General features: G+C 43.7%; 1 protein-coding gene across 3 annotated transcripts; it reads right to left on the reverse strand.

Annotated features, from left to right (window-relative positions):
- Window positions 1-6,428: 6,428 nt before the first annotated feature.
- mapk8a (mitogen-activated protein kinase 8a) lies at window positions 6,429-115,118 on the reverse strand. 3 transcript variants are annotated; one of them, XM_080215643.1, is made up of 12 exons: window positions 115,000-115,118; window positions 44,094-44,271; window positions 37,974-38,103; window positions 32,904-32,962; window positions 31,692-31,830; window positions 25,396-25,561; window positions 22,263-22,334; window positions 19,967-20,149; window positions 17,307-17,431; window positions 15,514-15,577; window positions 14,042-14,119; window positions 6,429-10,568 (listed from the first exon to the last, which is right to left on the reverse strand). In XM_080215643.1, exons 2-12 carry the CDS (start codon window positions 44,213-44,215, stop codon window positions 10,423-10,425), a joined length of 1,284 nt encoding a protein of 427 aa, XP_080071769.1. In that variant the 5' UTR covers window positions 44,216-44,271; window positions 115,000-115,118; the 3' UTR covers window positions 6,429-10,422. The 3 variants fall into 3 exon arrangements, with proteins under 3 accessions (XP_080071769.1, XP_080071770.1, XP_080071771.1); XM_080215644.1 differs by lacking the exon at window positions 22,263-22,334 and adding an exon at window positions 23,063-23,134; XM_080215645.1 differs by having other exon boundaries at window positions 10,442-10,573.
- Between the last annotated feature and the right edge of the window lie 20,029 nt (window positions 115,119-135,147).

Genomic DNA, 135,147 nt, shown 5'->3' on the forward strand with positions numbered 1-135,147 from the left:
CTTTTCTTGTTAAGGTTCATTCCTGGAACAAGGGCTGGCACAGTGGTTAGCATTGCTGCCTTACAACGCCAGGGACGTGGATTCGATTCTGGCCCCGGGCTACTGTGTGTGTGGACTTTGCACATTCTCCGTGTGTGTGTGTGTGTGTGTGTGTGTGTGTGTGTGTGTGTGTGTGTGTGTGTGTGTGTGTGTGTGTGTGTGTGTGTGTGTTGCCTCCCACAGTCTGAAACATGTGCCGGTTAGGCTGATTGGCCATGCTAAATTGCCCCTAGTGTCGGGGAATTAACAGGGTAAATATGTGGGATAACGGGAATAGGGCCTGGGTGGGATTGTTGTCAGTGCAGACTTGATGGGCCAAATGGCCTCTTTCTGCACGGTAGGGATTTTATGATTCTATAAATCCCTGCTTAATTCCACCACCGCCCACCCCCGCAACCCAAGTCTATCACGGAAACCTTCTTCAAAAACACTCAAGTAAAACTCATCAAGTAATGCACTTAAAAATAAGTGGACTACTGGAACGCTGAAATAATAAAACGTGTTGGAAAAACGCAGAGTTAAGCTAGTCAACATCTGAAGGAGCTGGGTTAAGCACACTTTGTTAGCTGTTGATTGGGTCACGAGTGTTAGGGTACAGATCAGAAACTCTCAAGGTATGTCATGAAGTCAGACTAGATGCCAACAATTTGTTCGGTTGGCATTGTGAGGAAATAATGTTTCAGAAGCAGGCAGCAACTGCTTGTCTTTAAAAATGAAAAAGAAACCAAGCACCTCCCTTGCAAGCTTAGCTCCTCCCATTAAGCTCATGACTCTCTGTCAATCAGCCTAATCAAAACTCCACTCTGAAACACCAGGGCAGAAGCTAAACAAACAAAAATGCATTAACTGTTTATTTGATTTATTAGAGTCAGAGGTTTACAGGCCCTTCAGCCCAACTTGTCCATGCTGCCCTTTTCTTAACCCCTAAGCTAGTCCCAATTGACCGCATTTGGCCCATATCCCTCGAGACCCATGTCTAAATGCTTTTTAAAAGACAAAATTGTATTCATTTCTACTACTACCTCTGGCAGCTTGTTCCAGATACTCCACCCTCTGTGTGAAAAAATTGCCCCTCTGGACCTTTTGTATCTCTCCCCTCTCACCTTAAACAAATGAACTCTAGTTTTAGAGTCCCCCAACTTTGGGAAAAGATATTGACTATCTCGCTGATAATATCCCTCATTATTTTATAGACCTCTATAAGAGCATTCCTAAGCCTCCTACACCCTAGAGAACAAGTCCCAGTCAACCAGCCTATCCTTATTACTCAAACCATCAAGTGCTGGTAGCATCCTAGTAAATCTTTTCTGCACTCTTTCTAGTTTAATAATGTCCTTTCCATAATAGGGTGACCAGAACTGCACACAGCATCCCAAGTGTGGTTTTACCAATGTCTTGTACAACTTCAACAAGACTTCCCAACTCCTGTACTCGATGTTCTGACCAATGAAACCAAGCATGCCAAATGCCTTCTTCATCACTCCGTCCACTTGTGACTCCACTTCCAAGGAGCTATGAACCTGTATCCCTAGATATCTTTGTTCTGTATTCTCACATGTATTAATACACTGTGAAAAGCATTTTGTTTGATGCACACTATACATTCAAAGCATACTGTACATAGAGAATGCAGAATGTAGTATTACAGTCATAGGGTGTTGCGAAAGATCCACTTAATATAAGGTAGGTCCATTTAGACAAATACACCATCTGACAAAGGGTCATCTAGACTTGAACCATTGGCTCTATTCTCTCCTCACAGACATTGCCAGACCTGCTGAGATTTTCCGTTTTTGTTTCAAAGAACAAAGAACACAAACAGCCTGGGAAACAGGCCCTTTGGCCCAACGAGCCCACACTGCCATTTTAACATTACCAGTACCCCCCCTCCACCCATGACCCTTATCCGCAGTAATTTGCTTTAATTGACATTAGTTAGAATGAGTTATTATCCTGCATGGCTACAAAGTTTGTTCAGACAAATTGACGAATTCCAACAAATCACTAACAGAAATACAATAGAAATGTATTCCTCCAATGCAGTTTCACCTCTCCAGTTACCCGTGAAAGTGACGTCGTCGAGCTGGTGTGCCATCGGCCAGCTTTGTTCCAAGAATATTAGTAACTTTTAGAACCGTAGAACATTACAGCACAGAAACAGGCCTTTTGGCCCTTCTTGGCTCTGCCGAACCATTTTTTTGACCTGCACCAGTCTGGACAAAAACATGAATAGGATGGGAATAGAAGAACATGGTTCCCCTGAAGCAAGGGTGTTTTAGTTGAGACAGGCAGCATGGCCAGTGCAGGCTTGGAGAGCCGAGAGGCCTGTTCCTGTGCTGTGATTTTCTTTGTTAATATTGATTTTTAAACTTTGAAAGTTTTCCCAGTGAAATAACAGATGGTCTATTATTCCATCACCACCAAAAGCAAAATACTGTGGATGGGGGAAAATCATCTGTTCTCAGCACTTTCTTCAGATTGTTTTTAAGTTGCATCACCCATGGAACGGTTTGACATAAGCAACAAAATTAAAAACGACAATTAAAATCAGGCACAGATTTAAGATTATGCACTTACTGATTATTAATGGAACCATTTGGGCGGCACAGTGGTCAGCGCTGCTGCCTCACAGCACCAGGGATCCAGGTTCGATTCCCGGCTTGGATCACAATCTGCGTGGAGCTTGCACATTCTCCCTGCGTTTGCAAGTGTTTCCTCTGGGTGCTCCGGATTCCTCCCACAGTCCGAAAGACGTGCTGGTTAGGGTGCATTGGCCGTGCTAAATTCTTCCTCAGTGTACCCGAACAGGCGCCGGAGTGTCACAACTAGGGGATTTTCACAGTAACTTCATTGCAGTGTTAATGTAAACCTACTTATGACTAATAAATAAACTTTAAGTTTAACTTCAATTTCAAAACTTCATGACAGGAATTACTTTGAAAATACAAAGGATTGTTTCCTTTAAAATTTGAAAATCAGTGATTTTTTTTCTGGAATTTCATTTTTGGTTTTAATTGTTTGCTATGAATTTCCTGAGGATCGCATCTGCACTGGTGTTTCCTGCAATAGTCTAACAGCTGAATTTGCCATTCAACTCCCTCATGAGATTCTTACCAATTTTTAAGTGCACCATACAAAGCATTCTTTCTGATTGTATCACAGCTTGAGATGGCTCCTGTTCTGCCCAAAACTGCAAGAAACTACAAAGGGTTGTGAACTGAGATGTACGTAATTATGAGGGGTATAGACAGGAGGCAGCTGTTTCCCTTAGTTGAACGTCAATAATTATGGGACATGATTGTAAGGTGGGGACAGGAAGTTTAGGGGGCGGGGGGGGGCTGGTGGGATTCGAAGGAAGGTTTTCTTATTCAGAGTGGTAACAGTTTGGGATGTGCTGCCTGGGAGGGTGGTGGAGGCAGGATGCCTCACATCCTTTAAAAAGTGCCTGGATGAGTACTTGAAATGTCATAACACCCAAGGGTATGGACCAAGTACTGGAAAGTTGGATTAGAGTAGATTTGGTGTAGTTTTGTCAGTATGGACTCAATGGGTCGAAGGGCCTCCCTGTACTGCATGACAATGATGACAAGTAGCAATCTGGCAATTGCACTAGCAGAATTTCACGCATTACTTAGAACAGCCAAATGTTATTCCAACTAATCAAAAAACAGAATGCTTACTCAATATTGTGCTCCAGAAGCTGGAACCATGTCAGCGAGTTCTGATTCTGCAAGACTTGAACCAAAGATCGACAGTTTGCAGCACTTGTGATCCATCTCATCAGAAAGTCCCAAAGGTATTGATAATGCAGATTCATTTAGCAAACAGCAGCTCTTTATGGAACAATTCCAGCTTCTGCATTTAGACTAGTATTAGCTATGGGTGCTTCCTGCAAAATGTTACTCCAAGCAATATCGCAGAGCAAAGTATCATATGATAAACACTGGGAAAAAGCAAATTATTGCAGATGCTAGAATCTCTGAAACCAAAAGAGAAAACGCTGGAAAATCTCAGCAGGTCTGGCAGCATCTGTTAGGAGAGAAAAGAGTTGACATTTCGAGAATGTCAAAGGGAACAAAGCTTTGACAAAGGGTCAGCTAGACTCGAAACCTCAGCTCCTCTCTCCCTACAGATGCTTCCAGACCTGCTGAAATTTTCCAGCATTCTCTCTTTTGATAATCACAAACATACTTTACCTTCCAGCCAACACGGAACATTACATATGGCTAATGTTGCTAGATTTAATTATAAGCCACACCAGGTGCAACACTATTCAGCAGACAACTGAAGCACGATACCCACAGACTGTGTACTTGAAGCTTTAAATAATTTACATCAACATGGTTCAAATAAATCCCACAACACAAACTCTCAAATAACCAAACTGAAGTTGTCTAGAAGGTGTGGCATAAAAGGATGGCACAGTAGTTAGCGCTGCTGTCTCTCAGCTCCAGGGATCTGGGTTCAATGCTGGCCTTGGGTCTCTGTATGTGTGGAGTTTGCACATTCTCCCTGTGTCTGCATGGGTTTCCTCCGGGTGCTCCAGTTTTCTCCCACACTCCGAAGATGTGCTGGTTAAGTGGATTGGCTATGCTAAATTGACCCTTAATGTCAAGGGGACAAACAAGGTAATTATGTAGAGTTACGAGATTTGGGTGGGATTCTTGTCAGTGCAGGCAGTGGGCTGAATGGCCTCCTTCGGCACTGTAGGGATTCCATATATCCAAGGATGTGCAGGTTAGGTGGATTGGCTATGCTAAATTGTCCCGTAGTGTCCAAAAATGTGCAGGTTAAATGGATTGGCTATGCTAAATTGCCCCTTACTATCCCAAGATGTGCAGGTTAGGTGAATTTGCCATGTTAAATTGCCCCTTAGTGTCCAAAGATGTACAGTTAGCTGGATTAGTCAGGGTAAATGCATGGGGTTATGGGGAAAAGGCTGGAGTTGGGCCAGGGTAAGATGCTTTTTTGGAGAGTTAGTGCAGACTCGATGGGCCGCATGGGATTCTATGGTAGAGCGATTGGAGTGTTGAGTTGTAGCAGTTACGCTATGATCGAGAAGACAGAACCGGCAGCAAATCATGTCTTCAGAGGCCTGACACTGAGCAGAATCTACAGCACATCTATTAGACCATTGTTGGGCACCACACATTGTTTTAGGTTTTTAAATGCTATTCCACGCATAATTCAATTCTCTGAGCATCCATGCAATAACTGTGGGAAAAGAATAAATGGGGTTAAGCCACTGTGCTCCACAGTTGACACAAAGAGTTTGACAAGCAACATTTAATGGATTCTTCCCAATATCTGTGGGTAAATTTACATATTTCTATGGTGAATTCGATAGTGAAACCTAGAGTGTTGGGGTCAGTTTTGGTCTCCTTTTCTGAGCAAGTCCAGCAAAGGTTTATCTGGCTAATTCCAGGGATGGCAAGACTGATGTAGGAGGAAAGATTGACAAGGTTAGGATTGTTTTCACTGGCGTTCAGACAAATGATGGGGAAATCTCAGAGACTTATAAAATTCTAACAGGACTAGACAGGGTAGATGCAGGAAGGATGTTTCTGATGGTGGGGCTGTCCAGAACCAAGGGTCACAGTCTGAGGATTCAGGCTAGACCATTTCGAAAGGAGGTGAGGAGACACTTCTTCACCCAAGGAGTGGTGAGCCTGTGGAATTCATTCCCATGGGAAGAAGTTGATGCCAAAACATTGAATGTATTCAAGAGGCGGCTGGATATAGCACTTGGTGCGAATGGGGTCAAAATTTATGGGGAGAAAGCAGGGTTAAGCCAATGAGCTGGACAATCAGCCATGATGAAGGATGGGACAGCAAGCTTGAAGGGCCGAATGGCCTCTGCCTGCTCCTATCTTCTATGTTTCTACAAATGGACAATTCAGCACCAGCTCAGGGTCAAAGGTTGGAGGTCAATAAACTTCCTGAGATTTGCCCTTTGCTCATTCAATGTTATTGATCATTAATTGACGCTTCTCAAGTCCAATCAGATCAATGTCTCATTTAAGAAAAAAACAGACAAACAGGAAGCAACCCTGTGCCATGATTTATTCATTTTAAATGTGGCATTTTGTTGAAATAAACACTCCATTTATTTCCAAGCAAGATTTCACCCAGGGAGCAGTTAAATGCAAGAAAAAGGCGAGTTCAATGCATCCAGATGGTTTATCAGTCAATCTGATCGGGAGCAGTCAACTTTAGGATTATTGGAATGGCATAATCAACTCTTTCCGAGGATACGGAATCGCTTGCTCATTTTCCCCAAATTGTCTGCATCACCGTTCCCCACCCCCCACACCATCCACGCCACCCACCGCTCCCCCCCATCCCACCTCCCCAGAGATAAACATGTCAGATAACAACTCAAAAAAAAATGACACTTCCAACATTTATTTTTCCACATTGGAAGATTATGGAGCGTTGACAAAGCATGAAATACAAAGTCACAAAATGTAGCTTCACGTAAAACGTCAGAATTTTCTACAGGGGCCAGTGCAGATGTGAGAAAACTGGCTTATTGAAGGAATTGGCCCAGAGAGGGTCATCAGCGAGTGACTGGCAAATATCAGGCGAAGACATTAGTTACCACAAACCAAGTTCCCCCCCCACCCAACCCCTTTACAAATTTGGCACCAACAACATAATTACTTGTAAATGACACTGCAATCAGGAGAATTGTTGTGTAAACGCAAACATAATTCGTCAAGAGAGTGAATTATTCTGGGGAAGAAGGTGGCGAATGGAACATAGGTACTGTGAAACTCAGGATATGGGCGGCACAGTGGGTTAGCACTGCTACCTCTCAGTGCCAGGGACCCGGGTTCTATTCCCGGCATGGGTCACCGTCAGTGCGGAGTCTGCACATTCTCCACCGTTTCCTCCGGTTTCCTTCCATCGATTTGAGGGCGAGATGGATTGGCCATGTTAAATTGCCCCTTAGTGTCAGAGGGACTAGCTAGGGTAAATGCATGGGGTTATGGGGATAGGGGCCTGGGTGGAATTGTGGTCAGTGCAGACTCAATCAGCCAAATGGCCTCCTCCTGCAATGTAGAGTCATAGAGATTTACAGCATGGAAACAGGCCCTTCGGCCCAACGTGTCCATGCCATCCCCTTTTTCTTTTAAACCTCTTAAGCTAGTCCCTGTAGGGATTCTTATAGATAATTGAAAAAGTGAAACAGCATTCAAATGACATGGACAACAACACTGAGGCAATTTTGGTATCCTGGTGGTTTAAGACACAGAAAACAAGCTTTACGACTCAAATAAAAAGAGCAAACACTGCCAAATACAGAACAGGACAGACAACATTGACAAAGAAAAAAAGATAGGTTTACATTTCTCAAACTGATAAAGCTGGACTGGATGTTACCACTAATTTGCACCAGTTCCTCTCTCAGCCATTGTTCTGACCTGCTGTATATTTGGAGCACTTTGTGAACATTTCCAGCAGTTGTACCTTTTCCTTTTCCAATCTGTCACTGTCTGGTGGTTTCTTGTGGTTATTTTACTGACTGGCAAGCCACAGGCCTAGACTAATGAATACAAACAGGAGTTCAATTCCCATCACGGCAGTTGGGGGACAGTCACAGTGGGTTAGCACTGCCGCCTCACAGTGCCAGGGGACCCAGGTCCGATTCCCAGCTTGGGTCACTGTCTGTGCGGAGACTGCACATTCTCCCTGTGTCTGCGTGGGTTTCCTCCGGGTGCTCCGGTTTCCTCCCACAGTCCGAAAGATGTGCTGGTTAGATGGATTGGCCGTGACAAATTCTCCCTCAGTGTACCCGAACAGGCGCCGGAGTGTGGCGACTAGGGGATTTTCACAGTAACTTCATTGCAGTGTGAATGTAAGCCTACTTGTGACTGAAAAATGAACTTTAAACTTAATTAAAAAGCTTGGAATAAATTTTAAAAAATGCTTGTGTTAAAAAAAAGCGGTGCAAGTACAAAATGGTTGTAAAATTTAATATGATTCACCCGTGTCTTTTAAGGAAAGAAAAGCAACTGCCCCTAATCCAGTTTCCAGGGCTCAATTCCTAACAGCCCTCTGAAATGGACCGACTATTCAGTCTCTGGGATAAATATTAATGCTTAGCTTTGCCAGTGACACACAAAATAAAACAGGCGGTTTCTCTGTACGAGAAGAGAGGTGGGTGGGTGGGGAGGAGAAATGTGATATGTTAAGCTACACATTAACATAATGAAATCCTAATACCTAATTGACAATGAACTTACATCCAATTGTGAAGTTACTTTATTTAATTTCACACGCAGTTACTTCGGGAGGGGTAGGGGGATGGTGCACAGTACAAAACGTAACTTAACTCCTACTGTAGCCAGTCTAATCAGACGGGCATTTAAATCAAATTGTGGCTTAAACTCAACCAGTGTTAAGAGGGTGATCCACTTCTGGCACAGAAGGGCTAGACAGAAAGAAATCTCACAACACCAGCTTAAAGTCCAACAGGCTTATTTGAGGCAAACGCCCCAAGCTTTCAGCTTTTGCTACAAATAAACCTGTTGGATTGGTATCGTTAAGCTGTCACCTGTTAAGCTGGTGTTGTGATATTTCTTTCTGTTTTACCCCAGTCCAACGCCGGCATCTCCACATTAATCTAATGTCACGTGAAATCACAAAATCCTATAGTGCAAACTCACTGTTGCACACGTGTAAAAGCAAAACATTTTCATTCCTTTTCATTACTGACTAAAGATGGCTATCGTCGGTACAAAAATTGTCAATTGTTAAGATGATTCATGAACACAAACCATTATCTCGGTTGACGTTCGCAACATCCCATTCGCTGCAGACATCCCTGCAGTCCATACTGGATACAAACATAGAAGGCGTTAAAAACCCAATAAGCCTTCAGCACAATATACACTTAAAAAAATAAATTAACCCAAGGAGCAGATGCAGGCATCAAGTCCTCAACTACCTAACCGTGGCATTTATTACAATCTTACAATCCATCGTACACTAGTTTTTAACTGAAGTAAAAATAGTGGGGGGGCAAAAAATACTACGATCCCTTCACAACCCCAGTGTCCTCCAAAATAAGCATACCACAACACAGCTATCCCATCTTTACAATCAAATTTGTATCACAATTTGCAAGTATCATTGCACGTTAACTATGAGGAAAAACAAATATACAGATGCATTAAACATCTCTCTAACATACAAAGTACACGTATAACAATATTATTTCCTCCTACACAATAGTTTCAGCCGCGAATTTGGTTAACTCCTGGCGGTGGACCAGAGACACTTAACAGCGGAAATAAATTAAAATGGTTACATTCCATATCGCACTGAGTGGGCGGGGAGAGTTGGGGCAATCGCGATGGCCTCAAAATGGTACATTGATTGTGTGAGGTAGTTCAATCAATCATCTAAAAAACCTCTTTTGACGCGCTGGTTCTGTAAAGTGTGTGGTGTCCGCCTGGAATATAACCGTACTCCCATCGATTCTTGGCATTTTGACAAGTTGCATTAGAAAAGGCCAGCTCCAAATTAAGTTATTATTATTACAGGGCACTGTAATAATGGGTTCCGGGTGTAACAGGAAGGAATTAACCAAATTTACTTGTAATCGGAAAGGTTATTAGAGGGGGCAAGGTGATCCTGTTAGAATAGGTTTAAAACCTGGCACTGATTCTAGAAATGACACGTGTTTTGCGCCATCTTCACATGGGTTCCTGTGCCACTCTCACTTCTCATTTTTCCTACTCCCCGTTAGCTGGAGATAATCCTTTAGGGTTGGTTTGAACACTGCCAAATTTGTACCCATTAGCCTTGCCCTAAACGGGGTTGCATTAATATTAAAATGCACCCAAGCTTTGGATGTGTAATGTAAACAGGTAGGCCACCATAATCTATCATGGACACTGGCACTTCTGCCTTTCTGAAATACAATGACTGGTTGCCCTAGTCCACAACTTAGCGGTAAGCTGGAGCCAACTGGAGTAGAAAAGATCTTAGAATGTTTGAATGGTTTAAACCACTTCATGCAAGAGAAAGAGAGTTTGTGAAAAGTAGCCTAACTAAGCTGTCCCTCCACGTACCGAGCCTGGAGCTTATTTGTGTTTTGCGATCATCTTTCCACCCAAAACAGACCCCAAATGTAATGGTGTTAAATGTCAGTCCGTTACAAGTGTACAAGTCATGCTTTGGGGTTACTTGCTCCCCACACAAAAGGTTGCTGCATTTAAGTTACTGTATGTAAATCCAACATAATTCAAGAGTAGTATTCTATGGCAAACTTGATTCCAATAAAATTAAAACACAGTTGGAGCTTTTTAAAAGCTGGTCTACCCTCTCTACCACTTAGCGCAAACAATCAGAGCCCAGAGAGAGGGAGGCTAGTCATCTGCAGCAGCCCAGAGGTCCCGCTGATGTCTCTAGACTGCTGTCAGTGTCTGAGGCCAGTGTTGGATCCGTTGACATGGAGGACACATCATTGACAGACGAAGAAGATGATGGGTGATGAGAACCATTGATCATTGCTGCACCTGTGCTATGAGAAATAAGGAAATAAGTCAGTAAGATAGCGCACAAATCGCTTTCCAGCTGCGCTGTGACTGGGGTAAGCCAGCCCATGTCAATATTAAATAAACAGCACAAGCAACTCCAAGCAGAATGAGATATTCCAGTTATAGGGATAGATTGGAGAGATTGGGACTGTTCTCCTTGGAGAGAAGGAGATCTGATAGAGACGTTCAAAATCACGAGGGGGCTGGACAGAGTAAAACATCTCACAACACCAGGTTAAAGTCCAACAGGTTTATTTGGTATCACGAGCTTTCGGAGCACTGCCCTTTATCAGATGAGTGGAGGATTGGATTCACAAATACGGCACATATAGACACAGACCCAATTTATAAAATAATGGCTGGAATGTGAGTTTTAACAGGTAATCAAGTCTTTACAGACAGTGCGAGTGGAGAGAGGGTTAAGCACAGGTTAAAGAGATATGAATTGTCTTCTGCCAGGACAGTTAGTAAGATTTTGCAAACCCAGGCAAGTCGTGGGGGTTACAGATAGTGCGACATGAACCCAAGATCCCCGGGTGAGGTTGTCCTCATGTGTGCGGAACTTGGCTGTCAGTGTCTGCTCAGTGACTCTGCGCTGTCGTGTATCTTGACACACTTACTGCATTTAAGTTACTATAAGCAAATCCAGCATAATTCAAAAGTTGTATTCTATGGCAAACTCGATTCCTCTTTAACTTATACTTAACCCTCTCTCCACTTGCTCTGTCTGTAAAGACTTGATTACCTGTTGAAACTCACATTCCAGCCATTATTTTATAAATTGAGTCTGTGTCTATATATGCCGTATTTGTGAATCTAATCCTCCACTCACCTGGTGAAGGAGCAGTGCTCCGAAAGCTCGTGATACCAAGTAAACCTGTTATTTAGCCTGGTGTTGTGAGATGTTTTACTCTGTCCAGCCCCCTCGTGATTTTAGCCCTGTTTGTGAACCCAACCCTCCACTCACCTGAGGAAGGAGCAGTGCTCCGAAAGCTCGTGATACCAAATAAACCTGCTGGACTTTAGCCTGGTATTGTGAGACTTCTTACTATGCCCACCCCAGTCCAATCCTGGTATCTCCACATCAGAGTAAAACAGGGAGAAACTGTCCCCAATCCTAGAATCCCTAATGCAGGAGAGGCCATTCGGCCCATCAAGTCTGCACCGACAACAATCAAACCCAGGACCTAACCCCATAACCCTACATATTTACCCTCCTTGTCCCCCGACACTAAGGGGCCATTTAGCACGGCTAACGCATCTAACCCGTGCATCTTTGGAGTGTGGGAGGAAACCCACATGGACACGGGGAGAACGTGCAAACCCCACATAGATGGTGACCCAAGCCGGGTCCCTGGCGCTGTGAGACAGCAGTGCTAACCACTGTGCCAGCATGCTGTCCCATTATTTAAACATCAGTGGGCAAATTTTCCCATTCCGCCCACCACGGGAATCGGAGCAGGCAGGGGGACGGACCATGGAAAGGTCTGTTGACCTCGGGTGGGATTTTCTGGTTTTGGGGCGAGCGGGGCTGAATGATCCCGCCTCTGAACAGGTTTCAGAGATAACTAAACACCAGGGATTTAGAACAGATACAGAACCGAATAGATTAACCGTGCCATTCTCACCTACTCTCAGACACTCCAAGCCATATCTATCATTTGGGACTAGCTTCATGGTAAAAACTGGGCAGCATGGACAAGTTGGGCCAAAGGACATGTTTCCACACTGGAAATCTCCACGACTCTATCTGAGCCAGGCTCTCATTTTTTTTCCCTGAGGATTTGAAGCAGGGGTGTCACCAACAGCGCCAGATCTTGTTGGCCTGTGGACAATTCAATTCCAGGGCCATAACCCACCAGCTATCGACTTCAAATTATCCTCACCTTACTGCCAGATACAAACAAGAAATTCTTGCTCCCATCAGAGAAGGAACTTTGCTACGGCAGTGAAAGGGTGCTGCCAGCAGATGGTAGTGTTGCACCATTTATAGTTTATTGAATAGGTGCACCAGTGTCTTCTTCCCTGTTTCCCAGTGTAACTAACTGGTCTAAATCTCAGTCATCGGGATGCCAGTTTAAAAAAAATTCCACTTGCTCTGAAATTGGAGGAGTCCTTTCCAATTGTAGCAGCAACTTAACGGGCAGTTCTGTCTGCACCGCCGGGCTTTAATAATTGAAGGTACCCAAATGTGAAGTGTTCCATTCATTTAAAATGTAGTACCTTTGTTTAAGAGTTAGATCAAATCAACAAGTGAACAAGGATTAATCTCAATCTCCACCCCTATTTTAAACAAGTGCGCCTGCAGGTAAAGGATGAAAAAGTTCAATATCTTAGGTTAGGTTGATTGGCCATGCTAAATTGACCCAAGTATTTGTAAAGTTAAAGTTTATTTATCAGTCACAAGGCTTACATTAACGCTGCAATGAAGTTACTGTGAAATTCCCCTAGTTGTTGCACTCTGGCACCTGACCATCACGTCTTTCGTGATGTGGGAGGAAACCCACGCAGACACAGGGACAATGTGCAAACTCCACACAGGCAGTGACCCAAGCCGGGAATCGAACCCGGCGCTGTGAAGCAGCAGTGCTAATCACTGTGCCACCGTGCTGCCCTCGTAAGGGTATCAGCAGGGTAAATATGTGGGGTTACAGGAATAGGGCCTGGGTGAGATTGTGGTCAGTGCAGACTCGATAGGCCAAATGGCCTCCTTCTGCACAGTAGGGATTCTATGATTCTATGTTGGTGTTGGACTGTGGTGGACAAAGTGAGAGGTCACACGACACCAGGTTATATTCCACCGGGTCTATTTGTAATCACGAGCTTTCGGAGCGCTGTTCCTTTGTCAGGTGGAGCGAAGCGTGTAGGCAGAGTGATGGTAGCCCAACACTCACAGGTAATCAAGAGTGTCAAACGATAAGTACAGATAGTGTAGGCCAGCTGAATAACGAATCTTTACAAGTAATCACAAGGGCTAATAGACAAATACAAGCAGTGAGGTATAATCAGATTGTGGATGCTGATTATCACATACAATCACATTGCTAGATTGCCCCTTAGTGTCCCAGAGTGTGTAGGTTAGGGGGCATTAGTGGGGTAAAATGCACAAGGTTAAGGCAACGGGGTGGGGGTGGGCCTGGGTGAGATGTTCTGTCAGTGTCAGAACAGACTTGATGGGCCGAATGGCCTCCTTCTGCACTGTAGGGATTTTATGTTGATGGCATTGTGTATCTTTATGTCTGAAAAGTAGGGTAAACTATGAGGTTACGGGAATAAGAGCCTGGGTGGGATTGTGGTCGGCACAGACTCGATGGGCCAAATCACCTCCTTTCGTACAGTAAGGATTCTATGATTCTCCCCGTCTTAAATCTCTGTAGATGACTGACAGATATTTACTTGTATGAAACGGCGTCTCTGAAGTTGGGTAACAAAGTATTCTTGCAATAACTAACCTAAAGGCGGCGGCTGGCCTCGTATAACACCGTTCTTCATCCTCTCCTCCCACTCCAGCACTTCCTTGTATATCAACTCTGGAGACGACAAAATCAGAATCATTGACTTATTACAATACTGAGGCAATATAAATGACCAGAATGCAAAAACAAAACTGCATTGTTTAAGAGTGATTCTGGTGCTCATCCTGAAAGATTAGATGCTGGTACATTTTCCACACTGCACGAAGGCTTGCCCACTTCCTCTGTGAAAATTCAGATAGAAATAAAATACAGCCCCGGGTTCCTTATTGGATAGTTTCACGGAGAAATGAAATATTCAGACGTTTGTAAAACTGTAATGAGTACTTTGGGGACAGCACGCTCACTCAGGATTCCTCCAAAGAGGTTATTACCCTGCAGTCTCCTCTACATTCGGGAAGATGCTGTGGGGAACACTTTCCATTCAATGCCCAAGAGTGGTCCCTCACTGCCAGTCACCTGTCCTTTTAATTCTCCGCTCCACTCTCACTCAGCCTCTCAAACTGCTCCTATGAAACTCAATGCAAGTTCGAGGAACAGCACTGCGCTTACTCATTATTGGACGTCACGGGGGCACAGTGGGTTAGCACTGCGACCTCACAGTGCCAGGGACCCGGGTTCGATTCTCAGCTTGGGTCACTGTCCATGCGGAATCTGCATGTTCTCCCCGGGTCTGCGTGGGTTTCCTCTGGTTTGCTCCCACAGTCCAGAAGATATTCTGGTTAGGTGCACTGGCCATGCTAAATTCTCCCTCAGTATCTGAGCAGGCGCCGGAGTGTGGCGAGTAGAAACCCGACAGTGCAGCAGGAGACCATTCGGCCCATCAAGTCTGCACCGACCACAATCCCACCCAGGCCCTATCCCCGTAACCCCATGTATTTACCCTGCTAATCCCCTGACACTAAAGGACAATTTACTATAACCAATCCACTTAACATGCACATCTTTGGACACTAAGGGATAACTAGCATGGACAATGCATCTGACCAGCACCTCTTTGGACACTGCAGGCTGGATTTTACAGCCTCACTCGGGCGAAACCGGAAATTCCAGCCTGAGGTCAATGGAGGTTCCGTTGTCGGACCCTCGCCCATTCCGTTTCTGTGGCGGGCGAGGCTGTAGAGTTCTTGCCTAAGGGATGATTTAGCACGGCCAGTCAACCTAACCCGCACAACTTTGGACTGTGAGAGAAAACCGGAGGAAACCCACACAGACACGGGGAGAATGCGCAAATTCCAGACAGGCAGCCGAGGCTGGGATTGAACCAGAGTCCACCAACGCTCTGGGACAAGCAATCACATGCCAGTTTACGCATTAAAATTCAGCTACTCCTGTCTTAACACGAGTGTGCATACGCATTGCCTTTTAAATCCAAGTGGAGTTCAGGTCATGAATATTTCAGCTTTCAGCAGAGACAAAGCATTGTAGGTTCCAAAGAAACATCTCTTTACCTTTCCACTCATCTATAGTGTGATCCCTCTCATCCAGCTGTTTGTCATATATCTTGGGCGGTGGCTGGAAAAATAAAATTGAAATCTTGTTAGGCAAACCCTCAATCTGTGGAAAAGACCTTTAGGCGGCATACAAACTCACAAGGAGGGGGACAAATCTGCTTTCAACGGCTTTCTGCTCATTTACTGCTTCCTGAAATACGGCCTGACTGAATGCAGAGTATACATTAGCTGCAAGTCAGGGCCTGAGAAGAGTCTGCAACGTTCAAGCCTCTAAATACTCGCCAATAATTCAGCATAGTACATACTGTCCATGCCACTGTAGTAGTGAATGTCAACACAATTAACTCTCTCAGCCACGCAGTCAATATAGAGGAAAGCATTATTCTTGTAGAATGACATACCTTCGGCTAACAAAATGCTCAATTATTGCCCAAAAATACCAGCATTCTGAGGGTTTAGAGAAAAAGCGACATCACAGCGCATTTATTAGCTCAGGATTTAAGGGAGCGAAGGTGAGAGATTGAGGCATGAAGACAATAGATAGGAGTCGGGGGGCACGGGTTGCGACGAGGAGCGGTAAGATTCCATTGATTTTTAATCACACACGAAGAAAAAATGTTTGCAGACTTGTCAGTAAATCCCTTTGATGTTCTGCGCTGCTTTGGCAACGTGTGTCATGGCAAGTCCCACAATTCCCCAGACCAGCTCCCCTGGCTTCAACTTTCACAGCTGTACCATAGAAGGCATCCTTTCCGCCTGCATCACAGCTTGGTATGGCTCCTGCTCTGCCCAAGATCACAAGAACCTACAAAGGGTCGTGAACGCAGCCCTGACCAATTGGCAAACCAGCCTCGCATCCACTGACTCTGTCTACACTGCCTCGAGAAAAACAGCCAGCATTATCCATGCACCCCGGACATTCTCTCTTTCACCTTCTGCTATTGGGAAAAAGACACAAAAATCTGAGCTCACGTACCAACCGACTCAAGAACAGCTTCTTCTCTGCTTTTAAATGGGCCTAGCCTATATTAAATCTCTCTCTACGCCCAAGCTATAATTGTAACACTACATTCTGCTCCCTCTCCTTTCCTTCTCCCCTATGAAGGCTGTGTTTTGTGTACATAGTGCGCAAGAAACAGTACTTTTCAATGTATGCTAATACATGTGACAATAATAAATCAAAGCAAAAATCAGCAATTCAACAAAGACTGGGTGGCCCAGTTGAGGAGACAGAACCGTAACTGTTGTAGGTGCATCTATAACTGGTTACACTGCCTGGAATTCTCTCTTGGATTGAGCTGAGATTTTAGCCGCTATTGAAGATTGTGTAACAAAACCAACCCTCGGATGGTTTTCCCCTACACTTTATATGATAGAGGATCATAAATAATGTGCAAAAGTAATATTTTATTGATGGCTGTACATCTTCATCTATAGAGAAGCAGGTTAATATTTTGGAAGAGTATACCACTTCTCCACCCACCCAACCACTTATGTCTGACCCTCATAGAATCTTTGCGCTTCTAAACTTAACTAAGCTTTATTGGCCAAAAGACAATTCTCGTGACTCAGGTTCAACTGTATGGCCAATTCCTGATCTTAGTATTATATTCTCAAGATCGGATTTCTATTACCCACTGAAAATGAACTTCTTTTACACTGCACGTTGACAAGGTTTACACTTTGTTATCGTTTCACATTTCAGAAATGAACTTAAAACTGGAGGTTGCATGTCCAAAGATATCAGCATTACACACTCACACATACATTAAAAACAAATGAAACCTTACCGCTTCTACTTCTGCTGGATCATACCACACGTTAATGTACGGGTGCTGCAGAGCATCATCCACAGAAATCCTCTTTGCTGCATCTATTACAAGCATTTTACACAACAAATCTCTCGCTTGACTTGCTGTAACACAGAAAGGAAACCTCCAGTTAAATACTGGACAGATCATAAACCCAGACATCTATCATCATCAAATACATGTTAAAATAAGCATTAAAAATGATTTTGGAATGGTTGTTCAGAACTGTGTTGCTGGTTGGTTAACCAGAGATCCAGGAATAGAAAGGGGAATCTCCAAATAGCTGTCTCTCTGCCACTGAAGAGTGATCAGCTTATTTGTCCAACCACACGTAAGAAACAAAGTGAGGACTGTGCAACTTCATTTCTTCCATCAGAAAAACAAATTAACTTGCATTCATATCTTGTCTTTCACTGCCTCAGGAAGTAAATGAAGTACTTTTTCAAATGCAGTGGTTAGCACTGCTGCCTCACAGCGCCAGGGAGCCGGGTTCGATTCCCGGCTTGGGTCAGTGTCTGTGCGGAGTCTGCACGTTCACCCCATGTCTGCATGGGTTTCCTCCGGGTGCCCCGGTTTCCTCCCTCAGTGCAGGTTAAGCTGACTGGCCATGCTAAATTGCCCCTGGTGTCAAGGGGTTAGCAGGTAAATATGTGGGGTTACAGGAATAGGGCCTGGGTGGGATTATGGTCGGTGCAGACTCGATAGGCTGAATAGCCTTCTTCTACACTGCTGGGATTCTATGATTTTATATAAATGATGAAGCATTTTCTATAACTCATTATGAAATATTCGGTGTGTTTTAAATATATTTAATATTATTCATGAGGTCACGGTTAGTGAACGAGGCTGATTTCAATCCTGTGTCCCACTGAGATGAAGGAGGGTCGCTCACGCAGCCCACTCACTAGCTCAGGTTGTCTATCACTGCTTTGGAGTGTGAGGCCAGACTACGTGCTCAGGTCTCTGGGATGGAGCTCAAAAGCATGACCTCCTGACCCAAAAAGTTGAAAGCGTTATCGCTGAGCCACAGCTGACACCAAGTTAGAGATACAGTTCCACCCTCCCCCCAACTCAACAAGCTGAGTCGATACAGCTTCAGAACGTCAGCAACAGGGACTTTGTACAGGAGAATGGCACTAAGTGGACTGGTCTTCAAAGAACCAACACAGGTATAATGGGTCTCCCTTCAGCATTGCGAAATGTTAAGAGTTACTCAGCATCATTTGGAAGGTAGCTACTCCATTTAAATAAGGGCTGCCATCTATGATGGTCTTCCCTGAACAGACAATAGCAAACTAAAGCATTTTTTTTTATTGATCTATCTGGAGAGCTCAAAGATCATCAGAGATCATCGCCAAAGGGTCAACTCTGTAGATATTTTGTTTGATGCTTTATCAATCAGAGGGTCCGAGTGTCACGAGAATAAATAGCGCTTTGGAAGTTTCGTCAATTGCAAGAACAGAAACAAGACAACAGAACAATGCTAATTTAGCAGCCCAATATCTGAAATGTTGTACAGTGCAGTGGCACCAGTGTTGCTGGTGGAAGCATCCCTGTAGCTCGATAACCAAAACACTCAACTTGCAAACAATCTACATTTCAATCTGGACCCGTTATACAAACAGATCATCACTGGGACAAGTTAGCTCAAGTTGGACACATTGAGGAGGTGATGGCTTAGTGGTATTATCATCAGACTATTAATCCAGAAACTCAGCTAATGTTCTGGGGACCAGGGTTCAAATCCCACCACTGTAGATGGTGGAATTTGAATTCAATTTAAAAAATATCTGGAATTAAGAATCTACTGATGACCATGAAACCATTGTCAATTGTCAGAAAAAAACCATCTGGTTCACTAATGTGCTCTAGGGGAGGAAATCGGCCGTCCTTACCTGGTCTGGCTTACATGTGACTCCAGAGCCACAGCAATGTAGTTTACTCTCAACCACCCTCTGAAATGGCCCAGCAAGCCACTTGGGATGGGCAGTAAATGCTGGCCTAGCTAGTGACATCCATGTCCCATGAATGAATGAATAAAAAGGTGTGGATAAAGAGAACAGAAAGATTTCAAACCCCAAGGAGGACTGCTCCTCAGTCACACTTGTGACTGAGGCTACAGCACCAAACAGTCTGATCATTTGGCCACTGAACACTCAGCAAAAGGTCTTTGGAGGGGTGGGGGGGGGGGGGGGGGGGGGGGGGGGGGGAGAAGGGGTGTGTGTGTGTGTGTGTGTGTGTGTGTGTGTGAGAGAGCATACAGAGTCTGAGAAGCACTTTCAACACAACAGCATTAGCGAGAGCCCAAGTCCAGAGCGACTGATATGAGGTGTAGTAGAACTACTTCAAGGGAGGTAATGGAAGCAGATATGATAGTGAGTTTTAAGGGGTGTCTGGACAAACACATGAATAGGCTGGGAACAGAGGAATACGGTCCCCGGAAGAGTAGGGGGTTTTAGTTCAGTCAATCCGCATGGTCAGTGCAGGCTTGGGAGGGCCGAACGGCCTGTTCCTGTACAGTAATTTTCTTTGTTTTCTCTTTACACTCTCTCCAAACAGCATACTTTAATTCTGAGGAGCAGCAAGGTAAATGCATGAACAGGTGAAGAAAAAAAAAAGAGAACCTACGGTCCCGTTACCTTTCAGTTTATTGTGCTCAGAGTCGGCAGGAAAGAGGACGTCTGGGAAGAGTTTCTCAAAACTGTAGCCCGTGTACTTGGGTCTGTTCTCCACGTAGGTCCTGACTGTGGGCTGCAACTTCTTCATGAACTCTGAGGCTGGCGTTCCTAATTGTTCAATCACTTTGTTCCACTGATCAATATCTAGAGTTAGGTAGCTGAGAAAACTACTGCAGACGAGGCGCACACACACACACAAAAAAAGAGCCCGGCCGTTTCAATAACTTCGGTCTTTTTAAATCTACTTGCCGGTGGGCGACTCTAACATAACACTTTTGAAAGCAGAAAATACAAGCGTTGAAAGCACAGGATGGGATTGAATGAAATATATCCTAAAAGTAATAAACACCTTTTCAAAGCTCCAAGCAGAATTTCCAAGGTCCTTGAAACGGATGAACGGAAAACAAACTGCTGGAAATTTGGATATAAATTTATCCCGAACCAGACTGAAGGCTGCAGCGCCATTCTCAGCAGCTGTACAAACAAGCTGGGAATTTCCACCAGGCTATCATTTAAAAGTTTACGTTCAGCACCTTGGAAAGTTACAAGCCAGCAGCAGGGGGGTGGGGGGTGTGTACATAGAATACAAAAACCCGCGGCAATTTCAAATCCATCAGCAGAAAGAGCTGTGGCTTTCCGCACGGATCTGGCGCAAATCCCAACTAAATTACTTAAAACAAGATAAGTCTCAGGCATGGCTAAAAAACCTAAAAACAAGAGGCAGAATGAATTTAGAAGAAAGGTGATTCGGTGAAATGGTTTACAATGTGAAATAGTGAAAGGTTTAATATCAATACAGCCACCTTAAATTCAGAGGCTGCCTCTCTGAACTGTTAACGCCCATCATTAATATTTTCATGCACCAAGTAGTTAGGCACTTTTAAAACACTAAACTATATTCATAAGAATTTTTTCAGCTCATCTGACAACACGATTTGATATTGTGGTGTCATTCTGATTAAGCACAATTGTCAGTTCCCTGGCTTATAAATTCCTGCTCACCAAGCCCATTTAGACAAAGTCAATGTACACTTAACTGCTGATGTCAAGTAGATTAAGTGCCAACTGAAATAAATTTGTAAGCTACACAGGTTCCCTGATGGTGCAGTGGGATTACTAGTGGTATGGTAATATGTAACAGCAGAAAGATCGAGGGTTCAATTCCTGGCCTGTGCTGAGTTCACTGACCTTGGGTGGGGGAAATGGTGTCTGTGTGCATCACTATAGAGGGAAAGTTGTAGCATTCTTACAAGTAGTTTCATCCATGGGACGGCGATGGCCTACTGGTATTATTACTAGACTATTATCCAGAAACTCAGCTAATGCTCTGGGAACCCGGGTTTGAATCCCACCATGGCAGATGGTGGAATTTGAATTCACTGAAAAATATCTGGAATTAAGAATCTACTGATGACCATGAAACCATTGTCAATTGTCGGAAAAATCCATCTGGTTGACTAATGTCCCTATAGGGAAGGAAATCTGCCGTCCTTATCTGGTCTGGCCTACATGTGACTCCAGAGCCACAGCAATGTGGTGACTCTCAACTGCCCTCCAAGGGCAAGCAGGGATGGGCAATAAATGCTGGCCAGCCAGTGATGCCCATGTCCCATGAATGAATAAAGAATAAAAAAAGACACATTCACCTTTCTGATACACAGGGCTTATGTGTAACGTCAGTGAGACTACATCTTAATGAGAATCCATCGTCTTCTGAGGGGGAGACACAAGAAGAAAGCAAGAAACTTCACAAGATGCTGGATAACAGCATACCGATAGATTAAACCCAATCTCATTTTAGAACTGTTTGAAATGCTTCACACTCTCAAATGAGATGTTCCATAATTGGTCAACTGATATTGCCCAGAAATGCCACATGGCGAATGGCCTCCACTCCCCACGCGCGTTCCCCCCACCCCCAACAAGGAGACAGAGATCAAAACACACGCAGAACGGTTGGGTAAAAGGGAGATCTGGAACACAGCCCCATGTCGTACGTACCATTCTGTAAAACGGTGTACTGGAATTTCAATGCTAAACCTGAATTTTAGATCACTTCATTGCATCGACAGAAATGCAAGATGAATCAATGAGACATGCAAGGAAAACCGCATGTTGCTATAAAACTGCTTCGTCCATGCAACATCCTAACACAGGAAGCAAGAAACAAGTACAACGACTTGCAAACACACGGGATTCTGGACTACTAAACAGAGCTCTTGAACACTATGCTGCTCAAGGTTAAAGGGAAGGATACGATCTGTACCAGGGAACAACACACCACCTCTGATCATTTCGCCCATAATGCACCCAACTGACCAGATATCAACTGAAAACAAAATGCAATGACATGAAATTAACATGCAGAAATCGGATTCAAACAGAAAAAAAAAGATAAAACAGACACACGGGGACAGTTTATGATGTGACTGGTACATATTGAAAATGCTGGCGATGGCGGCTGTTTGTGTCTGGTGCCTGAACGGCAACCCGGAATTACAAAAATGATTCACTCTAATCCTGCTCAGAAAGGTCAATCTCGCCACAATTATTTCCATGCAGCCGTTAATTATTTCTTTACCAGCGACGAGAGAATGTTTTTTGAATTGATCGTGTGGACGATTTACGTGAGCAAGTGGATCTCGAGGCTGGGAATTACAAAGCAACTGAAGAATTTTACAATTAAACTCTCTTCACCGCGGCACTCAGATTCTGAGAACCTGCACGGGCCAGGCACAAACAGGCCAGCAATGTAGGGCCACAGGAAAATGGTCACAACAGATTTAGCATAGATGGTCAGTACATATAAACTTGAAAACATTGTTAAAATAACCAGCAGAGACTGCATGTCCCATCGCCAGATGCAGTCCCTCCACAGGGGAGATTTGCTACAGGTCCTACCTGGATAATTTGAAATCAAGGCAGGAAGGGAGAGCAATTTAAAACCCTTGGAAGTTAAAAAAAAAAACAAAATGGTATCAATTGTCAAGGATTTTGTCGCCAAATGGCAAACGCAAGTTGCCTTTCCACAGACGCTGCAGGCAGCATTAAGGATACAGTCCCTTCCTGGAAAGAGGATTTTGTGACGAACCATTTCTCCCATTATGCACCCAACAGACCATAAGTCCACTACAAGTTTTTAGCATAAGAGAAGGGAAAGTTATTTTGGTTGCAGCAGGTTTTATCAAAATGATTTGTCTATGAATCAAAGCACGACAAGTCTTACATGTACTGAGTGCGCCGGACACCCAGAAACATTACACACAGCTGGAAGATCATCCGGATGTTAATGTAGCACCAATTCAATTTGTCCCCCGCCCCACTAACTTTGTAATTTACGGCAAATGCAGTCATGACGTTATGCGATGGAGCACATTTAGAATACAGGAGCACGTACAGATGGATTAATAATAAAAAGAACACGTCTATACTCAACATGTCAAATTCAATCTTACCATTAAATATGCATTCATTTTATATATTGCATCCCTCAGTCCAGGTGCTCTGGCAGACTTTCCTTTACTACCCATTTTCATTAAGGATTAAGAATCTCTTCAGCATTTACTGAAAATGACCTCAATGAATTTCACGAAATATAATTTAGCACAGAAACAGCACATTAACAAAATACAGCACTGTGGGAACATCAGTTACTTATCAGCAAGGAGCTTCTGCTCATACTTCTGCTGACATTTTCTGCATATAAATTGCAGGGTACAAAATAATTAATATACTTAAGATATGGATGACACCAGAATATTAAAATGCACTTTTTGACCAGAATGCCAAAGTTAACCTCCCTCACTTTTAAAGGAGCAGGCATGTGAAATCTTTTTAACTACTGGGTTGTTTAACACAGGGCGGCATGGTGGCACAGTCGTTAGCATTGCTCCTCACAGCACTAGGGGCCCGGGTTCGATTCCCGTCTTGGGTCACTATCTCTGTGGAGTCTGCACGTTCTCCCAGTGTCTGCATGGGTTTCCTCCAGGTGCTCCAGTTTCCACCCACAGTCTGAAAGGCACACTGGTTAGGTGCATTGACTATGCTAAATTCTCTGTGTACCCGAACAGGTGCCAGAATGTGGCGAGTAGGAGATTTTCACAGCAACTTCACTGCAGTGTTAATGTGGGCCTTTATGTGGCACTAATAAATAAACTTAAAAAAACCTGCTGCAATCTTTTTCAGACTGAAACATGTCAATATTTTCAATATGGATTTCTCGATGTTATCGTAATAGTCTGGAATTAATTTAAACTCAAGAGTCAAAGGTGGAAAAGTTCACAGACTGAACAACCTCATCTCTCTCTCTACATTAACAAAACATCACTGCTAACAAAAGATCCTGCATGAAGCTATCCAGGGCAACACAATGTCAGTGCCTATTCCTTAATAAAAATTGATTGTAAGCTCTTGCTTTAAGTAGTTGCTGTTTTGCTCCTGTGATAGGGCAAAGGAGTCTAATCACGGATACCTTCACTATTCTAAATATACAAAAATGGAACAAAGTTACTCAACTCCTCGGTTACGGACCAAGTTAGCGCCATAGAATCCCTATGTTGCAGAGGTAGGTCAGTTGAGTCTGCATTGACTCTCCAGAGGATCCCACCCTGGCCCTTTCTGGTAACCTCACGTATTTACCCCTTTAATCCCTCCTAACCTACACACCAAGGGGCAATTTAGCATGTCCAATCCCCCTAACCTACACATCATTAAAAGGGGTAATTTAACATGGCCAAACCCACCTAACCTACACATCTTTGGGCACTAAGCAGCAATTTAGCATGGCCAACCCACCTAAGTTGCACATCTTTGGACACTGAGGGAAAATTTAGCAGAACCAATCCACCAAACCTACACATCTTTGGACTGTGGGAGGCAACCGGCACACCCGGAGGAAACCCACGCAGACACGGGGAGAACGTGCAAACTCCACACAGACAAGACACTCACCTGAGGCTGGAATCAAATCAGGATCCTTGATGTTGTGAGGCAGCAGTGCTAACCACTGTGCCATGCAAAATAGATTTTATTAACTTATACAACTAAGGATTTCTTAAACTAGGAAAAATAAATAACTTTTACTGTAGCTAGGAACCAGTTTACAGCTCCTACAAAATCTTACCAACAAGAATAATCTTGCAGGTGTGTCAGGTACTCAAGCACTTCAGGATACATCAAAAATTGTCTCCACCCACTCTCAAGTCCCCATTATTCAATAAATCTACATTAGAAACTATTCAAAATACATAGAGATGGGAAGACTGTGATGAGATTAAAACCCTTATTTGAAATTTACAAGCAAATGTAACGGCAGTATTTTTTTTCCAGGTATGAGTCAGTAGCATGTTTTCTGTCCCTCTATTTATGCACATATTTTAATGCACACTAACCATTTTCTTTATATCCCATTCCTAGAATGACCTCTGGAGCGCGATAGTATCGTGTAACCACATAAGGCGTCATTAGGAAACTAGTTCCTGCTGTTCTTGCTAGTCCAAAATCTAAGATCTTCAGTGTGCAGTCTGCTTTCACTACTATGTTACTTGGCTTCAGGTCCTAGATTAAAAACAAAATCAAGTTTATATTCGGTTGTGGGGGCACAAATTCTTACAAGCCCGTTCTTTCAAACAAAATACAAGCAAGCACAAGGAATTGAAAACAGAACAAACAGTAAAAGATAATAAAAACAAACACGACAGCCCTGATTTTAATGGCACGCCCACTTCAGGGGGGTTCGCAAAATGATATTCTCCGTTAGCCTTGGGTGCTAGCTTCGGGCTGGTGTGCTGTTAAAATTCCAGCCTATGGGCGGGACTTTCCAACCACACTTGCCCCAAAATGGGAAACAGACCTTTGCATGGTTCACCCTCCCATCTGCCTGCCTGCTATGCTCCCACGACAGACAGGACAGGAAAACTCCACATTATATCACAAAGGTACAGGATAATGGGATTTGACTGTAAGATACAATAGAAGGTAGATATGAGGTGGTACCTGTCGATAGGTAGCAAGATCAGAATTATGCATTTCACTCCCAGCCTAGCAACATAGGTGAATGTATGCAAATACATGGATGGAGAATCTTGCTGACCACCCTGTTAAAGTTCAAGATCAAGACTGTGGACTCCCGCCTAACATGGGGAAGTGAAGTTTGGCTCAGAAAGTTCCCCAACAAGCCCATAAAACCTGGGTTCCAGTTGCGCTGCATCCAGTCAGCACCCTGAGCAGCGAGGAGACTACCTACTGCGAGTGGTTTCATATCTTCTGGTTGTACAGGTAGTCAGAAATTGAAGACCAAACGCTGGAGTTACACAACTGTGTTCGCACTGCTACAGATCCAAACCCATTAGACACTGAACATGAAAACAAGGAACATTCTGTGCTGCTAATTTCTGTTTCATAATAATTGCACTATTTTCATCTGTTTACCAAACTGCTCATCAATTAACTTTTCTTACTCGTAACAACAGACTCAAAGTGGATGTATGCTTTTGCTAGTCTGTCTGTCTGACTGAGGAAACATAGAAATCATACCACTAATAATTTTCTTTAATATTCACCAAAGCTAAACCACATTATCACTCATCACTATTGTCCAAACACCAGAATGTAATTTACAAAAAAGACCATGAGAGATGATTTATTATCTCAGTGGGAAGGGTGTGAATAAGCATCGAGCTGCTTTGTAATTAGACTCTTCCCTACTGGAGAAAAATATCTGGAAGGAAGGGAAAGTGTGGGGAACAGCCCAAAAAAAAATCACAAGGCCTGATCAGGCCTTTCCTTCTGCCACAGAGACTTAAGTGGACATGTTATCTCATGAGCTCCCCCAAGTGTCTGACGACCCGGGGTAGGGTCTCTAAGCCTCTCAGTCGTAGTTCAGTAAAGGAGACACGAGTGCTGCTTCTTCATAAACTACCTTTATTTCTTTGATCCAACTCCACACCCAATTCTCCTTCAACAAAACAGTGCCACCTGTGGCCCCTTTATATATCAGCAACTTCGACTGAATAATTGATATCAAATTAGGATATAACTGGAAGGTCTGTTAACCCATTCCTAACATAGGGTGGGAAGAAAATAGTTGCTGGGATGAAGTCTGTGCGGAATATAAACACGGACATAGCCCAGGTTTCACAGATTGGGCCTTTCCTGTGTTATAGATTCCATGTATAGGCCATCTGTGAAACATACACTTCAAGATGGGATCCAAGTTCAGCAGCTCTGACTAAGGGTCATCCAAGAAGTGAAACATTGGGGAGAGAATCGAGCCACAGATGCTGTCTGACCTGCTGAGATTTTCCAGCATTTTTTGTTTTTGTCCCAAGTTCAGGCCCTGGTCTGTGATGAGTGAACTGTTCGCCCCAAGAGTTCCATTGGAGACAGGGTCAGCCAGGATCAACTGTAACTCAGATCCTACACTTGGAGAAGACTCACATTTTAACAATGGCTATACTGTTAGGAGACCAAAGGCAAGCTTTGTCAATCGGACTCCACAGATTAACACAGAGTAGCACGGTGGAACAGTGGTTAGCACTGCTGCCTCACAGCACCAAGCACCTGGGTTCGATTCCCAGCTTGGGTAACTGTCTTTGTGGAGTTTGCACGTTCCCAGGCAGTACATTCCGGTAAAAAGGTTTTTCCTCAAATCCCCCCTTCAACCTCCCACTCCTCCCTTTTAACTTGTTTTCCCTCATAACTGACCTTTCAACTAAGGGGAACAGCTGCTTCCTATCCACCCTGTCCATGCCCCTCATATTCTTAAACACCTCAATCAGGTCGCCGCTCAGTCTTCTCTGCTCCAGAGAAAACAACCCAAGTCTATCCAACCTCTCTTCATAACTTAAATGTTCCAGCCCAAGCAGCGTCTTGGTGAATCTGCTCTGCATCCCCTCCAGCACAATCACATCCTTCCTATAATATGACAACCAGAAGTGCACGCAGTACTCCAGCTGTGGCCTCACCAAAGTTCTATACAACTCCATCATGACCTCTCTGCTTTTGTAACATTTACCCTGATTGATAAAGGCGAGTGTGCCATATGCCCTTTTCACCATCCTATTAACCTGCCTTTCTGCCTTCAGAGATCTTTGGACAAACATGCCAAGGTGCCTTTATTCTTCAGAACTTCTCAGTGTCAGATCTTTCATAGTATACTTCCTTATCAAACTACTCCTCCCAAAGTGCATCACCTCACACTTTGCTGACAAGGTAAAAATGGTAAATTTCAGTCTTCAATTCTCTCTCCCCTCAGGAGATGCGAGCACGCTGGAGTTTTGCAGCAACCAGTGTAAATCAGCTCTCCAAACCTGAAGATACCTCAGGGTCAGATGGGCAGCATGGTTGTTGCAAGGCTCGGAGGGCCGAAGGGCCTGTTCCTGCGCTGTCTTTTTCTTTGGTCTTTGTAAGATCAGTCATTATTCACTACCACTGCACTTGGCTGGTCTGCAATGGCCGAGCCTGCTCTGTACAGAATCAGGAGTACGAGAATACCATACCATTCCTCACTATACAAAAAAAAAAGAATCTCACTCCAAACCATCAAGAGGGTCCAGCAATTGACGTGTCCTGTAACAACTATGGGTTAAATAGATTTTTACATTGCACAACAACTGAACAGCCTCCACTCCCCAAAAACAAAATATCCACCAAAGACTGTGTGCAATGGTAAAATTGGCTGAAAACACCACAAATGCTTCGATATTATATAATGCCTTAAAGCATTCAGGTTTTTCCAACTGAGCTACTTAGCTCACTTACCTACATCACAGAAAAAGTGTTTCCAAGCTATTCTTCCAATTCAGTCGCAGAGCTCAAGGCTGCCTTCTAGTAATTACTGAAGTGTGCTCCAATCAAATACCAGTGAGCTGACCACAGAAAGGCCACAAACAGGCATTAAGTGTGCTTCAACTTAGAGAGGCTCATCTGTCAGAACCCCATGTTGCATTACTTGATCCGCTCCTGTATACTGACTGCAGAGCAAAGATCGCACTCCAAACAAACGTACGCACAGTGCACTTCAAAACTGTCACTCGCCGAGGTTCTTAGAACATACGCACTTCAAGAAGATCTGCTTTACTGAGATATTTGCTGATTTAAAAAAAAATCAGAGAACGCGGCCGGCTCCTGGAAAATGATTCCAGCAACAACAAAAAGAACCTTTTCTTTAAACATTTGCATTTCACACTGCTGTCATCAAACCAAGACCTGTCTGATTTGGAAGTGGGGAGATCAAGCTCTAAATTAATCACATGATGCTGATGGAAATTAAGTTGTGATTCCACCTCTGGCCAAATATTTAATTCACTCCGTTCTGCAAGATTAAGGATGCTTACTTCAAACAAAGCACCGCTGGGGTTGCTGGAAGTTTTGAAACTCGAGTTAAAAGCAGTTAAATACTGCAGATACCGGTGTGAAAAATTAAGTTACAACAAACGAAAATGAAGAACAGTACAACACAGGGACAGGCCTTTCGGCCCTCCAAGCCTGCGCCAATCAAATTGTCCTATCTATACCAACTGCCTGTCTCCCTCCATTCCCTGTCTGTTCATGTGTCTATTCAGGTAAGTCTTAAATATCACTAACATATCTGCCTCAACCACTTCACTTGGCAGTGCATTCCAGGCCTCCACCACCCTCTGTGTAAAAAAACTTCCCCCACACATCTCCACTGAATCTTTCCCCCCTTACCTTCAACTTGTGCCCCCTTGTAATTGTCATTTCTGCCCTGGGAAAAAGCTTCCAACTGTTCACCCTATCCACACCTCTCATAATTTTATAAACTTCTATCAGGTCACACCCCGCCTCTCCCCCACTTCAGTCTCCATCCTTCCAGGGAGAGCAATCCTAGTTTATTCAATCTCTCCTCACAGTTAATACCCTCCAGACCAGGCAACCAAATACCAGTGAGCTGACTACAGAAAGGCAACAAACAGGCATTAATTGTGGAAATTAAGTTATGACAAGCAACTGTGTCAATAATGGAAAATGCTTATTAGCAAATAAGACCTTCAATGAGGCCAGTGCTTTCAGAATAAGCGACTAATTTAAACCTTGTGTTAGTTTCATAAACATTGTGTTCCCAGCCTTGGCCACAGGATGAAAATAAGACCCTTTCAATAACAAAATTCCAAACAGCAAGACACAGTGAACAATAACTGTTACATTTTCTGTATGAATCAACAGAACACCTTGCAATGTTTTGCATTGTATTGTGTTCTCACTTGTACACAAGTAATTAAAGTTTGGAAGTCTGAATACCCTTAGTGCCTAGTGTTGCTTGTACCCAGGAATTCGATAATGGCACAATTAAATCTGGAACACCATATTCTTCAAATGCACGACCTCTGCAGGAAGCTCAGTTTTAAAAATCTCTAAGGCTAAAAAACCGTGGCATTTTAGTGATTCAATATCAGCTTCCTCCCCAACTGGAAACCAATCTGGCTCATTATGGAAAGTGCAGCTAAAACCTCAGCCACCTCAGCTTCTGTGCACTGAACAGTTTGTCTTCCAAGAAATGCAGGGAGCAGAAGTCGACTTATTAGGGCAGATCTGTGTTTCTACGACCATGTAACAAGAAGAATCCATGACCTTCACCCTTCCAAATAAGGGCACCACTGATGACGCAAATACATTAATCCAACATATATTATTAAAGAGGAAGGAAAAAATTATTAGTTCCAAACAACAGGAAATTGCTTTCAATGAATGTAAAAAGTCACCAATTTCTATAGACAAGTACACCTTCCATTTCCTCTTCCCCTCAACTCTATTTTTTGGCACAATTCAGCTATTGGGAGTGCAGCAGGGAGTTATTTCTAGTTTGTCTGCAAATATTATTGCCAAACCAGTACAGCATGAGAGGGTCTCCAGTTGACCAATAACTCTTTCATTCTTCCCACCCACCCCCTACCCCTGAGGGGGGAGGGATTCTACTTCCCCCCCCAATCAGTCTCAGGGAAAATAATCTATGTGGAAAATTACATGCAATCTGGAAGCTTGAAATTGTGCCTTCGCACCACAGCAAGACATGCCATAATCCCAGATGACCACAGGCTGCTCTCCCCTTTGAGGAGAGCTGACTGGTGGTGATTTGACTTGAGGATCACCACCCCTCAAGTGAGGGACAAGGTTGAGAAAGGATCATAGAATCCGTACAGTGCCATTCGGCACATTGAGTCTGCACTCACCACAATCCCGCCCAGACCCTATTCCCATAACTCAATGTAACTCTGCTAATCTCCTGACGCTAAGGGGCAATTTAGCATGGCCAATCCATCTAAACTGCACATCTTTGGACTGTGGGAGGAAACGGGAGCACCCAGCAGAAACCCACGCAGACACGGGGAGAATGTGCAAACTCCACACAGGCAGTGACCCGAGGCTGGAATTGAACCCGGGTCCCTGGCGCTGTGAGGCAGCAGTGCTAACCACTGTGACACCGTGCTGACCCTGCATAAAGAGAGCCTTTATGAATAACCTTAGCCTGTACGGGAATTGAACCCATGCTGTTGGCATCAGTCTGCATCATGAGCCAGCAAACCGATTCCCCACTGCAAAAGTAAAATATCGCTGCTACGCAAGCTATTTTTACCAAGGCTAGTGTTCCGAAGATCTTAACTCACTAAGTTCAAATTTAACACAATGCAAAATTGAGAAGACTCATTTAACATGAGATGTGACTGACCCGGTGTATAATGCCAGCTGAATGAAGGTGCTTGATGCCACACAGCATCTGATAGAGTAGGTAAGACATTCGCTCGTGGTCCAACTCCATCTGAATCACCTGACAGAGATTGGCGTCCATGAGCTCCATCACTATGTAACTGGCGGCAAGAAGTCATTCAGGGAGGAAAAAACACACACACACAATAGGTCATTGATGCTTCCTTACTTTTATCCATCAATAAAACTTTTGTTTCATTTAACACTGAATTGTCGTCACCTACAGAACTGTGATTGCAAAGTCTCCGTAGTCGCAGATGACCATAGGATGTTCTCCCCTTGGTGGGGAGACAGCTGACTGGTAATGATTTAGCCTGAGGGCCACCACACCTCAGACGAGGAGGGGCAAGGTTGAGGAAATGGGCCTTTATGAATAACCTCAGCCATATGGGAACTGAACCCGTGTTGTTGGCCTCATTACATCGGGAACCAGATGTCCAACCAAGCTAACTGACTCCCTGTTGCAAAGTATGAATGTAAAATGCTTTGGGACATTACAGGAAGGAGTGATAAGATGCCACCTAAGTTTTCCTTCTAGGTAGGCAAATGGTCTACTGGCATTCATTGCAAGAGGATTGGAGTACAGGAGTAAGAATGTCTTACTGCAGCTGTACAGGGCCTTGGTAAGACGATACCTGGAGTACTGTATACTGTTTTGGTCTCCTTACCTCAAAAAAAACCTGCCATTGAAGAGTGCAGCGAATGTTCACCAGACTGATTCCTGGCAGGATTGTCAGGTGAAGCAAAATTGGCTTGGCTAGGCTTGTATTCAATGGAGTTCAGAAGAATGAGAGGGGACCTTATTGAAATACATAAAGTGGTACAGATTGGATGCAGAGATGATGGGAGTGGGAGTCATCTGTAACAAGGGGTCAGGATCTCAGAATGCGGGGTAGGCCATTTCGGAGTGAGATGCAGGGAATTCTCATCACTCAGACAGTGCTGAACCTGTGGAATTCTCCACTGCAGAAGGCTGTGGAGGCCAAGTAACTGAACGTATACAAGAAAGGAATACATATTTCTAGACACTAAAAGCTTCGAGGGGTATGGGGAGAGTGCAGAAGTATGGCATCAAGATGGAGGATCAGCCATGATCACTATAAAGGGCGAATAGCCTACCCCTGCTCCTATTTTCTACATTTCTTTATAATGCAATATCAAACAAAATACTTACACATCTTGAAATTCCTCAAGTGATTTCTGTGGGGTAAATACATTCAGCAAACCAATTATCTGAAAGAGATAGATTATAGAGTTAATGAAAAACAGTTACTGTGAGATAATTCAAAGTCTACCACTGTTTCAAAGAAGATAATAAGGTGGAGTTATTAAATTTCATTGCTGAGGGCATTCAAATTTAATTGCTAATAGTCATTAAGAAAACTGGCAAGTAAGAAGGATTTACTTAAAAAAAATTGCGCTTCTCAAATTAAACACCAATCAGTTGTAAAAATTAATTCCAATCAAAGCAGTTGAGAAATATGGAAAAGCACACTACCTGATGTTCAACCAGATGCAAGGAGGAAAATAGAGGGAACATAAAACAGACAAAAGAAGCCGTTTGCCTATCTCTTTTTTGTGGATGGGAAGGACTTCACAAAGATACCATTTATTTATCAAAGCTACGTACGGTCTTGTGCTAAAAACTTAACAATCATGGGACAAAGAGAACTTTTATCTGGAGAAATCAATAGGCTTTGTGCAATCTTCAAATTTTCTTTTCAAGCTGTTTTAAAGATGAATAACAGCAACCAACACAAGTTTATTTCAAAAACCAGTGGGATTATGCATTCATAACCTGAGACAATATCATAACCTGAAGCAACGCCTCTACTTTCTCAGAAGACTAAGGAAATTTTCATGTCCACTATGAATCTTACCACCTTTCACAGATGCACCATACAAAGCGTTCTTTTTGGTTGTATCACAGCTTGGTATGGCTCCTGCTCTGCCCAGGACCACAAGAAACTACAAAAGGCCGTGAATGTAGCCCAATCCATCACACGAACCAGCCTCCCATACATTGACTCTGTCTACAGTTCCTGCTGCCTCGGCAGAGCAGCCAGCATAATTAAGGATTCCACGCACCCTGGATATTTTTCTCTTCCGCCTTTTCTCGTCGCGAAAAAGATAAAAAGTCTGAGTTTACAACCGACTCAAGAACAGCTTCTTCCCTGCTGCCATCAGACTTCTGAATGGACTTACCTCGCATTAAGTTGATCTTTCTCTACACTCTAGTTATGAATGTAACAGTACATTCTGCACTCTCTCCTCCTCTATGAATGGTATGCTCTGTCTATATAGCGCACAAGAAACAATACTTTTCACTGTACACTAACATATGTGACAATAACAAATCAAATCAAAATGATTTGTTGCTTCTACTGCAGTGGAAGGCTAACTAATATTTGCTGTTCCAGTATTTCCAAACGTCAAGGAACTTCTCAAAAATGGTGACTGTGGAAGAAGAGATGCTTGCTGTCATGCTAAAATATACAGATAGTGGTCTTCTGTTTAGTTCCTAACTAATTTAGCTATGCTCAATTCAGATAGCACCCAGGCTTCAGCTTTCCAGAGTAGGGAACTAAAAAGCAAGCCAAGGGTTGGTTTTCCTAATTATGACCTCTGTCCGAAAGCCCATACCTACAAACAAACCTCAAGCAAAACAGCATCGGCCCCACAAATTAATATCCTGTTCAACACAATCGGCTATTCTCATACTTAATGATGGTTACTTGGGTAAGGTACTGAATAGCTAGACACTCTATTAAGCCGCATTTCTGTTGTATTAACCTTACGAAGAGGCGATGACCGAGTGGTATTATCACTAGACTATTAATCCAGAAACTCAGCTAACGTTCTGGGGATCCAGGTTTGAATCCTACTGCAGTGGATGGTGGAATTTGAATTCAATACAAAATATCTGGAATTAAGAACGTACTGATGACCATGAAATTATTGCCGATTGTTGGAAATATCCCTCTGGTTCGCTACTGTCCTTCAGGGAAAAAAAACTACCGTACTTATCCAGTCTGGAGTACATGTGACTCCAGAGTCACAGCAATGTGGATGACTTTCAACTGCCCTCAGGCAACTAGAGATGGGCAATAAATGCTGCCCAGCCAGCGAAGCCCATGTCCCACGAATGATTTAAAAGAACTGTGGAACGCTGTAAGTTTTTAGTACTGGATTTAAAAAAGATAGAACTTTTAAACATAAAATACTAATTCCAAGACTTGTGCTTTTCCTCAATTTTTTATGAATACAGTTAGCTGATAATCAGCACTGCTGGTGAAAAGGGATAATTAATTTGATAAATAATTGAATCCAAAATGACTGCAGTCCTGCATTTTCCTTCCTCCACTGCAAGTGCATTAAGAGAGAGCTTCCACTCTTACCTGGCTCTGGCCAGTTACATATGTTACGCAGTCTCCCTGTGATATCTATGGTCTGTCAAGGGAATGTTGCAGTGCAGTGTGTGGGCAGGGTGTGGGGCACGGTCACACATGTTTAAAAACAAAAGTAGTAGACCTGCTTCCCCTAGCTGAGGGGTCAATTACCAGGGGGCACAGACTGAAGGCAGTTGGTAAGAAGGATTACAGGGCAAGCTTTCTCACCAAAGCATGAGGGTGAAACATTCATCTCATTTTAAACACACCTGGAACTACACAGAGTGCTGTAACCTGTGGGACGACGGACTGGGTGCTGCTGGAAAGTGGGATTAAAATGAGTGGCTAGTTTCATTTTCTCAGCGCAGACACGATGGGCTGAATGGCCTCATTCTGTGTTTTTATGGATTTCTGATGCCTATTATTAGTTTTTATTTATTAGTGTCACAAGTAAGGCTTACATTAATGCTGCAATGTTGTTACTGTGAAAATCCCCTAGTCGCCCACACTCCGGTGCCTGTTCGGGATCACTGAGGGAGAATTTAGCATGGCCAATCCACCTAACCAGCACGTCTTTCAGATGGTGGGAGGAAACTGGAGCACCCGGAGCAAACCCACGAAGACACCGTGCAAACTCTGCACAGATAGTGACCTAAGGGCGGAAATTGAACCCGGGTCCCTGGTGCTGTGAGACAGCAGTGCTAACCACTGTGCCACCGTGCTGCCAAAAATTACCAAGCTATAGTTCAGAGGCCTTGATCAATAATCAAAAAAAGGAGAGCTCAAATCCTATTATGGCAGATTAAGAATTTGAAATCTGATTAAACTAAAAGTTGGAATAAAAAACTGGCATCTGAATCTGCTGAACTGTTGTAAAAACATAACTGATTTACTCATGCCTCTTGGTGAAGGAAATTACCCTTACACAGTCTGGAGTATATGTGACTCCAGTCAATATCAAAGTGGTTGCCATATAAAGTGGTCCAGCACGCTTCATAGTCCCACCACAGCCTTCCTAGGATAACAAGAGGTGGGCAATAAATGCCAGCCTCACCAGTGATGCCTACACCACATGAATTAGAAAAGGGGGGCCAATCATTAATGGGGTCAGATGTCCTGAAATAATGCTGACTGGATTCAGACAGGAGTTTTTAAATCAGCCTAGAAAGAGTATTCGAGCAATTTACATCAGCCGACAGGCAGGGAGGCGGCCACTGCTAGCCTTCAGCCAACTTTCTTGCCTTCTGCCAGCACAGCAGCAATCCTTTCCCCAACCCTTCTCCATTCTTTTGGTTTTTGATACATAATAATGGCACAGCACCAAGAAGAAAGAACACAGAGCTGCCGCAACTTTGCTCTCTCCAATTTACAGGAGCTGGGGCAGGCAGTGGGGAGAGGCCATTCTATCTGTTTATGGTGGGGAAAAGAGGGCGGGGGAATGGGGAATTGAATAGAACTGCACAATTTCACTTGGGGTAGCCTTCTGTAAAGTCTCAAATTTGGAAGATTTCTGGAGGTAGATACAGGCTATGGTATAAAATGCAATCAGGTTAAATTTGCCCTCGTTGCACTGGTGTACGTTTCTCTGACATTAAATGACTTTCCTATCTGGATCGGAGCTGAAGATCAGCATCAGTACTCAGCTTGCAATTTACTGATCTAGAGACGACAAGGTAATTCAGTGATGAACACCTCCGAAAGGAGCAGGTCCCATCAATGACTGCATAGGATACTGTGCAAGTTGCTGATTTCCTCAGGTTGGGGGAAAGCCCTTCCTGTTCCTGCCAGAACCCCAGCTGATCCACTGAAACATTCAATTGTTACAAATACCTCTTCAGTTAAAAAGCTCAGACATCATGTGAAAGACAACGCAATAAGATTTGCCCCAAACCTTCAATTATTTTACTGAACTGAAGAGCAGCAGGTGGGATTAAGTCCACATGGGAGAGTATTAGCTGTTTGCTTACACTCTAAACTATAGATGCTAAAGTTGGAGATGCTAAAGTTAAATCATCAATATATTGGAAATAATTTTTCCTTTCTAAAAACAAAAGGGAGCCATTTATCAAAAATCAAGACCTTGGCAAACATTTAAATCGAACAATATGCCCTGATGACATTATTGGGAAGCAATCGGAGTTAACATGCAGTCAGCTAAAGCATCCCAAATTATCTTAGATAGATGGAGTTTTGATGGACAAATGAGACAATGGTTATGGGGAACAGACAGGAAAGTGGACTGGAGACCACAATCAAATCAGCCATGATCTTGTCTAATGCAGTTTGAAGGGCCGAATGGCCTACTCTTCTCCCAAGTCCTTTGATCCAATGTATTAAGATCAATTTTTGTTAGGACACCTTATACTTGCACAGTCAAAAAACTGTGATACATAATATTCAAGAAATAGGCAAATAAAACATATTAAGTCATTTACAAGGCTTTTTTTTGTAGAGATTGAATCACAAAACTTATTGGGCTACATGTTGAAGTGACCTTTTTTGTTGGTACCTTTTGGTACTTTTATTCCTAATCAAAAAGCCAATGAAGTTCAGAGTCCCCCAGATGAGAGGCAAACCAGATCTAAGCTGACAAGACAAGGATACACATCCCATCTTGGGCTTGGTCAAGTAAGATCCAAGCTGACAGGATGAGGCATTGCACCCCCCTCTCAGGCTTGATCTGAGCTTCATTTTAGCCAAAAGGCCAGGATGGTGTTTAAAAAAAAATTAGTTGAAGCCTCAGTTTAACCTCATTGGCCACCCTGGGCGCTTACACTCAATCTTAACTAAAAGACCGAGAAGCGATGTTTAAAGTGTACCTTTGCAGGGTAAAGGAACATATCAGAGCTACTTACATTTTTATGGTTGACACATTTCATGAGGACTAATTCTCTGTAAGCCCTTTTTGCATGAGTCTGGTTCTGAAATGGTCGGCTGAGTTTCTTGATAGCTACATTCCTATCCAGGATCGCATCATAGGCTGCACTGTAATAGGGAACAAAAAGATACCCAAGGGAGATTGCATCAGAAATGGCAACATACAGAAGCCTGAAAGTTTTCAAACAATGCATGCACTAACCCTGAACGTTCAGGTGGCGTACTGATGCATAAAATAACATCAAATTAGCACTGCACAATGGAGAACAAAAAGTGACTGCTGTTAACTTCTATAGTTTCAAACAGTTCTTCAGTTACAACTTTCCCATTCATACACAGCACCACACAACGATACACAAGAACTCTGCTATCAGCATTGCTGCTGTGTAACTTTTGTCATAGAAACTCTAAATAGACCAAAATGCACCAAGTTTGAATTAGCTATATTCTTAAAATAGGCGATTTGTGCGTAGGAGGCACAAACATCCAGAATTACCTAAACACAGGCACTGCTTTCAAAGGGAAATTATCCTTTGACTTACCCTTGGGACTTTTCATAAATTAATCAGATCAAATTAGTTTAGCTCAATGCTATGGCTTGAAAGAATAGCGTACACACGTTTGAAACCATTGTTCTTCCTCTACAAAGAAACCGCTCAACAGGTGATCTTGCAATAGACTCTTTATGTTTCATTCAGTAGTAAGGTAATTGACCACTCTAGATCCACTGAGTAGACTGGAACTATGCTCATTGGAATTCAGATGAACATAAATTGGAGAATTGACGCTAGGAAGCGTGACAGGTCCAAAATAACAGAGCTTTATTTACAGGTGGTCGTCACTACATAGTTGCTTCTTGACTCTGGTGGGTGATCTATACTAGTGGCCTGTGACACCACTTCCAGTGAATACAAAGATATTAATGCACAGTGTGATGATACTGCGCCTTTAAGAAAAGGTATTTACATTACGTTTCACGTGCAGGATTTGCTTTAATATCAGTGCTGCTTAGTCTGAACCCAGCAGCATGTTGTTACTGCAGCAGCAAGATTGATCTCAAATGCTAAAATGTTTGTTTTAGCCTGGATAAATGAAGGGTTGTTATTTTAGTGTTTTCCTCTGGGGGTCAGAGTGGAGCTTGATTCAGGTTTAGACAGGAAAAGTCATGTGACTGGACAGGACTAGGTTCGAGAGAAAAACACAACTCAGTCTGGCATCTGTAGAGAGAAGAAATGGCTCTCGTTCTGTCTCTTTCTGTCTCTGGATTTGCAGACTGGGATCTGTCAGGAAATAGATCTCTTTCTCTGATTGAAGGTAGATCTTTCTCTGGAATATGCTGTATGGGAGTCAGAAGGCAGGTGTCTTTCTTTATCTGTCCAGAGGGGTTAAAAGGCTGGAAATCTAGCATCCACATGAGCATATCTGTTTTTGGTGCTAATTAGTTCTGAAGAAGGATGCACGTCTATGGGGATATTGCTTAAATTGGAACTATTAAGCGGATAGCCATTAAGAATTATACTTGTCTGTTTAAGTATTTTAATTGATAAATGTTATGCTAATTCTTTTTGTTATATTCTAATTGTGTTCTTAAATAAATTTTGTTTCAACGAAAGCTTCCTACTGGGTCAACAGAATCACACCTGGAGTGAAACACCTTGGGAGAGTTTCTCCCACTCCGCCATGTTAATTTTCTCGTGCAGAGGGGTGGAAGAATCTTGCAACCGGGCATGAGTGGGATTTACACGTGCTACCGCTTTGCACACATCTCCCACACGGAGATGGGCCGGATTTCCGGCACCATCAGGTCCATGCAGCAAACTGGCAGGAAGACAGGTAAGTCATTTAAATTTTTATTCAAATCCAATTTTAATGCAATTAGCAGCCCTGGAATGAATTCTCCAGCCCGCTAGCACCTCCCATCTCATCAGAGTGTTTCACTCTAGCAGGGTTAGAGTAGCTCTCCATTTTCAGAGATCGAGTGGCCCAACCCCGCTGGGGTGAAGGGGGTGTCAAACGGGACCCCCAGAAGATCAGGTGGCACTGCTCCCTGGGTATTGGCACCCTGGCAGTACCATCCTGTCTGAAGTGTCACTGAAAAGACCAGCGTGAATTACTCTAGTTTTCCTGCAAATTCAACACTTGCAATTTTTTTGGGAGAATTCCATCCCTGATGGGGCGGCATGGTAGCACAGTGGTTAGCACTGCTACTTCATAGGTCCAGGGACCTGGACACGATTCCCAGCTTGGGTCACTGTCTCTGTGGAGTTTGCACATTCTCCTCATGTCTGCATGGGTTTCCTCTGGGTGCTCCAGTTTCCTCCCACAGTCCAAAGATGTACGGGTTAGGTTGATTGGCCATGTTAAAATTGCCCTTAAGTGTCCTGACATGCATAGGTTAGAGGGATTAGTGGGTAAATGTGTAGGGATATGGGGGTAGGGCCTGGGTGGGATTGCAGTTGGTGCACGTTCAATGGCCTCTTTCTGCACTATAGCGTTTCTATGATTCTTTGTCGACACTAATGCCAAAATCAAATAACGTTGGGGTCTAGGCTAACTTCAGAATATACCTTGGAGTTCTGATCTGGTTCCCAAAAACAGTGCTTATTGCAGCCACCAAGAATCAATTTTAATGCATGATGGGAACAGATATTTTTGTAAAGCAATTGGTTGGGAAAAAATTGCCACAGCAAATGAATCTCAGGCCAAAAACTAATTCTATTTTCAATTTGCGACACCGGTAGAATGTGTTTGATGCGAAACACCTGCTAATCACAAGATAAGAACTTGCTCTGAACATGAGATGAATTTGATTTTTTAAGCAACTAACAGAATTCAAGTTTATGGTTGGTGTTAAGCGGATGTGGTAAGTTGCCAAATAAAAGTCCTGTTCCAAATCACTGTAATGTGCAAATCTTTCCAGAACTGTTTTAACATTAAATGCAGACAGCACGGTGGCCCAGTAGCACTGCTGCTTCACAGTTCCAGGGATCCGGGTTCGATTCCTGCTGGGGTCACTGTCTGTGTAGAGTTTGCACGTTCTCCCCATGCCTACATGGGTTTCCTCCAGGTACTCCGGTTTCTTCCCACAGTCCAAAGATGTGCGGGTTAGGTGGATTGGCCATGCTAAATTGCCCGAGTGTCAGGGGCTAGCTGGGGTAAAAATGTATGGGGTTACGGGCTGGGTGGGATTGTGGTCGGTGCAGACACAATGGGCCAAATGGCCTCTTTCTCCACTGTCAGGATTCTATGATTCTTCATTCTATGAGTCCATATCCAGGAGATATCCTCCAACTCTCAGAAATTGAAATCACTCCCAAGTCCTGGAAAACCCAACTTCAATTTCAGGTGGACAAGTTGATTAACGTGAAATGTATTTAAGCACGGCATAAAGTTGTTGAAGGCAGACACATTAGCCTCTTCATCAGTGGCTGCTCCAATATAAAACCCAACATCAGCAACCACATCTTTCAGAATCTCTGTTCTGCTCCATCTTCAATCAACAAGGGAAAGAAAGCTTGGTGCAAGATTTTCTACCTTTTAGCAATAGTAATTGGCTCTGATTCAAGCAGTATCAAAATTAGAAGTGGCTGGGGAGAATGGCACATGAATGCGGCGGTCTTTTGTATGAGCACTGCTATCACAGAACTAATTCCAAATTAAAGACTGCTGGCAGTCTCTCTCACTCAGCCCCATTAACAGCACTGGGTTTGGTCTTTGCCCCTTGCCCCAGACTCCATTCCTTTCCCACTGTTTTTATCTCTAGCAACTCTGGGGGCAGCATGGTGGCACAGTGGTTAGCACTGCTGCCTCACAGCGCCAGGGACTTGGGTTCAATTCCACCCTCGGGTGACTGTGCGGAGTCCACACGTTCTCCTTGTGTCTGCATGAGTTTCCTCCCACAGTCCAAAGATGTGCAGGTTAGATTGATTGGCCATGCTAAAAAAAAGTGCCCCTTAGTGGCCTGAGATGCGTAGGTTAGTGGGATTAGTGGGTAAAATATGAATGGATATGGGGGTAGGGTCTGGGTGGAATCGTGTTTGGTGCAGACTCAATGGGCCGAAGGACCTCTTTTTGCACTGTAGGGTTCTATGATTCTATAATACAGAGGGACATGGGCCAAATGCAAGCAACTGGGGCTAGCTTAACGATTAAAAAAACTGGGCGGCAAAGACAAGTTGGGCTGAAGGGCCTATTTCCATGCTGTAAACTTCTATGACTCTAATTCAAAGATGTGCAGGATAGGTTGATTGGCCATGTAAAACTGCCCCTCAGTGTGCCAAGATGTGTCGGTTAGGTGGATTAGTGAGGGTTATGGGAACAGAACCTGCTAAATAAACTCTATCAGAGGTCGGTGCAAATTTAATGGGCCTAATGGCCCCCTTCTGCACTGTAGGGATTCTATGATTCTATAACTGTTTTAAGTTGAGCAAGACAATTGCCAATCTTGGCACTGATCCAGGGATGATTTTCTGACAACATATCTGCACTAACACTGCCTTTCACCCCCATTAAACTTGGACCCTGCCTTGACTCATCTGCTGCTGGCACCTTCACCCAGGTCTTTGTTACAACTAAACTTGACTATTCCAATACCTACCTACTCAGCTTCCCAATTTCTTGCGCGTATCTATCGCCTGCAAAAGGCCACTGCCCATATCACGCCTCATACCAAATTTTAATTATAAATCAATTGTGTTTACCTACTTTCACTGGTACCTCTGAGGACTGTTAAAACTTTGATCTGTTTTTAAACTCTCCATGGCCTCACCCATCTCTTTCTCTGTAACCTCTTCTAGCCTTTGAGATCTCCAACCGCTTGCATATCTCTTATTTTAACTGCTCTACCATTTGCTTTCAGCTGTCTTGCACTGGCCTCTAAAACCTCTCCCTAAACCTACCCACTGCATCACCCTTCATAGAATCCTGCAGTACAGAAGGAGGCCATTCAACCACAATCCCACCCAGGCCCTATCCCCATAACCCAATGGCATTTACCCTATCTAGTCCCCTGACACTAAGGGGCAATTTTAGCACAGCCAATCCACCTAACCCGCGTATCTTTGAACTGCTGGAGGAAATCAGAGCACCTGGAAGAAAACCACACATTCAGAGGCAGAATGTACAAACTCCGCGCTGACAGTGACCCAAGCTGGGAATCGAACCTGGATCCCTGGTGTTGAGGCAGCAGTGCTAACCACTGTGCCACCATCCTGCCTTTCTATTTCCTCTTGCAGGGTCTTCTTAAAGCCTTTTCAATCAAACCTTTGGCTCCCTTTCCTGATATCTCTCATGGCTCAGATTTAAAAACTTGAGTGACGGCAGTCTTGGGGGCAGCTTGTGACATTAAATCGGCCATCAAACGTAACTGCTGTTGTAATGTGGGACCACACAGAGAAAATGGATGAATCTGTGCAGAAACAATTGTATTTTGCATTAGACTTTGGTAGATTCACTGGATACTCTGGGTGGCACAGTGGTCAGTATTGCTGCCTCACAGCGCCAGGGACTTTGGTTCGATTCCCAGCTTGAGTCACTGTCTGTGCGGAGTCTGCATGTTCCCTCCGTGTCTGTGTGGGTTTCGTCCGGGGGCTCCAGTTTCCTCCCACAGTCCGAAAGAGCTGCTGGTTAGGTGCATTGGCCATGCTAAATTCTCCCTCAGTGTACCCGAACAGAAGCCAGAGTGTGGCAACTAGGGGATGTTCACAGTAACTTCATTGCAGTATTAATATAAGCCTATTTGTGACTAATAAATAAACTTTATTTTACATTCTTCCTTTCTACTCGTTCAATTGAGGTCTCGCTGCTTCTTTGCTCTGTGCATCAGTTCAATGACTGTTGCTCCCAAGTGTCTTCGATGTTGGCTGCATCATTTTAAAGTTGATATTTCCTTGATATTGATTTTGGATGAAGAGCACCACAGGAAAAAAAATGATGTTCACTTAAATAAAGAGTGAGTGAATTAAGGGAACAAGCACAGTCCCATTCAAAAAGTCAGTGAGAATACAGATCTATAATGAACAGCACAGCAGCACTATCTAGACTGCATGCATTCTTGCCTTGCTGTGATTGAACATAGGTGTCAAAAGGTGCCAACTCACCACACAATCCCCTGTGCTCCGGAACCGATGGGCTTCAGGTTCTGATAGCGCTTCAGCACAGTGAAGGTCGAATCGCCGACCTCTACGCTGTAGAACTGGATGTCGCGTTTATTTCTATTCATGATGCCGGAACTGGTTTGACGATCTGCATTCACGTGCAACTGCTTCCCTCCGCAACCTGCAGGGGTTAAAACCAAAGCACAAAAGCTCAAAGTGGGGGATAGTTTAAAAGTGGTGAAAATAATTTCAATTTATCAGATATCACGAGACTTCGGTCTGCTGTTACGGCCAAAGCAAGTTTAAAATAATCAGGACGCAGCAACTGGAACTGAAGCTATTGGACAGGCATTAAAGATGAGACTAGTTCTGACAATGGTGCAACAGGTTCACACAGTGGGCAGCTCAGCCACATTTACCTGTTGCATTCAACATCCTTTGACTATTATCAGAAATAAAGCAAAGAATATTCCAGAAATTCTATTCTTTGCCTATGAAGTTAGGAAAAGTAATTGGGAAGTATAACTTTAACATATTAAACCTCTCAGCTATAGAGGTCCAGTCAGAAAGTTCACTTCGATTTATTGCCGTGTTTTTGTCACGTTTGACTCAACTTTGACTCAGTCCCCTACTACACTCCTTACACACCTACGATAGTGTAGCCAAAGTCCCCTCCAACTCGATTTTCAAGCTTGCTGATAACACCACCGTAGCGGATCAGACCTCAAACAATGATGAGACAGAGTACAGGAATGAGATAGAGAATCTGGTGAACTTTGCAATAATCTCTCCCTCAATGTCAAAAAAACGAAGGAGATTGTCATCAACTTCAGGAAGCATAAAGGAGAACATTACTCTCTCCTTTCCTTCTCTATGAATGGTATGCTTTGTATAGCACACAAGAAACAATACTTTTCACTGTATACTAAAACATGTGGCAATAATAAATCAAACCAAATTTTTTCCATCATAAATTCCTTTGTCATCTAAATAAAGGGAGCTTCCTGTAGATGCCAGCAAACAAGTGAAAATCAAGAACAGGACTCACTGGCTCTGTAAATGTTTGAACAAAGCATGTGTAACATTGTGCTCAGCGACAGCTGGCAGGCTTGGCAAGATACAGTTTAAAAATGTTTTAAAAATTAAAGTCTGATTAATAACAGCAGTGAAACAAATGAATGAAAGTTGCCAAAGTCCCAGAGTCTGCTCTTCCCCGCTATGTTTGAGACAGAGCTCTGACTGATGGCAATTTAACCATAGGGTCACAACGCTGGCACAGTGGTTCGCACTGCTGCCGCACAGTGCCAGGAACCCGGGTTCAATTCCCAGCTTGTGTCACTGCCTGTGTGGAGTCTGCATGTTTTCTCTGCGTCTGCGTGGGATTCCTCCGGGTACCCCAGTTCCCTCCCACAGTCTGAAAGATGTGCTGGTTGGGTGCATCGGCCATGCTAAATTCTCCCTCAGTGTACCCAAACATGCTTTGGAGTGTGGCGACTAAGGGATTTTCACAGTCTCTTCACTGCAGTGTTAACGTAAGCCTAATGGTGACACTAATAAATTTTAAAAAACCTCATGGGAGAGGCAAAGTTGAGAAGGTGAAGCCTTCATGAATAGTCGGTACAGGAATCGAACCCACACTGTTGGCGTTGCTCTGCACCACTAACTAGCTGTCCAGCCAACTGAGCTAACTAACCTTTTAATAGCAATAATAATAATAATAATAATAATAATATGTAATTGCACCTTCTCAGCAGTGGTGGCAATATAACACTGATTTTGCATGATGCAGTTCCTCAAAGTGAATGGTAGACACACTCCTGATTCTAATCACGTTTACTCATCTAAAACTGAAATAAGTTTAGTTCTTTCAGTATAAACATGGACCCTAAATATCTAAATAGAACAAGGTAATGCTGTAACTTTAAAATTTGAACGGAATTACATCTATGCACCCAAATCCAAACAGAATCATAGAAGCTCTACAGTGCAGAAGGAGGCCATACAGCCCATCGAGTCTGCACTGACTCTCCAAGAGAGTATCTTACTCAGGGCCTATCCCCATAATCCCACATACTTACCCCACTAAGTCCGCTAATGTATACATCTTGAGACATTAAGGAGCAATTTAGTATGGCCAACCCACCTAACCTGCACATAGAATCACAGAGTCCCTACAATGAAGGAGGAGGCCATTTGGCCCACCAAATCTGCACTGACCACAATCCCACCCAGACCCTATCACCACAACCTCATGCATTTACCTTAGCTAGCCCCCCTGACACGAAGGGGCAATTTAACATGGCCAATCCATCTAACCTACACATCTTTGGACTGTGGGAAGAAACACATGCAATGGGAGAATATGCAGACTCCGCACAGTCACTCAAGGCCAGAATTGAACCCGGGTCCCTGGTGCTAGGAGGCAGTATGCTAACCATTGTGCCACCGTGCCATAGGGCCTTCGCCATTCAACCCCGTCTCCTTCATGTGGAATACTTCACGAGACTGACGAGCAATATACCACACTGCTTGCATTTATTTTGTATCCTAACAAAAATGACCAAGACTGGTGAGCAAGTGCTTGCAGATGGTTGACAAGGGTTCACTCCTGCCACTTTACAAGGTGCAACAGGCACCTCTAAAACTTTGAATTTGTTGAATGCAGGCTCACACGGATATAGATCAAGATCAACCTGAGTATTCGCCCTGAATGCCACAAAGATCATCTCCCTCTGTCACTGCCAAATCCTACTGCTCTTGGATTGTTTGAGAGAGCAATCATCATCACAAACTCTTCACAACCACTTCACGTATACTCCTTGCCCCCATATTCCTCAGCTTTGCCATACGCAAAGCGTCGGGATTATTTCTGAAATGGAGGCCATTGGCTCAGTTGCCCCCATCTCCTTTGGTCGCAGGATAGGCAAACACAATACAATTGGAAGACACATTCTAGATTAGTGGTTCCCAACCAGTGTGCCATGAAGACTCTCCAAGTGTATCACCAAAAAAGATTCAAAATTCATGTAATTAAAACTAAAACTAATCTTCATCATCAGCACTGTGATAGGCATTTCCAAGACCTGATTAATCCTGGGCCTCCCATGCATGCGCCAGCTGGGAAAGAGCCACATGTACGCAGTTTCGATTTTTTATGATGGTCAGGCCCATGGGCATTGACCAACAGGACTTGGAGGTGAAGACAAAGGTCCCATGCACCAGCACAAAAAGTGAAATCTCAAAAAGGGTGCAAAAACCCCAGGAGAAGAGAGAGGAAGGGGTTAAAAAAAATACAGGGGAGAGGACAATCCCGGTAAGGGAGGACGACAGAGAAAGTAGGACGTGTGCCACAATTTTTTAAAATAGTATAGAGGTATGTCCTATAAAAGGTCGGAACCACTGCTCTAGATAGCAGATCGCAGATGCAAAGACCGAAAATATTTAGTGCTTATATCAGAAGTACACTAATTATAAAAATCATTACACATTATAAGGTTCCTGTAAACTGCACTACATAAAGTGAACAAGCTGCCTTAAATGGTGGTATTTGTAATGGACAATAGTCAGCTGGTCGCAACTATTTAATAACAATTTTAATAAACCAAAAGGAAATTCAGCTTCAAATTCAAATCATTGGCTTATGGTGGTAAACTGTTAATGGTGCTACAGGATAAACCACTACAAAATATAGGAGTACCACAAGAAGCTATGGGGCTTCAAAAGAATCTTAAGGCCTGCGAGTATCATTAATGATACCCCTTGAATCTACAGCCATTTTACAAACAACGACAGATAACTGTCACCATGAAAAGCAGGATCTCATTGTTCAGCAACCAAAATCTTTGTGAATGATAATGAGTAATTTAAGTCATAAGCATAACAAATCAGACAGAACACAGACTGAGGCCATTCAGCCCTCGGTACATGCATTTTACTGGAATCGAGAATCAAAATTACTCCACCTTCGAGAACAATGAACGGTACAGCACAAGAACAGGCCCTTCGGCCCTCCAAGCCTGCACCGATCATGATGCCTGCCGAAACTAAAACCGTATATACTGACGGAGTCCATATCCTTCCATTCCCATCCTATTCATGTATTTGTCTAGATGCCCCTTAAACGTCGCTATCGAACCTGCTCCCACCACCTTCCCGGGCAGCACGTTCCAGACATTCACCACCCTGTGTAAAAAAATGTGCCTCACGCATCTCCTTTAAACTTTTCCCCATGCACCTTAAACCTATGTCCCCTAGTACTTGACTTTTCTACCCTAGGAAAGAGCATCGGACTACCCACTCTGTCCATGCCACTCAATCTTGTAAACATCTGTCAGTTCGCCCCTCAACCTCTGTCGTTCCAGTGAGAACAAACCGAGTTTATCCAACCTTCCCTCACAGCTAAACCTCCATTTTTCTCAGTTTCAACCAGTTGCCTACATATCCCTGATGGTCTTTGCCTCAAATACTCTTGGTGCTCAACGCATTTAACAGAATCAATTATCATAATGTTCCGATCACAGGCTGCATTAACAGCTGCTTGGAAACCTGAAGTTACTCGTTTTTGCTACAGGAATAACATTTCTTTTTAGTTTGGAGATTCAATTTACACGGTGGTGAGTCAGTGATTACCTTACAAAAAACAGAGTCCATGCAGGAGAAAAAGACTTTGTTAAGGGGAGGCAATGACGCAGTAGTGTTGTCACTGGACTAGTAATACTCAGAACGAGATCTGGAGACCCAAGTAATCTAGACACGGCAGATAGTGAAATTTGAATTCAACCAAAATCTGGAAATAAACATCTAAGGATTACCATGAAAACACGAAGAGCCTACCTGGTCCAGTAATATCTTTTAGGGAAGGAAATCTGCTGTCCACATCTTGCATGGCCTACAAGTGATCCCAGATCCACAGCAAAGTGCCTGACTCTCAGCTATCCTCTGTTCTTTGAAATGGAGGGCAGTTAGGAACAGACACTAAATGCTGGCCCACAATCGTGTAAACCTCTATCAGGTCGCCCCTCAACCTCCATCGTCCCAGTGAGAACAAACCAAGTTTATCCAACCTCTCCTCATAACTACATCTATAAACCAATTTAAAAAATTACAGAACTTTACCATTCACGGCAAAGAGTTCAGCTTTTGAGAAAGCCCATAGCCACAGGGTTGCACTACTCTACACAGGTCACAGAACTAATTCAAACTAGACTCCAAATGTCATTATTATACTGAATACTGGAACAGCTTCTCTACTGTATACTTACAGTAATGAGTTTACTGTTCAGCTGTCAGCTTAATTTAGCTAAGAAGCTAAACATTTGAAGTTCTCCTTATAGTAACGTATTTCCAGTAATAGTATGACAGAGGTGAATCTACAGTCAAGTGCTCAGTTGTTCTGCCACTTTGATCGTAAGTATTAACCAAAACTGCACTTTGAAAAACCATGGTAACACTGAAAGCAAGAGAAGAACGAACAAAAACAGAAAATGCTGGAAAATCTCAGCAGGTCTGACAACATCTGCGGAGATAGAATAGAGCCAACGTTTCGAGTTGGATGACCATTCCTCTCCACAGATGCTGTCAGACCTGCTGAGATTTTCTCACATTTTCTGTTTTTGTTTCAGATCTGCAGTATTTTGCTTTTATCTAAAAGGAAGAAACCTGGGTAGCTTCAATTTGCACAAATCAAGCTGATGTAACTAAGAGACCTTTGATCCCTTCCCAGATCCTGCAGCGCTAGAAGGTTCAGACAGACCAACCCAAGAAATAGAGTTCAGTTATGTTGCATTGGAACTGCCTAGGCTTTGGGGGCCTATTGTCCACACTCAGGGTGTGGCTTGTGATCTGTGGACTATAGTTTGAGCACCAGTCCTAATAGGCAAGTTGAAGTAGCATTTGAATAGTAAGAAACAGGGATTTAAGAGAAAGATCAAGAAACATAGAAGAGTAGGAGGAGGCCATTCAGCCCTTTAAGTCGGCTCTGCCAGTCATCACAATCATGGCCGATTATCCAACTCAATAGCCCAATCCTGCTTTCTCCCCAGAACCTTTGATCCAATTCGCCCCAAGTGCTATATCCAGCCGTTTTGGCATCAACTACTTCCTGTGGTAATGAATTCCACAGGCTTCACTCTTTGGGTAAAGAAATGTCTCCTCATCTCCGTCCTAAATGGTCTACTCCAAAATTTTCAGACCGTGACCCCTGGTTCTGGACACCATCGGGAGTATCCTCCCTGCATCTACCCTGCCGAGTCCAGTTATTATAAGCTATTATAGATTCCAAGTTTGTAAGCCTTTATGAGATTCCCCCCCTCATTTGTCTGAACTTGTGTTATACGAATCTGAGCAATCAAGGACATGAGAGGTAGAGTCTGTGACACTAGAGTTTACTGTAAATCCAATCAACAAAGCCTATCAAACCCGAATGGAAAGCTTCCCTCTGCTAGCCCAATGCACCACATCCTTACTGACAAAAATATCTTCCTTGCAAGCTGAAAGACACTTAATGGTTCTCCTCGAATGCTTTTCTGACAACTGCCCTAGTCACACACGCAACAGAAATTGAAATTTCCATTTATGAACTTAACCATCTAGGAGTTCATGCTGCGCACCTTTGTGTGGGCTGAACTGCAGCTATTGATGGCCATCTACAGGAGGCTGATTGACCCTTTGCCAGCTTCCTGCAAGAGGCCATTACCATGTAATTACACCATGCATTTTCACTATTGACGCACACTTACCTCTGCATAACTCCCATTTCAGTCCATTGCAGGATTCAACTCAATTGTTACTCAAGCTGTTTTAAATAAGTAAGAAAGATTGAAAACCTATTTAAGGATAACCACTATATTGAGAGGGAGAGAGAGAGACTGTAAATCCTGTCGAATGTCTCTCGGTTGATTTGCTGGCTCATAGCTCAGACACATTTTCTGAGATCAAACCTCATTTTGTCAGGCAAACTCTTTTGATTGGGACAAGGGAGCTTTTCTGTAGCTGCAGAGTCTCAACACAAGGCAGTGTTCGGTGCAATAAATTAATCCAAACTCATGCTTAACCGAATAAAAATGTTCTGGCTCAGTGAGATTTTGCTGCAATTATATTTTTAAATCCAACATTCAGCAAGAGATGTACAAAATTCTAACACAGACTACAGGGAAGTCAGGATTGCATAGGGACTGGATTAGAAGTTGGTTAAAAATGAGGAGCAAGTTACTTGTGAGAAGTGCAATATTAGATTAGAGAGAGAGAGAGAGAGCACGTGTACAGGGTATGACTTGGGGATTGGAACCCTACTGCTTCAGCTCTCTGGTTAGGTGCACTGGCCATGCTAAATTCTCCCTCAGTGTACTCAAACAGGTGCCAGAGTGTTGCGACATGTCAATTTTTCCAGTAACTTCATTGCAGTGTCAATATAAGCCTACCTGTGACACTAATAAATAAACTTTAACTTTACATTGAAGGATCAGATATGAAAATCAAATGTTATCAAACTTGCCAAAAATACACAATTGGGAGAGGAGTAAAGATTTATAGAGTTTTTGTTACACTGGCTAATGTTGATACGGTGGCACAGTGGTTAGCGCTGCTGCCTCACAGTGCCAGGGACCCGCATTCAATTCCTGGCTTGGGTCACTGTCTGTGTGGAGTCTGCACGTTCTCCCCGTGTCTGCGTGGGTTTCCTCCAGGTGCTACAGTTTCTCCCACAGTCTGAAAGACGTGCTAGTTAGTTGCATTCGCCATGCTAAATTCTTCCTCAGTGTACCCGAACAGGCACCAGAGTGTGGTGACTAGGGGATTTTCACAGTAACTTCATTGCAGTGTTAACGTAAGCCTACTTGTGACACCAATAAATAAATTTTAAAACTTGGCATTTAATGTCGAAATGTGAATTGCTGCACTTTTATTTACGTGCAGTGGGCAAAACGGCTGCAAAATAAGCAGTAAATTGGCAGCTGGGAGTTTAGGACACTGGGAGTAACAGTACCCTTTCAGTATCTGAGCAATCTAGAAAAGCAACATGGTTATGGGTGGCACAGTGGTACAGCGGTTAGCACAGAGACAGTGCCAGAGACCAGAGTTTAATTCCAGCCTTGAGTGACTGTGTGGAGTTTGTACATTCTCCCCATGTCTGCAAGGGTTTCCTCCGGATGCTCCAGTTTCTTCCCACAGTCCAAACATGTGCGGGTTAGGTGGATTGGCCATGCTAAATTGCCCCTTAGTGTCAGTGGGACTAGCAGAGTAAATACGTGAGGTTATGGGAATAGGACCTGGGTGGGATTTTCATCAGTGCAAGGGCCAAATGGCCTCTGGATAAGTCAATCGAATGCAAGTATATCTGGTGTGAAAGTCTCCAGAGATTATATTTGGGATTTACAACATCAAGATCAAATCACATTCTGTCATGACAGAGGGTGAGAGTAACTTACACAGTTTTACAAAGTATTTTAGACCTTGGCATTGCCTGATAAGCATTTTCAGCTATTTTCAGGTAAGATCCCGATCGCCCAATCCCCAGGCATTCCCTAACCTCCTGCCCTTGGACCCATCGCACTGACCCTTTCTCTGGTTCCTGGCACTTCTTCCAGGCAGCTCCCTGCACTGCCTCTTTCAGCCACTGCAGCACTGTTCCTGGAGGAGCTGGAGAGCTGCCAGCCAAGTGGTTGGCCGACAGCTCTCCAGGTGAAGGCAGAAGTCCTGCCTCATCCCGATCAACATTTGTTATAGTGTGTAAAATAGTATCAAAGCTGCTGGAGTCCATGGGAATGTGTCCCAAGCTCTCTCCATCCTGAAAAATTAGGCCAAGGTTTTCTTACATTGACAAATATACAATCATACAATCCCTACAGTGCAGGACGCCATTCAGCCCATCGTGTCTTCACTGACTACAATCCCACCTAGGCCCTATCACCGTAACCCCACATATTTACCCTGCCAATCCCCCTAACCTACGCATCCCAGGGCACTAAGGGGCAATTTAGCATGGCCAATCCTGCTAACCCGCACATCTTTTGGACTGTGGGAGGAAACTGAAGCACTTGGAGGAAACACACGCAGACACGGAGAGAACTTGCAGACTCCACACAGACAGTGACCCAAGCCAAGAATCGAACCCAGGTCCCTGGTGCTGTGAGGCAGCAGTGCTAACCCACTGTGCTACCATGCCGCCCTATAGACCAAATGACTGGCTAATGACTGTGCATGTTTTGAACCATGTACGATGAAATAGCTATTCACAACTATAAATATTACGTATATATTTAATTCTGATAAATAGATTTTAAATCGATAAATATGCATCTTAATTTAAGATTGTCCAGATTACTTTTTAAAATTAAATTCTTCACTTGCCATTACAAGAGTCACATGAGAATACAAAACATGCCATTAATCTCTTAGCAGGGCTATTACAAAATTTCACTCCATGTTATCAAAATTATAAATCATGCTTCAGAAAATATTGGCATTATAAAGCTATAATGACACTCCTCATCTGATCTAACTTTATTGGTCTACAAAGCCAATCAGACTTTAAGCTCATAACTGTACATACGGATGAGTACAAATTATAGGCCGATAAATTCCATTGCTTTTGTGAGATGCAGTAGAGACACAACTAATGTACGATTTATCTCGACTCATTTCCCCCTATGTATCTGCAACATAGTCCAGAATCTCTTTTGCCTGCTGCCCTTTCCCAGGCTATTCATCTTCCTAATGTCTGACTACGGTACAGCACAGATGTTGAAGAGAAAAATTGGCACTTTTAATGACTATGCTAATATCATATTTAACGAATTAGATCTCCAATCCCCACATAATGGACCAGAACTCAGAAAATTACCAAATGACCTCCATCGGTTTGTTAAAGCAATTAACGCAGCTTATGGACAATAAACCCAGACTGAAGCTTATACTTAAGCGGTTAATGAACTGAGCAAAAGCATTAGGCATCTGCCCCAAACCCAAGTGATTTCACAAAACATAATCATTCAAGGTTATTCCTAGCTGCTCATACCTACGCTCAGTTCAAGACAGCAATTCAGAGACTGCATTTCTGATATATGAATCTTCAACGGGTTTCACAGAAACAAAGATTAGTATCGTTTTTATTAAGCTGGGCAGTGCCATTCAGATAGTAATTCCATCAGTTGGCAATGCAGCAGCAACTGTTTGGCTCTGCATTCTGATCAGGGTAAAACATCAGACTCTGGACATAAGGCGGCACATTTACATGCCAAACCTCCCAATAGCACTCCCCAAGTTTCAGTATTTCCTTGTCATTTATACGACGATGTAGAAATGCTGGCATTGGACTGGGGTGGGCACAGTAAGAAGTCTCACAACACCAGGTTAAATTTCACCAGGTTAAATTTCAACAGGTTTATCTGGAATCACGAGCTTTCAGAGCACTGCTCTTTAGATCCCAAATAAGACTATAACATAAAACAGCCATCCATTGACTCCGTCTACAATTCCCATTGCCTCAGCAAAGAGCCAGCATAATTAAAGACCCCGTGCACCCGGACATTTTCTCTTCCACCTTCATTCTTCAGGAAAAAGATACAAAAGTCTGAGGTCACATTGCAGCCAAATCAAGCACGGCTTCTTCCCTGCTTCCATCAGACTTTTGAATGGACTTACATTGCAATAAATTGATCTTTCTTTACACCCTAGCTACGACTGTAACACTACACTCTGCACATTCTCCTTTCTTTTTCTATAAACTGTATGTTTTGTTTGTATAGCGCACAAGAAACAATACTTTTCACTGTATGTTAATATATGCGACAATAATAAAATCAAATCAGAATTAGGACATTCGGCCCATCAAGTCTGCTCTGCCATTCAATCATGGCTGATATGATTCTCATCCTCATTCTCCTGACTTCTGCTGGACTTTAACCTGGTGAGCAGCTAAGTTCAAGGTGGTGCAAGGAGCAAGGTGCATAAGAATTGCCCAAACAAAAAACAGAAGTCCACCTACTCTGCATCTGTCAGCCTAAGGGTCGCACGAGTTATTGACTAACCCAAAAAATTAATCTTTATTAAATAGTGAACACCAAACATGACATGAACTGAGGAAACCAGTGGTCGAGCTTTGGGAACTGCAGGTTAAAAGTCAGCTGCTCCTCTCGAGACAACACCACCACTTACAACACATCTGGTCTCAAATCATTCATATACTGTATTCAAGGCTGAGCTACATAGGACATCTTAGGATGTGACTTACACTGTGATATCTCGAGCAAATCTAGGAAGGGGGTCGCAAATAAGACAGTTACTAATAAATCAAATAGGGAATTCAAGAAAAAATTCTTTACCTAGAGCGTGGTGAGAACATGGACCTTGCTACCATTGGGAGTCATTGAGGCAATTAGCTTTGATTAATAGGAAGGTAGGAAAAGGAACAGATTGGTTTTCAGACAGGATTACACGAAGTGGGATGGAATGTGGTTCATGTGGAATATTGGCTAGTTGGGTCGAACAGATACAACGTAGAAACAGGCAAATGTAATTCTACATCCTAGTAGATTGTGACACACAAAAACACCCACAAACAGCTCAAACCAAATGCTCGCATGAGGCTTGAAGAAGAAATCTTGCCTCAAAGGCACCCTCCCTATCCCAGCCTACAGCGATCAGCCACAGGCTGAAGTATAGGCTGCAATCCTTTGTCCTTGAAGGAAACCATTCACATGCTTAACGTTCCTGAATCACAAAGAAGCCAAATCGAATGTGCAGGGCAACTATATATTCTTGAGCACACCAAGGTCCCCAAAACAAGCACAGTGAGCAATAGGAATAGCTGAACAGGTAAGCCAGAGATGATACCCAGATACACAACTACCTCAGTGGAGTTCTTACATCACAAACACTAAACTCCAAACCCAACCATTGATATATCTTGTCATGACACACTGTATCAACACAAACTGAGACTAATGTAAATCTAACACGGTGGTTAGCACTGCTGCCTCACAGCGCCAGAGACCGGGTTCAATTCCCAGCTTGGGTCACTGTCTGTGTGGAGTTTGCACATTCTCCCTACGTCTGTGTGGGTTTTCTCTGGGTGCTCCAGTTTCCTCCCACAGTCTGAAAGACATGCTGGTTGGGTACACTGGCCATGCTAAATTGCCCCTTAGTGTACCCAAACAGGCGCCGGAGTGTGGCGACTGGGGGATTTTCACAGTAATTTCATTACAGTATTAATGTAAGCCTACTTGTGACACTAATAAATAAGCTTTAACTTAATCTTTTTCGCTTTGATATGAAAACATGGAAAGCTTCATTGGGTGGTTATGGAGGTTAATTCCTGGTGTAAGGTTCTTCTCACACTGGAATCCACGCAATGGATCCTATTTATCAGAGGATCCAGCAAAATCAAAAACAATAGAAATTCTAGTACAAAGTAAATGTTGCTCAAAGAAGTGAATATAATTCCATACTTGACTGATGCAAGAAGAAGTGGAAACCGTCTTGTGACCCATAACATTATCTTTGTTTTTTTATTCAATTTGCAATCTTTCTGATTCAATGTCACAAAATTAACAACTAACTCTTTAATGAAGTTTTCAGTCACTCAATATTCCTTTCAAGTTGAAACCCATTTTTGCTCTAACACTCTTTTATAAAGCATCGCTGCACATTTCTCTATGTGATAGGTGGTGATATACTTGCCATCTGGTATGGACAAGTTGGGCCAAAGGGCCGGTCAATTATCGGAAAACCCCATCTGATTTACTAATGTCCTTTAGGGAAGGAAGCCTGCTGTCCTTACCCTACATGTGACTCCAGACCCACCGCAATTTGGTTAACTCTCAACTGCCCTCTCAACAAGGGCAACCAGGGATGGGCAATAAATGCTGTAAAAAGTCTGACAACACCAGGTTTTAGTCCAACCTATTTATTTGATAATATACTCGCAAGCTTTCGAGGGGTTACCCTCTTCGTCAGGTGAATGGAGAGTTCTGGCCTCAGACAGAGCATATAAAGCACAGACAGTTTAGAGATTACTGATTAAAATGCGAATCCTTACACCTAACCTGCTGTTCAAGACCTGAAGTGGCTGATAATGTGAGTGGTAGGAGCACTGATCACAGTTTAAAGAGATGTGTATTGTCTCCAGACAGTACAGTAAGTGAGGTTTTGCAAACCCAAGCAAGTCACGGGGGTTACAGATAGTGCGACATGAACCCAAGATCCCTGTTGAGACCGTCCTCATGTGTGCGGAACTTGGCTATCAGTCTCTGCTCAGCGACTCTGCGCTGTCGTGTGTTGTGAAGGCCGCCTTGGAGAATGCTTACCCGAAGGTCAGAGGCTGAATGCCCGTGACCACTGAAGTGTTCGCCAACAGGAAGGGAACAGTCTTGCCTGGTGACTGTCGAGCGATGTTCATTCATCCGTTGTCGTAGCGTCTGCATGGTCTCTCCCCAAGAAAGCAGACGGCATACCCACATCAATAAATGCTGGCCAGCCAGCGATGCCCATGTCCCACAAATGAATAAAAAAAAACATGGATTGCAGTGACACAAACCACTGTTACTGAATTTTTCATTGTCACCAGTGACGCAAAGATCAAATGGAAAGGACTGCAACAATAAGAGAAGTGAGTGATTAAGGGAAGGTAGCACAGCATCACAGGTGTTTAAAATATTGCAGAAGAAGTTAGAGATGAGCTGGGAGAAGTGAGTACAAATCAATGAGGAAGGTGATGGCGGCAGTTTTATAAACGGTGGGATACACAGAGTGGATATAGGTAACAGTGATCAAGATGAACACAAGAATTGAACTGTAAAGAGGGCAAGGGAAACAAATGGTGGATATCAGATGAGTTTGATAAAGATTGGGGAGGAGGTTGGAGAGAAGAAATAGAGTCCTTTAGAGTGGGGCATCAAGAGATAGAGGCTAAAAAATGATTTGACTTCAATTTGAGACTAAAGGCTTTTTAGCAATAAGATTATAGGAGTGGGAAAAGAAGGTCAAAGGAACCCTTTGAGGTGGAAGGATTTGCTGTTCAGATTGTCATGTCACAAGAGATTTTGGGCTGGTTCTATATCACATCCCCATTCAAATCTCCTCCACAGATGCTACACATCACAGCTGCCATTTCCAATGTCCCCACAGTGTCTCTCCCCCTCCTACTGTCTGTCAGTATTCCTCAGCATTGCACATGGAATTACTGTATCTGTCCAACCTGCAGGTTACTTCTGAGCTATAGATAAATCAGACAGGATTGGCGTAGCAATTTTGCATTGCAGGCAATTTATGTTGTGAGAAACTCAAATCGAAGAAAGCAGACTACAGTTCAATTGCTGAGGTCAGTTGATAATTGCATTAGCTGAACTAACAGGTATTTTAAGCTAGCTGTCACATGATTGGCAAGAACTATTTTGCTTTTATACAGAGGGAGGTGGGTATCTGGAATTCACTGCCTGAGTTGGTGGTGGAGGCAGAGAACCTAAACTCTTTTAAAAAGGATCTGCACCTTAAGTGCTCTAGGCTACAGGGTTTTGGGTTGGGTGCAGAAAGGTAGGATTAGAAAGGGCATCTGGGTGCTCTCAGGCTGGCATGGACAAGATGGGCCAAATGGCCTGCATCCGCACTGTAACTTTTCTATGGTTCTAATATGCAAGTTTCATAGATTCCTTCATTCTGACAATCACCATGAATTAGGTTAGCACTGCTGCCTCACAGCGACCGAGAGCTGGGTTTGATTCCCGACTTGGGTCACTGTCTGTGTTGAGTCTGCACTTTTTCCGTGTCAGCGTGGGTTTCCGCCAAGTGCTCCAGTTTCCGCCCACAGTCCGAAAGACATGCCAGTTAGGTGCACTGACCATGCTAAATTCTCCCTCAGTGTACCCAAACAGGTGCTGGAATGTGGTGAAAAGGGAATTCTCACAGTAACTTCATTGTCAGCCAACTTGTGACACTAATAAAATAAAATTACGGTCTACTGATAATGCAGGATGTAAACTGGTTTTGAAATTTATTCACTGGAACTGCTGAAGAGTCTGGGCCTGCTATTTCCGATGCAAAATTAAATACAACATTCAACGTGACTACAAAACAGATATATTCATTCCAGTTAATGTAAACATATTACACCGCCACATTTTCATAAAATGACTCTGTTTCAGCATCATTTATTTTAAAACAAGTTAATGGCTCTTGCTAGAATAGAAGAGAACAGTTTCAGACAACTGCCTCAAGAGTCCATGCACAGATATAATCTTCAGGCTGAAGCAGAAACAAGTTCTTGTCCTCCGTTCTACATTCCTGGTAAATGTTTGACAGTTCTCAGAGATCAGATATATCAACAGTGTATCACCCAGGGTCAACTTGAAGTGTCCTGTTGTAATTCAGGTCAGAAACTCCAAGAAAGTGTTTTGTGAAGCCCGTCTGGACCTTAAGTTCTGTACTTTGAATTTGGCTAGGGTAAGCATGCTATGTTTTATCTCTGCTATGATCCAAATGACCCACTAGGGAGCTTTCATCACACACAGTTTATTTAAGAATATAGTTAACATGTATGGAAAGAAAAATAGCAATAACTTCTATTAGTCACAGACAAAAACAAAGCAACCAAGGTAATGTATATCCCTGAACAAATGTGTGTAGAATGTTTCAATCAAACAAAAACTTCCCATAGACAAAACCCCTTTCCACGGGTTTAACACAGCAAAGACTAATGCTCACGTGATAATGAAATTGTGTCCTTTGGTTGGAGAATTGAAACCCAGCCTTGGAACTGCCAGCAACCCTGTGGATACCCGGAACAGTTGGAAGTCAGAACAACTTCCCAGAACACTAGGAACAGACTCCGATTAAGCCACCAACATTAGATTTTCTACTCCAGGAAGGCAAGAAGCCTTGCTTTTAGCTAATCAGCAGAATTTCCAAAATGAGGGAAAGAAAGAGAAACTCTTCTTTTCAACTTGATGTCCCTTATAAACTAACAACTGCAGCCAGCCAAAACAGAGAATGAAATCTTAAATTCCAGGAAGAAAAGAAAATGTCCAAAACACATGATCTTCCCCCCAACAATGCAGGGTCAGAAAAGATCCTAGAGTAAAAACAAACAATCCCATTTAAACCACTGAAAGGGCTTAAAAATACGTCTTTGCAACAGCCCAGCAGCAATGAAACCAAAACAGCTGCTCGTTGTGGAGAACATGACTTTTTAAAAAACATTCTTAACAGTACAATAACATCACAGTTCCTAGGATATGTAAAACACTAAACATTCCATTCTGCAATCCCCATAAAATACTTCAAAACCACCTATTGACCCTATGAGTTGCACACATCAACATACTCCATCTTTGGTAAACTTCTGATGTTTCCTCAGAGATCAGATATGTCAATGTTGCAGCACCCAGGGTCAGCCTGAAGTGTTCCTAGGTCATGTCTAACACATTATTCAATCCCAATGAAATACTTCAAGACCATTTACTGACCATAGGAGCTGCACACACCAACACACTTCAGTCTATTGCTATATGCATTTCTTTCCTTCAGACTATTCTGAGCGACGTCACTGATTCAGCGAACAAATCCTAACTAAGAACTCCAAGAATCAGTTTGTTTCAAAACAATTGGCTTCTGAGGCTTTTACCCCTGGCATATAGGACAGTTCTGATATAAGTGACACAGGTGTCAGTTTTACATCGTGGGCTGGGTGCAAAGTGGTCAATAAGATTTTATATAGAAATCTTAAAGAGAATAGAATAAAATCCCATTTGGGTCACCGATCCTGCACCAACAACAATCAACAGGGCCTATCCCCATAACCCCAGGTACTTACCCTGCAAATCCCCAACAATATGGGTGGCACAGTGGGAACCAGGTTCAATTCCTACCTTGGGTGACTGTGTGGAACATGCCCACTGTTCACATGGGTTTCCTCCGGGTGCTCTGGTTTCCTCCCACTGTCCAAAGATGTGTGCGCTGGTTAGGTGCAGACTCAGTGGGCCAAACGGCCTCTTTCTGCGCTGTAGGGATTCTATGATTCTAATCTGATCATAAACAAATCACATCTTTGGAATATGGGGAAACTGGAGCACCCAGTGGAAACCCACATAGACACAGCAAGAAGGTGTAGACTCCACACAGACAGTGATGCGAGGCTGGTTTTGCAGGAAATGGGAATTTTCATTCCATCAAGATCGGATGTTCTAGGAGTCAGACGATCTTGACGTCGGACGTTTTAGTCTGTATCTGCTAGAAAACAGGACACAAATCGCCTCTACTCTGTGACCTTTCTCTTCTTATGCTTTATAAGCAAGACCACTCCGTTTTATAGTTACTACAAACCAAGTTAGCATCTAAAAATTGATGCAGTTGTGAAAGCTGTGGGTGGGAATGCGGCTCGGTCAATGCAGCGAAAAGGAGCCATATCAGATCACCCATTACATCCACTGCATCACCCTGCCCACTGTACCCACTGCAACACCCTGCCCACTGTACCCACTGCATCACCCTGCCCACTGTACCCACTGCATCACCTTTACCATTATATACACTTGATCACTCTACCCATTTTATACCACTGGATCACCTATCCATTACATCCACTTGATCACTCTACCCATTATACCTACTTGATCACCCTGCCCCTTGATATTTAATGACACTGGCTACAAGGGAACAGAATATTAGGCACTACATTTAACAGTAGCTAATCCAGTACCATTTGGCACCATCACCAGAGATGAATTTCCACCCAGATCCCCAAAACACTAGAAGGAATTCCCCGTATGATGAGCTGTTACTGAATCATTGTAAAGCTACGCTCTCGTTTACAGGGAATAGCAATGGAGGAGGTGGGGGGGGAAAAAAAATCAATTTTCATTGGGTGAAAAACCAGAGTTAGAAAATGCAATTCTCTGCACCCCATTCAATCAGAAAGAGAATTTGATTCATGCAGTAACTGTAAACCTGTGGCCTTGCCTATAATCTTGAACTTTCCATGAAAATGCCTCCTGAAGATTTCCAAATGATTTTCAGAGAGCTATGGAAGAGAAATGAATCTCACTGAAGGGATTAGAATAGGACTGGCTTTCTGCAGCTCTCTGGACTCACTGAATACCTTCACAGCAAAATGGATAATGTGGCCAAGGCCAGACTGTGCGTAAAAAACACAATCTTCAACTCAGTGGAGCCTTCCACCTAGAAAATCTCTTTAAACAGAGGAGAATTCATGATTGAAGGCAAGTCACAAGCAGGAAATCAATGTATTGATATTACAGTTTTCCCCTCTGGCAAATTTCCTGGTGTAATTTTCACAACTTCATCAATGCAGGCATGGGGATAAGCTTGCTAAGATTAATGGAGTCAAGCCCTGAAACCTAGAGCAAACAATGGATATTTAAGCGATACAAATGCTATCTCGTAAATTATTTAATTGCACCAATATATCAAAAATATTGTGTATGCACAAACTTCCCCTCCAACAATCTGGTGTGGTTTCTGCTCATTCTTGTATGCCAACATTGAGTATCAGTAAGTAGTCTCACAACACCAGGTTAAAGTCCAACAGCTTTATTTGGTAGCACGAGCTTTCGAAGCACAGCTCCTTCATCATCTGATGTTGTTGTGCGACTACCTACTGTGGCTACCCCAGTCCAATGCCAGCAACACCAATTCAACATTTAGTATCAAACATGAAGCATGCAGAACAGCATTAGAGCATGGTAAAAGCACCCTTGAACAATTTGGTTGCAAATACTGGCCAGGAGTAATCAACGAATTATAAAATTCTTACAGTGCAGAAGGAGGCCATTCCGTCCATCAAGTCTGCACTGACCACAATCTCACCCAGGTCCTATTCTAATAGCCCCTCCTATTTATCCTGCTAATTCCCCTGACATTAGGGGTCAATTTAGCATGGCCAATCAACCTAATCCGCATATAAGAACATAAGAAATAGGAGCAGGAGTAGGTCATCTAGCCCTTCGAGCCTGCCCCACCATTCAATAAGATCACGGCTGATCTGAAGTGGATCAGTTCCACTTGCACTTATCTTTGGATTGTGGGAGGAAACTACTGCACCTGGAGGAAACCCACACAGACATGGGGAGAACGTGCAAATTCCACACAGACAATGACCCAAACTGGGAATCAACCCGGGTCCATGGTGCTGTGAGGCAGCAGTGCTGTCCTGCTGGCTTGAAGTCCTACAAGTGCAAAGTTTTTATGAGTAACATAGCCCGACATTAAACAAACTAGCCTTCCATTGACTCCGTCTACGCTTCCCGCTGCCACGGAAAAGCAGCCCGTGTAATCAAGGACCTCACACACCTCAGACATTCTCTCTTCCACCTTCTTCCATCAGGAAAAAGATACAAAAATCTGAGGACCAGGCCAACCAACTCAAGAACAGCTTCTTCCCTGCTGCCATCAGACTTTTGAATGGATCTACCACATATTAAGCTGATCTTTCTCTACAACCTAGCTTTGACTATAACACTACATTATACACTGTCTCCTTTCCTTCTCTCCTATGATCCCTACGAATGGTATGATTTGACTGCATAGCGTGCAAGAAACAACACTTTACACTGCTTCCCAATACATGTGACAATAAGTCAAATCAAATTATATTTTAGCACCATGTTTTTATTTTATATTATCAAGGCTTGAAACAGAATCTTTAAATGTAGGTTAAATGAAAAGAGTCACTTAATCCAGGCTGGAGTATGTCTGACAGTAAAGCTGGGTGTTTACTGAACGATGAAGAGCAGAATCACTGAACCAGAGGTTAACACAGTGATATCTGTTTCCATATTCACAATGAGAAGCCTCCTCCAAGTCTCCCAAAACCCAGAAAGATTTCTCCTGGGATACAGGGCCATTGGTTCCCCTGTTTCTACGAAGAGGGCAAGTAATTAGTCATGGTCCATTTTTCTCCATTAGAGAGTGACAATCAGTGAAATATAGCTTATATGTTGGAGGGCAAAAGCTAATTGGTGATCAGATTGCTGGCTCTCCAGTTAATCCCCAGATACCATACACAGAAGGGGGAGCTGAGGTTGTTGGTTTTGGATGATCTGTAACTGGCTGGGAACGTTGAGCAAAAGAATCGAAATCAGCCAGACCTGCACCTTAAGCAGAGAAAATGTTGGCTCTCTCGTTCATCATGAAGAATATGGGTGGGAGTTTGGATCCAGGCATATTAGCAACTTTTAAGAGGCTTCTGGAGGGTTACATGAATAGGGAGGGAATAGAGGGATATGGAGTAAGGGCAGAAGGTTTTTTTAAAGTTTAGTCAAGGCATCATCCCTTTTGGTGGACCATGACTAATTACTTATCCTCTGCTTGGCAGCAGGGGAACCAATTCCAGCCCTGGACATCATTCAGCCTTAGGCTGATAAGCAGCAGCTAACATTTGCACCACACAAGTACCAGGCAATGATCATCTCCAACAAGTCAGGAGAGTAATGGAGTACCCTATATTTGCCTGGATGGATGCAGTCCATCAACAAGAAGTTCAACAGGACAAAGCACTCCGTCAGCTTTTTACTCTCCTTACATATGCTGCCAGACCTGCTGAGATTTTCCAGCATTTTCTCCTTTGAGGAGAGAGCTCTCTGCTTGACAGGTGCCTCACCCAGCACCTCCAACTTCCACACCCTTTACCACTGATGCACCAGGGCATCAGTGCGTGCCTGCTATAACATGCCTCGCAGCAATGCACCAAGGCTCTTCCAAACTCATGATCCCTACCATCTAGAAGGACAAGGGCAACAAATGCATAGGAACACCAACAGCTGCAATTCCCCCTCCAAGCCACACACGATCCTGACTTGGAAATATGATTGCCATTCCTGCACTGTTGCTGGGTCAAAATCTTGGAACTTCCTCCTTAACACACTGTGGATATATCTGCACCACAAGGACTGCAGCAGTTTGAGAAGGCAGCTAGACCATCACCTTCTCATAGGCAATAAAAATGCTGGCCTAGCCTGCAACAACCGCGCTCAGTTAAAGAATTTTTAAAGTTTTAGTGTTGGATTGACATGCAGTAGTACACCAAGGCAGACTGGGGAAAAGAATAAACACAAAGTAGGTAAAATTTAATGTAGAGAAGTAAAAGGGGCCATATTTTATTTGTAAGAATGGGGAGAGGCAGTATGAACTAAATGCCTCTATTTTACGAGGAGTTGAAGGAACAAAGGAGCCTGGGGTGAATGTATATAAATTTCCAAAGGCAGTTGGAGAAATTAAAAGGCCTTTTAAAAAAACACATTTAGGCTTTATAAGTGTAGAGATACAGAGTTCAAAAGCAAAGAGGTCATCACTAAACTGTTATAAAACATTGCTGGAGTAATGTGTTCAATTATGGGCACTTTAGAAGGTCAATGCCCTGAGGGGTTGCAGAAGAGATTTACTCGAATGGCACCAGGAACGTCAGTCATAGAATCATAGAAGCCTTAAGAGTGCAGGAGGAAGCCATTTGGCCCATCGAGTCTGCACCGACAACAAGCCCACTCAGGCCCTATCCCCGTAACCCTATGCATTTACCCAAGCTAGTCCCCCTGACACTAACAGACTACATAATATGGCCAATCAACCTAACCCACTCATCTTTTGGACTGGAGGTGACGAGAGAAGCAGAAGCTGTTTTTCTTAAAGCAGAGAGCATGAAGAGAAAATGGGGTTGCCTTGTTCACAGCCACTAATCGCTGTAATACAATAAATTAAGAGAAGCTGTTCCCATAGGCAGAAGAACCAGCAACCAGGGAAACAAACGGTTGTGATTTGCACTGTGCTAGGCAGCTGGAAGACAGGCAGAAGTAAATTCAGCAGTAATTTTCAAAAGGGAGCTGGACAAACACGTGAAGAGAGTAGAGCAGTGAGATTAATTACATTGCTCTACCAAAGAGACTGCACCAGAGGTACAATAAATTGAAAGGTCTCCTTCTGCGATGTTATGACGGTTAGTTGTTCGGGGTGCACAGAGCCAGTACATCTTCAAGAGAACAACATTATGGATGTCGAGAGAAGGACGCAGGCTCCTTTTGAGAGTTGAGCGAGAAGGTCAGCTAAGTGAGCATTAATATTGATGCAAACACAGATTTGGTTTCCAAGATGGGACCAGAGCGAGGCAACCTCTTGCCAGCTGTGCCCAGCACATCTCCTAATTCTATCTTTTATTCTCGCTCTATGCTTCTAAAACTTCATTTCAACTCTTTTAAATTCTGTAACAGCGCTCTAATTCAATCTCTTAGAGATTTGGCTATCCTTAGGCATTAAGTTGATGTTTCTCTACACCCTAGCTATGCCTGTAATATTACTAATTCTGTACTCTCTCCTCTCCTTCTCTATGAATAGTATGCTTTGTCAGTAAAGCACGCAAGAAACAATATTTTTCACTGTATACTAATACATGTGGCAATAATAGATCAAATCAAATCAAAGGAATTCAGCACAGGTGTCTGTGTGCAGGTTGCATGTTGTCCCCGTATCTGCATGGATTTTCTCCAGGTCCTCCCACAGTCCAAAGACATGCGGATTAGGTGGATTGGCCATACTAAATTGCCCTTTAGTGATATGGGGATTAGCAGGGTAAATAGGTGGGTTACAGGGATAGGGCCTCAATAGGATTCTTGTTGGTACAGACTCAACAGGCTAAATGGCCTCCTTCTGCACTGCGAGGATTCTATGATTCTATAGGTGGACAAGAAGCAGTAGCAGAGGTGAGCAATGTTTTAAAGTAAAGTTTATTTATTAGTCACAAGTAAGGCTTACATTAACACTAATGAAATTACTGTGAAATTCCCCTAGTCGCCACAGTCCGAAACCTGTTCAGGTCAATGCATCTAACAAGATACCATTATAGACCAGGAAACTCACCTCAAGATGGATTCCAGCAGTTTGCTGAGGATCTCCACCCAGAAATTGGTTAATCGAGGGAAAGAGGGAAGATAGCTTGGACTCAAAACATATCCCACTTGTCATATTGCTGCCAATTCAAACATTGCAACTTTGGCTAGACTTCAAAAGAAAAGAACTTCACGAACTCTAAATGGATGGCCTTCGTTCTTTCTAGTTAGAAATCAGATGCATATGGACAAATAATGCTGCAGATCAGCCAATTTCATAAAAATCAATTGTTTTGTGAACAGCCTGCAACAATGTCAGTTCAAAATACCAGTGTCTGGAATTTGCTGTTACTAATTTGACGAGATTGTGAATTTGAAATGTAGACTGTCGCAATGAGATAAACCGGGCAGCAAATTAGCTTTAAAGAACAACAATATCTAATGGCCTGACACAAAAAATGCACGGAACCAATGGATATTGAGCCAAAGAAAGAAATATTAGGAGTGCTCACCAAGGATCACGCCAGAGAAATGGGTTTTCAATAAGCTCTTAAAAAAGGAGGGGCGGGGAGACAAAGGTCGAGAAGCTTGAGGGGGCCGGGGAGATGCCAGAGGCTTGGAATGCTCTGGAAATAATTACCAATGTTGGGCTGAATGTGCTAGAGGAAGATACACAAAACAGTGCATGTAAATGATTAAATAAATTGTATGACTTCATTAACAGCCTATACTCTTGATAGATTCCAAATATTGGCATGATGAGATGCTAGCTGGGAGCTCACTAAATTAGGTGGATTGACTTCTATGTGCCTCACTAAGATGAAAGTTTTAAGATTAATAATTCCAGGAAATTGTTTAATGTTTATTTGTTAGACATTAACAAATAACGTTAAATTATTCACAAGTAGACTTACACTGTAACGAAGTTACTGTGAAAATCCCCTCACTGCCACACTCTGTTCGGGTCCACTAAGGGAGAATTTAGCACAGCCAATGCACCCTAACCAGCATGTCCTTCGGACTGTGGGAGGAAATCGGGGCACCCGGAGGAAACCCACACAGACACAGGGAGAACGTGCAGATTCCACACAGTGACCCAAGCCGGGAATCAAACTCGGGTCCCTGGCAACATGAGGCAGCAGTTCTAACCACTGTGCCACCCCCAACGTGATACGCACACATTGGTTCCAGTACGAATAAAGATTTGATTAACAAATTACCAGTCTGCTGAAGCCAGGATTTGAACACGGTCCTTGACTACACAAATCATCTGGTGCTGCGGTTATGTATTGTCATTGGGATATGTAACATTCACTAAGCCGTACAGGAATCCTTTCACTGGAACTAGTGCCCTCAACTATTGGAGAAAACATTGACAATGGTCACTTCCTACACCTTTAATAGTCTTTTCTGTCAAACACCACAGTGCAAAAAATCCTCTTCCTTCAAGTTAAATACTTGGCGACATTGCAAGCGTAGTGATTAAAAGAATTCAGAAATGGCACAGAACAGTCATGAACGCTTAGGGATATTTTTTGGATCATTTGTTGCTACTTCAGACAGCGGATGTCAGGACTCATTCTGCACAAGGATGCCAAGTCAGGCGGATCAAGGTTTAGACTTAAGATGGAAGTCTGCTGGCCTGAGGGTAGGTGAGTGAGAAACATGAGCAGTCGAAAGGGAACTAATTGGTATTCAGAAAAGGCACTGATGTTCCCAAAAGAAAGTGTTCCACTTTGCTATGGCTGCAGTTTACCTGGTCAGCATCTGAATCCAGTTCAGATCTCACTACGAGCTGCTTGTTGTTTCGAGAGGTACAAAGATATGGGATGATTCTTTTATTGAGTTATTATTATACATTTTGATTTATTATTGTCACATGTATTGGTATGCAGTGAAAAGTATTGTTTCCTGCGCGCTAGAGACAAAGCATACCGTTCATAGAGAAAAAAACGGGAGTGTGCAGAATGTAGTGTTACAGTCATAGCTAGGGTGTAGAGAAAGATGAACTTAATACAAGGTAGGTCCATTCAAAAGTCTGATGACAGCAGGGAAGAAGCTGCTTGAGTCAGTTGGTACGTGACCTCAGACTTTTGTATCTTTTTCCCAACTAAAGAAGGTGGAAGAAAGAATGTCCGAGGTGCACAGGGTCCTTAGTTATGCTTAATTAGTGCACAAGGTTAAGATTCTTTTGCATCCCTACATAAAATTCATTTCAGAATGTACAACCACATTAGCTGCAACAACATTCTTCATTACTCAAATAGGATCACATTGACATTGCAATGAAGTTACTGTGAAAATCCCCTAATTGCCGCACTCCGGTGCCTGTTTGGGTACACTGAGGGAGAATTCGGCATGGCCAATGTGCCTAACCAGCACATCTTTTGGACTGTGGGAGGATACTGAAGCACCCAGAGGAAACCCACGCAGACATGGGGAGAATGTGCAGACTCCACACAGACAGTGACCCAAACTGAAAATTGAACTCAAGTCCGTGGCACTATGAGGCAGCAGTGCTAACCAATATGCCATTGTGCTGCTGACAGAGTGGAGATCTTCTAATAATGGGAACCAAGTGACCTGGACTGCACAGATTCGCAGCCATTCATCCTCGAATTGAAAAGTGTACTTTTACAGCATCTGAAATCCACTGGAATGAAAAAGCGTTGGGATTTCTACATACCAAGGAAAATATTCCTCTTGCTGAGATACCTTATTCATTACTCAAAGCTATCCAAGAGCTTTAAAATTGTTCTTAGCTCAGTTGAGGAATTGATTTAGTCGCCAAAGCAGGTCATTGGGCATTCTTCCAGGTCTCCCCTCATGAGGATGCTTCTATTTGCCATCCAGCTACTAGCAAAAATCATCAGCACCAAGCAAGGTCTGGGGAAAAAAGCTAACAGGCTTTCTAGGGCAAGAAAGAATGTAATGCATTTTAAAGAAGCTTTCGATCTGCAAGCAGTCATTTCCATGCAATCTCACATGGACTGATAAACACCGGAAGCAAAGAAAGAGAATGGGAAGCAGGGCAGCATAAATATTTGTACAGTGTTCCAACAAAGCAGGTGGCAAGGTGTTGCTGCCTCACAGCGCCAAGTATCCAGGTTCGATTCCAGCCTTGGATGACTGTCCGTGTGACGTCTGCGTGGGTTTCCTCTGGGCGCTCTGATTACCTCCCAGTCCTAAGATGTGCAGGTTAGGTGGACTGGACATGGTAAATGCACAGGATTACAGGGATTTAGATGAGACTGGGTAAACGCTCTTTCAGAGAGTTGGTGCAGACTCAATGGGCCAAGAGGCCTCCTTCTGCATTGCAGGGATTCTATAATTCAGAGACACTCTGGGTAGAACGGCCTCCCTTTCCCTCCCTGTTGCTCTAGATTCCAGTTGACAAAGACTCTTACAATACATTCCTTCTATCTCACTCATGAAAGTCTGTTACTTATTTTCCCTAGCCCTCCCTTGGCACTAATCTTCTTTGCCAATATTTCTTTGTGGGTTAGTTAGAGGTTCTGTGGGAAGTTTCTGTGATGACTAAGTAGATTTATGCAATGATTAATTAGCACAAGTTCAATCAAAGTCTGCACTGAGTTGAACCTGATCTCAAAAGTGAAGAGGATATAATTTGCTTCAATCTTGGTGCAGATGTGCACACGCGAGAGGTCAACCACTAAAAGCAGAAAGTGATTCACTTATTTCCATCCTGCGTCTTTGGATGGAAATCTCTGTATGAATGTCACATGCCAACAGTGAACAAGTGTGGCTGTGATACCACCTGAAGTCAAACGGTCTGCAGGCTGATGAACACTAACTTCAACTGGACTGGAGAAGGGAAAGAGAAATGAGAATACCCCAGGAATTTGGAAGGGAAGAGGGAATCATATAGGGCGGCATGGTGACACAGTGGTTAGTACTGCTGCCCCACAGCTCCAGGAACCCAGGTTCAATTCCAGTCTTTGGTGACTGTGTGGAGTTTGCACGTTCATACACTCCCTATAGTGCAGAAGGAGGCCACTCAGCCCATCGAGCCTGCACCGACAACAATCCAAGTACTCTCCTGTAACCCCATGTATTTACCCTGCTAGTCTCCCAAACACGAAGGGTCAATTTATCACAGCCAATCAACCCAACCCGCACATCTTTAGAGCGTGAGAGGAAACTGCAGCACCCGAAGGAAACCCATGCAGACATGGTGAGAACGTGCAAACTCCACACAGACAGTGAGCCAAGGCTGGAATTGAACAGGGGTCCTTGGCATTGGCACTGTGAGGCAGCAGTGCCAACCACTGTGCCACCATGTTGTCCTATGTTGTGCACGTGTGTGCTTAGATTTCCTCCCGGTGCTCCGGTTTCCTCCCACAATCCAAAGACATGCAGGTTCAGTGGATTGGCCATGCAAAGTTGCCCCTTGGTGTCCCAAGATGTGTAGGTTAGAAGGATTAACAGGATAAATGCATGGGGTTAAGTGAATGAGGGGGAGGGGACATGGAGGACCTGGGTAAAATGCTGTCGGTGGGGGGGGGGGATGACTCAGTGCAAACTTGATGGGCCGACTGGACTCCTGTTGGGATTTTATGATTCTAAATCAATTTAAGCATGGAATTAAATAATTTTGAAACAACTTAATCAAATCTGACTACAGAGCCACAAGGGACCACAACCTCTTCAAAATATATGAGGGAAGATTTTTCTAATTTTCTTTGCCATGCAGTGCAAATAAAATTTACTCAGGAGTAAATCATTCTACTATAGCAGGGAAAAAAGTGAAAAAGTGTAAACACGATGGTGCTCATAGACTTGTCATTCCTTCCAGCGTCATTTCCAGTTCATTTTAACTTCTTCCATCAGATTCTGATTGGAAAGTCACAAATTTATTGCCAATCAGAATGAAACGCCTTCATACAGCAGAGTGCAATTTTCTTGTCACTTCAGGTTAGGCTTCAGCAGAAGTCCATCTGCTTCTCCAGAGTTCCATTTTCAAATTAAATTGGTGTTAACAGGATTATTTCCCATTTTGCAACCGGTGAGATTTGTGAGGAAACAAATGAGAAATTAAAGCAACGGTAGACAGCTCAAAGCTTAACAGTTGGTGGTACGTGGTAATTATCCATAGTTAGTTCAGTGTGGCTTGAGTGCAATGCTTTCCTATTGTAATGTCTCAGGAAGCCCAAATAGAAAGGAACAATTTATTTACAGAACACAAAGTAAAAACCATGACATACACACACTCATTTCTGCCTGAGGCTAACAGTTCAGCAGGCCCAGTCCTGGGCCTACGTTATAAAAGGCTCAGGTAATGAGCTTCATTTGGGCAGACGAGTGCTTGTTACCAGGGAATTCATACTCAACAAGAGAAATCAATCTGTGATCCTCCATGGACCTTGTGGGATTGTCACACCAATGAGAGCTAGAATATCTTGATTAGCCACTGGTTTATACTGATCCACGTTCACATCTCTCTCCAATTGGACAATAAAGCTGGGCTCAGGCAAGATTTTCAGAGGCATCTTAATTGACATGAATGGAAGATTGCTTGGGTAATATCTCCTACTGCCATGGAGGCCTCTTGGGTAGAAGTGACCAAATGTGAGTTCAGAGTGGGATAAAAGGGGAAGGGAGGTGTCCCCTACCACTCTCAGCTACACCCCTTGATAGACAAGAGAATTTTACATCGAGAGTTCACGCAATACAACGGCTAACTCTACAGTGGCACAGTGGTTAGCACTACTGCCTCACAGCGCCAGGGGCCTGGATCCGATTCCCGACTTGGGTCACTGTCTGTGTGGAGCCTGCACATTCTCCCCGTGTCTGCGTGGATTTCTTCTGGGTGCTCCGGTTTCCCCCCCACAGTCTGAAAGACGTGCTGGTTAGGTGCACTGGCCATGCTAAATTCTCCCTCAGATGTACCCAAACAGGCACTGGAGTGTCACGACTAGGGGATTCTCACAGTAACTTCATTGCAGTATTAACGTAAGCCTACTTGTGACACTAATAAAATATAGTTTAAAGTTTAAAACAGAAAAACCATTCAGCAAAATAACGCTCTGTAAAAGAATCCCCGATCAAATATGAAGCATCTTTTACAGACCGGCATTCTAGAATTATCACCACCAGGAACCTACAGCAATTTAAATGCAGTACATTGAATTCTCACATTCCTAATTAGTTCAGTTGAAAAGCATCCTATTTCAAACCACTGGTGTTCCTTACTCTCTACAAAGGGACTACATCAAAACGAGACGAAAATACAGAACGTTTCTTCTTCCCTTTCTTACCACTTATTGTGCATGAGAAACCTTGTGGTGCAATGAGTAGCAACCCCGCCTCTAATCCAGGAGCTCCAGGTTCAAGTCTCACCCCAGGCGTTGATGGTTGAGGAAGGTGCGTTCATAAGGCAGCCAAACAGGTTGAGTGTCAACCTGCAAAATCCTTCCAAACACACCCAAGGGCTGACAGCAAGAGCGGGAGAGACTCCTGATTTACCATGTTTGATGTGGAGTGGCACCCCCCCCCAGGCTATAAGCCTCTGGTGACAGACTAGCAACCTGTTCCATGAAATCTCACTGAGAACAGAGGGAAGTCTGCCTTATGCACCACTAGGTCAGGAAGAACAACAAACAACACAACTTGACACACATTTCTGCAACTTGTCTTTTCCAGCGAATGACATTTAGCCATCACAGAAAGATCGGACAGTGACATCAGAGCCATGATATATTCCCTGCAAATGCTCAGAAAATCCAGTTCATTCTGTCCCAGGAAATAGACACCATGGCAAACATCAACATTACTACTAGACTTTTGCTTGAAACATGAATTTGAGTGGCAGAGGAAGACAGGAGAGATTTCTTACCACAGATATTTAGGATCTGGGATGTACTTTCCACATGTCAGATGGAAACTGATTCCTAAGTAAATTTCAGAAGACAAGATATGGAACTAATTTGTATGTTTGTGGCAAAAGCAATAGTGGATGGGATGAAATGAGACAGCTCTTTCAAAGAACTGACACAAACATGACAGGCTGACTGGCCATCTGTGCTGCAAGATTCAATGATTCTAGGACGGGGCAGTGCAGTGGTTAGCACTGCTTCCTCACAGCGCCAGGGACCCAGGTTCAATTCCCAGCTTGGGTCACTGGCTGTGTGGTGTTTGTTTGCACGTTCTCCCCATGTCTGTGTGGGTTTCCTCTGGGCGCTCCATTTCCTCCCACAGTCCGAAAGACTTGCTGGTTGGGTGCATTGGCCGTGCTAAATTCTCCCTCAGTGTATCCAAACAGACCCCGGAGTGGGGTGACTGGGGGATCTTCACAGTAACTTCATTGCAATATTAATGTAAGTTGATTTGTGACACTAATAAAATAAATAAAAACTTTTTAAAAATGCTTAATGTAAAAACAAGCGTACATTTATAAGATTTTGTAAGTGTCAGGTTTGGCTCAAGCTAGCATTATGTATCAGATACCGCAATAGGAAATTACTGAAGAACATAACAACCAGGAGCAGTAGTAGGCCATCTGTCCCCTCGAGCCTGCCCTGCCATTCAATAAGATCATGGCTGATCTTTGTGGACTCAGCTCCACTTACCCGCCCGCTCACCATAATCCTTAATTCCTCTACTGTTCAAAAATTTATCTATCCTTGCCTTAAAAACATTCAATGACTTAGCCTCCATGCTTCACTGGGCAGAGATTCACAACCCTTTGTGTGAAGAAGTTCCTCCTCAACTCAGTCCTAAATCTCCTTCCCCTTATTTTGAGGCTATGCCCCCTAGTTCCAATTTCACCCGCCAGTGGAAACAACTTCCCTGCTTCTATCTTATCTATTCCCTTCATAATCTTATACGTTTCTATAAGATCTCCCCTCATTCTTCTGAATTTCAGCCCCAGTCTACTCAGTCTCTCCTCAGAAGCCAACCCTCTCAACTCCGGAATCAACCTAGTGAATCTCCTCTGCACACCCTCCAGTGCCAGGTTATCCTTTCTTAAGTAAGGAGACTAAAACTGCTCACAGTGTTCCAGATGTAGCCTCACCAGCATCTTATACAGCTGCAACATAACCTCGCAGTTTTTAAACTCCATCCCTCAATGAAGGACAAAATTCCATTTGCCTTCTTAATTACCTGCTATACCTGCAATCAACTCCTTGAGATTCCTGCACAAGGACAGCCAGGTCCCTCTGCACAGCAGCATGCTGCAATTTTATATCATTTAGTCCATTTTGCTGTTATTCCTACCAAAATGGATAACCTCACATTTACCAACATTGTATTCCAACTGCCAGACCCTCTCCCATTCACTTAGACTTTCTATATCCCTTTGCAGACTTTCAGTGTCCTATGCACACTTTGCTCTTCCACTCACCTTAGCGTCATTTGCAAATTTTGACACACTAATCTTGGTCCCCAACTCCAAATCATCTATGTAAATTGTAAACAAATGCTGTCCCAATACTGATCCCTGAGGCACACTACTCGTCACTGATCGTCAACCAGAAAAGCACCCATTTACCCCTGCTCTTTGTTTCCTGTTAGTTAACCGATCCTCTATCTGTGCTAATACATTACCCATAACACCATGCACCTTTATCTTATATAGCAGTCTTTGGGGCAGCACTTTGTCAAATGCCTTCTGGAAATCCAGACACACCACAACCACAGGCTCCCCATTGTCCACTGCACATGTAATGTTCTCAAAAGAATTCCAACAAATTAGTCAAACATGACCTGACCTTCATGAACCCATGCTGCGTTTTACCAATGGGACAACTTATATCCAGGTATCTCGCTATTTCTTCCTTGATGATAGATTCAAGCATTTTCCCTACTAGTTAAGCTAACTGGCCTATAGTTGCCTGCCTTTCGTCTACCTCCTTTTTTAAACTGCGGCATCACATTTGTTGTTTTCCAATCTGCGGGAACCACCCCAGAGTCCAGTGAATTTTATAAATTACCACTAGTGCATTTGCTGTTTTTCCTGCCATCTCTTTTAGTCCCCTGGGATCCATTCCATCAGACCAGGAGACTTGTCTACCTTTAGCCCCATTAGCTTGCCCAACACTACTTCTTTTGTGACAATGATAGTTTCTAGGTCCTCACCTGCCATATCCCATGAGGGATCGTGATCTCATTGTTGAGGGTGGATCAGTATTTTCATTCTATTGGATTTGCTGTTTTCCAATCTGCGGGAACCACCCCAGAGTCCAGCGAATTTTGGTAAATTACCACTAAATTGTGCCAAAGCACATCAGTTATATGAAGTTAAGAATCATTTAAAACACTGAGCTACAGGAATGGTAACTAAAGGGTTAAACTGTTGAATTCAAGAGAAAGCAATCTGCCTTTCAGGTCGGGTAGAGTCATACACATCTACACGTATTGTTAAATGGCTACAGATGAATTTGAGACAAGCAATCTCGACAGAATGCACTTAATTTGCAACAAGACACACAGACTGAGATAAAGCACTCAAAAAGCACTAACTGCAATAATTTGGAAAAATCAATTCAGCTTACCCTTAGATTCTACACTCCACAGGAATGTTGACAAACCAAATGCTAGTTGTCATGCAACAGGGATAAAAACGTTATAGTAGTCAGCTAGGTTGCAGCCTTAGGCTTAATTTTGGAGGAGGTAACCATATTTTCTAAACCAATACCACAGAGTACAGCATTAAATGAATATACAGTGAGAGCTATGTTTAACCTCAAATACTGCCGCTGTACTCACAGTATTGAGTGAGGCTGAGATACTGAGGTCTCCGTTGGGGTGCAGAAACAGAGGCCAAAACCCATTCCCCATGTGACTTGTGTTACCAAACACCAGGCCCCAAAGATAATGTCGTCATCATACCCTACTGGCCAGCACCTACCTTCCTCCCATATCCCCACAAAACCCACCACTCTGTCCTTTCACTCACCCAAACCAAAGCCAATTCAGTTAAAGCAGAATTGCCGTCACAAAAGGCAACCCGCACTTTCATTAGTCCATCATTGCTAATAAGCAGAGAACTTTGGGCCTTGATGTAGCTCATCTGGGAATCTGAGCACACTTGCTGATTGATGGACGAATGGAGCTTAGTCCAAGTAAGTGGCAGATAAGTTATTGGAGGACAACAATGGGGTGACACGGTAGCACAGTGGTTAGCACTGCTGCCTCTCAGCACCAGGGGCCCAGAATCAATTCCCGGCTTGGGTCATTGTGTGAAGCATGTTCTCCCCATGTCTGCATTGGTTTCCTCCAGGTCTCCTCCCATAGTCCGAAAAATGTGCTGATTAGGTGGATTGGCCACGCTAAATTCTCCCTCAGTGTACCCAAACAGGTGCCCGAGTGTGACAACTAGGGGATTTTCACAATAACTTCATTGCAGTGTTAATGTGACCCTAATTCTGACTAATAAATAAATTTTAAACGTTGATCTGCCAAATTCTGCTACGTCTGAACAAGTAGTCCAAAACAACCTCTTTGGCCCATAACATTCAATTTTACACGTATGAAATTTCAATCCTCCAGAATTTAGTGTTGGGAGATATTGTTTTAAATATTCTAAAAACTCAAAATTTAAAACCAATTCTATTATCACTCCTGTTTAATTCCATTTCTTTCCAAATCTTTACTTTGCTTTCCGTACGTTTTTTAAATCTAATTTGTACTTCCTGGTTAATACACTCTGTGGACTAGATCAGGATTCTTTATTCGGATTGGTTGAATAGCCTCACTGTTGGTTTGTCTGGTTCACAAAGGCCACAGATGCCCTGCAGAAATTACCAATGATGGCAAGTTTCTGCTCAAAAGCCTGTGTTTACGCTGGGCAGTGGTGAATGGCGAATCCCTTTCACTGTGTTTTAAAGTAATGCAACTTAATGCATTACGTTGATAAGGACTTCCACTGCACAACTTGGGGAATTGTGGGGTTTGGGTTAGAACAATTTCTGGATTTTCATGCAGCAGGAAGGATGTTTTTCTCTGGCACAGTGGTGAGCACTGCTGCCTCAGTGCCAGGGACCAGGGTTCATTTTCAGGCTTGGTTCACTGTCTGTGTGGAGTCTGCATGTTCTCTCCATGTCTGTGTGGGTTTCCTCTGGGTGCTCCGATTTCCTCCCACAGTCCGAAAGACGTGCTGATTAGGTGCATTGGCCATGCTAAATTCTCCCTCAGTGTATCTGAACCGGCGCCAGAGTGTGGGACTAGGGGATTTTCACAGTAACTTTACTGCAGAGTTAATGTAACACTAATAAATAAACTTATAATAACAACACACACTTAGCTCCCTCTTTATTATCAATTCAAGGCTTTATTTCGGAGGGAAAGTCAATCGGTGCAGGTTGGCTGACAAAGATTGGCTTCCAATAATAGAGGAGAAGGCAGAGTACAGCATAGGGTACAGATTAGGAGATACAGCTTGTAAAGATCACACAGACAAGATTCTTTCCAGTTGTATCACAGCTTGGTATGGCTCCTGCTCTATCCAAAACAGCAAAAAACTACAAAGGGTTGTGAATGCAGTCCAGTCTATCTCACAAACCAGCCTCCCTTCCATTGACTCTGTCTACAATTCCTGCTGTCTCAATAAAGCAGTCAGCATAACTAAGAACCCCACATACCCCAGGCATTCTCTCTTTCACCTTCTTCAGTCGGAATAAAGATAGACAAATCTGAGATCCTGTACCAGCCAACTCATGAACAGCTTCTTCCCTGCTGCCATTAGACTTTTGAATGAACACACCTCACACTAAGCTGATCTTTCTCTACACCCTTGCTATGACTTTAACAGTAGCTTCTGCACTCTCTCCTTTCTTTCTCTATGAACTGTATGCTTTGCCTATATCGCATGCAAAAAACAATTTCTTTCACTGTATACTAACACAAATGACAATAATACATCAAATCAAATGCAGCAAGAACGTAAAGGTAAAAATGGGGCTACACAGTACAGCAGGAACAGGAAAGCCAGAAATAAGAGCACGATACTAATCTAACCTACCCTTCAGAATTGGTGCTAAGAATGGGTTGTTCAAGCTTGAAGCACATAAGCTATTGAGTGCTGACATGACTTCAGTCGATGTTGGACAATGGAAAGTTAGAGCTGATTTATAACGTGATGTTGGATAGGCACCTAAGTGAACACCCAGCCTCTCTGATTTATGAGACACTGGCTTACATGTTGATAAGTCATTTCACCAAAGCACGGCATCTAGATGAGGAACAGAAGGAGAATAAGGATTGAATACTCAGGCTGTAGTCTCATAGGCATGGGGAGCAGAAACTGTAGAGGTCAATACAATAATACAGTAGCACAGTGGTTAGCACTGCTGCTTCACAGCTCCAGGGTCCTGGGTTTGATTCCCGGCTCGAGTCACTGTCTGTGTGGAATTTGCACATTCTCCTTGTGTTTGCGTGGGTTTCCACCGGGTACTTCAGTTTCCTTCTGCAGTCCAAAGATGTGTGGGTTAGGTTGATTGGCCACGCTAAGAAATTGCCCCTTAGAGTCCAAGGATGCGTAGGTTAGAGGGATTAGTGGGTATGATATGTAGGGATAGGGGGTAGGGCCTGGGTAGGATTGTGTTCGGTGCAGACTCGATGGGCTGAAGGGCCTCTTTCTGTACTGTACTGTTCTATGATTCTATGAATAACTTTACAATAGGTGGGAGTGAAACCACAAAAGCACTGGTACAAAGGTAGACTAATAAAGAATGGGCGCAGAGCAGAACAAAATGACTGCTTGTTGAAGACAGCATGGATAAAGATAAGCAGTGACTGAGCAGTGGTTGTCAAACTCTTTCAAATGGATTAATCACGAACCTGGCATCTAAATTATAATGCTAAATTCTTCATGTAAAAAAAGCATTTTATGAATGCTTTGCATTAAAAAACGTATTTACTTACCAATGTCACTAGAGGTGGATAAGCCTGCTCCTTATTGCAAAGACTGCCTAGCCTAGGCAGGAGCACTGGCAGGGCAGGATGGATTGGGAGTGGGGGTGGGAGTGGGGGTGGGAGGGTGGGGGAAGACTCACTGGGAGAGCATTGGGGAGGGGGTGCAGGGAGTCCTAATACAACTGGGTTGCAAACAGAACGGGAGAAGCTGAAAGCTAGGGGCTGAGAAAGATGATCCCGAGAGAATAAAATCAAGTCTTTTATTCAGCTTGCACTCTGAAACTCATGAGCATTGGTCTTCCACAAAGAAAATTTACACTCGATAATTTTCCTCAGTTTTCGCATAACAAAGCTGCTCCTGTAAATGAGTCCTCCTTCTCACCGCCCCCTTCACACTTTTCCTGCCCCAGATGTAGATTTTGCAGCACACTCCAGGATCAAAGAGTAAATGCTGCTCATTGTGCAATGAACAGGTCACATGCTGCATGTGACTTCCACAACTCTGGCATTAATTCTTCGACCAGCAAGCTGTGGCTGGATTGCAAATTCCAAGGTTTGCTGATAAACAGATAAATGAACAAATCTAAAAAAAACAAACAGTAATCACTCAAAACAGATTACTGAAATCACACACTTAACTACTGTATTATTGTAGAGAACAATATCATCACTTCTCCTCTACAAATGGTCAATATAAATCTGAATGTAAAACAAGTTACAGCAGCTCAATGTTGACCAACGACAGGAACTCTGGCCCATGCTATTTTTAATGGATTCACAACAAAAAGCAAGTCAGCTCAGCCTATTTTCAAAATCACTTGAAGATGGTGCCATAAAGAACAAGGAGGGAGTGAAGATCACAAAAGGGCTTGAAGGGACTGATGTGGCCAAGATGCACAGCAAGACGGGAAGGAATTGCTCCACAATGAAAGGAGAGAGATGACATTGGAATGTTTTGACAGTAGTGGAAGAATTATATAATTTGGGAGCGATAGGATGGATTGATGGGATCTGGATAAACAAAGGGCATTCCAGTATGCATGTTTATTGAGGAAGATCCATTGGTCTGAAGACATTGTGGGTCAGGGAATGGTAGGGTGCAAACCTAAGAGTGATTGGGGGAGTCAGGAGTCTGTGTGAGGGAAACTGGAAGTAGAACAGCGTTGCACGAGAACTGGGAAAGAGTCGGGGTTTTCACGGTAACTTCCTTGCTATGTTAAATGTAAGCCTATTTGTGACACTAATAAATAAACTTTTAAAAAATGATGATCAGGTCACAGGACTCGATGTTACAACAGGCGGCAATGGCCTATAAGCTGGTGAAGATGGGTGACAATGAAAATGGACAGCGACGATGCAAGGAAGGCAACAATGCAAATCAACTCTCAAGCAGAAATTGCAAATTAAATGCAGGAACTGGCCCTAAAACAGAAACAACTTGGGGCAACTTAAAATGAGTACTTACTGTACCTGTGTAAAAGTGCATAAACCAAGAAAACAATACTCTCTTTACTCAGAGTGGTTGGGGTATGGAATGGGCTGCCTGCTGTGATAGTGGAGTCGGACACTTTAGGAACTTTCAAGCGGTTATTGGATAGGCACATGGAGCACACCAGAACAATAGGGAGTGGGATAGCTTGATCTTGAGTTCAGACATAGCTCGGCACAACATCGAGGGCCGAAGGACCTGTACTGTTCTATGTTTCTAATACTGCTTTAACGCAGGGACCTGAAAGGGGTATGAATTTGGATTTTATTTTTGAATGTGCATTGTGCAAATCATACATTTGTAAAGATGACCAACAGCTGTTATTTATTTTACTTCAATACAATTTTGAATCTTAAATAAATGGAATTTCAAATTTTAGCCTGAAAAATAGGATCTGAATCCCATTATTCTGTCCCATCCACACAATACAATTTCATGTTCAAAATGGTGCAGCAAAAAAAGAGTCAACAGTCATGACATACTATTTTTATTCATGACAAGCATAAGTTTCAGATCATCGGACATGAAGACCTGCCTATGGAAAAAGCTTTTTGCTTGAGAACGCACAGAGTTGGCAGACAGCCTGAAATGCAACAAGTATAAAAACGTTAAATGCAAAAGCGCCTACAGTGCCTTCGAGGAACATTTTAGAGAAATGAAGCATATTTCATTTCCCAATCCATGCAGGTTACTCACATTTCAAAGGAAATACCGTACTCATCTATTGTAAGACGTGCCTTTGGTGTTAAACATGAACTGTGCACATCACAAACTGCAACGCAATCCTACAGCTGAAGCCAAAATCATCGTTCAGCCGAGAATCTAAATATTAAGATGGTCCAAACCCAGAGCTTTCTACTGAACCTCTATTGAACATTTGATCAGGCTGTCCTGAACTCAGTCGCACATTCACGTTAGCCAAAGCAGCGTTTCGATTTTTATTATAAAGCAAGGTGCAACTTAACAATTCTGGTGGGTTTTATTTGGTTGACTGCCACAACACGAAGAGATTTGACTGACCATTTCCCTCCCGGTTTCTGGATACATATCAGAATGCCAAAACGGAATATAAAAGTAAAGTGCCGAAAAAGAAAATGCTGGAAAACCTCAGGGGGTCTGGCAGCATCTGTAAGGAGAAAAAAGAGCTGACGTTTTGGGTCCGGATGAACCTTGGTCAAAGCTTTTATACAAGTTAACGATTTCAGTCAGTCTGCAGAATGAGATTGTGTGGTTTTGGATACACCAGTATGGGAAGCCTGCAGAAGCGATGGAAAAGCATTCCGCAGCCCCTTCCATCTCAGGCAATACGGTCTGAAGAGACAACAGATTAAGCCTTTATCCCACCTGGGCTGATAGGTTTATGGGGTGACTTCATAGAGATCTTAAAAGTTATCAAGTGGAGGCAGAGAGCCACAAAGAGATAGGGACAGGTTAATTGAATGGGCAAAAATTTGGCAGATGGAGTTGCGTGCATAAATGTAAACTTGTACATTTTGACAGGAAGAATAGAAAAGCAGTATACTAAGAACAAAGAAAATTACAGGACAGGAACAGGCCCTTCAGCCCTCCGAGCCTGCACCAACCATGCTGCCCGGCTTAACTAAAACCCCCTACCCTTCCGCAGACCATATCCCTCTATTCCCATTGCATTCATGTATTTGTCAGGATGCCCCTTAAAATCACTACCTTATCTGCTTCCACTACTTCTCCCAGCAACGGGTTCCAGATGCCTCGTACAGCTCCTTCAAGCCTTGCCCCTCGCACCTTAAACCTATGGCTCCTAGTAATTGACTCTTCCACCCTGGGAAAAAGCTTCTGACTATTCACTCTGTCCATGCCTCTCATAATCTTGTAGACTTCTAACAGGTCACCCCTCAACTCCATCATTCCAGTGAGAACAAACCAAGTTTCTTCAACCTCTCCTCATAGCTGATGCCCTCCAAACCAGGCAACATCCTGGTAAATCTTTTCTGTACCCTTTCCAAAGCCTCCTTAAATGGAGAAAGATTGCAGAACTCGGTGGTACAGAGGGATCTGGATGTCCTGGTACATGAATCACGAAGTTAGTACGCAGGTACAGCATGTGATTAGGAAGAAAAACGGAATGTTGCCTTTTATTGCAAAGGGAATGGAATATAAAAGTCCAGATGCTTTACTACATGCATTCAGGGCCTTGATGAGACCACATCTGGAGAACAGTATGCAGTTTTGGTTTGCCTATTTAAAAAAAAGACATCATTGCTTTAGTAGAAGCTCAGAGAAAGCTCACTGGACTCACACCTGAAGTGAAAGGATTGCCTGAAGAAAGGTTGAATGGATTAGACCTATACCCACCGCAGTTTTGAAAAATGAAAAATGATCTTATTGAAGGATAAAAGGTTCTGACGGGATTTGATAGGGAGGATACCCAGAGGATGTTTCCTCTTATGGGAAGAAACTAAAACTAGGAGACATAGCTTCAAAATATGAGGTCTCCCAAAGAGCCATTGTCGTGTGGAGTTCTCTTCCTGAGAAAGTGGTGGCGGCTGGGTCTTTGAATTTATTCAAGGCAGATTTTTGTTAGACAAGTGAGACAATGGGCAGACAGGAAGGTAGAGTTAGGACCACAACCAGATCAGTCGTGATCTTACTGAATGGCCTACTCCTGTTTCTATGAAGATTGTAAAAGGTTAAAATGAATGTTACAGACAATGCATTTGCTCCCTTACTGCCTGTAACCAGTATGTTTTCTACGTGAAGAGGTGTGTATTTACTTACCCTTGGGAGTATGAATTCCAATTACATAATTCAGCAGCAAGCTACTGAGTTCTAAATAAAGGTTAGTTATTCGCATTCACTTACCCCAAAATTAGCATATCTCACACACAGACAGTTGCGCGCACAGACATACATAATGTACACACAGGCACAGATAATGTACTTTTACAGAATATAGTTAATTCAGTCTCAGGTATACGATTTCCAACCTCCCACACGGCTGGCCTCTGGTTTCTTGAATGGATTTGATTATTTTAATCCACCTTCCCGTCTGCCCCTCGTAACCTTTGTTTAACAAAAATCTGCCTTGAATAAATTCAGAGACCCAGTCTCCACTACTTTCTGAGGAAGAGAAGGTCACACGCCAATGACTCCTTGGGAGACCTCTTATTTTGAAGTGAGAACTTTGTAAACTGAAGGGCTCACAGTAGATTGTGAGGTTTCTTGCAGTTGAAAATCTAGGCATTGGTTCTCATGTGAACAATGAAACTGGAATAGGTTAAGTACTTTGGTTGCTTGATGGCTAGAAACTGGTTCTCAGATTGTCTGACAACTGATGGTTCTCATGGGTTTGCTGGGGGTCCTGCAGTACCTAAAACCAACTTTGATAACATGATCACACCTAGTTTAGCTTGGATGGGAAAGCCATCGTAATACAATGGTAAATTGATAGTGGCTATTGAGTTACGGCCTTCCCCTTTGTCCAGTATGAAACATGGAGGCAGACAGTTTGGAAACTCCATAGTCCTTAAGTGTGCAAACTCCGCAACTGGCTGTGAGGTACCCTCACCCAAGTGCATATTTAATTAGGATTCACTAGAAACTCAATTCTGTCTCAAGCAATGACGGGCAATCCTAGGCTAGTGAATGGGCCGCACAAGTAGCCCTCCTTCATCACAGTGGGCCATAAGATCAGAATCAGGCTCATTCCTGGGGTCATGGTTAGTGAATAAGACTGAATACATTTAATACATACATAATTTAATAAATTTAATACATTTATTTCATAACAAGTTATAGAAAAAGCTTAAGCATTCTTTTATCAATAGAACTATCAACTTGAAATGGTAAAAATAAATATTTATATTTTATAAAATAAATATGCTTTGGACAGAGAGGGAGCGCACGGTTCTCAGTCAATGCTGTGTGCACCTTACTTCACTTGCCCTTGCTTTCCGTGTGAATCACTTCATACGGATAGGAAAAAACAACATGGGTGGAGATCAGTGGAATGTGGTATCACTGCGCGTGTGCAATAGTCAACTCAATATCCCGTGGATCACAGTCAAATTAGATGGGCCGAATGTCTAGAGTCATATGGTTCACAGCAGCCACCTTAACAACTTGCTACTGTCCAATTCTTAAAAGCATTGACTGAAAGTTCATAATATGACATGTCTGTACGAGCAATGACATGAACTAAATACTGACAGATTACTTCCGATGGTTAGCAGGATGGATAGGAGCAAAAAATAAATAAATAGGAATTAGATAGCTGCTTATAAACAGTATGGAGAGCATGTGGGAAGGTTCACAGAGAAAATCACCACTGTAGAACTGCTGGGATGCATGTCCCCTCAGCATATTGTAACATTTTAGCGATTGCATATTTCGAAGACAGCTCCAACATTTAGTTAATCATAGAACAGAACCACAATCCCACCCAGCCCTATCCCCTCAATCTGACACATTTACTCTGCAATCCCTCTGATACAAAGGGATAATTTAGCAGGGCCAATCAACCTAACCTCTGGACTGTGGGAGGAAACCAGAGCACCCGGAGAAAACCCACACTGACACGGGGAGAACGTGGAGACTCCGCACAGACAGTGACCCGAGGCCAGAATTGAATCCAGATCCTTGGCACTGTGAGGCAGCATTGGTAACCACTGTGCTGCCCTTACACCACGCTAGGAATATTTTGCATTCATCTGTTCACTGACATACTGCAGTTTATCAACACTGATACTTCAAATCTGTGTATCAAAAATCATTGTTTCTCCTCAAATAACAACATTGAAACTGAGAGGGTGTAAGTTTCAATTTGGCTACTGTACCACACAACCCACATCCTATCACACTCATATAGCCATAACTCCCCTTCTAATCAGAGATAAGCGTAGACCATTTCACTGATTTCCAATTATAATTGAGTGTTTTCATTTTCCTTAATGTTAAGTTATATAAGAAGCCTCCTCCAAGGTCAGTGCAGTTAATCCCACAATACTCAGCGTTAGAAATGCAAATCAGACTGCATGGATCCAAACAAAACAGGAAATCGCTTGTTCAAATTAATACATAACGCATAGTTTCTCATATCCAATGTCACATTCATACTGCACAGGAACTAACAATTGTACAATGAATCCCCGCACAGGGTCACTTTGGAGTTCTGAACACAATTCAAACACCTTTCCCCTACATTTTATACACTATAGGTTGAGGGCAATTATTGAGGAGCAATAATTTTGCCTGGCACTGGAGTTACATACATACTAAATGGAGTGAGGTTTCAAGTAAAGGTCACACACCAGACATTAAAGCTCTCCATAATGCGAATGCCAGCCTTCTGGTTTTCAAAGAGTTCAACTCAGCAGTGATTGTCTTAATTCTAGGAGTACAGGTTCATAGCTCCTTGAAAGTGGAGTCACAGCTCGGTAGAATGGTGAAGAAGGAATGATTAGTTTCATTGGTCAGAACATTGAATATAGGAACAAAAACAGGAAAATGCTGGAAAATCTCAGCAGGCCTGACAGCATTTTGGAGAGAGCATAGAGCCAATGTTTCAAGTCTGGATGACCCTTTATCAGGGCCACTGTCATTTCAGATTGCATTTAACTTTTTGAATTCAGGAGTTGGGACGTCTTGTTGAAATTGCACAAGACATTGGTAAGGCAACACTTGGAATACAGTTCAGGTCACCCTATTATAGAAAGGATATTATTAGAACTAGGAGTGCACAAAAGATTTACTAGAATGCTACTGGGACTTGATGGTTTGAGATGCAAAGAGAGGCTGGACAGACTGGGACTTTTTTTCCTCTGGAGTGTAGAAGGCCTATGGGTGATGTTGTAGAGGTCTATAAAAAAGTGAAGAGCATAGATAGATAGTCAACATCTTTTCCCAAAGATAGCAGAGTCTAAAACTAGATGGGACAGGTTTAAGTTGAGAAGGGAGAGATACAAAAGGGTCCAGAGATGCAATCTTTTCAGACAGAGGGTGGCAAGTGTCTGGAACGAACTGCCAGCAAAGGCAGGTACAATTTTGTCTTTTAAAAAGCATTTAGACACAGTTACACTGATAAGTTTGGTACAGAAGGATTTGGGCCAAATGAGGGCAATTGGCACTAGCTTAATAGCAAAAACTGGGCAACATGGACAAGTTGGGCCAAAGGGCCTGTTTCCATGCTGTAAACCTCTATGACTGACTCTATTCATGCCATCTTACTATGGTCTTAAATATCCAGGCAAGAGCTGACCTGTATCAATCCATTCAATCAGCAGGATTCCCTCCATTCAATACGCGCACAGCTAGACATTGTAAATTTCAGGGATTCAGGCTGGTCACGCCAACATGTCTGAATAGTGAAATCTTCTCAAAGAGAAGATTACATAAATCAGTAATGGAAGTTAACTCGAGTTCACCATTGTTTTTAAATGAATGTTAATTGCAGTATGCCACTATAAAATCTGCTTTTTAAAAAAAAAAATCAGCAACCTCTGGTTCAGGCACTTCCAAAAATTTCATTTGGTGACAGAGGGAAAGATTTTGCAATGTATTGCAGTTATTCATACGCTGAAACGACCACAACTCTGCAATCCTTTTATATTACACTTGTGCAGTAATCACCCAAGCCTGGCAATAGCTTCTGCAGCGGCTAAATGGAGCACTGTGAGCTCTCTGCTGAATATTGTCTGGGGGCAATCTTCGATGATGTGAGTCATTGATTGAAGGAGTTGCAGTGCTGCAGTCCGGATTCCCTGCAAGGCTTGCTTGTGCCATTTTCCTGCACAAAGACCTGTGCGGAAATGGTTGAGGAGTGCCCAGTGTTGGCATGGCAAGTACACGGGCTGTGCAATTTGTGGTGAGAAAGTGGTTTTTAATGGTGGCATGTTTGCTCCATTGCTGCTGCCATCGGACCTCTGCTGCTATTCCTGGGAACGGCAGTCTTAGTCATACAGGCAGAGTGGGAAGCAAGCAGCAGGTGGACTGGCAAGTTCCTTGTATAGTTATAATTTTAATGAGGTGGAGATGCCGGCATTGGACTGAGGTGGGCACATTAAGAAGTCTCACAATACCAGCTTAAAACCCAACAAGTTTATTTGGAATCACAAGCTTTCGGAGCACTGCCGGACTCACCTGATGAAGGAACAGCGCTCCAAAAGCTCGTGATTCCAAATAGACCTATTGGACTTTAACTTGGTGTTGTGAGACATCTTCCTGCACACTTTTAATAGTTATTCATAATCATGTCATGACTTATGTTTTTTTTTACTTACATCAGACTTTGGTGCTTGCCACCATGATGCTTTCTCAATAAACCAATCATGTATGTTGCTACTTAACCCACCCTTCAAGTTACAATGGGGGTGGCACGGTGGCTAGCACTGCAACCTCAGCACCAGGAACCCGGGTTCAATTCCGGCCTCAGGTCACTGGCTGTGCGGAGTCTGCACATTCTCCCCGCGTCTGCGTGGGTTTCCTCCAGGTGCTCCAGTTTCCTCCCGCAATCCGAAAAATGTGCTGGTCAGGTGGATTGGCCATACTAAATTCTCCCCCAGCGAGCCAGAATAGGCTGCCGGAATGTGACAACTAGGAGTTTGTCACAGTAGCTTCATTGCAGTGTTAATGTAAACCTACTTGTGACTAATAAACTTTTGCATTGATTTTGGCAAGCCTTCTACTAGCAATGGCCAGTGAAACCATACCTTTTCCTGAATGTGCTGTACTACATTCACTGCGCACAGACCATGAAATTTCTTTAAAAATTAGAACGGTCTTGCTTACAAAAAGTTTTGCACAAGTCTGACAAAAAAAACAATGCTTGCAGGCCAAATAGTTATTGGCGCATTTGTATTATCAGCTGCACAATGCTGTTTCCAAAAACTGAAATGGCTGATCTGTCCACCACAAAAGACAAAGCAGAACTGTGCAACAAATACATCAAGTCTCCTGATCAGCAGAAGATAACAATCTAAAGAATGTGTGAAGGAGTCAAAGAGCGAGAGAGATGACAAACCATCAATTTCACTTTTTAAAAAGTAGGCAGTTTTACAGTGGGACTGGATGTAAACATCCACTTTTAAAAAATACCCTTTAAGCAGTTTTTAGTGGCTATAAACAGTACAAGGTAGAGTTTAAAGTTTATTTATTAGTGTCAGAAGTAGGCTTACATTAACACTGCAATGAAATTACTGTGAGAATTCTCTAGTTGCCACACTCTGGCGCTTGCTCGGGTTCACTGAGGGAGAATTCAGCACACCTAGCCAGCACGTCTTTCGGATTGTGGGAGGAAACCGGAGCACCCGGAGGAAACTCACGCACACAGGGGGAAGAACATGCGGACTCCGCACAGCGACCCAAGCCGGGAATCGAATCCCGGTACTGTGAGGCAGCAGTGCTAACTACCGTGCCGCCCCGGCGCAAGTTAATTGAGCACAAACAATCTCTCGCAGCACGCACTCTGTGGTGCCCAACATATTTCAGAAAGTAATAAACATTTTCCAAGTCAGGTGTAAAATGAAGATGCAGTACAGATAATCCCACATGCCTTTGTGAAGCTGGATATGACATTTCTACAGCAATGTTTGATGAGGAATTAATAACCAGCACCAATCACAGGATGTAGAACAATACACAGGATGTATTTCCCATCAATGATGTTTATTTATCAGATCCACAATATATATTTCCCACTCTTGGTGAAGGACGAAAATAAACTGTACAACAATGAACTTCCCATCCATTACAAACAGCGCCTATCACTGCTGTTGTAAAGATACCATCATCGCAAACAGTCACCGAAATGCAGTGCCTCTCAATCATAACTCTGTCATAATTATTATTATCAACATATTAAGATTTCCGTCAGGAAAAAGATACAAAAGTCTGAAGTCACATACCAACCAACTCAAGAATAGCTTCTTCCCAGCTGCGATCAGACTTTTCAATGGATCGATCTGATATTAAGTTGATCTTTCTCTACACCCTAGCTGTGACTGTAAGACTATATTCTGTACTCTCACCTTTCCTCCTTTATGAATGGTATGCTTTGTTTTACATGGAAGAAACAATGTTTTTCACTGTACACTGATACATGCGACAATAACAAATCAAATCATAAAGATTTGAAATGAATCCCAGCAGTTTTCCAACCATTATTGCTGTGATAACTTCCTATTCTATTGCAATTCACACAATTTGCAGAGGAGGCAATGGCCTAGTGGTATTATCACTAGACTATTAATCCAGAAACTCAGCTAATGTTCTGGGGACCCGGGTTCGAATCTCGCCATTGCAGATGGCAGAATTTGAATCAATAAAAAAAATCTGGAATTAAGAACCTACTGATGACCATGAAACCATTGCTAATTGTTGGAAAAACCCATCTGGTTCACTAATGTCTTTTAGGGAAGGAAATCTGCTGTCCTTGCCTGGTCTGTCCTACATGTGACTCCAGAGCCACAACAATGTGGTTGACTCTCAACTCTCACTTATTCTTTCGTAAATTGGCCACCAACACCGGTTGTCAGTACTTTAGATAACTCTCTTTTCCTTAACAGCTTGCACAAATGTAAAAATTTAGAGGCTCTCTGCAAGAGAAAAGTGGACTGTGGAAGATCTCTGCCCCCTCCAAGGGCAACTAGGGATGGGTAATAAATGCTGGCCAGCCAGTGACGCCCATGTCCCACGAATGAATTTTTTAAAAACTTGTGATATCAAAACCTATATGGGGAGAAACTCTAAATTGCTAAAGAATTTAAAGCAACTTTCAAACCATTTTTGTATGTAAAATGCTCACTTATTCTTCAGTAAATTGGCCACCAACACTGGCTGCCAGTACTTTAGATAAATGCATTGATAACTCTATTTTCTTTAATAGCTTGCACAAATGTAGAAATTTAGAGGTGTCATACGTAAGGGCTCCCTGCAAGAGAAAAGTGGACTGTGGAAGATCTCTGGCAGCAGGAAGACAGATAATGGAGTTCCAGAGAGGAGGTGCGTTGGCGGCCGAAAAAAATCCAGCCTTTGACAGTGGCGGTGATTGTGTTGACCGTAACACAAACGTACCTTTGCAGGATAGATCTCTCAGTTGGCATTTTTATTTAGTCTAAAGAATGATTATTCCTGTAAACTCCTTTAACACAGTGGATGCTATGTTCCAAACAATGCTACAGCTTGTAAAACTTAACCTTAATTTTTCTTGGGAAACAGTGAACAGAAGTACAGGGAGAAATCAGCAGTATATTATAGAATCCCTACAGTGCAAAAGGAGGCCATTCGGCCCATCAAGCCTGCACCAACAACAATTCCAACCACACCCTATCCCTGCAAACCCATATGTTTACCCTGTTAATCCCCCTGATGCTAATGGACAATTTATCATGACCAATCCACCTAACCTGCACATCTTTGGACTGTGGGAGGGAACCAGGCCACCCAGAGAAAACCCACACAGACGTGGGGAGAATGTGCAGACTCCGCACAGACAGTGAACAGGAAGTGACTAAGCCGGGAATCGAATCCGGGTCTCTGGCGCCATGAGGCTGCAGTGCTAACCACTGTGCCACCGTGCCACCCTGCCACTGACAAAACTGTTTCTAGACATCTATTAACACAAACAGCAAAACAGTTCACAGAAACCTGAAGTGCATGATTCATGGTGATGATACTAATATATTATGCCAATTTAATCATGGCCTTGAATGCTAATTATGATAATTAAACATTTGCCTAACCATATAATTAAAAACTCTAAGTCCTGTGGCTGTTAACACGGTTGTGAATTTTGGAAAACCATGCTGAAAACCTCTGCTCTCTGAAATGCTGCCTTATATAAATTGTGAGATCTCATTAATGAAATTTCATTTATACATAGTAACAAAACTGAATATATATCGATTCCCCCCTCCCCCAACCCCGCTCATCCCCCTGGCACTACTGGACAATTTAGCATGGCCAATCCATCTAATCTGCACATCTTTGAAGTGTGGGAGGAAACCAGAGCACCCGGAGGAAACCCACGCAGACAGGGGGAGAACGTGCAGACTCCACACAGATAATGACCGAAGCTGGGAATCGAACCAGGGCCTCATAGCGCCAGAGCATCTTCCCAGCTTGGGTCACTGCCTGTGCTGAGTCTGCGCATTCTCCCTGTGTCTACTTGGGTTTCCTCTAGGTGCTCCGGTTTCCTCCCAGTCTGAAAGATGTGCTGGTTAGGTGAATTAGTCATGCTAAATTCTCCCTCAGCGCACCCGAACAAATGCCAGAATGTGGCGACTAGGGGAATTTCACAGTAACTTCATTGCAGTGTTAATGTAAATCTTACTTATGACTAATAGACAAAATTAATCAAGATCACGCAAAGTGTTTCACAATTTGGGCAGCACGGTGGCAAAGTGGTTAGCACTGCTGACTCACAGCGCCAGCGTCCTGGGTTCAATTCAGATCTCGCATTATTGTTTGTACAGAGTCTGCACGCTCTCCTGTGTCTGCATGGGTTTCCTTCGACACTCCAAAGATGTGCAGGTTAGATTGATCAGTCAGGCTATATTAATACTGGTATCGGGGGATCGATTAGTGAGGTAAATATGTGGGATTACGGGGATAGGGTGGGATTGTCGTCGGTGTAGACCAGATGTGCCAAATGGCCTCCTTCTGCACTGTAGGGAATCTACTAAAAAACTAACCCATTATTACAGTCCCTGCATTCATGTAGGCAAATCTGGCAACTCACTTATTCGCTATCTCTTTCCTGTACTCTGCCTCATCATCACTGATCTGGTGAACTCCTGCAATGACAGTAATCTCTCCCTGAATGTCAGCAAAACAAAGGACATCAACTTCAGGAAGCATAATGGAGGACATGCCCCTGTCTACATCAATGAGAACAAAGTAGAAATGGTCAAGAGCTTCAAGTTTTCAAGATCAACAACAACCTTTGCTGGTCCCTTCACACCAATGCTATGGTCAAGAAAACTCACCAACGCTTCTACTTTCTCAGAAGACTAAGAAAATTTGATATGCTGACTACGACTCATCAATTTTTACAGATGCACCAAAGAAAGCATTATTTCTGGTTGTATCACAGCTTGGTATGGCACCGGCTCTGTCCAAGACCGCAAGAAACTATGTAGGGTTGTGAACGAAACCCTATTATTCCCACGAAACTCATCTCCAAACTCCGTGGCCTGGATCTCGGCACCTTCCCCTGCGACTGGATCCTGAACTTCCTAACTCACAGACCACAATTAGCGAGGATAGGCAACAACACCTCTGCCACGATCATCCTCAACACCGATGCCCCACAAGTCTGTGTTCTCAGCCCCCTACTATACTCCTTATACACCTATGACTGTGTGGCCAAATTCCCCTCTAATTCAATTTTCAAGTTTGCTAATGACACCATTGTAGTGGGTCGGATCTCAAATAACAGAGACAGAGAATCTGGTGAACTGGTGCGGCAACAATAATCTCTCCCTCAATGTCAACATAATGAAGGAGATTGTCATCGACTTCAGGAAGCGTAAAGGAGAACATGCCCATCTTCATCGATGGGGACAAAGCAGAAATGGTCAAAAGCTTCAAGTTTTTAGGTGTCCAGATCACCAACAACCCCCTTGCCGGCACTATGGTTAAGAAAGCCTACCAATACCTCTACTTTCTCAGAAGGGTAAGGAAATTTGGCATGTCAGCTACAACTCTCACCAACTTTTACAGCTGCACCATAAAAAGCATTCTTTCTGGTTGTATCACAGCTTGGTATGGCTCCTGCTTTGCCCAAGACCGCAAGGAACTACAAAAGATCATGAATGTAGCCCAATCCATCACCAAACCAGTCTCCCATCCATTGGCTCTCATCAAAGCAGCCAGCATAATTAAGGGCCCCATGCACCTCAGACATTCTCTCTTCCACCTTCTTCTTTTGGGAAAAAGGTGCAAAAGTCTGTGGTCATGTGCCAACCAACTCAAGAACAGCTTCTTCCCTGATGTTGTCAAGACTTTTGAAAGGACTTACCTTGCATTAAGTTGATCTTTAACTATGACTGTAACACTACATTCTGTACTTTCTTGATTCCTTCTCTATGAACAGTATGTTTTGTCTGTACAGTGCACAAAAAACAATACTTTTCACTGTATGTTAATACATGATAATAATAAATCAAATCAAATCATTGTTCCCTTGGAGCTCACGAGCCCAGAATCTTGTTTCACAGCCACAGCTTGGGGAAACTCTTGATGAAAGCAAATTACTATGGATGCTGGAATCTGAAACCAAAAGAGAAATTACTGGAAAATCTCAGCAGGTCTGGCAGCATCTGTAAGGGGAGAAAAGAGCTGACATTTTGAGTTCAGATGACCCTTTGTCAAAGCTAAAAGGCACAAAGTGGAAGATATTTATACTGCAGGGCGAGGGAATGAAAGATGAGTCATAGCCATAGAAACCAGGGGCTAGGGTGTAAATGGCCAAACAGCAGAGAAACTGTAAGCTGTGACAGACGAAGATGTTCTTGTGTGTGGGGGAGAGAGAGAGAGAGAGAGGAGGATGGGACAGAGGTAGAATGTAAAAAGGGGAAGCGGGGGGAAAAAAGGTAAGAATATCTAATATCTAACTTTAATTTCCTGCCAAAAAACGGAAATGGTGCAAATGATTTAATTTCAAAACTTCACATGCCAAGCCTATTAGCATAAGATGAAATGTTGAGGAGTTATTCTTAGCAAGTTGTTTTCACTTCATGCTGTCAGTGCAAAGTAAAAACATCACCAACAAGCACCCCCCTCCCCCCACCAACGTCTCAATAAAGATTAAGATGGGCCATTTTTCGGTCCAGACAAAAGCGTGCAAGCCTAAACATCACTGAGACGAATGGGGGAACATATTACTTGCATCACTGAAATGAGGCGTAAAACAGAAGCATAAAGATAAAATAAGTGTGGGAGTGGTGATGAAAATCCTCTGAATGAAGTGACGGTGAAACACAAACTATTTTTAAACCCATCACCAAATCTTAAAATCTCAGGGTCCATTCCGACAGGTTTTATATTTAATATAAATATTTAATGAAAGTAGTTGCATTGAGGGCTTTTCAGCATTCCACACTTATTGAAGCAGTCGGAACTTCCAGCTGCTTTTAGATTGTCCCTGGCTACTACTTCTAGCTTCTGCTACCAGTTGAAAATGCAAACTAGCCACAATTTAATAAGGCCCACAGGCAGGACGATCATTCAATAATGTACGGTATATATTGTGGCGTTGTTCTGGCCGCTATCCTCTGCTATTCCTATTAGTGGACAGCAGAGTGGCACAGTAGTTAGCACTGCTGCCTCGCAGCACCAGCAACCCAGGTTCAATTCCCAGCTTGGGTCACTGTCTGCGTGGAGTTTGCATGTTCTCCCCGTGTCTGCGTGGGTTTCCTCCAGGTGCTCCGGTTTCCTCCCACAATCTAAAGATGTGCGGGTTAGGTGGATTGGCCATGGTAAATTGCCCTTTAATGCCCGAGGACTAGCTAGGGTAAATGCACGAAAATATGGAGATAGAGCCTGGGTGGCATCGTTGTCGGTGCAGGTGAGATGGGTCAAATGGCCTCCTTCTGCACTGTCAGGATTCAATGATTCTATGACTAACTATAAGAAACTGTCTAGTTGATTTCTGGGTTTCAGCCAGCCGTCGACAGTGGACAAAGGAGACAACATGATTATTAGTGCCTATAATGTAAATAAGGCTTACATTAGTCCAAAGATGTGTAGCTTTGATGGATTAGCCATGGCAAATGTGCAGGGTTGCAGGGGAGAAGGCCTGGGTGGGATACTCTGTCAGAGAGTCGGTGCAGATTTGATGGGCCAAATTACCTCTTCTGCACTGTAGGGATTCTATGATTACTGAAAGAAACTTTGAACATACACAAATCCTGTCATGGATTGAAGATGCCTTACTGTTTTAAACAAATGCTCATCCCTCCACTCAAAAGTATGTGCTCTTAATCTTTGGTTTGATTTGATTTATTGTCACATGTATTAGTATAGTGAAAAGAAGTATTTCTTATGCATTATAGAGACAAAACATACCATTCACAGACAGGGAAACGAGAGAGTGCAGAATGTAGTGTTACAGTCAAAGCCAGAGTATAGAGAAAGATCAACTTAATATGAGTTAGGTCCATTTGGTACATGACTTCAGGCTTTTGTATCTTTTTTCTGATGGAAGAAGGTGGAAGAGAAAATATCCAGGATGTGTGGGGTCCTTAATTATGCTGGCTGCTTTTCTGAGGCAGCGGGAAGTGTAGACAGAGTCAGTGGATGGGAGGTTGGTTTGCAAGTTGGATTGGGCTATATTCACAACCCTTTGTAGTTTCTTGCAGTCTTGGACTGAGCAGGAGCCATACCAAGTCGAGATACAACCAGAAAGAATGCTTTCTATGGTTCATCTGTAAAAGTTGGTGATGGTCGTAGCGGACATGCCAAATTTCCTTAGCCTCCTGAGAAAGTAAAGGAGTGATACTCATTCATTGGGTCATTTTTCTCCATTTATGTCAACTGGTCAAAATTCTGGAGGACTTTGGTTATCAATGAACTCTTTTCATGCATTACTTGGTCTGCTAGATGCCAAGTTAGAAACGCCAGATCAGAGAAATTTGAGATTGCAATCTTCATTTCCCTCAGGTTCATTAATTCCACTCATGCAGGCGAGGAGCTGTGGCCGCTGTCATTCTCACTGGTGTAAAAGGTGCAAAGAGAAACAGAGGCATTCAAAGGTCTGCAAAGTCACTTAACCAGCTTACAATAGATAATACTATAATTAATCAATATTCATGCCGTAGCTATTTGTCACAATGCACTTCATTGTGGCTACTGGATAATATTTGGAATTTACATTAATTGAAACCATATGAAACAATTACATTTCCCAAATGCAAACTGTAGGGTAACAATCTCGTATGCAAATTCTGTTGAGCTGGTTTTCTAGAATTTATTTTTGTATCACAATGCCATCTTGATTTCAATCTTTTGTTCCAGTACATGGTATATGCATAATCTACATTGTTTGGGAAATATTGTAGTTTTGACAGGTATTTGAAATATGTAGAAGAGTGACTACATAAACTTCATACATTGGATTTGGACTGTTTGCAATTGTACTGCTGCTTAGTGGGTGAATATTTCGTGCTCATTCATAAGATAGAGTCATAGAGGTTTACAGCATGGAAACAGGCCCTTCGGCCCAACTTATCCATGCCGCCCTTTTTTTTAAACCCCTAAGCTAATCCCAGTTGCTTGCATTTGGCCCATATCCCTCTATACCCAAAGTACCTATGTAACTAAGAGCAGAGTTAGGCCATTTGGCCCCACTGAGTTTGCTCCAGCTCATTTCTGACACGTAACCATCACTCTAGCCCCCTCCTGATTTTTTTGTGTCTTATCACAACTTATCATAAGTTAAGGGGTAGCAAATTTAAAACAGAGTTGAGGAGAAACTACTTCTCCCAAAAGGTTGCGAATCTGTGGAATTCGCTACCCCAAAGTGCGGTGGATGCTGGAACAGTGAGTAAATTTAAGCAGGAGTTAGACAGATTTTTAATTGGTAATGGGCAATGGGGATGAGGAGCATATCATCCATGATTGAGGAAAAGAGTCAATGGGCCAAACATATACATTCCCCTACGCTGCATTTGGGAAATGTAAATATTTCATAGGACTTCAATTAGTGTAATTCCTAAATATTATCCAGTAGTCACAATGAAATGCATTGTGACAAATAGCTACTGCATGAATACTGATTAATTATAGTATCCCTTGGATGCCAAGTTCCTGAGTAGTTGAACACACAGTGCCCTTAAGAGTGAGTGAAGAGGAAAAGTGTAAATGTTCCAAGAACAAAAAGGTCCTGCCAGATTAAAAATAGACTGAGAGCCAGAACAGACAAGAACAAGTGAAAGCTGAGATACCGTTAACTGACAATGTTCTGAGACTCACATAGTTGCTGGCAGCAGTTTGTGATTTTATAGTGAAACATTTCTCCAATTTACTTCAATTAATGTGATTAAATTGAAAGTACTACGACCAAACTGCTTTCTAAATATCTTTCCCACATAAGAAATCAAGCTCCTAATCAAACTTTCTGCTCCATGAAATAAAATATTGACCTGAACATTTTGTTTTATAATTTTATTTGTCAAGGTGAGCAGATTTTCTAATGAAAGACAAATGCAATCTTAAAAAACACTGAAGTAGCTGTTAGTACAGGAGGAACGTGTGGTTACACCACGGGTTCACAATTGCAACATGGTCATTCTGATTTCAGCTGCCCCAACAGGGCAAGGGGTCCTGTGCAGAACACAGCAGTGAGGAGAGAAATCCTCAGAAGTCAATGTGCATCACTGCTGAACAGTAAATAACACAAAATGGCAAAGGCTTAGGAGTGAGGTTGTAAAATGTGTGGGGCACCATGGCACAACCTGAAGAGGGAGACAAATTTTAAAACATGGAAAGACACAGGTGCCACAGTGGTTAGCACTACTGCGTCACAGCGCCAAAGACCCAGGTTCAATTCCGGCCTCGGGTGACTGTCTTTGCACAGTTTGAACGTTCTCCCAGTGTCTGTGTGGGTTTCCTCCGGGTGTTCCAGTTTCCTCCCACCATCCAAAGGTATACGGGTTAGGTTGACTGGCCATGCTAAATTGTCCCTTAGTGTCAGAAGAATTAGCATAATAAATACGTGGGATTATGGGGATAGGGCCTGGGTGGGATTGTTGTCAGTGCAGACTCAATGGGCCGAATGGCTTCGTTCTGCACTGCAGGGATTTTATGACTTTTTTTAAAAAATCAAAATGTCCCTGCTGACAAAATGCCAAAGAAGTTAACAGCCAAGTTCCTGTAAAATAGTTTAAAGTGACATATAGGGATGCTATGAAAATGTGGATGAAGTAATGTAGCCAAAACATACCAAAATTAAGTAACTGTGTCAGTACAATGATGTTTCACACGTAAAGCAAGCATTGTGGATATCATCTTAAAAATCAAACCGTTTGGCTTAACCAACCATGGGAAAATAAATCTCATGCACTGAGTAAAGATGAGTCAGCAACAGGAATGGTAAAGCTTGACAAGTATTTGCTACATCAATATTTTGAACTATCTTAATGGTTAAAAACATATTCAGAATAAAACAGAACAGCTAGATGCCAGGATAATTAATGCATTACAGACGAACTGAAGCAACTCTGGCTTGACTGTACAATAGCATATTTGTAGGTGGTACAGGTGTGCCTTCTTTATAATAAAGCAATGAGCAAAATACCCATCAAGCCTGCCAGGTTTATGCCACTGTGCACCTTATCCCACCTATTGAGGGGGAAGTATAAATACTCCCCATCCCAAAGCAAAGTTTTAGAACAATCAAAAACTCTATATCCGTTTAAAGTTTATTTATTAGTGTCACAAGTAGGCTTACAGTAACACTGCAATGAAGTTACTATGAAAATTCTCGAGTCACCACATTCCAGTGCCTGTTCAGGTAACACTGGAGGGAGATGTTAGCATGGCCGATGCACCTAACCAGCACGTCCTTCAGACTGCGGGAGGAAACCAGTGCGTCAGGAGAAAACCCACACAGACACGGGGAGAACATGCAGATTCTGCACAGACAGTGACCCAAGCTGGGAACTGAACATGGAGTCCTGGAGCTGAGAGGCAGCAGTGCCAATCACTCTGCCACCGTGGCGCCCTATTACTATTTAGCAAGACAAAAGCAAAATTTTGGCAGATGCTGGAGATCTGAAATAAAAGCCAAGTGCTGGCAAAATGCAGCAGATCAGACTGCATCTGTGGAGAGAATCACGGAATCCCTACAGTGCAGAAGAAACCATCTAGCCCATCGAGTCGGCACCAACTCTCTGACAGAATATTTCACCCAGGCCTCATCCCCATAATCTCACTTTTCCCATGGCTAATCCACCTAACCTACACATCCTGGGACACAAAAGGTCAATTTAGCATGGCCAAGCCACCTAACCTTCAGAGAAACAGAGTTAAGATTGAGTCCAAAATGACTCTTCCTTGGAATTTAGTTTGGCAGCATGGTGGCACAGTAGTTAGCACTGCTGCCTCACAGCGCCAGAGAGCCAGGTTCAATTCCAACCTCGGGTCACTGTCTGTGTGGAGTTTACGCGTTCTCCCCATATTGTTCAGGTGCTCCAGTTTCCTCCCAGACTCCAAAGATGTGCAGGTTAGGTGAATAGGCCATGCTAATTTTTTCACAGAGGGTGGTGAGTGCCTGGAACAAGTTACTAGGAGCAGCAGTAGAGGCAGGTGCAAATTTGTCTCTTAAAAAGCATTTACAGTTACATGGGCAAGATGCCTATAGGGGAATATAGGCCAAATGCGGGCAATTGGGACTAGCTTAGGGTTTTAAAAAAAGGGTGGCATGGACAAGTTGGGCCGAAGGGCCTGTTTCCATGCCGTAAATCTCTATGACTCTATAAATTTCCCCTTAGTGTCAGGAGGACTAGCTAGGGTAAATGTGTAGAATTATGGGAATAGGGTCCGAGTGGGATTGCAGTTGGTGCAGGCTCGACGGACCAAGTGGCCACCTTCTGCACTGTAGGATTCTATAGTTCTATAATTCCTGCCACCGCAGCTGAGCTTTTTAAGCACTTTGTTTTTAGTTGAACATTATTAAATCTTGGCTTCCATTGATGGCCTTGCACCTGTCCCAAATACCACTTTAATGCATTTGATTTTTCAAGGTTCTTTTGATCTGATAACCTGCAATCCCAATTCCAAACCCAAGTATTTCTTGGTTCTTTTTGACCTGAAGTTCTTGAAAGGAGAAACAACGGCACATGCTGGGACATATATCACAGTTCTGTGCCTTTATGCATTAGAGGCAGAAGAGCTTCTAATCTTCAGTCTTGATACAAGGTTATGAACAAAATCATAATGTAACCAAGAGTATTAGTCCATCCACTTTACGGCAAGCATTATGAATTCTCTCAAATCACTTCTTTCCTCCCCAGTGTTCGCCATTGCTCTAATGTTCATAACAGTAAGGGACCCAAATTACACATCGATTGGAAGGAAATCCACAAGTTACCGCTCTCCCGGTAACAGCGTTAGTCCCATTCATTAACACCTGCTGCCAAACCAGATTTCAATCCAGTTCACCAATGTGTGTCATTAGTTCCACAAATCCAACTTTCATTAAATGCCTTCTGAAAATTAGGTTGAAAGGCCAACAGAAATCCACTGGTTCAGTTACTGTCACAGAAGAGTTCTGGCAGATTACACAATTATCACCCGTCACTTCTCAATCCATGCTGAGTACACCATATGGTCTCCCTGTCTTTTAACTGCATTCCACATAATGCAATTAAGTATTTTCCCCACGACAGAAATCAAACTCTCTGGCTCCATAATTGCCAGGTTCATACCACACGGTGTCTTACGTTGGAAATTCTTTAAAAGTAGGTTCCAAATTTATTTAACAACTCCACAACTTTACAGCTACAGCTTGGCAGTAAATACAAAGGATTGCCGAGAAATTTTCAGCACAAATACAGGCCGGTTTAGCTTGATACGTCTATCCCAGTGTTTGTGCTCCACACAAGCCTCCTTCTTTCAGCATATTTATTTATTAATGTCACAAGTAGGCTCATATTAATACTGCAAAATCCCCTGTGAAAATCCCCTAGTCACCACATTCCGGTGCCTGTTTGAGTACATTGAGGGAGAATTTAGCATGGCCCAAGCACCTAACCAGTACATAACGAGCATATAGATCACAGAAGATCATAGAATCCCTACAGTGCAGAAGAGACCTTTTGACCCATCGAATCAGCACTGACACTCTGACAGAGTATATTACCCAGGCCCTCTCCCCCACCCTATCCCTGTAACCCCACACATTTACCATGGCTAACCTATCTAACCCATGCATCTTAGGACACTAAGGGGCAATTTAGCATGGCACCTAACCTAATCTTTGGACTGTGGGAGGGAAGTAGAGCACACAGACAAAACCCACGCAGGCATAGGGAGAATGCGCAAACTCCACACAGACAGTCACCCATGGCAAGAAGAATCGAACCCAGGTCCCTAGAGCAGCAGCAGTGCTAACTACGGTGCAGCCCTTCTAAGATATCCCTCTAAGTTTTCTCCTTCATGCACTTGTGTAGTTTTTCCTAACTAGGAATTGCCTCAAGCATTCTACGTAGCAGTGAATTTCACATTCCCACCATTCTGAGTAGAGTGGTTTAACTTGAATTCCTTATTGAATTCATTGATGATTATTTTGTAGTTATGGCTCCATATTTTGGGTTTCCCCACAAATGAAAATACGCTCCCTCTGTCAATCCTATTAAACTCCGAAAGGCCTCTTAATTTTGGCTGACCTTTAGGCCAGCTCGAGGCTTTTCCAGAGACAACATTCTCTGGAATAACATTCTGTTCAGTCTTTCTTTGCAGTTCTGACATAGATGTGATGGGTCAAAGGGTCTCATTCTCTGCAGTAATGATTCCATGACTCTCAGCCTCCCATCACCTTTTCTGCACTTTCTACAATTTTTGCTAATATGGCATTCAGAACTATGCGTAATGTAATCTAATCATAGTTCTATGCACTTCTAACATAACCTCTCTTCAATGCTATTCCTCCAGAAACAAATACCTGTGTTTTACTAACACTTCATATGCCTGTGTTAGAACATAAGAACATAAGAAATAGGAGCAGGAGTAGGCCATCTGGCCCTTCGAGCCTGCCCCGCCATTCAATAAGATCATGGCTGATCTGTCGTGGCTCAGTTCCACTTTCCGGCCCTCTCCCCATAGCCCTTAATCCCCTCTCTTATCAAAAACCCATCAACCCGCTTCTTGAAAATATTTAGCGAGGCAGCCTCCACCACTTCAACGGGTAGAGAATTCCAGAGATTCACCACCCTTTGAGTGAAGAAGTTCCTCCTCAACTCTGTTCTAAAACGCCCCCCCTTTATCTTGAGGCTGTGCCCCCTAGTCCTACTATCCTTTCTGAGCGGGAAGAGTCTCTCCACCTCTATCCTATCCATCCCATTCATCATCTTATACGTCTCAATGAGATCTCCCCTCATTCTTCTAAACTCCAACGAGTACAAGCCTAGTTTATTCAGCCTCTCCTCATAGTTCAACCCCCTCAACTCCGGTATCAGCCTAGTAAACCTCCTCTGCACTCCCTCCAAGGTCAAAATATCTTTGCGCAGGTGCGGCGCCCAAAACTGCACACAGTACTCCAGCTGCGGCCTCACCAATGCCCTATACAGCTGCAGCAAGACCTCCCTACTTTTATATTCAATCCCCCTCGCTATGAAGGCCAGCATCCCATTCGCCTTCCTGACCACCTGCTGCACCTGCAAGCTGGGTTTTTGCGACTCATGCACAAGGACCCCGAGGTCCCTCTGCACCGTCGCCTGCTGCAGTTTTTCGCCCCGTAAGTAATAGTCCTTCCTACCATTCTTCCTACCAAAGTGGACCACCTCACACTTGCCAACATTAAATTCCATTTGCCATTTCCTGGCCCATTCGCCCAGCCTATCTAGATCCTTCTGCAGACTCTCCACACCCTCCGCACAATTTGCCGTTCCCCCAATCTTGGTGTCATCCGCAAATTTCGACACCCTACACTCGGTTCCCTCCTCCAGATCATCTATATAAATGGTAAAAAGCTGAGGCCCCAGCACCGACCCCTGGGGCACTCCACTAGTCACCATCCGCCAATCCAAATAGCACCCGTTGACCCCCACTCTCTGCCTCCTATTTGACAACCAATCCTCTATCCACGCTAACACCCTACCCCCAACTCCAAGTCCCCTGACCTTCTGCAATAACCTCTTATGAGGTACTTTGTCAAACGCCTTCTGAAAATCCAGAAAGACCACATCCACCGGCTCTCCTCTATCGACCGCCCTAGACACATCCTCATAGAACTCCAGTAAATTTGTCAGACACGACTTCCCTTTAATGAAACCGTGCTGCGTCTGCTCTATCAAGCAATTGCCTTCAAGATGCCTCGCAATTTCCTCCTTAATGACGGATTCTAGCAGCCTGTGCTGTTAATGATTTAATGATTTCTGTATTTGTCTAATGACCTGCACCCAAGTTTTTTTTAAATATACTTCATTCATAAAATATCTGAAAGAAAATTATAAATATTTGCTTGGTGAATTGGTGCGATGACAATAATCTCCAGGTAAGGGCAGCAGATTTCCTCCCCTAAAGGACATTGTCAGAAAAATCCATCTAGTTCACCAATCGACAATGGTTTCATGGTCATCAATAGATTCTTAATTCCAGACTTTTTTGAAAAATTGAATTCAAATTCCACCACCTGCCGTGGTGGGATTTGAACCCGGGTCCCCAGATCATTAGCTGAATTTCTGGACTAATAGTCCAGCGATAATACCACTAGGCCATCACCTCCCCAAATTAGGCATTAACACTCAGTATGCATTTTTACAGTGCCCTCATTATTACCTATATAATTTTCCACCACACCCTGACACCCCATCCCCCAATTTGGCACCATTCAAAAATTGTGATGTGATTTGATTTATTATTGTTACATGCATTAGTGTACAATGAAAAGTATTGTTTCTTGCACGCTATACAGACAACACATACCACTTATACAGAAGGAAAGGAGAGAGTGCAGAATGCAGTGTTACAGTCATAACTAGGGCATAGAGAAAGATCAGCTTATTGCAAGATAAGTCCATTCTCTGGCAGCACAGAAGTTCTTCTCGAGTTGATTGATACGTGACCTCAGACTTTTGTATCTTTTTCGTGACAGAAGAAAGTGAACGAGAGAATGTCAGGGGTGCATGGGGTCCTTGATTGCAATGGCTGCTTTGCTGAGGCAGCGGGAAATGTAGACAGAGTCAATGGATGGGAGGCTGGTTTGCATGATGGAATGGGCTACGTTCACAACCCTTTGAAGTTTCTTGTGGTCTTGGGCAGAGCAGGAGCCATACCAGAAAGTATGCTTTCTATGGTGCATCTGTAGAAGTGCTTCTCAAGTCCAAATAATTATATAAATGGGGATCAGAGGTCCCAGCAATCTTTCTAGAAGGCCACATTCCCCCCACCTTCCAGGTAACTACTGTTCACCCCTTCTCTCGGGGTTCTGTGTTGCAGTCATTTTGCTGTCTGCCTCCTGCCTCCATATTGTTCTGACCTCTGTCATGACTCCATTGTGTGATACCTTAGTTAAAGCCTTTTTGAAAATCCAGGGGTAATACATTCCCTGCACCTGCTTTGGTACTTCTTCACAGAATTCAATAACGTTAATCAAAGCAGCACCGTTCCTTTGGAAATCCATGCTGACAATTCTGAATTTTACTTTCACTGTGTTTCTATTGCATTTTTTGGACAAAGCTTGTGACATCTTTTCTTCGACTGATGTCATATTAAATGGTGTATAGTTCCTTGAATGTGTCATATCTTCTTTTATTAAATATAGAAATACCATTATCTGCCTGCCAATCCTCTGGTACTCTTCCCTTTTGACGCAAAAAAATTACCTACATCATCATAGACCTCTGTTCTAAGTATGTTGATATCTTTTTGGAACACATATCAAAATGCACCCTGATAAAAGCAAAATACTGCGGCTGGAATCTGAAACAAAAACAGAAAATGCTGGAAAATCTCAGCAGGTCTGACAGCATGACATCTGTGAGGAGAGAGAATTAAGCCAATATTTCGAGTCTAACCAGCTCTGACAAAGACTTCACCCAGACTTGAAACATAACTCTATTCTCCCTCCCACAGAATCTGTCAGACCTGCTGAGACTTTCCAACACTTTGTGTTTTTGTGTCAGATGCACCTTGTTGGTCTCCCTTGTTAAAAATTGAAGCAAAATAGCGATTCAGTATTGCCATTTCACTCTCAGAATATGAATGCATTTTATGCGTCCCATTGTGGTCCTATCCCAAACTTAATTTTCCTTTTATCATGTGTGTCTATGGAATAATTTGCTGTTCCTATCTGTACTCCTTGATTTGTAAAATTCCTGTTTACCTTTTTCCAAACTTTTTCACAATCCTTTCTGTGCATTTAATATATGTAGCTTACTTTAGTTTCAAATGTATCCATACCTTCTTTATTCATCCATGAGTCTCAGTACTGAATAATTTATTTAAAGTTTACAATTATTTATTTATTAGTGTCACAAGTACATTAACACTGCAAAGAAGTTACTGTGAAAATCCCCTAGTCGCCACACATTGGTGCCCGTTCAGGTACACAAAGGGAGAATTTAGCATGGCCAATCCTCCTAACCAGCATGTCTTTTGGACTGTGGGAGGAAAGCAGAGCACCCGAAGGAAACCCACACAGGCACGGGGAGAACGTGCAGACTCCACACAGACAGTCACGCAAGCAGGAAATCGAACCCGGGTCCCTGGCACTGTAAGGCAGTAAAAAGTCTGACAACACCAGGTTTAAGTCCAACTGATTTATTTGATAGTAAACTCACTAGCTTTCAAGGCGGTTGGACTTAAACTTGGTGTTGTCAGACTTTTTACTGTGTTTACCCCAGTCCAACACCGGCATATCCACATCATGACTGTAAGGCAGCAGTGCTAACCATTGTGGCACCCAACTAATTTGGTTTTAAGCATTTATTCCATCAACTTTCTAAATTGTTTCTCATGTTGTTCAGTCAATATTTTTATTCTTGTTTACCTTCCTTCATTCCAACTTCAACCTCAGTTTTTTTTAAAGTCTCTTTATGATCCTTGATTTATTCCCTCAGCACAGTGCTGAAATGTCAACCTGGAAATCTCTGTATGATCTCTGATTTACTCCCTCAACACAGCACTAAAGCACCAGCACAGATCTGTGCTCAGGTCACTGAGTGGGACTTGAACCCAAAATCACAGGTTGAGCCTCCCTCAACCTGAAAGTAAATACAATCGTAAGCACAGTTTTTGCTAAGACACGCGGTCACGTGGGACCAATGTTCATTGCAATAGCAATTCCATTTGTCCATTATTTACCTGCCTTCAACAATATCTATGCTGTGTCAGAAAAATCAGCCTGCAATTTGTTTCTGCTGAAACATGGTCCTGGTTTCTCTCCCCTAAATATAGCAATTCCAAACCTTTTTTATTCATTCGTGGGACATGGGCATCACTGGCTGGCCAGAATTTATTGCCCATCCCTAGCTGCCCTTGGCTAGGCCATTTCAGAGGGCAGTTGGGAGTCAACCACATTGGTCTCGAGGCACATGTAGGCCAGACCTTCCCTAAAGGACATTAGTGAACCAGATGGGCTTTTCTGACAATGGTTTCATGGTCATCATTAGACTTTTAATTCCAGATTTTTAATGAATTCAAATTCCACCATCTACGGTGGTAAGATTCGAACCTGGGTCTCCAGAATACGGGAGTAATAATCTTGCAATAATACCACTGGGCCATCGCCTCCCCATGATTTTATGCAAATTCATCCTGTCTACAATCCATCAAATGGCAACGGCACATCACAAATTACATAACATCATGGACATGGTGGTTAGCATTGCTGCCTCACAGCGCCAGAGACCTGGGTTCAATTCCGGCTGTCACTGTCTGTGTGGAGTTTGCACATTCTCCTCGTGTCTGTATGGGTTTCACCCAGGTGCTCCGGTTTCCTCCCACAGTTCAATGATGTATTGGTTCGGTGGTTTGGCCATGCTAAATTGACCCTAGAGTCGGGGGATTAACAAAGAACACTACAGCACAGGAACAGGCCCTTCGGCCTTCCGAGCCTGCACCGATCATGTGCTCCTAACTAGACCATCTGTTTGTATCCCTCTATTCCCAGTTTGTTCATGTGGCTATCTAAGTAAGTCTTAAATGATCCTAGCACGTCTGCCTCAACCACCTTCCTTGGTAGTGCATTCCAGGTCCCCACAACCCTCTATGTATAATACTTCCCCCAGCATATCCGTATTGAACCTTGCTCCCCCTCCTTACCTTGAACTTGTGACCCCTTGTGTTTGTCACTTCTGACCTGGGAGAAAGCTTCTAACTGTTCACCCAATCTACTCTTGGCCTTTTGGCTAAGACGAATTGTAGTATCAACATGCTGTGCTTGGTTGAAGTCATTAGGTTACATTTCAGCTTCATTTGAAGCCATTTTTAAAAGCGGCATTTCAGCCTTTTGGCTAAGATGCAAATGAGACCAAGCCTTGGAGGAGGAGCTATGCCTACTCCAATCAGCTTGGATCATGTCGATCAAGGCCAAAAGATGAGAGCCCTGTCTTGTCAGCTTGGATCAGGAATGTCTCAACTTGTTGAGACTCTGAATTGGACTTGATTTGATTGAATTGAAATAAAAACAAAATGCCCTTCATAATTTTATAAACTTCTATTAGGTTGCCCCTCAACCTTGGTCTTTCCAGGGAGAACAACCCTCGTTTACTCAATTTCACCTCGTAGCTAATACCCTCCATACCAGGCAACATCCTGGTAAACCTTTTCTGCAGGGTAAATATGTGGAGTTACGGGAATAGAGCCTGGGTGGGATTGCAGTTGGTGCAGACTCAATGGGCTGAATGGCTTCATCCTGCACTGTAGGCAGTCAATGATTCCATGGCACAGACCACCATTTTGTTGCACTGTCTCTGTGCTGGCTGAATGGGTTATCCAACCTAATCTCCTCTTCCAGCTCTTGGCTCATTGCCTTGCATGCTGCAGCACTTCAAGTGCCCATCTGAATACTTTTTAAATGTGATGAGAGATTCTGTCTCCTGTAACCTTTCAGGCAACAAGTTCCAGATACCCAGCACTCTCTGGGTGAAAACATTTTTTCTCAACATCTAACAACTACGCTAAATTTAATGACTCTGCATTGATGGCCTCTCTGATAAGGAAAATAGACTGGTTAAGATGGACCCATCATGACACCTCAATTAATGACCGTGGGTGACTGTCTCTGTAGAGTCTGCACATTCTCCCCGTGTCTGTGGGGAGACAGTGGGTTTCCTCTGGGTGCTCCGGTTTCCCCCCTCAGTCCAAAAACGTTCAGGCTAAGTAGATTGGCCATGCTAAATTGACCCTTAGTGTCAGGGGGATTAGCAGGGTAAATATATGGGGTTATGGCGATAGGGCCTGGGTGGGATTGTCATTGGTGCAGGCTCAATGGGCCGAATGGTCTCCTTCTGTGCCGTAAGGATGCTTTGCTTTGAAACCTCCCCTCAACGTCCTTTATAAGGCTATAACACATAGGAGCAGAATTCAGCCACTCAGCCCATTCAGTCTGCTCCACCATTCAATCATGGCTGTTTTTTTCTCACCCCTATTCGCCTGCCTTTTCCCCATAACCCTTGATTCCCTTACTAATCAAGAACTTATCTATCTCTACCTTAAAGACACTCAATGACCTGGCCTCCACAGCCTTCTGCTGCCAAGAGTTACACAGAATCACCGCCCTCTGGCTGATGAAATTCCTCCTCATCTGTTTTAAAGGACTGTCCCTTCAGTCTGAGGTTATGCCCTCTGGTTCTAGTTTTTCCTACTAGTGGAAACATACTCTCCACGTCCGCTCTATCCAGGCCTCGCGGTATCCTGTAAGTTTCAATAAGATCCTCCCTCATCCTTCTAAACTCCAACGAGTACAAACCCAGAGTCCTCAACCATTTATTCCAAAGAAAGCTCCAGCCTATCCAATCTCTCCTTACAGCTAAAATTTCCCAGCCCTGGGCACCATCACAGTGTGGTGTGCAATCATATCCTTCCTGCATTGTGGTGCCCATAACTGGCCCAAGTGCACAACCTCACACTTGTCCCATCTGCCAATTCTCTGCCCACCTAACCACATATCTTCCTGCAGTCAGCAGCTGTCTTCCTCACTATCAACCAGACTGTCAACAGGCCTATACTGATCTATTGCCTGCAATGGTCTGGGTATACGATTCAACAACCCAGAAGCAATGGTAAGCCAACACAAAGCCACAAGATTAGAACAGATAAATAGCTCTGAACAGTGTTTGTTCAGGGGCTGAACAACCACACAAGACTCATTTCAAAGACCAAAATAATCTCTGAATCAACGGTCAACATGTTTCCAAGACCAACAGAATTGATTGATTGGTTGATTCTACTAATGCGATATACAGTTGGAAAAACAGACCATCACTATGTCTTCAAATTACATTAGAAATTGCTTAAATATTAAAAAATAATTGAACATTTTTTGTTGAATATCAAAGCTATACATCAAGGTCAAAAACAAAATTAATGCACAGGCTATATTATCAATATAAAAGTCAATGCAGTGAGTCAGGAACACAATTTCCTTCCAAACATTGAACTTTTATTTACTGGTGTCAATAGTAGGCTGATATTAACACTGCAATGAAGTTACTGTGAAAATCGTCTAGCTGCCACACTCTGGTGCCTGCTCGGGTACACTGAGTGAGAATTTAGCACAGCCAATGCACCTAACCAGCATGTTTTTTGGACTGTGGGAGGAAGCTGGATCACTGAGGAAGCCCACAGAGACACAGGGAGAACGTGCGGACTTCGCATAGTCAGTGACACAAGCCAGGAATCGAATCCAGGTCCCTGGAGCTGAGTGGCAGCAGTGCTAACCACTGTGCATTCCCATCATTATCCAAGTTGGAATAAAAATACAGATTCCCTCACACTGCAGTATAAATATCTCCCACTTTCTATGCTTTTTAGCTTTGACAAAGGGTCATCTAGACTCAAAACATCAGCTCTTTCCTCTCCTTACAGATGCTGCCAGACCTGCTGAGATTTTTCAGCATTTTCTTTTTTCGTTAGAAATTAAGATGGGTTCCCCTTCCAAATAGTCAAACTCTACACCAACAAATATGAGCTCACCCCAGGTCAAGGGCAGCCAAAATCCAGACAAGCCATTGCTCGGACAATTAAACGTTCTATTCATACTTTTCACACTTACAGCTGCAGTCAGCAAAGCCTCTAGTGCATAGCACTTTTGAACCTTGTTTGCTTAATGGCCCACAGTTTCAAAAAGCACTGGGAACAAGTGGGCTGCAAAGTAGCCCTGCAGTCTCCAAGATGCATTTTGAAAATTGTATACTTTAGGAGGCTTTAATCTTTGATGCAGCCTCTAAACATAAACGGAAAGTGGACACTTCATGGCCATTTTCCTGCAATTGTTTCCCAATCGTTAAGTTCAAGTTATTCTAGTTCAAAGAACAATCCCTTTCCTTTGCAAACCTGTAAGGCTGCATAGCTGTTGCTTTTTGGAATTAATGCAAAAATTCCACAACACACAAAAATGTCACACCCCACCCACCCACAGACCAGTCAGATAAGAAAAGTGTACCAATCTGCTTCCATTAAAAAAATTCAAGGCAGACCAATTTCTGAGCACCGTGTCACTGCAATCGTTTATCTCTCGCGATCATTATACATGAAATCGCAGTATTTCAAAAACACTCAGAAAAAGCAATGTTTTGAACAGCTTATGTATTCACTGTTGGCATTATGAAAGTGAAATCACAGCCATAGATAAATAAAACACTTTCATTCAAAATTCAGAAGTGAGAGCGAGCAATTTGTGATAAAAATTCTTCTGTACCAAACGCTGAATGCAATCTATTAATCTTTTAAAATGGAATTTCTTCCCTCAGTGCCTCAAAAGGCCTCAAATTGGATTTATTACGGAAACAGCTCTCGCAGTCTGTGTTATCAAACCATCCTCAAATCAGGCTGTGTTTACAAACGGAAAAGCCACATCCCTCCAGCCATCATCCAGCCAGACACCGCTGATGCGGCGGGCAATTTTCGCAGCTTAAAATATAAAACCAAGAAGCTGTACTAAGAGCGCTTTGCAACACCTCTAAGCACACGTCTGAAAAAGAGGCAGATGGTGTTTGAAGCATGCTGCTCAAGTCAGGAAATATTTCACACAAGAGGTTGCAAGCACCTTCCTGCATACCGTGGACGTGACAAATCTGTGGGTTTGCGGTCGGGACAGATTTGCAGAAAATTTAATTACATCAAAACCAAATTCGAGAATTCCCTGATTTAAATTTTATTTGAGGGGAAAAAAATAGCTGAACTATCACTGTTTATGACAGGGATGTTTTAACAGCTACACATTTCAATGTTAAAGGTCCCTCAAGCTCTCAGAGCAGGGAGAACAATATACATTAATTTTAAGTCAAATTGTATTTGCCTTAAAGCAAGTAACATTAGCATGGCAATATTTTCTGGCTTTTTTAAAAGATCACAATCTAAAATGGCACAAGATTGCAACTCAATTAAAATATAGGACAAAACCGACAACACATATCGCCTGACAAAGCTTAAACAATCTGTAAAACACCACCTTCTGGGACAAACCATCTTTTACCAATTCAACCTCAACACATGCTGAATGAAGATGTTGCTTCCATACGTCGCTGATTGCATGCAATCCCAACAGTCGCAAACAAAGGAACGGGAAGACGGGGCACAGAGATTCGAATGACAAATACGATACCTCAACCACGTAACATTCACATTCAAAGAAGCTACAGGACCCCCCCGATATCAATTACAGTCTCCATTCATGTCTCAGCCAAGCAAGGGATTGCAAATAAAATCCGCCATCTCTTGCAAGCGTTAAAACGAGAGTAAGTGTCTGCCTGGCTAGAGAAACAAGAAACCCACGATTAATTGCGCAGTTGTGGACACAATTGGTCTTTAATTCAGGCGCTTTTTACAACAGCACTCTCATTTGAGGCAGGGTCAGCGTCAGAGAATGACACTGGCTTTAACATCGAGGCTGGCATAAACTTGCTAAATGTGTTTGGAGCTGCTGCAATTCGACCTTTCAGTTCTTTAACCATCCCATCGGATTGCAGGTGACGAGGATGTGTTTTGGGGGGGGGGGGGGGGGGGGGTGATGTGGGGAAGGGGGGTGGTGTTGGTTTCAAACCAAACAATGAAAAACAGCTCAAAATGATGGAGGCCAGAACAAGAGGAATATCCAGGAACAATGAGCGGGGAGAGATTGTCAGAATCCAGACAGAAATGCAACAGACTCCCCCAACAAGACGTCAACAGCCAAAACACTCAACCGATCCCGAGTTTCCAAAGTGCCCCCAAAAATAGGTTTAAACAAAAACACACACAATAATAGATGTGAGCAGTGTGCAACCCTCCTGCTTTGTCCTTGGATTGCGACTAAATTGCTGCCCCAAAAAAAACATAAGGCTGGCAGGAGTGAGGCCAATTACTACACACAATAAACATGTTGCAACTGACATTAGAAAGAACAGGATTTATCTGCACACATTGTGAATCTCTACCCTCCCCCCCGCCCTCTCTCCCTGCGGTGCTTGGGGAGAGGAGGGAAGGGAGAGCAGAGAAAGCTCAGAGGGTGATCGCCAATATTTGAGAGAACAAGAGGTACCCCCAGGGACACTGCAGGGCAAGGGGGTGTGGGGGAGGCGTGAAGCAATGGGGAAGGGAAGGAAAGGGGATAAATAAGGGGGTGGGGTGGAATTTGGTTGTGCAGCGGGTAATGCCTCTGTCTCTGAGAAGTCCCACCTCAGGGTTTGACAGCTATGGAACGTGCGTCCATAACATGGTCAAACAGAACTTCAAATCCTTCCAATAAACCTCCAGTAGGCGGTACGAGCGGGAGAATCTTCTAGTCAGCCATACTTCGCGTCTCTCAAGCTATCGTTTCGAGTGACAAGAAGGGTGGAGCAGGCATGTGGGGGTCGAACGACCAGTTCTTGCCTCTAATTGAAATGCTTGTGTGTAACAAGCTGAGCAACCTGTTCCAGGGGAAAATCCAGCCACGGAAAAAGAGACAAGCACAGTGCTTTGCTTTTCTCCTGTACCAATAACACAGGAAGCTTCTAACACAGGGGAAACTAGCATGAATGTCCATCATTGGGAGGGGCACCCGTGGGTGTGGGGGGGGGTCCGCAGGCACCCGTGGGTGCGGGGAGGGAGGAGGGGTGGCCGCAGGCACCCGTTTGGGGGGTGGCCACGGGCTCCCGTCTTTGGGGGGGGGGGGGGGGACTGGCCGCCACAGGCTCCCATCTTGGGGGGGTGGAATATGCACCCATAAGGGAGGGAAGGGAGTATACAGGGGGGGGGGGAGGGGAATATACACCCGTTTGGGGGGGGGGGGGGGAGGGGGAGACAGGGGAGGGAAGAGATACACCCATGGGGTGGGGAAGTATACACCCGTAGGGGGGGGGGATATACACCTGTAAGATGGGGGGGGGGGGGAAAAGGTGAGAGGAGTCACCCCAGGGGAGGCAGTAGGAATGTGTACGGCAGGGTGGGGGGGGGGGGGGGGGAGGGAAATGGTGGTGATGTGTACAGGGGGCTGGGTGCTGAGGGTGGGCACAGGAGGGTCAGATGCGGGAGCGTGAGTCGTATACAGGTCATAGATACCCATTGGGAGGGGGGGGGGGGGGAATTCGCATCCATGGGATGATCGCATACAGGGCGGGGGGGGGGGGGGGAGGTGTGGGGGGTGCTGGACCCAGGGTGGGGGTTGGATATGGAAGGGGGCTAGAAATGGGTAGGGGTGGATACAGTGGAAGGAGGGGAATACAGTGGTGGATATGGGGGTGGATATGGGGTAGGATACGGGGGTGGATACGGGGGTGGATATGCGGGCCTCTCTCTCCGGCTGTAAACACAGCCTCCTCTCCCGGTGCCGGCTCTCTCTCTCTCTCTCCCCTGTCTCCTTCCCTCTCTCTCTCTCTCCCTCCTTCTATCTCTCACACACACTCACCCTCTCCTCTCTCCAGGCTCTGTGTGTCCGGGACACTGCAGTAAACAGCAGCAGGCAGGGAGCCGGGCGGCCGATCTCCCCCCACCCCCACCGGGCAGCAGCTCCTCTCTCTCTCTCCGCTCGGCAACTGCGCAAAATAAAACCCACCACACACCAGGCACACTGCGTGCGCGGCCCCGCGAAGTGGGGGACGTCGGCGTGCGCGCCCCCGCCAGGCAGCGTGCGCGCCACCCTCCTCCGCGGCGCGCGCCTACCCCTCCCCCTGCGCCCAGGGCAGGAGGAGGAGGGGCTCAGCAACCTGAATGTCCTGAGAGGCAAATCACTCAATACTCACCTCCCTCACACATTGTTATCATCATTCAGCATCAGTTATCCTCACAAAGTGGTGTAAATTAGGGGGATCGGCCATGTTAAATTGTCCCTTCGTGTCCAAAGATGTGCGGGTTAGGTGGATTGGCCATTCTAAATTGCCCCTTTTAGTGTCCAAAGGTGTGTAGATTAGGTGGATTGGCAATGCTAAATTGCCCCTTTGTATCCGAAGATGTATAGGTCAGGAAGATGCAATGCTAAATTGCCCCTTTGTATCCGAAGATGTATAGGTCAGGAAGATTAGCCATGCTAAATTGCCCTTAGTGTCCAAAGATGTGCAGGTTAAGTGGATTCGCCGTGCTAAATTGTCCCTTAACGTCCAAAGATGTGTACGTTAGATGGATTAGCCATGCTAAAGTGTCCCTTAATGTCCAAAGATGTGTAAGTTAGATGGATTGGCCATGCTAAATTGTCCCTTAATGTCCAAAGATGTGCAGGTTAGGTGGATTGGCCATGCTAAATTGCCCCTTTTAGTTTCCAAAATGTGTAGGTTAGATGGATTGGCCATGTTAAATTGCCCCTTAACTTCCAAAGACGCATAAGTTAGGAGGAATTGGCCATGTTAATTTGCCCCCTTAGTGTCCAAAGGTGTACACGAAGGTGGATTGATCATGAGAAATTGCCCCTTTTAATGTCCAAAGATGTGTAAGTTAGGAGGATTGGCCAGGCTAAATTTCCCTTTATTGTCCAAAGATGAGCAGATCAGGTGATTGGACATGCCAAATTGCTCTTTAGTGTCCAACAATGTGTAGGTTAGATAATTCCCCATGCTAAATTGCCCATTAGAGTCAGGGGGACTAGCAGGGTAAATACGTGAGGTTATGGGGATAGGGCCTAGAAGGGATTGTGGTCGGTGCAGATGTAATGGGCCGAATGGCCTCCTTCTGCACTGTATGATTCTATAATATTCAACGATTTCCTTCTATCTTCTTTTCCTTCCTCTTTTCTGTCTGCTTAGTATTCTCTACTCTCCAAGTTCCTCACCCCTATCACTACCTCTGCCCCCCCCCCCCTCCCCAGCCTACCCCACCCCTCAACAAATCAAGTCCCTCATTTACAGGCAAGCTCTGAGAAACTCTCAAGTCAAACCATTCCCTCCACCTGTTGAAATACACAGTACTCACAGAATTGAACCCAGGTGCTTAGCATTGTGAGGCGGCAGTGCTAACCACTGTGCCACCATGCCACCCTGTGCCACCATGCTGTCGTGCAAAATCACCACCTGCAATTCCATTTTAATCAGCAATGCTATTCAACAGCAGTAAGAAGTCTCACAACACCAGGTTAAAGTCCAACAGGTTTATTTGGTAGCACAAGCTGTTAGCTTTTGGAGTGCTGCCCCTTCATCAGGTGAGTGGGAGCGCTCTGAAAACTAGTGGCTTGTGCTATCAAATACGCCTGTTAGACTTTAACCTGGTGTTGTGAGACTTCTTATTGTGTTTACCCCGGTGCAATGCCGGCATCTCCACATCATTCAACAACAGCCCAGGCCGGACAATACTGTGAAATTCCCCTTCAAGAGACGGTTTGGAAAAAGGTTGCATTTTTAACAGGGGATCTGCACTTAAAGCACACAGGTCTATTGTTCTCTCCAGGTGTAAAGTGATCGTTCATTCTTCTATGAGGGTTTAACCATCCGACACTAACAGGTGAAGGCTGCTGGCACAAATAGGTACAACATCAACACTGGGAGAAAAATTGGGCCTGAGCTGCGTCCATCATATAGCGGTGGATCTGCTTGGTTTCATTCTAGAGCCCCTCTCATCTTTGGTCTAGCTGCTATTCTCTGGTCGAGAAAGCAGATGGAAGCAGGACTCAAATTCAAAAGCCACAGTGTTAGACAAAGAAGAACAATGCCTGAAGAAGATTGTGCAAAACTGAGATAAAATGGATATTTAGGTAGAAACATAAACAGGTGGTTTGAGCTAAATTTAGAGATAAATGAGCACTTTGCAGTCTTTATAATTTGCTTCATTCACTGTTAAGAACAAAGGAGTGGGAGCAAACAGTTTAACCCTATGTGCCTGCTCCACATGGTGGCACAGTGGTTAGCACTGCTACCTTACATTACCAGGGACCTGGGTTCAATTCCTGGCTTGGGTCACTGTCTATGTGGAGTTTGCACATTCTCCCCTTGTCAGTATAAGTTTCTTCTAGATGCTCTGGTTTCTTCCCACAGGCCAAAAATGTGCATTGGCTGTGCTAAATTGCCCCTTAGTGTATCCAAATATGCGCTGGAGTATGGTGACTAGGGGATTCTCACAGTAACTTTATTGCAGTGTTAATGTAAACCTACTTGTGACATTAATAATTAAACCTTAAACCAATGACTTCTTTAATTGTATGGACCAGGAGAACCTTATGTTCATTTCTAATCGATGCAAAAATTACAATTAAAATTATTCTCAGACGTTGAGTTCAGTTGAGCTCAGTGTTCTTGAGTCTCAGAGAACTTCTCTTAGCCAGAACCAAAGATCACTGCACATACAAAAAAAAATAGAGAAACAGGGATCAACTGGATCTCCTACGCCTCCAAATTCCAAAGGGTTTGCGCATTGGGTGAGAGCAGCATTGACCTGGGCTGTGAAGGGTGGCCCAATGGTAAGCACTGCTGCCTCACAGCGTCAGGGACCTGAGTTCAATTCCGGCCTTGAGTGACTATCTGTGTGGAATTTTCACGTTCTCCCCGTGTCTGTGTGGGTCTCCTCTGGGTGCTCTGGTTTCCTCCCACACTCCAAAGATGTGCGGGTTAGGTTGATTGGCCATGGTAAGTTGCCCCTTAGTGTCCAAAGATGTAAAGTACAGTTTATTTATTAGTCACAAATAAGGCTTACATTAACACTGTAATGAAGATACTGTGAAATTTCCGAATTCGCCACAGTCCGGTGCCCATTCAGGTCAATGCACCTAACCAGCACGTCTTTTGGAATATGGGAGAAAACCGGAGGACCCAAAGGAAACCCATGCGGACACGAGGCGAGCATACAAACTCTGCATAGACAGTGACCCAAGATGGAAATCGAACCTTGGTCCCTGGTGCTGTGAGGCAGCAGTGCTAACTACTGTGCTACCATGCAAGTTGGGAGGCTGAGTGGGAGGAGGGTGGAGGGGGGTGGCGGGAGGCTTGTGGGGAGGGGGGGAGGGGCATGGAGGTAGTGCCAGTGGAATAAATATGCGGGTTTAGGGAACAGGGCAGGGGAGAGGGTCTGGGTAAGATGCTCTGTCAGAAAGGATCAGTGCAGACTCAATGGGCCAAATGGCCTCCTTCTGTGCTGTAAGGATTCTGTGAAACTGCCAATCACATTTTCAAGCATGAAGATAGCCAGCTGGCTGAGCTGCCAAAGGGATGATGATGCATTCGGAGCCATAGTGCCACAGGAATCATTACCCAGAGGACAAGACAACTGAAAATTGAAGAAAATTATCTCATTGTTTTTCTCATTATGGCACCTGCCCAGGGTGAGAGGGAAATGTTCCTTCATTCCACCCATCAATTTTCTTAGCATGTCCCCTTCCTTCCTTTGCTCTGAATCCTGGAGTTGTTCCAATTTTCCGACTATTGATTCTATTCAAGATGTCGACTCTGGTTCAGTTTTACTTGGTCAAAATGGAGGGAAACCAAATCATTTAAATTGCGATGTCATTGGGCGGGATTTTACAGCCTTGATTGGGCGAAATAGTAAAATCCTGCCCGAGGCCAAGGGAGATTTCTGTTCTGGGAACCTCGTCTGCCCCCGGCAAGGTGGTAGGGTTTTGGACTTCGGTTTCTTTCCAGAAAGCCAGTTGGTGAAGGATAAAACTGGAATTAACCTTTACACTTCTATACTGATTTACCATGTTACACATTCATACCAACCATCATTTGCACGTGGCAGGTGGATTTGCATCTGGGTCTCTCCCTGTTGCTGACCCTTTCCATTTACCCAGGCTTCGGTTGAGCACCAGGTACTTGCTGACTTGCCTGCACCAGTGACAGACAATGGTTACAAACAATGGGTGGAAGATTGTGAGTTTTGATATCAAATTTGGAAGGATTGGCATTGAGCCCCTTTCTCTTACTGCCTGCTATGGATGTTCTAGCTGAGCAAGGTTGGCACGGTGGCACTGTGATTAACACTGATGCCTCACAGCGCCAGGAACCCCGGTTCAATTCCATCCTCGGGTCACTGTCTGTGTGGAGTTTGCATGTTATCCCTGTGTCTGCGTGGGTTTCCTCTGGATGCTCCGATGTGTGACTTAGGTGGATTGGCCATGCTAAATTGTCCATTAGAGTCAGGGGTATTAGCAGGGTAAGGATGTGGAATGGGGGGAAGTGATATACATGCAGTTTTGTTACTATGTATAAATGAAATTTCATTGATGAATTCTTGCAATTTATGTAAGACAGTATTTCAGAGAACAGGTGCCTCCCACACTCCAAAGATGTGTGGGCTAGATGGATTGATCGTGCTAAATTGCCTCTTAGTTTCAGGGCTTAGTGAACTGTTTTCTTAAATAAAGTTTGAATTGATAAAAAAACTTCCTAACGGGTCAATTGCATTATATCAGAGTAAAAATATGGGGTTATGGATTTAGGCCCTGGGTGGGATTGTGGTCGGTACAGACTCGATGGCCTCTTAGGGACTATATAATTGATTCTCTAAGTGAGACATGATCAATTGTTTTTGCAGATGACATTGAGCTAGGCAATTGCCTACAGAAAATCTCAAGGCAAAATCCAATATAGAGACTACTAATTTTGGTGTAAGGAAGAGGATCAGACTGAAGGTGTAAAGGTTAAGGGTGAAGATCGGGAGAATTTTCAAGTGTCTGGCAGCAGAGAATGGAAGTAGGAAAATGAAAACTAAGTAATGGATTGGCTCTGTTTGGAGTAATTGGAAGAAGTGCAGTAGAATACTAAGTTATAGACACTGATGCGATGATACTTTGCCTTTAAGAGATGTATTTGATTCATGTTCCTGTGCAGGATCTGTTGCAGCAGTTCCATGCAGTCAAAACCATTTTGTCTATATCCAGCAGCACTGTATTGTTACTGCAGCAACATAATTGCTTCTGATTGTTAGAGTGAATGTTTTAATCTGGACTAAGGCTGTTTTGCTATACAGGGAATTGAAGCTTAGTTGCTGTTTTAGATGCTGCTTTTGATTTGAGAGAAAGCAATGCCTCTCTTTTCCTCTTTCTGAAGTCTGAAGATTGGGAGCTGCCAGAGCTTAGGGTTACTTATCTGAAGTTCCTTCTCTGGAAACTGCTGTCTGTATCTCTGTCCAGAGATGTCAAAAGGCTGGAAACCTAGCACTACGTGAGCATACTTGTGTTTTGTGCTAACTAATTCTGAAAGAAGGATTTATATCTTTGGGGGTATAGGTTTAAATTGGAACAATAGAGATAGCTAACTGTTAAGAATTACACTTTGCCTGTTTAAGTATTTTAGAACATAGAACATTACAGCGCAGTACAGGCCCTTCAGCCCTCGATGTTGCGCCGACCAGTGGAACCAATCTAATGACCCTCTAACCTAAACTATTCCAATGTTATCCATATGCCTATCCACTGACCATTTGAACGCCCTTAAAGTTGGTGAGTCCACAACTGCTGCAGGCAGGGCATTCCACGACCTTACTACCCTCTGAGTAAAGAACCTATCTCTGACATCCGTCCTATAATTACCAACCCTTAATCTAAAGCTATGTCCCCTTGTGTTAGCCATCACCATCTGAGGTAAAAGGCTCTCACTGTTCACCCTATCCAATCCTTTGATCATCTTGTATGCCTCAACAGGTCACCCCGTAACCTTCTTCTCTCCAATGAAAATAACCTCAAGTCCCTCAGCCTTTCCTCATAAGACCTTCCCACCATACCAGGCAACATCCTGGTAAACCTCCTCTGCACCCTTTCCAATGCCTCCACATCTTTCTTATAATGCGGCAATCAGAACTGTACGCAATACTCCAAGTGCGGCTGCACCAGAGTTTTGTACAGTTGTAACATGACATGATGGCTCTGAAATTCAATCCCTCTACCAATAAAAGCTAACACACTGTACGCCTTCTTAACAACCTTATCAACCTGGGTGCCAAGGGAGCTACGCACATGTACCCCGAGATCTCTCTGCTCGGGGTTTTGATTGTAAAGATCTGATATATATAAGATTATAAAGATATGCTATTTCTTCTTTTTATATTCTAACTGTGTTCTTAAATAAAGTTTGTTTCGATAGATGCTTCTGAGCGAGCCAATTGCATTATACCTAGAGGGAAACGCCATTTTCTTACCCTAATGCCAAAATCAAATATAAAAGTTGGGGTCCAGGCCTACTGCGTAATATTCCTTAGAGTTTCTGGTCTGGTCCCTAACACTCAAGAGAAGAACATCCACATGTGACGAGGCCATCCTTGTTATATGGCACAGAAACTATCAAGAAGAGAACTTTATTTATTTATTAGTGTCACGAATAGGCTTACATTGACACTGTAATGAGTTACTGTGTTAAATCCCCTAGTCGCCACACTCTGTCGCCTGTTTGGGTACGCGGAGGGAGAATTTAGCATGGCCAATCCACGCAATCAGCACATCTTTTGGATTGTGGGAAGAAACTGGAGCACCTGGAGAAACCTACCCAGACATGGGGGAAAACCTGCAGACCCAAAGCCAGAATCGAACCTGGCGCTGTGAGGTGACAATGCTAACTACTGTGCCACAATGTGTGCTTTTGTTGTGTGAAAGGCCATAAGACCGTTAGACCATAAGATAAAGGAGTAGAATTAGGCCGTTCAGCCCATCGATCCTGTTCCATCATTCAATCGTAGCTGATATGTTTCTCAATGCAAAATGGGAGGAACTGAAAGAACAAAGTAAAACATCACAAAATACTCCTCCTAATATAACCACCACTTGTATCTGTCTATAACTGATTTGATTTGATTTATTATTGTCATGTGTATTAACTACAGTGAAAAGTATTGTTTCTTGCACGTTAAACAGACAAAGCATACCGTTCATAGAGAAGGAAAGGAGAGAGTGCTAAATGTAGTGTTACAGTCATAGCTAGGGTACAGAGAAAGATCCACTTAATGCAAGGTAGGTCCATCCAAAAGTCTGACAGCAGCAGGGAAGAAGCTGTTCTTGAGTTGGTTGGTACGTGACCTCAGACTTTTGTATCTTTTTCATGATGGAAGAAGGTGGAAGAGAGAATGACTGGGATATGTGGGGTCCTTAATTATGTTGGCTGCTTTGCCAAGGCAGCAGGAAGTGTAGACAGTGTCAGTGGGTGGGAGGCTGGTTTGCGTGATGGACTGGCCTTTGTTCACAACCCTTTGTAGTTTCTTCAGACTTTGACAGAACAAGAGCCATACCAAGCTGTGATACATCCAGACAGAATGCTTTCTATGGTGCATCTGTAGAAATTGATGAGAGTTGTGGCTGATATGCCATATTTCCTTAGTCTCCTGAGAAAGTAGAGGTATTGGTGGGCTTTCTTAACTATAGCATCGAGGAGCAGGAAAGGTTGCTAGTGATCTGGACACCTAAAATCATGAAACACTCAACTATTTCTATTTTGTCCCCATTGATATAGACAGGGGCATGTCCACCACTATGCTTCCTGAAGTCGATGACTATTTCCTTCATTTTGTTGACAATAAGGAAGGGAATATTGTTGTCATACTAATTCACCAGATTCTTTACCTCTTTCCTGTACTTTGTTTCATCATTGTTTGAGATGCAAGCCACAAGGGTGGTGGCGCCAGCCAACTTGAAAATCGAGTTGGAGGGAACTTGGCCACATGGCCATAGATGTATAAGGGATATAGTAGGGGGCTGAGGACACAGCCTTCCACAACACCAGTGTTGAGGATGATCATGGAGGGAGTGTTGTTGCTTATCCTTACTGGCTGAGGTTTGCGGATTAGGATCCAGCTGCAGAGGGTGGAGCCGAGCCCCAGGCCACAAAGTTTGGAGATGAGTCTCATAGGAAGAATGGTGATAGAGGCTGAGCTGCATTCTATGAAGAGGAGTCTGACGTAGGTGTCTTTGTTATCTAAATGTTCCAGTGTTGAGTGTAGGGCCAGGGAGATGGCATTGGCTGTGTACCTGTTGCGGCCTTTAACATGTGGCTAGCCTGGGACTCCAGCTTGGTCCGGTACTGTCTTCTGGCATCTTTGATGGATCTCCTTAGATTGTATCTGGCTTTCTTGTATAGGTCAGTGTGACCTGATTTGAACGCCTCAGAAGTGCACTTCAGCAAGCTGGGATATCCCTGTTCATCCATGGTTTCCGGTTGAGGAACACACAGATTTGCTTCTTTGGCACACAGTCTTCTACACACTTACTAATGAAGTCAGTTACTGCAGTGGCGTACTCATTCAGGCTGGCTGCAGAGTTTTTAAATATTGACCGGTCCACTGACTCTAAGCAGCTCTGTAGGAGATCATCCGATTCCTCAGACCAACATTGCACATCTTTCTTTGATGGACCGTTTTAGTTTTGCTTGTAAGCCTGGAACAGGAGCGCAGTCTTTTGGTCTGATATACCAAAGTGTGGGCAGGTGATAGAGTGGTAGGCATGTTTGATATTTGTGTAGCACCGGTCTAGGTTAGTTTGGGCCTCTGGTGAAACAGGGGATGCGTTGCTGGTATCTTGATCTTAGCCTGATTGAAGTCCCCGGCCACGATGAATAAGGCCTCAGGATGTTTCATCTCAAGGCTGTTTGTGGTGATGTGTATTTCATCCAGCGCGGTCTTCATCTCCGTGTGAGATGGGATGTAAACTGCTGTCAGGATAACAGAGGTGAACGCCTTCAGAAGATAGCAGGGGTGGCACCTTAGTGTCATGTATTCTAAGTCAGGAAGCAGAAACTTGTCAGTGTTGCTACAACTAGGCACCACGAGGTGTGGGTTAGAAGGCAGACCCCACCTCCCCTAGCCTTGCCTGGGGCTGCTGTACAGCCCATTCGGTGGATTGAGAAGCCTCTGGTTGTAGGGCACAGTCTGGTGAAGCAGGGGTGAGCCGTGACTCTGCAAAACAGAGCACACAGCAGTCCCTCAGTCCCCTTTAGAAGGTGAGTCTGGCTTTAATTTCATTTAACTTGTTTTGGACATTTGCAAGGAATGGGGGGGGACGGGGAAGCTCTCAGGACTGCATTGTTTCGCTCTCACCTGCAGGCCCATCACCCCACCCTTTCCCATGGCTAATCCATCTAACCTACACATCTTTGGAAACTAACAGGTAATTTAGCATGGCCCAATCCACCTAACAGGCACATCTTCAGAGTGTGGGAGGAAACCAGAGCACCCGCAGGAAGCCCATGCAGACACGGGGTGAACGTGCAAACTCCACATAGACAATGCCGGAATCGAACCCGGGTCCCTGGCACCGTGAGGCAGCAATGCTAACCACTGTGCCAACATGCCACCCTTATTGATTTCAAGAAGAAATTAGATACAGCCCTTGAGGCTAAAGAGATGTGGGAGGAAGCGGGATCAGGATGTTGAATTCGATGATCAGCCATGACTAAAATGAATGGAGGAGGAGGTTCGAAGGGCCGTATGGCCTGCTCCTGCTTCCAGTTTCTATCATATCTTAAGAAAATTGAAGCTGTGCTCCACAAAAGCTGTTTTACCATTTCTTTGCATGGTTGCAGACATGCACTGAACTGGATATTTGTGAAGCTAACAGTCAAAGAACTCACCGCCAACCAACCCTCACAGGGCTAACCATTGCTTTTCAGTATCCAGGTTCCAAAACTAGCCACTTGCATCACAATAATAATAGTTTAAGAACCCCACAAAAAAAATGTCAAAACAGAAAATGTAACAATAAACCCCAAATTGCCACTCAAAGCTGACCATTAAATACAAAGTTTTTCACCAGAGCTGCTCATTAAATTCTCTTTGGTTTCTTAGGCAAGGATTTATTTACAAAACTCATCATTGTTTTCCAAAAGGAGTTATTTTTATTCAAATCCGCATGCACGTCTCTTCATTTGACGATCTGTTTCTTGTTAAATTGGGGTTGTGTAGAGAATGCCTAATTAATGCATGATCTTGTCCTGATCTAATCAAGAGTTACTATGGCTAAAATGAGTGGTCGCAAATGTTTAACTTTGTATCATTAACTACATGTAAAGTGCTTATTACAAAATGTACGTGTTGGTGAGAAATGTAATTCTCTGCAATACCTGTTGAATCATTAATGTAACTATGATAGATCACAATGCAACTTTCAGGACAACATCATTTCTAATTAAGAGATTTTAAATGAGTATCATGTGAGTCAATTCTTGATAATTGCATCTCAAGAATATTAACTGAATCGACAAATATGAATTCAAATGGGTGACATAGTGGCACAATGGCTAGCACTGCTGCCCCACAGAGCTGGGGACATGGGTTTGATTCCTGGCTTGGATCACTGTCTGTGTGCAGCCTGCACATTTTCCCCTTGTCTGTGTGGGTTTTCTCAGGATGCTCCAGTTTCCTCCCACAGTTTAAAAGATAGTCTGGTTAGGTGCACTGGCCATACTAAGTTCTCCCTCAGTGTACCTAAACAGGAGTGTGCCAGCTAAGAGATTTTCACAGTAACTTCATTGCAGTGTTAATGTAAGTCTACTTGTGACACTAATAAATAAACTTTTTTCTGCCTACTAGTTTTAGGAGACAGTGGTTAGCACTGCTGCCTCACAGTGCCAGGGACCCAGATTCAATTCCAGCCTCAGGTCACTGTCTGTATGGAGTTTGCACATTCTCCCATGTCTGTGTGTAGTCGGTGGGTAGGTTAGGTTGATTGGCCATGCTAAATTGCCCGTTAGTGTCCAAAGGATTTGGTGGATTGGCCATGGTAAATGTGTGGTGTTATGAGGACAGCATGGCCTGGATAGGATGCACTTTCAGAGGGTCAGTGTAGACTTGATGGGCCAAGTGGCCATTTTCTGCACTGTAAGGATTCTATGAGGTAGTGTTGCATTCATTAGAAATTAATTTTAAGCTCATCGAGTATATTTTATATTCTCAGTGGCTTGGGTGTAGGTTGAAGTTGTGATGAGCTTCGAGCTTGACTGATCACACCTCCCAACCATTTGTGATTCCAGGTTGGCCCTGTACTTTAGATATGAAGGTGAACACAGTTGATGATCTTCTCAATACATGGGGCATAATTATACGTGCTTAACCAGTCCAGCCTGTTGCCATGGCAATGGGATCTTTGCAACTGTGCAATGCACTTCATTTTCTTGACCAGTTGTATGTTAACTATGAGGCCAAATGAAAGCAGGAAAGGTGGTTGGGAGGAGAGGGATCTAGTCCTCACTTTGGCAATGCCAGTTCATTTTCTTGAATTTGTTATTCCTGATATCCATTAACCTTCTCAATTTAAAGTTAAAGTTTGTTTATTGGTGTCACAAGTTGGCTTACATTAACACTGCAATGAAGTTACTGTGAAAATCCCCTGGTCACCTGTTTGGGTACACTGAAGGAGATTTTAGCATGGTCAATGCACCCTAACCAGCATGTCTTTCGGACTGTGGGAGGAAACCGGAGCACCAGGAGGAAACCCACGCAGACATGGGGAGAATGTGCAAACTCCACAGAGACAGTAACCCAAGCCAGGAATTGAACCCAGGTCCCTGGCGCTGTGAGGCAGCAATGCTAACTGTGCTACCATGCCACCTCTTAGTTCCCTCTAATCTCACATCCAAACCTCCGTCATAGCTCAAAGTTATAGCAGAAAGACTTGGCACATTGACATCCAATTAAAATTTCCTTGAAGCCACCCATCATTATGATACATTCACATATATTGCCAGACAGGGTAAGCTGTAACCTGGGCTCACGTCTGTCACTGTCTATGCATCCTGTTTCAATTTACAATATGCCAAGATGACCTCTCTGCTGAATGATAAAGAAATATATTTACTTTGGCAAGAAGATTTAAAAAGCAGAACGTGGTTTAAATGGAAAACACCTGCAGAATTCCAAGGTACAGAGGGATCTACATGTTTCCACTGCTTGAGTCACAAAAAGCTATGTTCAGGTACAGCATGTAATCAGGAAGGTTAATGAAATAGCATCGTCCATTACAAGAGGAATTCAATGCAAAAACAATTTTTCGGTTATACAGGGCAATGGTAAGACCACATCACAAATACTGTAATCAGTGCTGGTCTGCTTATATAAGAAAGGATGTAAATGTTTTGGAGGCTGTTCAGAGGAGGTTCACTCGATTGGTACCTGGAATGAATGGGTTGCCTTTTGAGGATAGTTTGGAAAGGCTTGTTCCCACTGCACTAACATAGAGCGACAATGTGGTTGACAAGTTGGGCGTGGAGAAGATGTTTCCACTCGTGGGTGAGTCCAGGACTGGAGGGCACTATGTTCAAATGAGCAATTGTAAGGACAGATTTAAGGAGAATTGTTTTCTCTTAGCCGGCTGGGCGACTTTGGAACCCTCTACCTCAGAAAGTGATGGAGGCAGGGGGGTGCATGTTGAATATTTTTAAGGTGGAGGTAGATAGATTCTCGTTAGGCAAGAGGATCAAAGGTTATCGGGGTAGGTGGGGAATGTAGAACTTAAAACTCAAATAGATCAGTTGGTGGCACAGTGGTTAGCATTACTGTCTTACTACGCCAGAGGCCCGGGTTCGATTCCAGCCTTGGATGACTGTGTGGAGTTTACACATTCTCCCTGTATCTGCATGGGTTTCCTCTGATTGCTCTGGTTTCCTCCCTCACTCCAAAGATGTGCAGGTTAGGTGGCCATGATAAATTTCCCTTTAGTAAAGTTTCTTTTTTAGTCACAAGTAGGCTTACATTACATAAGAACACAAGAACATAAGAAATAGGAGCAGGAGTAGGCCATCTAGCCCTTCGAGCCTGCCCCGCCATTCAATAAGATCATGGCTGATCTGTTGTGGCTCAGTTCCACTTTCCCGCCCTCTCCCCATAACCCTTAATCCCCTCTCTTATCAAGAACCCATCAACCCGCTTCTTAAAAATATTTAGCGAGGCAGCCTCCACCACTTCAACGGGCAGAGAATTCCAGAGATTCACCACCCTTTGAGTGAAGAAGTTCCTCCTCAACTCCGTTCTAAACCGCCTCCCCTTTATCTTGAGGCTGTGCCCCCTAGTCCTACTGTCTTTTTTGAGCGGGAAGAGTCTCTCCACCTCTATCCTATCCATCCCATTCATCATCTTATACGTCTCAATGAGATCTCCCCTCATTCTTCTAAACTCTAACGAGTACAAGCCTAGTTTATTCAGCCTCTCCTCATAGCTCAATCCCCTCAACTCCGGTATCAGCCTAGTAAACCTCCTCTGCACTCCCTCCAGGGCCAAAATATCCTTGCGCAGGTGCGGCGCCCAAAACTGCACACAGTACTCCAGCTGCGGCCTCACCAATGCCCTATACAGCTGCAGCAAGACCTCCCTACTTTTATATTCAATCCCCCTCGCTATGAAGGCCAGCATCCCATTCGCCTTCCTGACCACCTGCTGCACATGCAAGCTGAGTTTTTGCGACTCATGCACAAGGACCCCGAGGTCCCTCTGCACCGTCGCCTGCTGCAGTTTTTCGCCACGTAAGTAATAGTCCTTCCTACCATTCTTCCTACCAAAGTGGACCACCTCACACTTGCCAACATTAAATTCTATTTGCCATTTCCTGGCCCATTCGCCCAGCCTATCTAGATCCTTCTGTAGACTCTCCACACCCTCCGCACAATTTGCCTTTCCCCCAATCTTGGTGTCATCAGCAAATTTCGACACCCTGCACTCGGTTCCCTCCTCCAGATCATCTATATAAATGGTAAATAGCTGAGGCCCCAGCACCGACCCCTGGGGCACCCCACTAGTCACCAACCGCCAATCCGAATAGCACCCATTGACCCCCACTCTCTGCCTCCTATTTGACAACCAATCCTCTATCCACGCTAACACCCTACCCCCAACTCCATGTCCCCTGACCTTCTGCAATAACCTCTTGTGAGGTACCTTGTCAAACGCCTTCTGAAAATCCAGAAAGACCACATCCACCGGCTCTCCTCTATCCACTGCCCTAGACACATCCTCATAGAACTCCAGTAAATTTGTCAGACACGACTTCCCTTTAATGAAACCGTGTTGCGTCCGCCCTATCAAGCAATTCCCTTCAAGATGCCTCGCAATTTCCTCCTTAATGACGGATTCTAACATTTTACCTACCACAGACGTTAAACTAACCGGCCTATAATTCCCCGCCTTTTGCCTGGCACCCTTCTTAAACAACGGCGTAACATTAGCCGTTTTCCAATCTTCCGGCACTTCCCCGGAATCCAGCGACGTCTGGAAAATAACCACCAAGGCATCCACTATCACCTCCGCCATTTCTTTCAGAACCCTCGGATGCATTCCATCCGGTCCTGGGGACTTGTCCACAATCAGCCCCTCCAGTCTGTCGAGCACCACCTCTCTAGTAACAGTAATGTCATTAAGACCCTCCATTCCTACCACCTTTCCATCTCTAACACCCGGCAAATTATTCACGTCCTCCTCCGTGAAGACAGAAACAAAAAAGTTATTCAAGACCTCAGCCATTTCCCCATCCCCTACCACTAGCTCCTCTTTCTCATCCTCTAAAGGACCAACGTTCACCCTAGCCAGCCTCTTCCTTTTTATATATTTATAAAAACTCTTGCTATCCTTTTTTATATTAAGTGCTAGCCCAGCCTCATAGCTTCTCCTACCCTCCTTTATCAACTTCTTTGTCAATCTTTGTTGACATTTAAACCTTTCCCAATCCTCTTCTCGCCCACTGCTCTTAGCTACTCTAAATTCCTCCGCTTTTAATTTAACACTTTCCTTCACCTCCTTCGTTATCCACGGCTTATTACCTCTCTTCCTACTGTCCTTTTTAACCATCGGAATAAATTTCTGCTGAGCACCAAGAAAGATCTCCTTAAAGATCCTCCACTGCTCCTCAGCAGACCCTCCCTCCAACGCGCTCTCCCAGTCCACATTTGCCAATTCTTCTCTCATCCTACCATACTCCCCTCTATTCAAACAAAGGATGCGTGTCCGGGAACCCACTTTCTCCTCCTCCATCTGCACCAGAAACTCCACCATACAATGATCACTCTCTCCAAGAGGATCCTTCACCGCAAGGTCCCTAATTCTACCCGCCTCATTACATAGCACCAGATCCAAGATAGCTCGCTCCCTCGTCGGCTCCAACACACACTGTTCAAGGAAATTATCCCGGCAGCATTCCAAGAACTCCTCCTCGAGCCCACCTTGTCCAACATGGGTCGACCAATCAATATGCAGATTGAAATCTCCCATAACTACTGCCGTCCCATTCCTGCACGCCGCACTTATTTGCGTGTTAACAGCCCGCCCCACCTCCAGATCATTATTCGGGGGCCTATAGACGACACCCACCAGCGTCTTCCTCCCTTTGCTGTTCCTAATCTCCACCCACAACGATTCCACGTTCTGCTCTTTGGCTCCGATATCATCCCTTGCTACCACCTTGATACTATCCTTAATCAGCAGAGCTACGCCACCCCCTCTTTCCTCCTGCCTATCCTTCCTAAACACTTGATAGCCCTGTACATTCATCTCCCAGTCCCTGTCACCTTGCAGCCACGTCTCTGTAATGGCCACCAGATCGTATCCATTTGTGTCGATCTGCGCCACCAGCTCATCCACTTTATTCCGAATGCTTCGTGCATTCAGATAAAGCGCTTTCATCCCAGCCTTCACCTGGACCCTATTTGCCGTAACGCCACCAATTGGGACATCCTCGGCCTCTTCCCTTACCTGTACCCTATCCTTAACTTTAGACCTCGTAGCGTCACCTACCCTCGCACCCTCCCCCCCCCAATTAGTTTAAAGCCCTGTCTACAGTCCTCTTTACTCGATTCGCCAACACTCTGCTCCCAGCACGATTCAGACCAACCCCATCCCGCCCGAACAAGTCCCACCTACCCCAATACTGGTGCCAATGCCCCATAAATTCGAACCCATTCCTCCCACACCAATCCCTGAGCCACCCATTCACTTCCTTTATCCTGTCAACCCTACGCCCGTCTGCACTCAGTTCAGGCAGTAGCCCAGAGACGACCACCTTGTCGGTTCTACTTTTTAATTCCATTCCCAGCTTCTCATACTCCCTCCCCAGATCCTCAGTCCGCACTTTGCCTACGTCGCCGGCACCCACATGTACTACAACGACCGGGTTCTCACCCTCCCACTCCAGGTTCCTCTGCAGCCCAGCTGCAACATCCTGTACCCGAGCACCAGGCAGACAACACACCCTTCTGTGCACTTTGTCATTGTGACAAAGGACAGTGTTAATACTCTTCACCCCACTATCTCCAATCACTACTACGTTCCTTTTCCCCTTCTCTTTGCCTATGTCCTGCTGCATCACTGTACCGTGTGCAGTTTGCTCACCAACCTCACCTGCCTCGTCCTCTTCCAGACTGGAAGCAAGAACCTCAAACCTGTTATGCAGATTAAGAGGCTGAGGCCTCCGCTCCTCACCCCCCTTCCTCCTCCTCCCAGCAGCCCCCTTTTGTCCCTGACCCTTAGATTTAGCCAGTCTAGGGGCACCCTCTCTCCCCCTGATGAGCCTCAGTGTCTGTAGCTCAGAGGCCAGCTCATCCACCTTGAGCTGGAGCTCCTCCAGCAACCTGCACTTACTGCAGACATGGTCACTGGGAAGGACCCTGGGGTCCGCCAGTTCCCACATCATACAGAAACCACACATCACATGCCCCTCCATTATTCACTGTAATTTTTTATGGGGAAAAATTTTTTTTCCTTGTTTCTTGCTGTAGTAGTTTTGAAAAAATTTTTTTTCCTTGTTTTTTTTTCAAACAAACTTACCTGGCCTTTTTTCCTTCCAGCCCTTTTTGATATTAAGCCCTATTAACTCACTCTGCTTCCCACTCACTCCGCTGCCCGCTCAGACGCTGCCCGCTGTCTACACCAGGCCTCCTTTTAAACCTGGCGCTGATTTAAAGCAGGCTGGTCCACAAATGCCTTTTCACCACACCCTCAGAATTCTTAAAGCAGCAAATACAATAAATAACACTGCAATGAAGTTACTGTGAAAATGCCCTAGTCGCTGCATTCCGACAGCTGTTCGGGTACATTGAGGGAGGATTTAGCACGGCCGATGCTCCTTGCCAGCATGTCTTTCGGATTGTGGGAGGAAACTGGAGCACCCAGAGAAAACCCACGCAGACACGGGGAGAACTTACAAACTCTGCACAGGCAGTGACCCAAGGCGGGAATCGAACCCAGCTCCCTGGCGCTGTGAGGCAGCAGCGCTAACCACTGTGCCACCTAGATGTGTCGTTTAGGGGATTAGCAGGGTAAATACTGGCATGAGGTCTGGGTAGGATGCTCTTAGTGCAGGGAGATAGTGCAGACACGATGGGCAAATGGCCTCCTTATGTACTGTAAGGATTCTATGATGATCTTAATCAATGGTGGAGCAGGCTCAAGGGGCTGAATGGCCTGTCCCTCCTCCTATTTCATATGTTCACATAGAAGGCATTTGAAGAGCCCCAAACTATTTGAAAGTCTAAAAACTGGAAGCTCTTTGAGGAGAGCAACATAAACAATCTTTCCTTCCCAGAATATCGAGAGGAATATAGTCTGCTTTTATCTCTTGGCACATTGTCACTGACTCAGACACAACCATACAACCATCTTACACTGTATCTTGCAAAGTTTGAAGGTGGATGTTTGAAGGTAAGAACGTTTTTTACAATCTTCCTTTAACGATGGGAGAACTGAGGCAGCAGTGGTGACTAAACCACAAGTGAAACAAAATTGGTTTGACCCATATACTGGCAGATCATATTTCTGGACTATCCAGGACAAAAGCCAAAGTTCAAAAGCAGTAAAAGCACAAAACAAAGGTTGCTGATGGATGATACCTTAGGCAATGCAATCAGATATTCACCAGCATACACCCATATATCCAACAATCCATTTCATGTTCTAAGGGTTAGAAAACATCGAACAAAGTTAAAAAGCCGTCCAGGACGGGACAATGAAAGCTTGTTTTTAAAGTTGTATAACAGGCAGATAAAAACCAAAACACAGTTGGAACCGCCTCACTGCACCGGGGACCTGGGTTCGATTCCCAGCTTGGGCCACTGTCTGTGTGGAGTTTGCACGTTCTCCCCGTGTCTGCATGGGTTTCTTCGGGTGCTACTGTTTCTTCCCACAGACCAAAAGACGTGCTGGTTCGGTGCATTGCCCATCCTAAATTCCCCCTCAGTGTGCCCAAATGGGTGCCGTAGTGTGGTAACTAAGGGATTTTTACAGTAACTTCATTGCAGTGTTAATGTAAGCCTACTTGTGACTAATAAATAAACTTAAACTTTAACTTTAGTGGTTAGCGCTGCTGCCGCACAACACGAGATACACGGATTCAATTCCCAACTCGGGTGACTGTATGTTGGAAGTTTGCACATTCTCCCCCTGTCTCCATGGGTTTCCTCCAGCGCTCCAGTTTCCTTCTGGAAAGATGCGCTGGTTCGGTGCATTGGCCTTGCTAAATTCTCCCTCAGTGTACCCGAACAGGAGTGTGGTGACTCGAGGATTTTCACAATAACTTCATTGCAGTGTTAACGTAAGCCTATTTGCGACACGAATAAATAAACTTGAAATTTTAGTTAGCTTCAAGGTTAAATTCCAGCTACCTTGAATAGCCTGGATATTTGTTGTTCACATTTCTCAGGGTGTTTTATCAAATGGGTTTCTAGATGTAGGATTTCTGTATCTCTGCTCTGTCTGGCTTTAATGATGGGCATTCTGAAACAATAATAATTGTCAGATTATTCTTTCTGTTATTAAAATGTATAATGGAAATATCCAACATTAGTTTCACTATCTTGTGTTTTCTTTTGCCAATGATCTCAAGCAATGATGTTGCTATGTTGGGGATACTGTGAACAATTTTGGTTCCTTTATTTAAGGAAAGATATATTGGCATTGGGGGCAGCCCAGAGAAGATTCACTAGGTTGATCCTGAGTCTTGGAGGGACTTTCTTATGAGGAGAGATTGAATAGGTTGGGCCTGTACTCATTGGAGCTTAGAAGAATGAGGGGCAACCTTATTGACGTATATGGGAATCTCAGGGGTGCGTTACAGGATAGCTGCTGAGAGTGTTTCCCCTGGCAGGAGAGTCTAGGACCAGAGGGATATAATCTCAGAGTAAGGGGGTCACCCATTTCACACAGAGATGAGGTGGAATTTTTTTCTCTTGGAGGGCTGAATCACAGAGAGCTGTAGAAGCTGGGTCATTAAATAAGTTCAAGGCTGAGATAGGCAGGTTTTTAATCAGTAAGGGAATCGAGGATGGTGGGGATAAAGCGGGAAAGAGGAGTAGACACATCAGATCGGTCATTGAATGACATAACAAAGTCCATGGGCCGAAGGCCTACTTCTTCTCCTATATCTTATGATCTGAAACACATACTAGAGTGAATGAGAGGGAGTGACAGAATGTACAACAGTGGTGGCCCAAGAAGGAGGAGCACGAACCTACTTCCTGATGGCTTCAGCCGCTGGTGGTGTATTTGGGAAATGTGGCAGTGAAGGGAATTGGGGAAACCGTGTAAAGGTTATCAGTGCATCAGTTACTCTTTTGCTTCATGTGTGAACAACACAGCAGCAGAGACTGCAGGAAATCCCAGTGTTAACCTGGCAGAAAGCAGAAGCAGGAAAGTTGAGGGCATCAGTGACCTGTCTTCCACTGGTAGTGCTATCCCTTTGGGGCTATTCATGCTG

The sequence above is a fragment of the Carcharhinus amblyrhynchos genome, chromosome 31, assembly GCF_965287045.1.
Source record: "Carcharhinus amblyrhynchos chromosome 31, sCarAmb.v2.hapA, whole genome shotgun sequence".
Classification (NCBI taxonomy): domain Eukaryota; kingdom Metazoa; phylum Chordata; class Chondrichthyes; order Carcharhiniformes; family Carcharhinidae; genus Carcharhinus; species Carcharhinus amblyrhynchos.

Coding starts and splice junctions, on each gene's coding strand:
- mapk8a (XM_080215643.1), bottom strand. CDS start 44,215: ATGAATAGAAATAAACGCGACATCCAGTTCTACAGCGTAGAGGTCGGC. Junction 25,562..31,691: donor CAGCTGGCATTATACACCGG/GTCAGTCACATC, acceptor TTTTTAATCTAG/GACCTGAAGCCAAGTAACAT. Junction 14,120..15,513: donor CACTATAGATGAGTGGAAAG/GTAAAGAGATGT, acceptor TGTCGTCTCCAG/AGTTGATATACAAGGAAGTG.